This window comes from Strix uralensis, chromosome 13 (assembly GCF_047716275.1).
Source record: "Strix uralensis isolate ZFMK-TIS-50842 chromosome 13, bStrUra1, whole genome shotgun sequence".
Classification (NCBI taxonomy): Eukaryota; Metazoa; Chordata; class Aves; order Strigiformes; family Strigidae; genus Strix; species Strix uralensis.
In genome coordinates this window covers 25,022,166-25,131,975 of record NC_133984.1, presented here as the reverse complement: position 1 = coordinate 25,131,975, position 109,810 = coordinate 25,022,166, and the positions used below count along the sequence as shown (strand labels likewise).

At 51.0% G+C, this 109,810-nt stretch overlaps 1 protein-coding gene across 1 annotated transcript; it reads right to left on the bottom strand.

The window, feature by feature from the left end:
- Positions 1-3,531: 3,531 nt before the first annotated feature.
- Positions 3,532-91,696, bottom strand: LOC141949124 (hydrocephalus-inducing protein homolog). The gene is made up of 50 exons (XM_074882356.1): positions 91,577-91,696; positions 90,300-90,425; positions 88,544-88,663; positions 86,153-86,287; positions 79,136-79,335; positions 73,166-73,290; positions 63,312-63,513; positions 61,684-61,704; positions 60,472-60,634; positions 57,043-57,142; positions 55,765-55,883; positions 53,532-53,755; positions 49,154-49,221; positions 46,963-47,198; positions 46,037-46,137; positions 44,649-44,784; positions 43,985-44,149; positions 41,505-41,657; positions 39,993-40,231; positions 37,574-37,829; positions 35,569-35,712; positions 33,692-33,835; positions 32,525-32,838; positions 24,940-24,967; positions 23,665-23,703; positions 22,756-22,965; positions 21,759-21,896; positions 19,897-20,074; positions 19,255-19,382; positions 18,448-18,581; positions 17,281-17,417; positions 16,304-16,431; positions 15,994-16,185; positions 15,454-15,603; positions 14,134-14,373; positions 13,747-13,915; positions 13,077-13,239; positions 12,205-12,350; positions 11,366-11,563; positions 10,168-10,235; positions 9,397-9,492; positions 8,912-9,095; positions 8,293-8,434; positions 6,847-7,012; positions 6,017-6,100; positions 5,495-5,926; positions 4,791-5,003; positions 4,183-4,385; positions 3,820-4,002; positions 3,532-3,600 (listed from the first exon to the last, which is right to left on the bottom strand). Exons 1-50 carry the CDS (start codon positions 91,694-91,696, stop codon positions 3,597-3,599), a joined length of 7,764 nt encoding a protein of 2,587 aa, XP_074738457.1. The 3' UTR covers positions 3,532-3,596.
- Between the last annotated feature and the right edge of the window lie 18,114 nt (positions 91,697-109,810).

Here is a 109,810-nt window from a genome sequence, read left to right as displayed (position 1 = left end):
CCGCCCCCGGTGCCTCGCTGCCCGCCCCGGCACCGGACCCCGACGGCGCTGCCCGCCCCAGGACCGGACACCGGTGCCTCCCAGCCCACCCTGTGACCGACCCCAGCTGCCTTGTTGCCCGCCCCGGGACCGCCCCCGGTGCCTCTCTGCCCGCCCCAGTTCTGGACGCCGGTGCCGCACTACCCGCCCCGGCACCGGTCCCCGGTGCCTCCCAGCCCGCCCCGAGACCGGACCCCGACGGCCCTGCCCGCCCCGGGACAAGCCTCCGGTGCCTTGTTGCCCGCCTCGGGACCGAACCCTGGTGCCTCGCTTCCCGCTCCGGGACCGGAACCCGACGCCGCTGCCCGTCCCGTCCCCGGCCCCCGGTGCCTCCCAGCCCGCCCTAGGACCGCCCCCAGTGCCTCGCTGCTGGCACCGGCACCGCCACCGGTGCCTCTCTGCCCGCCCCGGTTCTGGACCGGCCCCCGGTGCCGCGCTGCCAGGACCGGACCTCGACGGCGCTGCCCGCCCCAGGATCGAAGCCCGACGGCGCTGCCTGTGCCGGGACCGCCCCCGGTTCCTCGCTGCCCCTCCCGGGACCGAAACCCGGTGCCGCGCTACCAGCCCCGGCACCGGTCCCCGGTGCTTCCCAGCTCGCCCAGGGACCGGACCCCGACGGCGCTGCCCGCCCCGGGACTGGACACCGGTGCCGCACTTCCCGCCCCGGCACCGGTTCCAGTGCCGCGCTGCCGGGACCGGCCCTCGACGGCGCTGCCTGCCCCGGGACAGAACCCGGTGCCTCCCTGGCGTTCCCGGGACCGGACCCCGACGGCGCTGCCCGCCCCGGGATCGAAGGCCGACGGCGCTGCCTGTCCCGGGATCGGTCCCCGGTGCCGCAGCCCGTCCTGCACGGGGAGGTCGGGGGCAGCCCGCTGGGACGGCTGGGGCCGTCGAGGCGCCGGCCGAGGCTCTCGGAGCCAGGCTCAGCGCGCTCGGGGAAGCTTGTTCCCCGCCCCCGGCACGGCCCTCCCGCCCTGCCGTCGCTCGGGCAGCCGGTGCCGGTGCCGCCGCACGCCCCGTCCGTGCCCTCGGTGACGGCCGCGAGTGGAGGTGCCGCGGGGGGGCGGGTAGAAGTACGAAGCTCGTTGCGGGCGTGTCTGTGAGTTCGGGGCCGGGGGGAACTGAACTGCTGCTCCCGCTCCGGGCAGCGCTTTCCCGGCGCTGGGGTTGGGTTTTCTTGCCCCGCTGCAGGAGAGAGCGGGGAGGGCAGCGGATGGTTGGAGCGGGGATCACTGCCCGGCCCTGCCCGCCCCCCCGGGTACGCGGGGCGGTGGGACCCCTTTGTTATCAGCTACAGTGACTGTCTAGGGTGATGTCGTGAGCCTCAGAGCAAAAGTGCTTCTGGAGAACCGCGGCAATCAGTTGTTGCTGTGAAAGGTGCTCTGGTGCTGTGTGAGGGGAACAAGCTGTGGGGTGCAGAGGGGTTTTGCTGGCCTGAGCGTTCAGGCCTGAGTAGGATAATTTAAAACCAAACAACCCACGTGACTTTAAATATGAAGTGTTAATGTGGTTCGAAGGGGGCTATTTTCCTTCTGTTACACCACCTGAATTACCCTGGATCAGCCTCTTGCCCTCTGTCCTTCCAAAAGCCAGGCAGAGCCCCACACCAGGAGTCCCTCGGTGCCATCAGACGGGGCTCACCCAAGGCCACGGCCCGTCCTGCAGAGGGACGGCGGTGACGCTGCTGGAACCATCGCAGTGCTGTTCCTGGGGCACTGGCTGGGCTCTGCGCTGGGTGAGGAGCTCAGAGGAGCGGGTGTGCTGGGGCGGTGTTCATTGGGAGCAGGGAAGGGGCAGGGGTGGGGAGCTGCTCGATCCTGCTGGTCCGAGGGAATCCTCTGCAGCGGGGGGCTGGCACAGGGACAGGGCATGGGGCTGGCAGAGAGCGCACTTGGACTTGGTGCCAGTGCCATGAGCTCCTGTGACGCTCCGGCAGCTCGTTTGTGACTGATTGTTGCTGTCTCCTGTCTCAACAACTGGGATAACTGGGTGTGGGGGTGCAATTCTCACCCCTCCCTGCCCCTCCTGGTCAGGTGCTTGGTGCTGGGTGTGATCCCCCCCACCTCCCCCAGCTGTGCCCCGTCTGTGGAGATAAGGACTGAGAATGTCACCGAGCCTGGCTCCTGCCCTCCCGCCTGCTGGGGATCGGCTCTAACGGCCCCTCATCTCCTCAGGGCCGGGCACACCTGGGCTGGGGTGGGGCCAGATGGGAACAAGAACAGAGCTGCACATTCACCAAGTTCTTGTGCAGCTGCTGGGCGGCACCAGAAGGGACCTGGCAAAAGTCAATGATCTTGGACCCTCTAAACTGCGCCCCCCAGGGAGACCCTTGGAGCTCCCCTGGATCCCAGCGGCCTGTGACCAGCATCTGCCCTGAGCTGGAGCCTCGCAGGGACCAAACCCTGGAGGTGTCGTCTGCTGCCAGAGCTGAGGGCAGGCCGGGGCGAGGTGCCCCCGCTCGGGGCTCAGGGATGGCCCGCGGGGGAATGCCGAGGCCTCGGGAGGATTGGCTCTGCCCTCGAGAGGAGGGAAATGTTCTCTGAGCTCGCTGCTCTGTCACCCGCTCGGTCTCTGCTCATGGGGGGACGGACCCTCGTTTCCGGGTGTCTGTCCGTTGGTGGATGCGCAGGGATCGATGGGTCAGGGAAGGCACCGGTGAGGGAGGGAGTGTGAATCTGGGCAGTTCAGAGTCTGTGAATCAGTCGCTTTTCTTTCTTTCAGCATCTCGGAATTATTTTGTAATGATAAATTGCTGTTAGTTATTAATAAATCCAGATTTCCTGCTAAACCATCACCGTGTCAATACTATCAACCGCGACACCCAGTGTCCCCAGTATGTCCCAGTGACCCTCTTAGCACTTCCTAATATATCCCAGTACGTCCCAGTAACCTACAGTATGTCCCAGTAACCACCCCAGTGCGCGCCAGTATGTCCCAGTGCCCTACAATACATCCCAGTAACCCTCCCAATGCCCCCAGTGACTATCTTACCGCTCCCCAATATATCCCAGTATGTGCCAGTGCCCTGCACTATGTCCCAGTAACCATCCCAGTGGCCCCCAGTATATCCCAATAACTCTCCTAGCACTCCCCAATTATCCCAGTATGTCCCAGTGCCCTGCAATACATCCCGGTAACCCCCTCAGTGTGCCCCAGTATGTCCCAGTGCCCCCCAGTACATCTTAGGGACCCTCCCAGTGCCCCCCACTATGTGCCAGTGACTCTTCTAGTGCTCCCCAATATATCCCAGTATGTCCCAGTGCCCTGCAGTATGTCCCAGTAACCATCCCAGTGCCCCCCACTGTCGTTATTGAGACGGACACGACAAACACCGAATTGTGCAAACGTGGCTACTTTATTGTTCTAACAAGCCTTTTTATAACTTTATGAAGAGTACGTGTCCATATCTGATTGGTTTAATTACAGACTAACAGTTCATGGTTGGATGAGTTCTCTGCTGCAACCTCGATACCCTTCCTCTCCTTGCGGTCAGGCAGTTCCTTACTCTTGTTTACGCAGCTCCTCTCAGGACGTTCACGCCTCTTCAGGGTACGTGGTTATCTGCTCAAGGTCAATATCAAACTTACATTCTGATCCCTCAGACCAGCCGAGGTCTCCCATAGTACCAGTACTGGTTCCCAGCTCCAAGCATGGAAGAGATACTGGGCGGCTCAGGCCGCATGCTCTGCCCAAGCCAGAAGGTCACTGGGGCACAAGAGGCAGCCCTGGCTCTGAGCTCAGGGGGGAGCAGTGGGGGAGGCTCCCACGCCCCAGCCTTACCGTGGGTCCTGGCTGACGGTGGGATACAGGCAGGTACCCCTGCAGTGCACCTGGTACAGTCGCTTTGTCCCCAGGACCTCAAAATGCAGCGTCTGGTCAAACTGCCCCGGCACCGTGGAGCTGAACTGGACCTTCAGTTCCACCTCCCCGTGGGCAGGCACTATCCACCGGCAGCTGCTCAGCCTGGCAATTAAAGAGGAGGCTTCAGACATTGCTAACGAGCAAATGGGAGAAGGAGGAGGCTCATGGACTCGCCATCCCGTGGAGGCACCGGCAGAGGGTCCCTGCGGGGCTGGGGATGATGGAGCCCGTTTGGCAAGATGGACGTGAAGCAGAGGGATCACCTCCTCCCTCACAGCTCACCTGACGTATTTCCCCCGGGATGGGACCCTGTCCACGTCGCTTTGGTGCGCGTCGGGGGGCTGCGTGGGTGCTCCCGTGCCCGGCGCCTGGTGACCTCTCCTGCCCCGGCTGGAGCTCCGCTTCTGCCTCACAGCCTTCCGCCTGCCCGCGGCTTTCTCCTTCCCCGACTGGCCCCCGCTTGGCGTGACCTGCTCCTCTGACACCTTCACACCAAGGGAGAGAGGAAAGGGAGAGAGGTGAGACCTGCCCCGAGACACCCCCATCCTGGAGAGAAAGCTGCAGGTTTGGTAACAGACAGGAGGGAGAATAAACCACCAACCCCCTCTGCCCATGGATTTGGTCTTCCTTATGGGACTTTGTTTCGCCAACAACACCCCTCCCTCCCCAGGACCCTCTCCTCAAGGGAAGTTGAAGGTTTTAGCTGATTTTTTTTTCTCTCATCTCACAGAACTGCCCTATGTCTCAAGCAGAGCTGTCTCTTTTAAACAGACAGGAGGGATGCCTGCAGACACGGGGCCCCGTCATGTCTTCACTGCCCTTCCACAGTGATCCTCTTCCATCCCACCTGCCCCCCATGCCCCCACCCAGCCTGGCCCCTGCCCTGGCACCTTCACTGCAGGCACAACGGGGACATCCAAGAAACTTCTGGTTTCCTTCTTTCCTTCTTCTGCAGTGGCACTTTCTGGCACCACAAAGGCGAAGTGCTCGAGGGCTTCTCCTGCTGCAGGGACCATCCGCTTCTCCGGGTAGCGGATCACAGAGTAAAAAGCAGTAGGTGGAATGGGAGGCCCCGAGGGACCCAGTCCCAGGTCATCCAGGATCTAAAGCATAAGAGAAAACCCTGTTTATACTCCCGTGGCCTTCATCCTCACACTTCCTGAAAGGCACTCAGCTTTTGGCAATGGGTTTTTTTATTTAGATGGAGTACAGTGCTTTTTTGTGCACAGTGGGGTGGGCAGGCTCCAGAGCAGTGCCAGGACCTACAAGTGGGACCTAGAGAGAAACCTCAACTCTGAGTGACTCAGCTGAAGGAAACAATGACCAGGAGTTGCCCTGCCCTGGGACCATTTTTAATGATTTCCAGACTGGGAAACTCTCCAAACAGAGAGGATGTTCCAACAGAGAGCCCTCCCTCTTCCCACCCATCTGGGGGATGGCAAGAACTTCCCCAGCCACGTGGCTGCTGTGAAGCCATCGTGGAACATCATCAGTGGCCTGGACAAGGGTATGTGCTGTTGTCACCTGGTGGGACACAATGCACCAGGGCCCAGACCACGGCAGGCTCAGCATCTGAGCCTCACAAGGGCTTTACCTGCTCTGCCGCTGGCAGCTTGCCGCTCTCCAGGATCGCCCCAGTCACATCTGCAGAGCTCAGCACCTGGATGTCCAAGCAGGGCACCCCAACGTCCTGGCCTCTGGCTGACCCTTCCGCACCTTCCCCTTCCAGCCCAGATAACTCGGAGTCCTCAAGAGCCTTCAGTTTTTCCAGATGCTCATTCTCTCTGTCCTGCCGGCTCCCCTGCCTGGATAAATGCCGGCGCTGGCCTTGTACTTGGTGCTGCACCACCTCTTGGTTCAGAGGGGACAGCAGGATACCCTGAGCCCTGTCCCAGGATGACAAAATATGCGTGACATCCCTCTGCGATGCCTCGTAGATTTTAAACCTCAGGGCCAAGTTCTTCTCGCTGTCACTCTGCGCCTCGGTTTTGGTTTCCCCCTGTTCTGGGTCTGCAGGTTGCACAACCTCCAGGGGGCAGGCATCTGTCGGGGGAGCCTTGCTCTGCTTTTTCTTATCTTCCTTGTCACTTGCAAGAGAGTCTGCGTGCTCCTTTGCAGATCCCTTCTTCTCTCCCCCCTTGGTGACATCGGACAGGTTGCCGGTGGATGCGCTGGTGTTGCTAGCGGATGCGTTCGTGTTCTGGGCAGGAGGAGCAGGACAAAGCGGTGAGCATTTCAAAGCACCAACTCAAATGCTGTAGGACAGCGGCGATCTTTGCAATAGCACCCCACGCCTCATCTGAGACCTGTGCTAGGTGCTCTACAAATCCCAATTCAGAACGCAGCTGGTACCCAGTTGAGCTCAACTGAAACTAAACTCCCCAGCGCCAGACTGATGAGGAGTCCTGCAAACCAGCTGAGAAACAGAACAGCTTCCCCAACCCAAACAGGGAACTTAAGACACCTCCTTACTCCTGTGCAGTCCTCCGGGCACGTTTCTGGTGTGCTGAGCATCCATCCCTGTGTCTGGCTGACACTTTGGGAAGTCTGGCTGCTAATGAATACCTGGTGGTATCTCCTGCCAGTCAGGTAGCAAAAGACCACATCCCAGGCAGGTCATGGCTCAGAGGTGTAAGTCACATGCAGAATGGGGAGAAATGCTGGACTAAAACTATCTAGGGCTTGGAGTTATGTGAAGCCATGACTCAAAGGCACCACGACCCTAGAAGAACAGCTCTACCCAACAAACCCATGTGAAAATACCCCTGGTGAAGCAGCAGCACGATCAAACACTGGCTGCTGTTTCCCAGCACAGCCCCGTGTGTTGCTGACGGCCAGGTACCCACCCCCAGCACTGCGGGGGGCTGCTGGCTTCGCCAGGAATGGTACGGCTCAGCAGGAGGGTCCCCAGGGCTTTCACTCATCTCTATAAACACAACCACCCACCTGTCTGACTCCAGGCTGGCTTTTCTTCCTTGAAGCATTTTCTTTGTCTTTTCCAAGCTTTCTCTTGGCCCACTTAGACAACTTCTTCAGCAATTCTTCCTCCCTCAAGCGTTCTAGCTCCCACCGCTGCTTTTCCTCAAGCTCTCGAGCCAGCCGCTCCATCTCCCTTCAGCAAGACAAACAGAAAACATCCCCGAGAGTCACCGCCAGAAATCTGGGCTCGCTGCAATCCCAGCTGGTCCCACACTTCATTCACTGACCCTAAGGCCAGGCACAACTGTTAGACCAGCTCTGTGGACTTCCCTCAACCTGGGGAGGCTGGGACATCCAAAGTGAGGGAAGTGGGAGGGGACCTCCAGGGCCTGCCAAATCTAGGCTTTGCTGTCACAAGGTCTAAATTGCACTACTTCTCCAATAAGGTCCACCTGGACACCTCCAGCATGCTGCCAAAGACTGATCCACCATTGCTCCACACTGGAGCCTGAAGCTCTCAATATCCAGCTCACAAATCACTAAACCAGCTCACCAATCACTAACACCTGCTTATCCCTGCACCAATACTTGGCTTATGCAGCCCTTCTCCCTGGGCACAGCCTGCTCCTTAGTGAGACTAGCCATACCAATCAGAAAGCAAAGGCTGCAGTAACTGCCCTCCTGCAAAACAGGCTCCAAACAACCAGGCTTCCTGCTGGAACCCAGCTGGGACCATGGGAAACTTGTGCTGCCTGTCCTGGAAATCACAGTCTGACTCAGCCCTAGTGATCTCCTCCCAGGGAAACAAACTTCAGCTGGGGCTGAAAGAAGTGCTGAAACACAGGCTCGCTTTAAGCAAGTCCCTCCCCAAGTTTCAGGCAGGGGTTAATAGAGGCTTAAGCTTATCCTGTGTATCCTCTTGAACAGGGCTGCTTTGCTGGATCAGAGCTTCTCCCAGGCTCACCTGCTGCTGCAGCTGAAGGTGAGCCTAAGAGACACCAGCTTTTGTGGCTGGTGTCACTCAGTAAGGAAAACCCTGGGAGCTCAGCAGTGCAAGGGCCTCACCTACGGCAGGACTGGGATCCAAACCAAGCCAGCACAGCTGCGCCTCACACCAACCCACACCACAACCCCTCTGGTTTCGTGAAGAAGGGCGATGAAGATGAGAATGAACATAATTAACTTAGAGACACTGGTAAGCACAGTGGCAAGGGAAGCACAGAGCCCAGCTCCCTGCAGCCAGTGTTGAAGCTGAAGGGCTCACCGCTAAAACGGAGAGAAGATGTTCTCATCTCACCGGAGGAAGGTCCCTCCTCTGCTGGGAACCAGGGAGGTGGAACTGGCAATCCTTGTGCTGCTGGTAATTAATGCTTTTGGCCTTGGTAACCCCTCTGAGCACAATCAAGGTCTCCGGAGCAGGGAAACCCTTTGGGGACACTATCCTGGGGAGGCACCCATAGAAGGCTTACAGACCTTTTCTTCCTCTCACGCTTGACTTGCAGTATACTGTTATCAAAGTGAATTTTCTCCTCCTCGGTGAGGGCATCATACTCGTCCTCTTCCATCTCCCAGAGACGTGCTTTCTCCCTCCTGGCAGCTTCTTCCCGCTCCCGTCCTTCAGCACAGACCAGAGAAGAAACCATCAGTGCCTGCAAGCAGAGCTTGCTGCTCTGGGTGAGCTGCCAGGATTCACAACTCTGTCCTGACCCAGCCTGTCATCCTGCCAGGAGATACTGGTGAGCTCACATCCCTGCTTCAGAATTCAGATAAGCCCCAAACTGTCGCTGGTCAGTGAGTTCCCATGCCTTGCCTGGCTCACATGCACCAGCACTGTGGACAGCTGGCCAGTGATTAGTTATTGAGCCACAACAGCTTGCACTTGTGCCCAAGCTTTAATGTTAGAGACTGAGGTCAGCCTCAGCATTGCTGTATTTTAAGCAACTGTGAGCTGAGTGCTGGCTACACCGAGGCAGAAGGTGGAAGGATTAATAAAAACATCTCTTACAAGTTCTGCTGGTAACCCAGATACACACGGGTAAGGCTGAGGGCTTGAGAGAGAAGATTTCAGAGTTATGGAGATGAAGAGTCTCACCTTCCTGCTCTTTTGCGGCCATCTCCCTGGCTTTCCAAGAAGCATAATCCTGGAACAGGTTCACAAAATAGATGTGAGGCCGATTTCTGACAGCTTTGAGCAGGCAGAGGAGAGCAGATGCTGTGTTGCGTGCAAAGGGGGTCTCCAGGCCATCAAACACCACTCCCTGGTAGCAGTCACTCAGCTGCAGATAAAGTCAAAAAGGAAGAGAAAGTCAGCTGTCGCACGCATTGGGCTCTCAGCTAGTCACTAAAGCCTGATGTCAGAGATCACCAGCCATCACAGTTCCAAGTGCAGCAGCTCAGACAAGCTCTGATCTTTCCCCATGCTCTGCCAATTTATGTCATCTGCAGCTTCACCCACGGATCCCTGCACGCAGCCCAGGACTCCTCCAAGAGCAGGCACAGCCCTCCTCCTCTCTGAATTGTACCTCGCTGCCTGTCTCCCTGTAGCAAGAACGTACCATTTGCCCCCACCCCACGTACCTGCAGCCTTTCAGAGAGGATGGCCACCAGCAGGTCCTCGGGCAGCACGCAGCTCCTAAAGCCCAGCTCTCCTGATGTGCTGCCACTGATGCTCAGCTCTCGCTGCGCAGGAACGCAGGGAAGGGGAGAGTGGTGAGAACTTGATGAGCCCTGCAATGTTGAACACCACAAGAAAAATCAACCACTTTGGAAACCCCCAAACAATTCCAACTGCTGGGCTTGGAGCTGGGGTTTCTCACTAGCAGGAGACTAGAACAAAACTGCAGGCCAGCAGCTCCAGGGGACCACGCAGGAGGGTGCATCCATGGCCAGCAGAGACCCAAGCTCGCAAGCCCCCAGCGCAGCATCCCGCAGCTTTGCCCACCGCTGCAGCCACGTTAGCCAGGACTGCACTTTGCCAACAATCTGTTAAGATGCCGCAGAGTTTTTCTGCCAGAGCACAGGGTTTCATTCCCACCCCGAGCCATGCCCAGCCTGCCCAGCTGGCTCTCTGCACTATACACCCCTGCACCAGGCTCTGGGTGATGCAGAGCCTCCACTGGAAGCGGCTCCTTCACTTCTCAGAGGCAACAGAAAGGTCCCAGGCATTAACCAGTGCAGATCGTGCTTCACCTGGGAGCCTGTCAGATCCATCAGATGCTGTTTCTGGGATTGGGGGGTGGGGCCATCTGTCTTCTTCTTGCCCGCTGCAGCGCTCACCTGGCCTCGGGACCTGACGGACCGCAGGCTGAGTTTGCCCACAGAGCTGGACCGCAGGCTGAGTTTGTCCACAGAGCTGGACCGTCTCATGTCTAGGCTGTGCTTGGCCTTGGTGCTGAACTGCAGGCTGAGGGACGCATCTGCGTTGTGACCTGTGGAGGGGACAGACGCTCAGTGGGGAGCAAGCAGGCACCTTCCACCCCAACGGGCACAGCCCAGCGCCCTGGCAGGGACACGGCCATTGTTCCCCAGCCTGCTGGGCACTAGCAGCACCCATCTCCAGAAGCAGCTCCTGCCCTGCTTCTCTTATTAGCATGGTAAAGCACACCATCTGATACTGGATTTTAAAGCCAGAGAGTTTTTAAGGCACAGCTCTGCGTCCCTCCTCACAAATGTGCACGCAGGTGACGCTGCACAGTAGCTCCCCTATGGATCAAGCCAAGGCTCCACTATCCAGGAGCATCATTTCTGTACCTTGCACCCATCCTGCATTCTCACATGGAGATGGTAACATGCAGCCCTGCCCCAGCTGCATCCCCCATCTCCACTGGAGCTAAATCCTCTGCATGGGATAACCCCACCTGGGGCCCAGATCCTTCTTCCTTCCATCAGCTCCCAACCCAACCAGGTTCAAAGCTGAGCAATGCAAAACTTCCCCCACCAGAACCAGGGTCTGGCCTCACCCTGCAGAGCGCGGGGCACCAACTGCCCAACCAGGTTTTCTAAAAGTCTCTGGTCTCAGGTGGAGAACAGCACCACATGCACGAGCTGCGTGACCTGACAGTGTGTATAGGAAAACCTCTGGAGAAAAGAGCTCATCTGCAGCATGTCTCATCTGAAACTCTGGGAGGTTATTCTTCCCTTCCTCTCATGTTTCTGAAGCCACACTCAGAGTCAGTTGTCTAGTACTTAATGAGCAGCTTCAGAGGGCTGCTTCGTTGTTAAAGTGGGCAGCAGTTCTGCCTGATGGCCACAAGGAGCCAGCTGGATTCAGCTTTGAGGAAATATAAAAAAACCCTGAGAAAAATACAAGTGTGCTTCACCACTCCTAGGAAAAGGAGTATGGGCTGAGAAGCCCAGAGGCAGTAAAAGTGCCCCTGTCTGAGCCCTTAAAACAGAGATTATTTTTTTAATAACATGAGATGCTTTACGAAATGGCTTTGCATTTCTACATGCTGCACTCATGTTCCCTAGGAGACCCAAGGGCTGTCAGCCTTCCTCTCTGGAGCAAGCAGAAGTGGATGGTCATGGTGGGTTTCTGAAGCGCTGCTCTGGGTCCAGCATTTCTCCTTACCAGCATCCTCTGCCTCCTTGCAGCTCTGCTTGATGGCAGCCCTGATGCACAGCTCCCGGGCGCGCAGCCCTGCTGAGCTTCTCCTGTCCGAGATGGCTTCTCTCACCACGGTGTCGATGGACAAGCAGGCAGCGCCGTAATATTTGGACAGGGCAACCGCTGTCGCTGTCTTTCCTTGAGAGAGAGGAAGACTGCTTGGTGACACTTGCACGTGAAGCATTTCCAGGGACAGGCTCTAGAAAGTCCCCAGACAGGATTTCAAAGTTTCAAGGACAGTCGGAAATCAAGTGCCCCTTTAGGGGAGACCGTGAGGGAGGTAGTTGAGCATGGCTAGAAGCGTTGTCCTCTAGAGCCAGGAGGATCACGTCCACCTCACATCCAGCTGAGCACTTTGTCCCTCATGGTGACCTCAACCCTGGGCCAGAACATTGTTTTGAGCCCTGTCCCGCCACCACTCAGAGTGTTCGCCAGCCTGTGCTGGCCGGCGCTGCCTCAAACAACGTCTGGGCACGGTCTGGGGGTCAGCGTGGGCGAGGGACTGCTCCCATGAGGCTACATGGGCACTAGGCACTGTGCTCCCACGAAGCAACGGGGACATGGCCACCCTGTGTGGGGGAACGATAGCCTAGCTGTGTGGACACAGGGTGAGCCACAGCCCTTGCCCCAGCTGGTGAAGGCCTGGGACCATTTCATGTACCAGCAGAGCTGCGGCTTACCTCGCTTTGCTTCAACAGGTCAACCAAGCACCACGGCCCACCAGGATGTGTCTCTCCTGCTTCCCCCCTCCTTGCAGCCACGGGCTGCGGCTCACCTACCTGTCAGGGGTGCCCCATGGATGATGACAACGATCCCTCTGCGGTTTCGGGCCGCGCGCCCCTCTGCAGAGATATCGATGCCAAGGTGGCGGGCGATGGCCCTATAGACAGGGCTGTCGGCCAGTTCTCCCGCGGCCGCCTTGCTGCTGGTGATGCTCCGCCGATGCTCTGCTGTGCAGAACCAGATAGAACAGTCAGCCTCCTGCCTACCTATGATCCTGATCATCCTCCCCATCCCCTCAGATCCTGGGAGAGAAGACTCTGCTGAAACCAACACCACACCGAGGTCTCACTATGCCTCTCCTTTAGGCTTGTGCAGATCAGGGTCTGTCCTAGATGGTGGTCAAGGTGCCTGTTCAGAGTATAGGAAATGGGGTGGCAGAAAGAGGAAAGAGCAAGCATTTGGCAATACCTAAAAGGACTGGGCCAAATCTCCCATGCCCTGTCAACATGGTCCTCATGGGAGTTTGGTCCCAGGTCCTGCTGAGTAAGGGGGGGACAGGCAGAACCAGGCATTTTACACTGTCCCAAGGGAGAGGCTCCATTTGCGGATCAAGCGATTATCCAAAAGCTGGATGCTTTAGGAGTATTATACCAGGAGATGTAGCTGGGCTCTGAATTCACCATAACAGCATTTGCAAAGAGCTCCCACCTTTGCCCTTAGGAGGTCACCAAAAGCCATCTCGGCTTGCAGTGTCACGCAGGACAGAGAGCGCGCTGCCCTGCCTAGGAAAGGGAACAGCATCATCCTGATCCCAGCAGCTCCCGGGGGAAAAGGTGCTCATTTGGCAAAACTGGGGAGAACCTCTCTGGCCTCTCACTTGTCCCTGCCCTGTCTGCAACATTACCCATCCCCTGTCTTTTCTCAACACCTTCCACCTCCTCCGCATTCAGATTTAGAGTCCACCTTGTTGGACTGGCTCTCATCAAACACGGAGGGGAAAGTGAATGAGCTCTGGGATGAGACAGTGTGAATGATCCCAGCAGAGGACTTTCTTCCTTGATCTGACAGAGACTGGACATCTTCAAAGTTTGCTGAGGAGGAAGGACACGGGGAGGGAAGAAGAGGGTGGACATGGCCAGGCAATCTGTTCTTTGCCATTTGCCACTTTGCACGGCCACGTGCAAAAGATGGAAAGTTTCCCAAGGAGAAGTCTGTCCAGGCTGTCTCTGCCCTCGGGGGGATTTTGAGTTTGTGCTTTTGGTGCTGGGAAGGAGCAAATATAAGATAGCTGGTGGTATTAGACCTGGTCCTGCTGGCTGAAGAACTCATCCAATCCTATTTTTTGTAGTTAGGGGACACAAGAGGACAACATGATTATCTCCCCGGTCCATGGTAGGCAGATATGAGCTTGCTTTGGCTGCACTCAGGGCTGGTAGGGGATGCGTGTTACAAGCCACAGACCTTCACGCTGGAATTCCTCCACCAAGCTGGGGAATGGGTGGCTGCTAAAAGCCTGGGCTTCCCATGGAGAGCTCGGGGCATGCAGGCTGGACTCCCCGCTGTGTACACACTCAGGACAGCCAATGCCAAACCCTCACCGTTGTCCTGGTCTGCTGGTTCCCCAGTCTTGGACTTCGTCTGCTCATCCTGCAGCCTCTTCTGGTCCTGATAATATTCCAGCACCTCAGGGGGCAGCTTCTCACCCGGGGCACGCGGAGGCAGCAATAAGGTGTTGCGGCAATCATAGTCTTTAAGCGTCTGCAGGATCTGTGCATGTAGGGAAAAGAAGCCATATGCAGGACGTGTTTCTAACAACACGGACTATACAAGCCCCTCCACAGTCTGCCAGCAGAGCTGGCTAACCCTGAAATGCCACCAGACTTTGCCCTGGGGACTGTCTCCATCTCCCTGGCAGGAACCTAGGAATGCTGGAGCACTGTGAAGCTACGGGACCGTGCACATGGGGACCAGACCTTCCCTCTCACCTGCTCCTCAGCAAGGTACTGCTGGTCGAACTCCAGTGAGTAAAACTCGATGGGGAACTCGCATGGGTTCTTCACCACCACCGTCCCCTCTGCTCCACAGCTGTATGGCAGCAACGGTCCCAGCTCGAGCACTGGGGGGCTGAACTCCAGCTGTGGCTCCAGCCCACGCCCCGAGACCTGCAGCTGGAGGTGCTGGCTGCTCTGGAAAATGTTAATCTTCAGCTCACTTCGGTAGGACTTCTGAAAAGAGAGAAGCACAGAAAACTCCTCCATGAAGTCCCAGCTGACAGGGCCTCAAGTTCAACTTTTGCCCCAAGGCAGGGGTGTCACCAGTACCTCTAAGGGGAATGGAAAACAGATATTTACTTCCAGCAGGGGCTACAGCATCTGCATTCTGGCTCTGAGTAACTGGGATGAATCCTGGTGTGAAGTGTAACTGGATATTTGGGTGTCAGATGAATATAAAATGCACTATCAGATGTTTTGACCTAGTCACGAGGGAGTGTGATGCTCATGAGAAAGGTCCTCAGGGTTATGTTGCCCAGACACAGTCCTGGCACTGCTGCATCAGGCAAACATCAGCTCGATGAATGAGGCAGATGAGCTCGCACTGGCTAGAAATAAGGGTCGTCTTCTCTGCTCAGTGTTTGGCTCTGGTCAAAGCCAGACACAAGATGGTTACACCTCTACAGCAATTAAAACATCCCTGGGACTGTTTCCAGGCACGGAAGCACTTGTGTCCATCCTGTTACCCACTGCCAGTTTCCAAGTCACGGTGGCCACAGGCAAACTGCCTTTGGGAACTCCCCATCATTTCAGCTGACTCCCAGACTGCCTGGGAACATGCAGGCAGGCTGGGCCAGAGCCACAGGGACTGCTGGCAGCACACCACTCCAGGCGACTGTCCTGCCGTGCCCAGGAAGGTGCCTGGTGGCTGTTTTGTCTGCTGGTACCAGCAGCAGGACTTGCCTAGATTGGCCCTTCCAGGGTTATCCCCTGCGAGCGCGCCAGCTGCTCTGCACCAGGGCGTTGCAGCCTCAAACAGGCCCATGCAAGGGGGAGATGAGGGCAAACAGGCAGATTTCCCCCCATGCGCCGAGAGGCAGCCACCCCACCGTTCCCTGATGCTAAGCAAGCTCCCCAGGGGATTTCAAAGCCCCTCTCAGAAGAGTGTGCTGCAGGGGAAACTGAGGCACAGTGGGTACAGGGCTTGCAGAAAGCTCTCTGTGGAGGCAGACGCCGTCTCCTCCTCCCTGTGCTGGGCTCTCGTTACCACACTGCCCTGCCAGACCTCTTGGGGGTGACACTCGCTGATCTCACCTCTTCTGTGGGTGAAAACCTGACTCGCACGTTGCAGCGCTGTCCTGGAGCGAGGGCTCCAGCCGAGGGCAGCGCCTCGAAGACACAGGGCTGGGCCTTCAACTTCTGGGGCACCTTCTGACGCCTCCTCGCTAGCCAATGTCTGTCCACCTGAGAACAAAAAAACAATTGTGTGAGGTCTCCTTGGTCTGTGAGGACAGACCCTCAGTTCCTGCAGTGCTCTGAGACACCGTCATGGTGCTGAGGGCACCCACAGCCAAACCAGCCGAGGCCACCTCTGGCCTAGAACTGGAGGGAGAACAGGCAGGGCAGGCAGATGGGGAGGCACCATCCTCAGAAGAGGAGGAACGGGGGAACCTGACAGAGAAGTGAAGCACCAGCTAATGCACAGGTCCAGGTGAGCCAGCCTTGCTCTGTACCCGAAGCCTTCTCAGATGAGCTGTAGCCCAAGTGCTCACGCAGCCACAGGGGCAGAAAGGGCAAGAGAGGCAAAGAAAACCCAACCGAGAAGTTATGTGTTACACACTGTCTGTGCTTTACCTTCTTAACAGGCTCATTGATAGTGATGAGCCAGTTACAGGGGACCTGTTGCTGATTGTGGAGCTGGACAGTTTCTTCCTGGCACTGCCCACACTGGAGAGTGGAGAACTCCAGTCTGTCCCTGGAGACGCAGAGGGATGGCATGGCCACGCTGGCATGGAGGCGGACGTGGAATGTGGGGCCTCCTGCTACCTAGGGAAGGACAGAGCATCCAGCTGAGAGCCCCGGTGACATCTGCTCTGTCACCGACTCTCCACCTGCCCCGAGAGGTGCACGGGCACAGCGGGGTGAGGAAGCACACCGTAGGTACCTTGATGGGCAGGAGCACGTCCACCTCTCCCAGGGGCAGGTTGGCGCTCTGTGGGTCGAAGCGCACTTCAAACATCTTGGTCTCGCAGCAGAGCAGGTGCTTCACGTGGTCCAGATCCACACTGAAACCTTGAACAGATGAAAATAAAGCAGCTGAGATACACAGTCGACATGAACGTGTCACAAGCACGTTGAAGCCATATGTCCTGTCTGGCAGCTCTGCAAAGGACCCCTTTGTACCTGTGGAGAAGACTGCCACTCCTTCTCCCTTGTCACCACACAAGGAGAAAGGGCTTTCACAGCCAGAATCCAAGACCCACAGGGTAAAAAGGAAACATCTCAGTTGAGGAGCTCCAACCATTCCTTCACTAGGCATCCCAGGGAAGGATGCACAGACCTCTCCAAAGGAGAATTTCCAACTAAGATTCCCCCATGCCATGGTGCTCCCTGAAAAACAATTTAGAGGAGGCACCTGATCACCCTTCAGACACAGCGAGTCACCGTTTGCTGGTACTGCAGCCTTACGTCAAGGCCTGTTTCAAAAGCCTGTTTTGATACAACAGAGGGCCTCACAGGCTGTCTTCTCTATAGAGGCTGAACAGAAGTGCTAATGGCATTATGAATTTTAAACAAAGCACTTCCAAACCACAAAGCGTCCATCTGTTTGCAACACAAGCCCATGGAGTGCCCATCAGGTGATGCTCATGGTAGCCAAGAGCAGAAGATGCTGAGAGGTGACCAAGGTGATCAGCCCATCCAGCCCCTGCAGGGAAGTGTTAGGGCAGGCACGGGCAGGCCGGGTCTCTGAGCACTGCTGGCCAGGAGAACTCAGGCTCTAAAGCACCAGGCAGAGGGTCCCAAGGAGGAAAAAGTTATACATACAAGCACTCAAAAAAACTCCCCATGTCCAGTGGCTTAAGCTAATCTGTCAGAGACAGCTCCTTCAAGCCCACGTGAAGTCTCTCCAGCACTGGTTACCTGTGTCATGCAGGACCCGTCTATCAGCGCGGAAGGACACAGGGAACTGCCCGGTGTTGGTGATCCTCATGACGTGCGTGGGGGTGTTACCGAGAATCACGTACCCAAAGTCCAGGAGGTATTCGGGCAGCTCAGCTCTGAAAGGAGGAGTAAGGACAGTCCTTAAACCACAGCCTGGCTACATTTCCAGGAGCATGGAAGATGCAAACAAAGTGAGTATTTCTGGATTCACTGCTGTAAAAACTCAACTCAAGCCCATGAAACCCAAGGTCTGACCACCTGGTAATAAGACTTTGGTAAGTCACGAGGAGCATAGGACCTAGGTTTTATCAGCTACCAGTGGGACCTTAAAAGAAAAGTAGTTTAAAATGAATACTGGTCACAGCTCCTCTGCTACAGAAAGCAGAAAGTAGGTAAGTCCAGTGGACCTCCACTGGTCTCAATGAAACTGCTAAGCCTGGTGTACAGCCCCAGCCTGAAACGGCTTCAGGACCTTGTCATAAGACTCGCCTGCACAGGAAATCTTCACTGCTCTGCAACCAGATCTGTCCCTAAAGCAGCACCAACAAATGCAGTAATCATCACCTACAAGATTCACGGGAGGGTCCTTTTCCAGAGCAATCACACTCGGGAAAGCACATACGTGATCTGTTTTGCAGAGCATCTTCCTGAACTGGAGCCTACCGTGCCCGTGCCTCCTCATGAAGGAGCAGAGGGAAGGTACCGAGGCAAGCCCTGCAGTCCCACCAGCATCCAAGCCACCTGATTTAGGGTTTGTCAAGGGTGTTCCCTACTCTTTTTGCTCAGTGTGGTCTGTTAGCTGGAACAAAGATGCCAGCTTTGAGTTGCCTCTTTCAGAGCTGGTCAGCAGGGATGGTGTTGGTGCTCTCTGAAGGGCTTGATGCTCTGCACTGGACCCCCTCAGCCCTAAGAGCAGGACCCAGCGCCTGTGGGGAGCTGAGTACCTCCAAAGCTCAGGGTGGCTCTGTGGAAGTGAGGACACTCAGCTGCTCACAGGGAGCATGTCAAAGCTACCAGGATCAGGCCCTTTCTGAAGTCCCCACTATCCCCAGCTCTGCAGACACAAGGACCTCTCAGGAGCAGGGGTGCACTGCTGGGTGTTACCCTTGGGGCACCTGGAGATAGGGTACAGGAGGCCCTACTAACTTGAGAAGCCTCCGACGAGCGTGCTGGTCAAAGGCAGTGGCCTCTGGGGGACCAGAGGTGAGAGCTTTCTGCTGCTCCAGGGCATGTTCCTCCATCAGCATCTGCTCCATCTGCATCTGCAGCCGAGGGTCCAGCTGAGGGAAGGAAAGGCAGAGGCTGGTTAGCAACGGTCCTTCCCAAGGCTCCCCCCTGCTTGTGTTGAGAGGGGTGATGGGGTCCTTCTGTCTCGCTGCTCAGTGTCTGTGACACCTCCTGCTCTCTTAGCCAGGGCCTCATCTCAAGGGCAATGAACTCCAGTATCTTCGCCTGCCCAGTCACTGTTACAAAAGCTGATCTGGCCAGACAAACAGACAGACAAGCCAGGAACCTTCCAGAGCTCCAAGTCTTTGCCTGCCCCCAGCCAGTGCCAAAGCAGCTCGGACAAAAGCTCTCTTGTAAAGGGAGCCACAATAACACTGCTGTCTCTTAGAGGTCAGCCCTGGCAGCACAGTCCCAGGGCACAGTCAGGCTGCTGCTATTAAGCTCTGTAAACCTGGCAGGGCTTGGGTTGTGAGCAGCAAATACCCCAGTGATGACCTACATCTCCATCCCAAAGTACCATAAATTCAATCACTTGAGCAGGGTCTTCAGGATCTCTCCCTGGGGCAGCCCCGGGGGCAATGCTGAGCTGATGCAGGATCATGGGCAGGTTGGGCAGGGAGGTCCCAAGTGCCAGCAGGGCACCGGGAAGCCTGCTGCGGGCAGCAGGGGACCAAATGACACCGGGGGAGGGTGGCACGCGTCAAACGGGGCAGCAGCCATTCTCACCACGGCGTCCAAGGGATCTGGGGGTGGCTCCGTGGCCACAGCCTCCCCCAGAACAACTGCTTCCTCTCTCTGGCTGTCTTCCATCTTTTCTATCACCTCCTTGAGGACCTTCTCATATTTTTCATTTCCTGAAGGAAGAAAACATCCACAAATAGAAGCGTGGCACAGCGCTATTCCCATTTAAGCTGGGAAGCCCCACTTCCCCGATTCTGGCCTCTCCCAGAAACACCCTCCTCAAGCAATGTATGGAAAGTAGATGCTGCGTTTCCTCTATCAACCCTGATGTTCATTCCCACCCATCTTCCTCCCCACATAGGAGCATCTCATCCCCTGCAATGTGACCCAAATCCAATCCTGCCAAAATCCCTGCCAGCCTGTGCTCAGCTTTCCCGAGCATTTCTGTCCAGCCACCACCTTCCCAGGACTCCGACACATGCTGGCAAGCTCTGCAGGATGGTTCATGGGGCAAAGCCCACGCAGGCTCATCTGCCAGAGCCTCAGGAAGCAACCAGGGGGTTGAGTGTTGGTCTGACAGCCCTGAAACCTCCAGGCTCGATGGAGGCAGGTGTGAGCTGCCCTACGGGCATCTGACATGGGGGAGAAACAGGGGACCCTCCTGGGGAGCAGACAGGCCGTGCTCACCTTTGATGTTCCTGGGCAGGTCCAAGTAGATCCTGGGAAAGCTCCCCTCTCCTTTCAGGGAGATTTCTTCTGGTTCTAGGTGACCCACTTGGATCTGGAAAGTCCTGCAGAAGGCTCCAGGCACTCCTGGCAGGTAATAGACTTTCAGGACTTGCTCCTGGCCAGGTCCAATGTAACCCTGCAGGGTGTGGGAGAAGAGGAAGGGAATGAACCAAAGAGGGTTTGGTGGAGGGATGGCTCAGACGACAGATATGCTGAGAAGAGAAGGCAGGTTGTCATATATAAGAAAGTATCAGACAACATCGCCTTCTAGCTTTCTTGTACCCAGAAGCTGAAGTCTCCTACACCAGGTCCTTCAGAGGGCTCATAGGGATGCATTCCCCCAGGACAGACCCACAGACCACCCCTTGCTCAGCATGAGCACAGCTCTGCCCCTAGCGGTGTTTACCCTCTGCTAGCAAGAGCCAGACTGAAGAAATAAAAGCTCTTTTACCAGCCACTATGCAAAATAAGTGAAGTGCCCACACTCTCAGCATGGCCAGCAGCTCCTGCCACAGCACATCAGCGGTTCCCAGGCTGGTGTTGAAGGGTCTGACCCCTTATAATGATCCCAGCCAAACACCTCCTGCCTGTGCAGTTACACCGGGGGTGCGTGAGCCTACCCAGGCTCATGGTGACCTGCAAACATGCATCTCTGGAAAGGCAGGAGCAGAGACTAGGACGAGATCTAGGAAAGGTGTTGCCAGGAAGGGCACCTCCTCTCCGGGCTTCCAGAAAGGCTGCCTGAGCCCCAGGCTAGGCTCCCGCCAGCCAGGCTGAGAGCAAATGCAAGCAGACAGCAACAGAGCCCTGGGTGAGGGACACAGCCACAGCTTTCCTCGGCTTGCCCTCTGCACACTGGGCTGGACCCTCGGCTCCTCACTCCCCTTCATGCTGTAGGGAGAAGCTGCTGAGTGGGACAGATCCTGCCACTTGGTCCCCTGAGCCCCTGGTGCAGCGCAGAACACAGCTGCAGCGAAAGCCAGCCCTGCCAAGCTGCCAGCGCCAATGGGGCTGTCACAGCAACTGACTGCGCGGGTCCGAGCAGAGCTGGGTCTTTGGAAGCTCTCAGCAAGAGGGCATCAGTGTGTCACCCCTTGTAGGAGACAGGCATGAGGAAATGTGAACACCTTTGGCTTCCTCTTCCCACTACAAAAAGGGACTAGACAGGAATGCTGCTCCAGCCCAAAGACAGCCACACAGGACTGAGAAGTTGGGATGGTGGGATGCTGCACACTCCTCTCCTCACTGTTCCAGCCCTGCTCCTGCCTGGCCCCCTCACTGCCCCACAAAGCTGCTGCGGAGCAGCAAAGCTGGGGGAGTGGGGGACCGGTACAGGGGCTGCTACAATTTCTGGCAAAGCAGCTTCATGCCCAAGTGAGAGCATTTAAGTCCCGCTCAGTGCTGGCAGGGGGCTGGCAGGGTGGGCTACAGGCAGGGACAAGGAGTAAGCCCTGTCCAACCACACACCCTGGGAAAGGTGACTCTCAGGAGAGCCGGCACAGTCCAGCCCCAGTGCCCGCACAGCCGGAGCACTCAGCAGTTGGGGTCCCCAGAGCCCCCAAAGCGCTGGTGCCTCCGGCCGGTGGCTGCTGTGTGACAGCAGGGTCACCCGCCGGCAAAGGCCGTGAAGGCGTCGATTAGGACCACGCTTGCTTGACCCTCCCTGCCCCCCAGCAGCAGCTGCTTACAGCCCTGTCTCCCCTGTCTGCTTTTGTGGGTTGTTTTCTTTTTTTTTAATTTTGTTTTTTTCCCCTACAACCCCCTCCTGGGCAGCCTGACCCAGAGCCAGGGTCAATCACTCACGCCACCTCCATACTCACCGTGCTGGGCAGGACCAGGGGCACGCCGGGCAGAGGGCTGTCTGCGGTGCCCGCGCTGGGCCTTAGCACCACGTAGGTGAATCCCATCTTCCCGCTGTTCTGCAGGGTGACCTCTGCTTCGGTGACTTTGTTAAACAGCTGAAGAGAGGACAGAGGAGTGGGAAGCTGAAGGCACAGGCCTGATACTGGGAACCTCCTTCTGCTTTCATTGGGATGCGAGCAAATGAACTCAACACAGGAGAAAAGCAGAGGCAGAGGAGGTACGGGCACTTGAGTCTCCCAGGTTAACCTGGGGAAGCCACCACCACAGGGCACCCCTTAGCCCTACACAGGAACAGATACTGATGGCGGCATGCAGAGGGGCAGTGCCAACCACAGAGATCAGTCATAAGGAAACCAAGGAGGAGACAAGCTCTCTGCACCTCATGGTGTCATCTCACACCCAGCTGGAACAAAGGAGGTGGCATCAAGACATTGCAGAAGAAAAAGCACCTGCAGTGACAGCAAAATGGGAGACAGGGCAACAGCTGGAAATATCTGTGGGGTTTTTAACCAAAAAGAAGTAAAGTGGGGATTATTCTAGGACATTCTTTCCAGCTACAGTGACTGGGAAGCCCAAGTTAACTTCCTCCCTGGTTTATTTTGCTGATTAATCAAGAACATCAAAAGAGAGCACCTCCTTGGACCTCAGGCTTTAGGAGCGGATCAGCAGATGTATGTCTTGGGGCACGTCCCTCTGGAGATCACCACTGGGACCCTGCCTGCCCCAGGAGGCGGTGTTAGTTACCTTGAGGAGGAGGAATTCCCAGCTGGAGAGGGGTGGAGATGGCCATTAAAAACAGCTTGAATGCAGGATATACCACTCCAAGGTTGTACTTTCAAGCCATAGAGCCAACAAAGTAGTTGGGAAGGGGAGAGAGCCCTAGCCCTAGGTGGGTGGCAACCCGCCGGTGATGGTTTCACGACAAGGACCTCTGCCAAGAGAAGCGTGCGGTACCTGCAGCCCGCAGTCGATCTCCGTGACGTCTAGGAGGTAGCTGATGAGCGAAGCCTCCCCACTCAGCATGATCTCGTAGGTCGGGCCTCCCTCCACCCTGCACAGCGCCATGACACGGGCGACGATATTTGTGTGGCCAAAGAAGGTGAACATGACCCGCTGGCTCTCGCCTGGCTGCAGCACACCGTAGAGCGGCAGGACATCGAAAACCTGGAGGTAGGCGAGGAGAGATCAAGATGTCGAGCATGGAAATTGATGCAGAAGAGCAGCCATGGCTTGGAGTGAAGTACAGACGTGGCTGGAGGGGGCTCTTCCTCAAACACAGGCAAAATCACCCTAATCTCATCCTGTATCCATTCCACTTACCAGTGGAGGGGCCACGGGAAAAATCTTCTCCCATACTCACTAACGCATTAATTAATACACTACATATTAAAGTAATTTGGGCTGTCTCCTGGCAGCAAGAAATTCTCTTCACTGCAGAACTTGCCTTTAAAAGCACCTTTTACTGCCTTAAGAGAAACACAGTATTCGGAGGTGAAAGCCCTTAGAGCTGGGGGGGAGGACTCCAGCCCAGCTCATCTGACTCCTGATGCTTTTCGCTCTCTCCGATTTGCATGCTGCGCTCTCTCAAGATGCTACAGCAAAAGCTACTGCAGAAATTTCCTGTTGACCCCTTGATTAGCAAAAAGATGAATAATGCCCTCCATAGCTGCTGCACAGGTCAACCCTACGACATGTCCTGCGTGGCCTCTCCAGTGACCAGTTGCTTCAGCAGCGCTGTGCGATGGGCTTGGAGGGACGTGAGGCCACTCTGCGAGCAGCATCGAGGGCCACCAGTGGGAGGGGGGGGAGCTACATAACTGCTTGCCACACTGGAAACGTGGCACAAGATGGATTCCCACTTACCTCCTCCATTCCCAAGATGACGGGCTCTGCCTCCACAAGCTGCATCAGTTTGTTGATCCCCACCAGGCTCTGAGTCTCCACAGCACCTTCCAGCTCCGCAGCAGTGGATGGCAGGAGCTGGAAAACAAGCACCGTGGGCTGCAGTGAGCAGCTGGCTGGTCTGGGTGAGACCACTCTGCTGCAGGAAGATGAGCTGCAATCCAGACATATCCTTTGAAGCACTTTTGGATCCTACTTAGCCATATCTACTTGAATTTCTTTTGTTTATTTGTGCATACATGGCAACAAAGCAGGAAATAAAGATGATTCCACCCTTCTATCCGAAAACATTCAGCCACACTATTCTTTACGTCTACAGGGTATCATTTCTCCTGATTCAGAAAAAATGTGCCGTTATAATGTTAAAATGACCGGTATTTGGATGTGAGCAGATGCAACCCCTCTCCTTGAACTTAACGCCAACGCCAGTGCTTTCAGAACTTCCCATGCTTTCCTGCATCCTTTTTTTTGCCCCAGGAGCAGCCTCTGTCCCACACAATGCAGAACAAGGCACCAGTTCCCACTAGCACGGACATCAAGCTCCAAAGCACCGAGGTTCACCAGGAAGGTCAGCAGACCAAAGGCCATTTTCCATGCCAGGAGGAAGAGACAATGACTTTGCAAAGTCTCATTTTATCAAAGACAGCTCTGTGGCCATCTCTGCAATACTGCAGGTCTCGGGTGAAGGCAGAGACATAAAAACAGGCGGCTCCAGCTGGGGTTGAGAAGGTGGTACATGGAGATCACAGTACTTGGCACAGCTTGATACAGGAAGGAAACTGGAGGCCTTCACATCATGGTGCAGATAAAAGCCTCATTTTACAGTGTAAAAACAAGCCAAAAAAACCCAAACTCAGCATAGGTCCGTAGGATCTGAGTGGGCTTCTCCAAGCAAAACTATCTGATTTCTCCCTCCCCAGAAGCCCCGTGTCCAGCCACTGGCCCTGCTGCCCAGCCTGCCCTCAGGGCACATGACAGCAGGGCAGCAAAAAGGGGGATTGGCACAAGCATGGCTTTTTGGTGGCAAGCTGGGGGAGGCAATGCAAGCGGTAGGTGTACAAGAAAATCTACCTTTGCTTCCAGGGAGTCATCTGCATCTGCTGGCTCTTGGGCAGGATCCCCTGCGGCTCCTAGGGCTTTGGCTGGTTCCTCCACACCTCCATCCCTGCAGCTGCTCCCTGCAGACACCGAGCGCTTGGACCAGGCTCCCTCCTCCTTTGATGGTTGGGGTTTGATGAAAAATTTAGGTACTGGAGGGCTGAACCTGGAAAATAACATAACTTTGATTGTGGACCTGCAGTGGGAGGGAGGGAAGCCTGCACGAACAGCTCCTCAGCAGGATGTGGCCCCCGGGTGGGCACTGGTGCTGTGAACTCAGTAACGGGTCTGACCCAGCAGCTCCGAAACCAGGATGGAGCAGGTCAGCATATGGGGCTGCCTAGGGATGATGCTGGTATAGCGGCAGCGCAGGCAGCTGGCAACTGGCTGCAAGGAGAAATGGAAGAGGACACAGGTGAAAGCCTTGTAGGGAGGTAAAAAGCACAGCAGGAAAGGAAGAGACACACAAACTGGGCAAAAAGGTGAACCTGAGACACAAAGGGGCAGATCCGGACAGCAACAAGCCAGTGCAGACCCACCAGTGCCCTCCTGAAAGCACCCACAGCTGCAGACTGTGCCTCCCCCACCCAGAGGGCCAAAGCCAGAACTTCTGCAGCTCTACCAGGTGCTAATCCGGAATATTTCCCCTGACACCCACCCGCAGCTGCAGGTCAGCACAAGCAAGCAGCAATGCCCGAGGCTTTCTCCAAGCGCCGTAAGGCAGGAGCAGGGATGGAGCCCGGAGCCTGCTGTGCCCTAACCCCGACAGAGCCCAGCACCGTGCGGGGGCACCCACGGAGCCCGGCATGACACCCCCACACACGCGGGGCAGCGTGGAAAGACACGCTGAGCAACTCCAGGCAGAGACTCACAACTGAACAGCCCATTGATCCCTGAGGAGCACTGAAGCAGCAGCGACTGGTGCTCTGGGGAAGGAAGCTTTGGTCATTTTTAATCAATACACAGCAAACGCCGATGACAAGCTTCAGCTCCTGCTGTGCCACCGGTATTCCCTGGTTGTGAAACAACGGCTCCAACCGCACCTCGCGCTAAAAGGGCAGCAGCCCTGCTGAAACAAGGCTATAACCGATGTGGCACTTACCAACGGCACGATCACCTCCCCAGCAGCTTCTAAACACAAACCATCTGAGGACCAATTTGGCAAATGATTCAGCAAAGCAGTTCAACAGCTCATCTTACTGACAGGACTGAGTTGATAGTTTGACCAACATGTGTCACTAAAAAGTGTTCGGTTTAACATTTTCAAACATTCCCAGTGACTCAGACTACATTCCCTGTTTCAAATTGCAGCAGGTGCTCACAGTAACTCTGTTCACCCTTCTGATGCCCCATGGAGGGACACACTGGAACCATGCCTGCCTGTCACCACGCCTATCTGCAAGTGTTCCCAAGGGCAAACGAGGCCCATCTTTTACAGCAATGTGGGTGCTTCATTCCCAGCCGGGAACTCAGTGCCTTTAACGACGTGCTCCCAAATGAGTATTTGTCTCTAGCTTTGCAGCTCATCATTTAAGGCTGGTTTCCATTTCTGGATTAGAGGCTCTGTGCCTCACAACTCCCAAGAGATCTAGGAATGATGATCCTTATGGGTCCCTTCCAACTTGAGATATTCTATGAATCAATGCTCCTGCACAGCTACAATGGCAGTAGTAACAGCAGGTCTTCTCACTGTGGCTGTTTTCAGGGATGAAGAGATGGACCAGGTGGATAAGAGAAGATTTTTTTATAACAGGCTCATTTAACAGAGTCTATCACAGCATGGAGTGGCTCCTCACCTAGAGCACATGGAGCTGGTGGCTGTGGCCAAAGAAAACATTGGCAAAGAAACCATTGTGGGACCAAAACACTGGCTCTGGCTTTTAGAGGAACAGCAAGCATTGCTTCTGCTCCATGCCGGGACAGTCTCTTGTCTCCTCGGTGATACAAGAGGAAAACAGAGCACTGGCACATGCCAGGCAGATCCCACTCTTTCTGAAAAACAAATACAGGATGGTGTTTTGGGAAATGATCTCCCTGACTGGTATTCTCCTCGTCTGCCTTAAACCAGTCAGTCAGCAGCAAGAGATCTGAAACCCACCCAAAACCCATCCTGCCCATCCACCATCCCAATATCAGCCTCTCGGGGAGAAAGAGTGGCTGTACAGAAGGATGAGCACCAGTTTCACTGTCTTGTGAGTGTCCAGCCTCATGCAGGACAAAATCCCCATTCTCTGGAAGGGTTTTTGCTGCCAATCCCTGTCTCAGCAGCAGCCAGCTCAGGGGTGATGATGGGACCAGCAGGGAAGCTGGGCTCTCCATCACCTCTGCACTAGGCAGCACCTTGGACTAGAATGAATCAGCACAAAAATCCCCTGTGCAGATTTACACCCAAAAAGATGTGAAGATTTGGCACCTAGATTCAAATTTGGCTTGAGCCTCTTCTCCTAAGAGTTTAAAGATTTCTCACCTACCCTCTGAAGACAGGGATGCACCAGGAAAGAGCACAGCGATACTAGAGACGGCACTCTTGGGCAGAGCGACGCCAGTGCGTTCAGAGGGATTTTCCCTTAAGGAAAGCTGTTTGATGCACAGCTTGCTGGAAGCAGGAAAAGAGTGAAGGGTGAGAAACAGCTGGAGAAATTACGAGAAACAAGGTCTGGAAAATTTTGTCACCGTACTCCTCATTGCCACATGCAGTGACAGCAGGTCAGCAAATAAAGAGGACTATAAATAGCCCATCCTACCCCCCAGATTTCATCTGGTGGCTTCACTACTCAGTGCTCTGCCAGAGAGATGACGGGGAAGCAACAGCAGCAGTCCCTGAAACGATGCTCTCGCTCTACCTCATCCAGGCTATGACAGCAAGCCGTTCCCATGAACAACAGAAAAATTTAAAAAAAAATCAACATTTTGTTTCATAAACATTGAAGCTCTGCAGAGACCGGCCTTGAGCAGCAGCCTCCTGCCCAGAGGGAATTAAAGGAGGAGTCATCCAGGCCGCACGGGCGTAACATCATTTACAGGGAGAAGGATGCTGTTTGCAGTGCAAACATACCTCGGGTTCCCGCTGCGTGCCCCGGGTAATGAAGATGTCCAGAAAGCAAAGACAGAAGTCAGCTGCTCCCCAGGTTTGCTAGCTGAACATTGCTGACAGAGCAAGACGTCGTCACCTTCCAGACAGCGTTTGCTGACCGGCTACAAAACCAGAAGGCAACCCCCATCCCACCGCAGCCTGCTCGGGGCATGGGTGGCACAGGGACACCTCCCACACTTTGTCCTGAGACAGTCAGCTGCCCGACAGCACCTTGGGTAGGACGTGCAGCACTTTTCACCCAACCAATGCTTTCTCCTTCGCCTTCCCTACCCTCAATCTGCTCCTCCAACAGCCTGGGGCTGCTCCCCAGTCCCCGAGGCGAAGGACAGCTCTCAGGGTCTGTCACCCTGTGCAAAGGAGGAGGCTGAGCCTCAGAAAACCCAAGAGGAATAGTTAAAGCAATTCTCACGCAGCTGTTCTGGGCTCCAACCTCCACTGCAATGGCCCAGGTGAAAGTCCTCCAGGTGTGCGACAGCGTAATGGGCGGTCAGAAGCCCTGGGGCAGCAGAAGCTGTCTCAAACCTGCAGTCAGGCTCCCAGGAGCGCAACCAGAAGGTGCCATGCCCAGGCCTGGGGTAGGCTGGCTGACTCGCCAGCACGTGAGCTGGGAAAAGAGCAGCACCGTGCTGGAAAAGGCACGGAGATGGAGGATACATGGTGACAGCAGAGAAGAAAGAAGCTTACAGACATGTTGCAAACAGAAAATCATCACCCCCGCAACCTTTGTCCCGATAAAGCATCACTGTGCCACACCTAGTATGCAGGTTTATGTCTCTAAGATAGACTTGGTAACAGCATATGCTCGCTTACGCCTGGCTCCAAACCCCTCCCTGGCAATCATTTTATTTACTTTTCATTCTCTCTGGGTGCAACAGGCAGCAAATTTCCAGGTCTCCCTTGCTCCAGCTCCCCAGTGTCTCTGTCCACAAGCACAGAGACTCTCCATCAGCTGTTCACAGCAGCCGCACTGCCACCCCAGAGGTGAAGCCTGCCTGGCACCAGTCCTTGAGCCAAGACACTCCATCTCTAAGAAATAAGAGGCCACTTCTCCCTTACACCAAGCAAAACACTTCTCTGCTGCTGCCAAACCACACGGAGCTAAAGGCCGCATTCAGCAGCACATTTCCATCACGACTCAGCCCTTTTCTACCTTACCCACGGGATTTAAGCAGGGAAAGCAGCACCCATGGGGCTACCAAAGCCCAAAACGTACTGCCCCGAGGAGCTGATGGCACTGGGGGGATGAGGAGGGGGTATGGTCTACTGTCACCCATCTGAGACTCCCCAGCACCAGGGGCACGGTGGATGGGTGCATTTCGGATGTACATGCTCGCTGCTGCTGTTGCTACCTCTCCCCTCCGCTGGCTGACAGAGGACTGCTGTCAGATTTTTGCCTTGCACTGTTTTTCACTGCCTGCATTTTCCATTTCTTCCTTGTTACAAAAACAACAAAGCAGAAACCCCATCAAATATAACAGAGAGTTGGGGTTTTCTGGTCAGTAACAAGGCTGGGATCTGGCTCGCAGGGTCCCTGCACTGCAACCTGCCAGGGGACATGGAAGGAGAGAGGGCGGAGGAATGAGAATTTACTAATGCTGTAGAAAGATCCACTTGGGAGGAGAAAGGCTCCTGGTTGATTCAAAACACATTGGCCGAGAAAATCCTGGATGGAAAGGAGTCATTTTCTACATGTTTAGCTCAACAAAGCCTTTCCCCAAAGAATGTACTGGCAATGCATTATGCTGGATTTGTAGCTACGAAGTTCCCACTCTCCAGACACGCCAGATCAATACACAGAGGGGGTCTGACATGTGCCACAGAGGTGCAGAGCTCCCTGCTGATCCATCCTGGCACACGGACTGATTGGTGTGTGTCAGCTCTGTCCCAGGGAGGAAACGTGTCTTGCGTGAAGGGGACAAAGAGGTGATGCAGGAACAGCCACGCTCAAAGTAAATGACAAGGCACAGGTCCTTAACAGAGGATGAAAACTCTAGAGAACAGCGAAGTTTGGGGATGAGCCTTTGGCAGCCTTTGTCACAGGTCTCAAAAAAAATCCTTGTATATCCTTTGGGATTTAATGTCTTCCTTTTGATGGGAAACCCAAACAAAGCTGAGGAGCTGGATACTGCCCTTAGAAAGGGGGACAAATCAGTCTTTCAGGAAGAAACCTTTAAGGTAAGAAATATGATAAAATGTCCGAATTTGAGTCCAGACCTACTGTCTCCTGCTGGGTGACTCTGGTGACCCATTCCAACGCTGCAGAAAACATCTTGGTGCAAAGGCTTAACTCAGCTTTGAGCTATCAAAGGCCCAAAGGGTGAGGAGAACGTATTCTCAGTCTGTCTCTAACCATGTAGAGGTCTAGAAGAAGAGTAACCATGAGAGATTTATGGCTCAGCAGTGCCAGAGAAGGGACATGGGTTGGCGTGAGTTGGGCACGTCCAACCACACAGCAATGGTTGGACTGTGTTGCTTATATGATTGCTCTGCTCAAAGTAGCAGCAGTGATTAAAGGGTAAGTAGGAAAAATAGGTTGAACAATTAGAAGAAAAAAAGATCTAAGCACACAGTCTTGTCCAGGCAGAGGAACAACATTTTTCTCTCCTGGCCAAAATAAACGTGTGTGTCTGATTGATGGTGGCAGTCTCTGATGATCGGCTCCAGCAAGGTCAGATGGACGGATGGTTAAACTCTATTGATCTCACCTTCATGAGACCTGATGTTTGATTCCCTCGATGTCAGACTGGGTGAGTTTGATCTGAAAATTTAGAATACTAACAGTGCTTAATGTGGACCAGAAATAATATCTGACATGCTGCCCTTCTGCCAGGCTCTTAATGAGCAACTTGAGGTCTTAATAGCTTGGAGACCATCTTCATTTCCAGCTCTGCCACGGAGAATCACATGGTGTCTGCTGAGGGACCCACAGAAAGTACATTTCTGCTTAATTAATATACAGAGCAGAAAAGGGAGCTGCCACAACATCCCCAGTGCTAACGAGCCAGTGAAGGGGCTATGCCAAACCCTTCGGAGCAGAGGCTGCTATCCTGCCAGATGCTCAGGACCCTCAACTGCTACCGACTCAGCAGAGTTGGGTGACTCAGCATCCCCTGGAAGAACAAGCACCTGCAGGCTCAGGTCCTAAGCCAGTTCAGGTGGAGACGGGGTAATTAAAAGCTGAAAACTGATTCAGCATTCACATTTCCAAAAACCTAAATTGGTTCTAAAAAAAGGAAAGAGTAAAGATAAACAGGCAACTGGCCAGCAAGTGGCCCCAGAAGAAATTAATTCCACACAGGCTTTGCTGTAACGTGCTTGCTTCTCTGTTATTATAAAACATATGCATTGTTCTATCATCAAAATTAGATTTTCCCTCTAGCTTGCAATTAAACCCTAATCTAGTTTACCAGGAGATGATGGGGCCTCCAAGCAGAGCTTACAGCTCTGCTCCTTCTTCCCTGCCCACCTCCCTCCACCTGCTTTTGCGGGCTTTCCTCTGCATTTTAGTGTCTGTTCTTGAAGGTGCTGTGCATCAAGAAGGGCCACACTAAAGACTGGTTGTTACTCGGTAAGATCCAGCTGTGAACAGGCTACCCCAGTGCCCAGGTCTTCTCCCCCAAGCTCTCCTCATAGCCATAGCTAATCTCCAGTTCCCAGTAGGTTGTGTCCTCTGAGCCAGATCCCAGTTCTCTAAACAAACCTGTTTATTGATGATCTCTATTATTTGTAATGGCAGCACTTCAACGCACAATGGTTAACTTTGCTCAGTTTCCTAGGGCATTATGGAAAAACCATTTGCTACTGTAATTAAAACTGCCCAGACTAGACTTTTGTGCTATGCAGAGAGGCCACAGCGGGAGGAACTGCTGGGAATGTGTTTATAAATGTGCTCCAGCACGACTGCAAGATTGCTCTTGGGCTTGGAAACCACAGCCCAGCACTGGATGGCCCCGCTTCCCATGGACGTTCAGACAAGTGCTCCCACCAACACCTACAGCTGTACCCAAAGCTGCAGCAGAACCTGCCGTTTCCCTGTAAAACACTAAATAGCTGTTTGGAGAATGTGATGAGCAGTTTAACAGATGAAAATTCACTTCACCGGTGTGGTGTTTGCCTCAGGCCACAAAGGTCTGAGAAAGCAGCTTTCCAATACCAGCCTTCCTTCCCAGGGGAACCAGTATGGGGGCTACAGCAAAGCAGCAGCAAGAGACTGGGGCAGCAGCATATCGTTCTGGTGGCAGTGCCTGTGTAGGTTCTTAGTGTAAAATGACAACACGTAGGGTTGGCAGGAAAGAAAAATCATATATCTGCTTGTCCCAGTGCCTAAGTATAGGTTTGTAGCTCCAGAAATAAAGCAGGACTCTAGGCTATGGACGATGCAAAAAGTGTTGGTAGCATCTCACAGCCCCAGCTTGGCTGGAGAACGTTGTCTCCTTCCCAGTGTCAAACTGGTGGAGATCACTTATTCCCTGAGCACCTAAGCCCGACCACGGCTGGTAGGTGTTACTCCCACAGGGAAAGTTGCAAGCAATTTGTCAGATCACAGGCAAATAACCTTGGTCTTTGCAAAGCACAAACAGGACACGAGGAAGGAGAAGAGCTGCAAGGAGAGAGCGAAGGGGCACATACCTCATCTGGCTCACGCGGCTGTCCATCAGGAACGCCCAGTGGTACTGGACAAGAAGTGGGCTGCGGTTGGTCATCTCGATGTAACGCACACCTTCAGTGTCGTTCAAGATGCAGCCAAAGTCCAGGGCCGTGGGCTGGATATGGAGATTCGGAAAGTAGACTTCTCCCCGAACGGTGACCTGCTCCTCATGAGGGTGCTCAAGAAATCGTATCTTCAGAACCTTCTCTACTACCCGGCTACACAAATCCTCTTCATAAGCAGGGTTAAATCTGATGGAGAGATGAAGTTCCTCCCCTATCTCCAGCTTCACGGGCTGCAAGGAAATGAAGAGTATTAATCACCAGTGTGATGAAGTCCCAAGGTCTGGCAGCACGAAACGTGTAAATGTTCAACGTGTGACCCCAGCGTAGGCTTCTCAGTTCATCCTGCGTTTCCTTCACAGTGTGCGCCTGACTGCAAGCCCCACCACGCTCTTGTCTGAGACTATCTCAGGCTCATCTCACTGTGCTCTGCATCAATACACGAGGAAAATAAATATTCTTCTGCTGAATTCGGGACCCACAGAAGCAATGTGCTAAATACACAACTAAATCAGCACTCTGGCACACCAGGGCCTTTTGCCCCAGCTCTAGAGGAACTCCTTTACCCTCACGGCACAAGCAGCATGGCACTGCAGCCTCACCCTTGCAGGAGCTAGTCACTGGCGCAGCACAGAAGTGGTGGCCATGCCTACAACAAGCGTTTAGCAGAGCCCATGTCCAACACCTTCACCAACAACAGGGCAGGGGCCAGGCAGCAGCTGGAGGAGCTTCCTCAGCCTTCCTGAAAGCAGGGCTGCCCTTGAAGAAAGCAAGCTCCTCCTGAGGTTATCTGAGAACGGCTGCTGGAGAGCTCGATGGCCTCCAAGAGACACCTTTACTACACGGCTTGCCCAGACCTAGCTGCCTGCTCCCCTCTCCTCTCGTCTTAGAGTCAGGATGTATTTCCCCAGTTCAGATGATATTTCATTTCCTTCAGCAGCTCGTTTCAAATCTGATTTAGTTCAGGCCAGTCTACCACTGAGTCTAAAGAATAAACTTCTCTACTAAAGGACCTCCCAACAGAAACATACCACCACACTCCCCCCTCTTCAAACCCCACCAGCAGGAAGGCCCACGGCTGCTCACCTGAACGTCTGCAGAGAGGGGCTGCTGGTCTGCACCGCAGATTAAGAAGGGCTGCTCTAAGGCCAGGACAATGCTGAGTGGCAGGGAGGACGCGTTTCTTAAAGAAAGAGGCTGGTACTGCAGAGTTAGGACATCACTGGGTTGCTACAGAAACAGGACACAAGGGAAAAAAACAACGTGAAGTGGCCATGGAACTCCTTCCCTTTCTGATGCATTTCAAGTTTTTCAACCCCAAAGGGCATACACCTCTATTTACTATTTTTATTAGTTTCTACCCTTCTAGGTGGTTTTTCTCTAAGTATATCTGATGCCTTTCATATTTAGACACCACAGCATCCCCCGGGGACAGGGAAACACTCTTGCATACAGAGGAGGGAATAGGACCCCGCGAGGAGGCAGCTGCATGAACAAGATTAATAGCAGAAAGTGAACCCAGACCACTTGTCTCCAGTTTTGTATCCTCCCTCGAGAAGAATGGCACAAGATGATTTTCACTCACATACAGTAATTTCTTACAACCTTATCAGCTCTAGTAGCCTCATAAAAGCAGTGATGCTGGTCAGAGGAGAAAAGCGAGCAGGATTTGGCCCACAGTGGAGACCCTGCAGCAGCCTAAGGTTAGCTTTGAACATCTACAGGCACATACAGCCAGCTAGAAACCTCAACAGTCGGGCTGCAACAGGTGTCCTGCTGCCCCTGCTCCAGTGACAAGCTGTGTGTAGCCTCAAAGCTCAGCTCTGCCTAAGCTATTTCTTCCTGTTTATGCATTGCTCTGGGCTTCCTGCATGGTTTATATCAACTAGACAGTGTTTGGGAAACTGGTTCTGGATGTATCGATATCAAACAGCTGCAGCGTCGTAACACTCGATAAATCAGAGCGCATGGCATCAAGCAGACCACAGGCAGACATCAGGGAGAGCTGAAAAGCTTCTAATTAAACCCGAACTGCCTGCTCACAGGATTCTGTGCTTCTCTGGAAGCCTGGGAACCAGAGGAGAGACCTGAAAACACAGAAACTAAATAATGAAATATCTTCTCTTTTTCAGACACCTCGCGGGAGAGGGAAAGGTGATGCAGGAGTCAGGATCCAGAGGCTAAAGGGCATCTGCTTTGCGCTGGTGTTATCGTCACTGCAGCTGAAGGATGTCTGCGGGTCCTTTGAAGAAGGAATTGCAAAGAACTAGCATCCATACCAACAGCAGAGAAGGCAGAGAGAGACAAGAGATGACAGGTTTTTCTCATCAGCCTGAGGAGCTGACAGGAATCTCAGTTCTTCTCAGCTTCCCTACAGGATCAGTGTTCAGACATCACTGCACCTTGGAGGATCCCCAAAAACCTCCCTTCACACCGAGTACAGGAACTGGTGTCTCTCTAGAAGTAGCCATGATCCCCCTCGGCAGAGCAGCTGTTATCTCAGTTTTACTTGGGTGAAGTTAAACACCAGTCCCATCTCTAAAAACATCTTCACTTACTTTATGAAGCACCTCAGGACGGGTGAGGAGGGGGTTTAGCATCGCTCAGCTGCAGTCCTCTGCTCGCCCACCTGCAGCCCCAGCACACGAGGTGGCTGTGCAAAGCCCACGCTGTTCTCGTGGGTCCCACACATCTCGCCCTGTGCCCTTGGCTCAGCAGCTCAATTCTGTCTCCACATCATGAAGGCAGAATACAGCTGGTGGGACTGCTCCCAATCCCAGAGGAGCGAAATATTGATCTCAGTGTTAATGGCAAAATCTTGGTCCAGCTCAGCTCAATAGTCAAAGTCCCACAGACTTGGAGAAGCCATTTAACTTCCTCCTTTGAACACAAGCACACCTCCCCACCAGGCTTTCAGTCATCAGCCATGCTCTTCAATGCCAGGATGAAATCCAGAGACTTACCTTCTCCACCCGGAAAGTGATTTCTCTGGAGGACATCTGCAGGACGGGAGCAATGAACTCGCACGTGACATCCACTTGCTTTATCTGTGCCTTCCCTGCCTTGCTCCCCACGACGGCGTGGCACAGCAGCCGCTCCTTCACCACCTGCACGGAGGAGTCACCCGTCACTCAGCGGGGGCCAGCAGGGCGTCCCGAAAACGCACTGCATTTGCTACCCACCCAGCCAGAGACCGTATTACCGCCATCAAGTTACAGCCACTGGGCTCCTCAGCAGTCCCCTTTTCTTTTTATGCTGCATCCCATTTATTCTGCTCTCAAACGTCCATAATGCTACACCCCACTATCCACAAAAAGCCCTTGTGAGTCATGTGCTGCCTACAGTTGTAATAGTCCCTGCCCCAAATGATTACTGTTTTGATTTGTACCACTGCCAAGCATAATACTTATAGAAAGCTGTAGGAACTGATTTAAAAAAAAAAAAAAAAATACAACTATATTAAGGAAAACAGGTGATAGAAGGGCCAATGCTAGCAAACCCTCCCTTGGAAGCTTAGTGGACAGGATCCATGGGAAAAACCCAAATAGCCAGACGGCCTTCAGGTAAAGAGGGGGCCACTCATTCCTAGCAGGTACTGTGCCCTCCTAGAGCTGGTTTTAAAAGAAACCTCCCCAGGAAAGAGATGTCTTGCAGTTCACATGAAAACCCTCTGCTTAAGCTGGATGTTCTTACACTTAAGACTTTTTCCTGATTTCTCATGGTTTCAGTTCCCCAAATTCCTCCCTTCACTTCTCACTCTTCCCTCTGATACAACACCACAACCCAACTCCTCCTCGGAGTCTACAGACTCAAAATCATCCATGTTGCGTGTGCAATGCAGGGAGTTGGGCTTCTGACCAACCTCAAGAGTATTAAGTTCTCAAGACCCGAGGAAGGTGGAAAGCCCACTCCCAGGGTCTTGGCTTTGACTGCAGGAGGCAGGTAGCCACAGCTCAGCTCACAGATCCCCTTTCGGCTTTCCAGGCAAGACAGCCTCACCTGCACCCTGGTCACTTTATTTCCTTTCTGGTACCTTTTCCCCGTTTCAGCAAAACGAACTGCACAGGGACAGTCCCATCGCAGTCAGCTAGGTGAGTAATCGAGTATTCCTCAAGCTACCACCAAGGCAATCCTTTCAAACACCTTTCAAAACACAAGTATCAGCAGGAGCTTGATGCAGATTTATTCCACATTCACCTAAATATCTGTGGTCAGCGGTCTTGGAGAAAGGGAATGTACACAGGGTTAGCTGGCAGCTTCTCTGCAGAGTTGGATTTCCCTGGAAAGAAGGGTCCAGGGAGGAGAACACCCAGTGATCCTGCTGAAATCTCCCCCTCTGAGCTGCCATCCAAGGGTGCTGCGAGACCTGCCTGCCCTTGGGACCCCGGGACTGGCTGAGAGACTGGGGCAAGCTGTTATGGAAATATTGACAAAGGCCAAGCTGTCAATTATAATGATCCCTGCGAACAGTTTCCCACATGGATGAACATCACCCCGATCACTACAGCTGACACACTGTTCATTTTTCTGCTCCAGGACTCAGTCCCAGACAAGCCCTCTGCCCATGTTTGTCTACAGAGGAAAAATGATGCTACTCCCAGACACTCCCTCCCTTCACAGGTGTTTTGTTTTACTCACTGCTTCCCCCAGATACATTACTTTGCACTTTTTTATTTACTTTCTGCCTGTGCTCCTAGTCTAAGTGTAACTTATTTTCTCTGCCCTTCCTTTCTGCCTCAGCACATGACACCTTGTAACCTGCCATTTGCCCCTGAATTAGCAATGTTTCCTTCAGCCCGTGTTTTGGTATCAGCAGGTTGGGTTTACGGTAGCCATGGAAACATGAAAAAGCCTTAGGAGCTGATGGTGGCCAGGGAGGAAAGCAGCTGGTGCTGCCATGGTAACTTGTGGCTCTTGAAAAGCACTTGCTCCTGATGGGGAAGGCTCAGCCCTCGGGGGGGACCTCACCTGGGGAGTGCTGGAGAAGCCTTCCAGCACCATCTCCATAGTCTTGCCTGGCATCAGCTCCACCCTCTGCGGTTGAACCTTAAACACAGGGCAGGCAGGTCTGGGGCTCTGGGAGGAACCTTGGCCCTTGGTGGTGCTGACAGCAGGGACACGATCGCGCTGGTGAAACTGGCCAAAACCTTCTGTTGACCAGTAGAGCCAACGGGTGCGCCGTCCTTTGTTTGTTATCTTGAAGTGGTAATAGCAGGGATCCAGGCTGGAAGAGAAAAAGAGATGGAAAATGTCATGGGAGCTGCTATCTCCCAGCGGTCACCCAGCTTCAGCACCCTGATGGCGTTATCTGACTGCACACTCAGCAATAAAAGCACCTCCAAAAAGGCTGACCTAGCTCAAAGCTTCAGCAAAAGCCAGACCTTGGTTGCCCCTAAGTTTATCAGCATCCAGCAGCTGCTCTGTTTGCGTACAGCAAGGAAGAGCTGCATGAAGATCATCATCTCGGCTGCTGCAGACAGAGCATCACCAGCCTAGAGACCCTCCAGTAACCTGGGCACCCCTTGCCTCGCTGGCGGGGCCCCTGCCCTGGCACCCACGTTATCCCCTCACCCCCCATCCCTTAGGGAGCATCCAACCCTCATCACCCCCCAACATGTCATCCTTTGCCTGAACAGTGCAGCTGGTTTTGTGGTTTAGGAAGATAAATGCACTGTGAGAACATAGGATCAACAGAAGTTTCCCCAATACAAACATGGCAGCAAGACCAGGTCTGGCTGCCGAGGGGACAGAGCAACAACGAGAGATGAATAACGAGAGCTAGATATAAACCAAAATGAATATTCAATGGAAATTGATTTCTTCATGTAAAGAAACACTAACTGCAGGCTAGTCTGGAGTAATTATTTTACCCTCTATAAATCTGAGCATGACCAGGACATGAATTGTTCCTGGAACAGTTACTGGTTTTTTTTGAAAAGGACAGAATATATGGCTTACAAAATGCATGTCTGCCACAAGCAGCTAAATACAGACCTGAGAGTGTAGAACAAACCAGTCTTTGAAACAGACTGTCAAAACATGATGCGTACAAGCTTAGTGTGAAATGGTTTATGTGGTGGACAGCACAGATGAAAGCCTGGAGAAGCTCTGGGTGGATGCAGAATTTGTGGCTCTGGGAAAGCCCAACTCATCTGAGATGTTACCTGGGTCCCATCTCAGCTCACCTGGCGGCAGCTCTGCAGCCGACAGCAATGGCAACAACTCCAGAGTCTGCAGACCAAGACGTGAAGGGGGGCAGAGGATGATGACACGAATCACACTGACATTGTCCGCTCCGTTGGGTAGCCAATTTGTGGCTGCACAGAGCACAGGACACGCTGGACAAGCGCCAACCTCCCTGCAATGTCCCTGCTTATGTAGGTGGCTTGTGCATGTGTATTTGAACCCCCAAAGTCTATCCTAAAGAGTAGGATCAACCTGCTCTATCTACCCCAAAATTTAGGTATTGGACCACCGTGGACCCTCTTTGCAGCCAGGGAAAGGAACAGGCACCTCGAGAAGACTATTCTTCCTGTCCCAAGAGCTCTCCCACACAAGGCAGGCAGCACTCTGAAAAGGCTTATTTGTCTCCCATTTACGGGAACACGCCTGGTTTCAGACACAGGCGTTAGGACCAGTGAATCCCCTCCTTTGAGCTAAGCTCTTTAATTACACTTTCCATTTATCCCACCCAAACTCAGTGGACTTCTCCTCCTCTCCCTTTCAGAGCTGGTCCTGCAGCCACCCTCGCCTGCCCGCGCCTCAGGCTGCCGCTGTGGCAGTGACACCGAGGAAAGGTGGGAGAAACGAGGAAAGAGCGACTGTGTCTAATAAAGAGCAGCCTGGCAGGGGAGATGGGGAAGGCGAGCAAACTGAGGGATGGTACGGGGCAAAGAAATTCTGCTGCTCCTCCAGGACTGCACACAGAGGGCAAACAAAACAGCACCATTAATTTAGTCAAGGACCTGCTAACAAGCTACCACCAAGGTTTTCCGCTGTTGCGAGATGATACTCCATAGTGAAGGGAAAAACAAGCAACATTATCGCAAAGGGAAATATGTTTATACTTGTAATGTAGCATTTTCCACCCAGAGGCTTCCAGGACCTGCTGTTTTCCTCCAAATCTTTATTTGAAAAAGTGAGGAAATATATGTATTATAACTAAAGACAAGTCAGTGACAATTTAACAGCTGGTTTCTATTTTGGTGGCTTTTTAGGGTATCTAACAACTTTCGAATGGCCATAGAAGGTTTCTAAAGGAAGCCCTGTGGCTTCAGGAAAACAGAGCCAGGACCTTGAGCACTGAAGAACAACTAGCCTGAAGGACTACAGCAAAACTCCTTCTTGCTGAGCCCACGCCAGAAGCAGACGCTGAGAGATCCCCTACCTGAAGTGGGGTCCCAAGTTGAGCTCCGGCGCAAAGGGTTTGTCGGTGACAATCGTGGTGCCAATGCCAACAGCCCGGACGGGGATAACGTAGGTGTGGCTGTTCTCTATGAACAGGTTCACCTCATCCTTGAATTTCTCCGTGTCATCCAAGTTCGCTATGACAGACACAGACACCTCTGTCTCGGGGGGAATCACTCCTTCACTGGGTTCAATCCTCCAGCGCGAGCATTTGTCAGCCTGTAAGACAAGCCAAACACTAACTTAGCATGGAAACCACGGACCCTGGTCTCTTGTGGGGTGCAGGAAAAGGAAGGACTAAAGTTATGGGGCAATGCAGAGACCGATATACCCTGTGAGCCCCCTGGGTATACCGCAAGCTGCCCGGGGAGGGAGGGACCGGGACAGCAGTGCCTGAGCAGCTCTGCAGGTCAGTGCCTGGTATGAGCACACAAACCCCATCATTCACACACCAATACCACCCACCCCAGGTGGCTTGCTCTCTGCAGAGATGGAAAGCAGGTTTTCATTGTGGAATCAAAGCAAGCTGCCCTGGGAATCCCCCACTTTGAGGTTACATTTATCCCCCAAACAGCTGGAAAAGCAGCACGAGGGAAATTCAGCCCCCTCCTTGGCCCAGGAGGCTGAGCCTGTACTCTCACACACTGCCTGATGCTCCATCCACAACACCAAGTCCACAGTGCCAGGTCTGGGCTAACCAGCCCCAGAAGTCTGACCCACCTAGCATGGAGAAGAACAAACCTCCTCTGAACCCGTTTTCAAGCCCCTCACAGATCCCCCCTCCAGTGGGGAGCACACCCCACCCAGCCTCAGCACACGAGCCTGTCCTGGCTGCATCAGCCCTGCTCCCCCTGCCAGGCAGCAACCCAACCTCCCTTGGCTATGCAGCTTCTCACACTACGCAGCCTCCATGAATTAAAGAGCCTTTTTCTGCAGCCAGTCTCCAGAGGTGCTCTGCAATGCGACAGAGTCCACCGTAGGTACACGACCCTTACATGTACATTCTTGTGCAACAACCCAGCTGGTTTGACCCCCAGTAGGTGTGAAACTCACCTCACTGCGAGCAGTTTGAGGACAGACCTCACACCCTAGTCTCTATCATTAACAGCAGTTCGACAGAAAGCAAATGCAGATCTAATAGGGAAACCGTGTGGAAACCCATGCCCTTTCAGGAGCAAAGGGCCACAGCGTTCTCTTGGTCTCAGAGCTCCAAACACATGACGCTTAGAGATAAATACCTTCCACAAAATAAAGGGAGAACTTGCAAAAATGATCCAGACTCATTTCTGCTCAAACATCTATGCAAATTCTCTGTTTTACTGAGGGGTCCCCCAGCTAAAACTGCCCCCAGAGCCAGGCTCCTCTTGCTGCATTGGGATGGAATACATTGCTTTCTCAATCATACAGTGGTATGCAAATGTTGCATATAAAAATCAAGTCACAGGTTGCTTGACAGTCATTTTTGTTAGAAAATAGCCCCACAGATACTTACCATCTTTGCCCTGAAGGATGCAGGGATGACACTCTGATTGGAGAGGCGGAGAGTTCGGGAAGCATCTTGTATAACTTGGATACTGCCAAAATTTATCTTACTTGGATGCACATAGACAACTGGTCCTTCTCCAGTGCTCACTAAATGGATTTTCTGCTCCAGAAAGAGGGTAGGAAAGATCAAAAAAAACCAACAGAGAAAGTTTAAAATGATTAGACAGCTCTAAGGGTACTCCTAGACTGGGGGATAATTATGCCTGTTTGAAGTTTTTTCAGTGTTGTAAAACCGAAACAGAAGGCCTGGAGCAAGTGTGGGATCTGGACTGATCCCATCTGAAAGCCACAAGCTCCCGTTATCAGGGGATAAAGAAATCCTGTTTCCCGTGTTTGGTTTTTCACACCTCCTCCACACTGTTAACTCTCCCTCCGCTACCTTGTGCCTGCTCCCACTCCTTTTACTGCTCAGTCTTGCCCCAGACCACCCTCCCTGACTTCTGCTGCTGCACAGCACACTTGGACAGTGACTTTAGTCCCAAAGCTACACCTGTGAAAGCCAGCACAAGTCAGAGGCAAAGCAGGCCCTTTAGAGTAGAGATCACGCAAGTTAGTCGCCTCTGATTTGCACAGACGTGTATTCCTGGTATTATGTGGATAATGGGCATTAATTATTAATTACATCATTCAAGCAGTATTGTTTTCTTTTGACAGTCTGAGACCCAAAAGTTCTGTTCTTGCAGAACTGGCACAGACTATTGGAGGAGGAATGTGGATCCCTTGGCTAAACCACCTCCTCACATCATTAAAAACATTCAGGAGGCATTCAGGAGATTTAGCAGCATCATTTCCACTTGTTTTATTAAAAGTCTAAATCCCTGTAACTACTTTCAAAATGTCAGCCTTTCTTTGTTACAGAAAGCTTAAGGTTCCCAGGAACCCTCTGACATCCTCTTTCATGCCCAGAGAGAGGAGAAGACGTTTTGAAACAGCTGCTTCAAAAGTTGATATCATTTTAAATTAAAGTTTAATTAACTATATTTGTTCTCGATTTCAGCTAGATGAAGCCAGGACACTACAGACAACATTCTCTTGCCTACATTTTGTTGTCATTGCTGCTGTTGTGTATGCCTGAATGTGAACATCATCTTTCAGGAGGCTTTAGTCCAGGAATGCTTTGCCTCATCCATTTCCAAACTTAGTAGAAAAAAGAGTCTCTGTGCTCCAGGTGCAAGCGGTGCGGAGACTCATGAGTCTTTGGCTGGGGCTCTTGGCAAAGAGGTATGATGGATGTTTCTCAGAGTGATGGGCCTGACTTTCAGCATGGCCTCTCACACAGCGCTTGCTTTATCAGGATTCAGGGACGTCCCTGCGTGCTCCTGAACAAAAGGCCTAACGAAGCACCAGTGATGTTCATCTAACAGCACAGCAGAGTACGAGACCCAGGGGTTGTTCTGGGCTTCAGACTGGCCTTCTTATCCCGTCTGACCTACCGTAATTAAATGCTGTGTCAGACACTTAGATTACCACCTAGGATGATACATCCTTCCTCTTCTCTAGGTGAAGGGAAGTGGCTGCAAGTATACTTGAAATTACAAGACCTCCTGACCTTGTTAATGTATAGAAACCAGTAAAGTAGGACGTTTAGTTTTAACGTTAACCATCACTTGTGTTTCACTAGCTTTTATTTTTCTCGTATTTTACTGCAATGTATATAATTTCATTTATACTCTTTTCCTACCTACCCTCTGACATCTTACCCACTTGTAAAACATCTTGAAACCTGTAACTCCTTGTCTAGTGGAGATAAAACAGGCCTTGCATAGTCTGGCAAACTCCCTGAGTACATCCCTGATAACAGGGACCTAAAAATGCAAGACAAGCGCCTGAGAAGACGCCAGTGTCAAGAAAAGCGACTGGAAGCTGGTTTAAACCAACCCCCTCAAAACAAACAGGAGCCGAAGGAGGGATGAGGTCACTCCATGACCATGTACGGACATGGGAAACCTAAAGTTCAGCTAGCAGACAGTGTGAGGAAGATGATGTGGACCACCAAGGGGGGGAGAAGACCCTCACTCTATTTTTACTACGCACGCTCAGACTATGTAAATGAATTCTAAGAACCCATTAGCACAAGACTGTCTTTTCTAGGAAGCTGATGCATGTGTATGCTTTTTGTGTATATTAGTCAGAGAGTTTTGTTAGTAAGTGTGGCACTCATGGTGGAGCGATCCCCAGCGCTGCCCAGCTGCGAATAAAGAATCCCTGCTGAACAGTTATACTCAGTTCTGACTGTGGAGTGAAGCTCTTTGTTTCACAGGCATTAGCTGTTGCGTATGCCACAAACCCCTTCTTTCCTTGTCCACACCAGCATATATTACAAGTTCTTGCTTTCCCGGGAAGGATCCCCGGAATTAGCAACCCTGCCTTACGCTTCACACCCCACCAAGATGAGTCGCACAAAGGCCCACGTCCCCTGGAACTCACCAGAGGGGATTCTTCACTCCCAAACACTGCAACATGAGCAACAGTGTCCTGCTTTCCTGTCACCTGGGCCTCCAGGGTCAATGGGACCTCCACTGAGCCGCGAGGCTGGACAATCCCCCACGGCACGGGGCTGGAGTACCACACAGAAGCGTCCTCCTTGTGTTCCTGTAAGGGACAGAGTCAAATGCAACACACAGGAGTGACCTTTGAGGAAACTTTGAACTCCTCAACATCTACACAATGGCAATTCACACACATTTTCAAAAATCCCCAGGAGAAAGCAGAAAGGTACAAAGCAAGATGCAAGACTTGTATGGGCTTAGCGTCCTCAGGGGGGCCAAAAGCTGCTGCACCCACAAACACCCACTCCTGTGCTGGCAGCCTCCTTGAAGCAGCTTTTCACAACCCTCTACGTTCTCCTGCATGAAAGCACCCCAAAGACTAGAATACAAACTGCTTCCTAAAGAGTTTAAACTGCTTCCTGAAGTTTATATTCAGGTAGGTTCCTATTTAACTGCTTCCTGAAGTTTATATTCAGGTAGCTTCCTCTTCTCAGCAACCTTTAGGTTTGAATATAAACCAGCAAGGTCTTATCCAAAACCCTTTTTTCCCTGATAAACCCCTTGATAACATCTGAGGGCAGGAGGTGGATGCAATGCCAAACCTGAGGGAGAACCCTGTAGCAGCCTGGAAGATCGCTGTCGTTCACAAGGGTCAGCATCTGCTGATAGGGGAATTTTAGAAAGCACCGTCCAAACATCACGACGGGGTTGAGCGCTCGCAGTGGAGGAACCACGCATCTAGGCAAAGAGATGACCAAGAGGGAATTAGAGATACCGAGAGAATGTAGAGGTCGTTTACTCCCCAAGTAGTGTGAAATAGAGCATAACACATTTGTCAAATAGACACTTAATACCCCTACAGCGATAAATCGCCTTTAACTTCTTCTGACTCAACCACCTCCTGTAAAGGTGGGGCAAAACCCTGGGACTCAGCCTCGCCAAGTGCCCAGGTAGCACATAGTGCCCTGTCCCAGAGCTGCCTGATCAGCTCTGCCCGCTCTTTGCCCCAGGAGGCTTGCAAGGACCCTCCCAACAGTCCCAGCAAGGCGTGAGCTCTGGGGGAGCCTTCCCACCGAGGACCAGCGCTCACCAAGGCGCAAAGAGCACAAGACTCCAGTGTCTCAGTGAAAACGACTCCCTCCTCTCCCACACCGCTGTTGCCCTGCCTGAGAACTCAGCCCTTTGCCCCAGCGAGGGAGGGCACAAGCCACCCCCTGCCTTAGGCAGTGGGGGATCCCCCTCTCCCAGCTCCTGCACCCCCACGTCTCCATGCACTGTCTGTCCCCATTTGCACTTGTTTTACAAAACTGCAGCCCAGGCACTGACTGGATGACTCTGCCTAGGAGAGGGAACAGCACAGTGAACTCATCCCTCTTGTAATTAAACCGACACCCACTGCAGCACAACAGCATTGAACCTGGCTGCAGCAAGAACAACTTTTGGCTTCAGTCTGAGAACATTAATGCTCAAAAGAACCAGAGGGAAGCAGAGAAACCTGAGCTCACCTTCCACATCAAGGACTATTTTCCCCTTCATAAGATCGTGCTTTGAGCTTTCCCTCACCAGTCCTGCCATAAGCCCCTTTCCCATTCGCATGCACCTTCGTTAACTGACCCAGACACCAGCTCTCAGCAGGCTGCTCACTGCGGCCCAAATGAATGTTGTAGTTTGGTTGCAACCCAGCACAAGCCCACCACTTGCAGGAAGGAGGAAAGATGGCCCTTTGGAAATTTATTACACCTCAAGCACCAAAAAACAGGCCCATAATGAATATAATTACTGTTCCCCTTAGAAAAAGGCTCAGGGCCATGCCTGTCCGCGGAGCACAGGTGCTGCTTTCAGAACACTGCCGGTCTCACACCTAGCTGGGCAGAACTAGCTCATTAAGCAACACTTGTCATTTGGAGATGCAGCCAGCAAACCACGTGCAAGGCAGCGTGGTGCTGGATGCACGAGGAGAGACGACGAGCTGCAAGGAAAGCGCCGATACCTGGCTGTGAGGAGCAGCGCCGACACCGCCTTGCCAACACCGCACACGTCCACCACCAGTGCCAGCTCGTAGCTCTTCACAGTGTTGGAACACAGGGTGACCTGGGGGAAGAGAAGAGCATCAAACACTTCATCACTCCCAAAAGCCATCGTCCACATGTGCTGTCCTCCGGTTCTCGTTCCACGGGCAGGAAAGGGAGGATTTTGCCCTAACTCTTCTGCTGGTCCATGTACAGAGCACAGTTGCTGGGAGTAACAAAAGCCTTCTGACAAATCTGCTTTGTTAAATACACCTTGCACTTACCAGGGCATACGTAAGCACGATTAGATTAATGCTCTACTCACCACTGTATTAAAATTAAGGGACTAATTTTTAATCTCAACTACAACAGCATAAATGCAGAGGCAATCTGTTGACTTCAACATTCAGCTTTACGTTGGGAAGCTGAGGGCAAAATGCAGCCCAGCAGGTGCTGTGCAGTTCATGGCTGCCAGAGCTTTTCCAGTCCCCACTGGAGATCACCGCAGTGAATACAACTCATTCTGCTCATCAGGAGAGGAGAAATAAGACCGGGAAGAAAAGCAAACTGCTTTATACAATGACATCTCTCTTTTTAAGAGCCGCCTTCTGTCCTCATCCTTCCTCTGCCCACTTTAAATCAAAAAAACTGCTCAAAGCAGCTCTCAAAAACATATGAATGGCTTCTGTCCTTGACCATATGGTACATGATCTTCAGCTTACGATTTTGGAAACAAAGCAGTGGTCCTTCAGAAAAGCCCCAGAGTAACGCAGCTAACAAAAGCCTAACACTAGTGCAGGTATCTTACCCGCGTTACGCTCAAAGCTAGCGGTGCTAAAGCCCTCTCATCCCTCAGAGAAGCTCCAGCTCCGCCCGCCGAGCACGTATGGCCGGACTCTTCCCATACCTGGATATCCAGGAATCCCAGGGGGCGGACGGTCCCTCTGCGGGGCTTTATGGTAAATTCGGTTGGCCTGAGGCGAGGTTGGGCTCCCTTTCTCCGGCGTAGGCAAGTGTTGTCTGACATCTGAACAGAACTGCTGACACTGGGCTCTCCCAAGCCGTCCCCAGGAATGCGAAGGTTGAAGGTCAGGGGCACCAAGGAGGTGTTAGTGAGGCGACATGACAAGGTGTGAGGAAAGCCTGGGAAAATGACACAAATATGAATTTATGCACCAACTGTCCTGTGATTTCTGGTGTGAATAGCCTGTTATGATAAAACTGGGTTTGGAGTTCAGCTCTTTTCAATCTGAAGTACAGCTAACTGAGAAGCTACGCAAGGAATTAATTGTCACTTAAGTTCCCTTTTACGCTGATGACAGAGATTGCTTCCTTGGAAATGCCCACTCTTAGCGATGCTGAACACCACAAGTTTCTCTCTCTCTAACTGTGAGGAGCTCTCTCACCTGCCCCCAAACCAGCACCAATTAGTTCGCACTTACGAGTGTCCATCCAGACAGACCATTTATTCTGAAAATTCAACCCATAAAATGCCCTGTGAACTCTGCGAACACTCCTACAGTTTTCAGTATATAAAGTCATCAAGGAGAAGCTACGGTAAAAGAAAGGAAGGATGAAATTGGGAACGACAGCATGATGCAAAGCGCTCTAACGCAGTTTCTCTAGGCAGGATCCTTAAGGCATCTCCTGTCTGGGGCTACCAGACTGAGCACATGACAACTCCCAGCCCACCGCACTGGAGGCAAACCTGATGCTTGCTCAGAAATCAGCAGGAGCCATGTTCCACCTTCCCTAACGAATGGGACATGGCTTCCACACTGCACACTGGCCCGCAAAGGTCGACATCACTTTAGCTGTGATACTCGCCTTCCCTCATGGAAAACCAGTGACACAACCACACCTGGTGGGGTGTTCTGCAGAGACCTGCTCTGGCGTGGACATCTGGCTTGGCTGGCCAGCTCTGTGAGAAGGAGACATCTCCCGTGGCCTGCTTACCAAGCGTCGTTTGAATACAGACGGGGAGGAAAACCAACTGCAGACACAGCAGAGAGTTTCTCCATGTCCAACAACAGTGACCACTGCCCACCTCCAGCAGTTACTCCAGCAGGGAGGCAGGAGGGGCACAAAAAGGACAAACACAGACTTCACAGTCCCAAACAAGACCAAAGTCGCCAGACACAGGTCAACAGTCAGCAGCACAGTTAAAAGAAGCAAAAATACAATAGCTGCCTTCAGCTGAAAAGGCCTTATTAATGAAATGAGATTAAGGAGGATGAATCTCCTATTACATAACCACATTTCTGCCTGGTGTGTTCCTTGTTGTTTTATTCAAAAGAAAATAAAGAAGTGGCAGAGTGGTGATGGAGGGAGGGGGAGAAGTGGCTCAGGAAAGGTAATGAGTCTTCTTAAAAAGTCCATGAACAGCTTGAAAACACAGAGGCATCCTGGGCACAGAATGATAATGGCCCTTCAGTCAATCCACAATTGATTTCACATTTAAACTGCAGATCATCTCAGTAAAAAGCCTTTTGTGAGACTGAGATGGAGAACCAGAATCTGCAATTCAATGGAGACGCTCTGGATGCTCAGCCCCCGGCTCTGTCAGCAGAGCTGGGCTTGTGGTGGGGAAGGAGGAGCCCATGATCCGAGGACATCAGTGACTGATTCAGAGCTACTGCTTGGGCATGTGACCTGGTGGGTGACAACGAGGGGCCCTCACAGCGTTAATTAACATCTCGCACTGAAGGTCAGGCAGGTAAATGGTATCCTTGCCTTGCAACAGGAACATTTACCCAGAGCAGCTACAGGCCAGTACGTGGCTTAAACTCCCTTCTGCTGCAGTCCCGTCCCCATGGCCCTTCTGGGACAAGGACTTTCACAGTCATTCTGCTGCCAAGGATTGGGAGATTGGGGCTGAACAGACTACGAGGACACCAGAAATTACTGACTTTCTATTCCTTTGGTCCTATTTGATCTCACGATGGCACAAGACCACCTAAGCAACCAGCAGCCCTGGCTTTAACACCCTGAAGGCTGCTATGGAGGAACACAAGTGACAGATGATCTTATGTTAAAGTGCTCCATTTTGGTAATTCACGGAGCTCTCAACCCATGGCCCAAGCCCAGGGCACACTCACCAAAGGAGACATCACCGAAGTGGAGGGCAGGGACGTCGAAATGAAAAGTCGGTCCAATGACACAGCCCCTGCAAGGACAAAGACAGGCAGAGGAGGTGTTGGCTTGGTTAGAGAGAATGGCAAAGTGTTCACCTTTCCTTACCGCTCAGGTGGGTAAAAGCTGCTCTCGGAACCACGGTGGGTTTCAAATCAACCTGTCACCCCTGTGCTCAGCACAGCACCCATGTGGACAGCAGGCAGCCAAAGCAAAGTGGTCAGCAGCCAACAGCTGCTGCTGAGGCTCAGGGCACCACGGCAGGGTGTGCCCCCATGCTGCTGCTGGCCCCATGAAGGTCCCTGAACAAGTGATGGCTCTGTGCCTCGGTTTGCCCACCCGTAATGTGATGGACAGAGGTGTCCACACAAAAGGGGACTCATTGTAACCAGCCTTCCCAACCACAGGTTCCCTGCTTTGGTATTTCTTAGCTGGAACTGGTGTTTCCATGGAGTATATGAACACCTTCCTCAGAAGACCTGATCCACACAATCATTACACATGCAGGACTTTGGGGCATGAATCCAGGGGAGCCCCAACATCCATTGAGAAGAGCAGCAACAGTTCTACACAGCGGACAGTTGAATCTTGGAGGGAAGTATCAGCTTGTCACCAGTGCACCAGCTGACACATCCAAGAGCAACAGTCTTAAACCGCCGAACACGGGTGTCCTGAACCCACCACACCACCTCGCCCATCCTTAAACTCAGCAGACAGGCTCCAAACTCCAAAACTCACTCACATCCACTGAAATCAGGACTTGAAGCTGCACAACATTCAGTAATTGACTTCATGGTTGATGACAATCAATGTCAGCTCTGCCTCAGTTAAAAATCAAGGGCCACAGTGAACAGTGCCTTCTCATTTTATTCACAGGACTGACACTGTCATTGTCCACATGTTCTGCACATGAACAGACCCCAGCATCCCGCAGGAGGGACCTGCGTCCATCCGTGCTGTCCCGTTTCCAGCATCCCTTTCCAAACACCAAAGAAACAAGCATCCAGCACCTCGTAAGGTTGGTTTCTAAGTAACGAATAATCACCTATGGTCTTGGCACCTTCTGACTGCACAGTCAAAGAGCACTCAAAAACTGACTTTCAGGAGTTTCAATCCAACACTACTTCTTGATTCTTGCAGCTGAATCAGCTCCTAAGAATGAGTCAGGTACCAAATCCCTGCTGATGGTGAAGTTCCTTCTCCAGGGACCTCACACAACCAGACTTGACCTCCCAAGCCCTAACAGCTTACTCTAGACGGAGCAAAGGGAGCAGACACGCTTTTCGTCACAGCATTTGCCAGGAGACGATGGAAAACTACCTCCAAACCAGCCACGACTGGGGATGACACCAGGAAACTGCCAAGGATGAGCCTTGCCAGGCAAGTGGGGAAATGACTGCCATATCTGCTGAGTGCACCGGATCTGTGCTCTAGGAAGTTAAACTGGAATGACTGCCCAGAAGGCTCAGCCAAGGAGCCAACCCAGAGCTGATAACAGTACAGCTTGCAAGAGAATGGGGGAAAAGGCAGTGGTTTTGGCAACACCTGTGTTTTACAGTAGCATTAAGTAATGCATGCGTGAAGGGAGATCAGGGTCCTCGCAAAGTAGGAAGGATAACACAAGGCGGGAGAGGAACTGCTTGAACTCTCATCCCCGTTCCTTCCTTTGCAGCCCAGTGTCCCACCAGCCAGCTCGCCTCTGTTCAAAAGAACCAGAAGCTTTTCTCCATGGAGGACGAAATCCAGTGCACAAAACCTTCCGAAGAGGGAGGCTCAGCTGGAGCTGGTGGGTGGACATCTCAAGGGCATTTGAAAACAAACAGCTTGAGCTGTGGGGCTGGAGAATGACAGAAGGGCTGGAGAGGGATCCTTGAAAAAGGCAAGACAGAGCTCAAGGAGGCAGATGCCATCTCAGGGAGGAGAGGACTGCAATGGGAATTGCTGCTGAGGGACAGCTGCATGGGAGCAGGCGGGTGTGCTGCGGTGCCATCAGATGGGCTGCATAGGAGCCACCATCCAGGGAGGAGGAGTACAAGGATGGGGAAGAAATAAATAAAAAAGGACCAGCAATCCTCTTTCACTGAGACAGAAGGTCTGCACTGAGCCCAGGGGGGTGCTGGCCAAACAGGGCAGAGTGGCCACAGAGAAAGGGAGGGCGTGCTGGGCACTGGGAGCCAGGGCATCACTGGGGAAAAAAGGACCACTTCATTTGGCTGTGGGGAAGCCAAAACACAACCGTCCCTCTGACAGCTCCTTCCTTCCTTCCCCAGGAGCAAGGCCACTGCGGGACAGAGAGCTGTATTCTACCTGTGATAAGTGCAGCCTTACCAGCAAAACCTGCCCTTGCTCAAGGAGAAAGCTGCTCATGCAATAACACCCCGTGACCAATTTGGGGGAGGGACAGAGAAGAATAAATTATTTGATTGTGAAATGTTCCCTCTTGATTTCCAAAAAAAGCAGCGCTTTCCCTCCAAACACAAAGCCAACGTAATTGTTTCTCTACTGACGTCAACAGACCTACTCACCACTCTTCTCTTGCAAAGTAATACCCTTTTTGTTCTTTTTTATCCATTTGCCTCACCTTATTGGTAAAGTCGACCGCAGATTCCTCCCATTGCTTTATTGCCTTTGTCTAGTGCCTCCCAGCAGCACCAGCCCAGGAAGCTGGTTGCCGAGGAGGCACAGCCAGCCCCACAGCTCCAGAGCACCCAGCACCAGCCTTCCTGCCTACACCATGTCATCCCACCAGCCCGTCGTTAAAGACCAGCTGGGACAAGTTTGCATGCTGCTGCAGTCCTGAGAAGTGAGCTTTGCCTCTCCTGTCATCAGCTTTTTTTCCCCCTTCTCCCCTTTGCTTGGTGAGGATTATCTTTTGCCGTGGCACCAGCCCACGGGATGATGCCCGAGTCCGTGTGACAGCACCTGCCGCAGAGCTTCCCATCTCCCGCGTCAGCACTGCTCTGGCTGCAGAGAGGAGGTACCACAGCGCTGGCTGCACAAGAGGATAGCTTGTCCCAACCCATGAGCATGAGAGGTGATGCTGAGGCTGCTGCTACCCATTTGGGATGGATTATTAACAGGATTTTAAAAACACTGCCTCTCTGCAGTCACCCAGGCTGGCCCATCCCCAAAGCCCTGCTGGCCTTGCTGTGTGTTCAGGGGCGGTGGCCCAGACCATCTACCGCCCAAAGCTGATGCCATCCCGCTGTCTGCCGTGGCCCAAGGGCGAATGAGCTACCTGTAGGAAGGAGTCACTCCAGTTCCTGGGTACCCGGACTGGGCAGCAGGCATCTCCACACCTTTCCTGTACCACCTCCAGTCAAACTGTTTTCCAGCATGGGTAGTCCCTTAAAGCCCCGGGGCCCTCACACAGAGACATGTGAGAACCTACTGCTGCCAAATTCTGTGCAAACAGCGTCCTGGAAAGTCACAGAGCCACCCACCTCAACCATGAAGGCAAAGCTGCTTCCCAGAGGAACCCAAGACTTTGAAAGTTAAACTGGGTATTGAGAGCACAGGAGTCATGGTCACAGGTGGCAGCAGGTCGAGGGAGCTGATCCTGCCCCTCTACTCCACTCTGGTGAGACCCCCCCTGCAGTGCTGTGTCCAGCTCTGGGGTCCTCAGCACACAAAAGACATGGACCTGTTGGAGCGGGTCCAGAGGAGGCCACAAGAATGATCAGAGGGATGGAACACCTTTCCTGTGAGGACAGGCCCAGAGAGTTGGGGTTGTTCATCCTGGGGAAGAGAAGGCTCTGGAGAGACCTTACTGTGGCCTTTCAATACTTCAGGGGGGCTTATAAGAAAGATTTGAACTGGATTTTTAGTAGGACTTGTCATAATAAGAGAAGGGGTAATGGTTTTAAACTTAAAGAGGGAAGATTCAGACTAGTTATAAAGGAAAAAATATTTTACAGTGAGGGTGGTAAGACACTGGCACAGGTTGCCCAGAGCAGTGGTAGATGCCCCATCCCTGGAAACATCCAAGGTCAGGTTGGACGGGGCTCTGAACAACCTGATCGAGTCGATGACGTCCCTGCGCATTGCAGAGGGATTGGACTAAATGACCTTTAAAGGTCCCTTCCAACACAAACTATTCTACAATTCTATGATTTCCTCTCACAGACAATTACACTTCATTTGCTGCTGCAACTGCAAGGTTCAAACTGAAGTTAAGATTAAAAAGCCCTGGCTCTTAGTGTGGGGATGCTAGGATCCGAGCCAAGACTAAGACCTTAGACAACACCTTTTTTTCTCTGTTTCATCCTAAAATGAGGTAGGTGGGAGATGATTACCCAGAGACAGCTACAGACGTGCCCACCAAGCTCCTATAACCCTCCTCACCTGATAGTCAAGGTCACAGGCTCAGGGGATCCGTTCACACTGAACCTGAATTCTTCTGTGAACTCCCCCAGGATGGTGGAACTGAATGAGATCCGGATGACTTGCAGCCCATCCGGCAAAATGATGCCCTCCTGGGGGAGGAAGGTGAAGCAGGAGCCCAGAGCTGTAGCTGGAGGGACCAAGTTGAAGACAGCGTCGATGGCTCCTTTGTTAAACAGGACCACCTGCAGCAGCAAGAAAGCAAAATGGAAATACATAAGGAATCTTCCTTTCTTACAGAAGGCTGATTTGTCTTCTGATTAAGCAATTAACGTCTGTAAAAAGCAGAAGATGCTGTGTGCTGCTGCTTGGCAGAAGCCAAAGAAAATGCAACAGGACAAGTTCTGCCTTTGGGTTTTTCATGCAAAGCAGTGACAGCTTCATAGAAACAGTCACTCGGGGTTTATTCCACTGACACAGAGCAGCCCACTTCGACTTGCAGTGCAGAGGAGCTGCTCAGCATCACCAAGTCGATTCAGACCTGTCCCTAAGAGCAAGGAAGGGCAGTTGCAGCATTACTAGTGAATCATCACACAACTGATTCTGCTCCCGACAAGTCCGATCCTGCCGAGGGCAGAACACGTTGCAGCCAACAAGTTTACTGCATGTAGAAGACACCTCAGGGCAGCACTATAACCAACTTCAGAAGCACTCCCCAACTCTGCTATGGTATGTAATTTAGTTTTCTCATTTTTTCTTTAATGGGATACTTTCTTAGTCTTTGCTCAAACAGACGTGTCAGGAAAGGATGAGCGTGCGGTGCACAGCAGCTCCATCTATTCCAAAGAATTTCTCTTTCCTAAATATTCACAGCCACCATCTAAGACTTTACCATTATCAGAATAAACTGCAAATTTAGAACTAAGCCGTATTTTGTTGAACACTTGAGAGATCTACTGCCTTGATCAAGTGACACAATCCCGCAGCACTTGTTGAGAGTCAGCTCTTCTCATGTTGGGCGAGAAATGCCCACAGCTGCTGCGAGTACCAGCACGCTGTCAGGCACCAACAAACCCACCCAAAGCAAAGCGGTAAAGGTTCTGATTGCTGCAGGGTGAAATCCTGCCATTTCCATGGACTTAACTATCTGCTTTGGATTTCTTTTCCCTAACTTTTGTCCTTGTAAAACCTGGTAGAAAAATTGAGACAGAAGCAGAGACATGTCCCTTATTTTTTAATTTTGCAGCTGCTGTTAAAAATATTCACGTATTCAAGCTCTGCAAGGGTAACCTGAAAACTACTCTCTCCTCTCTTGTCTTTTACACCTCAGTTACAAATTGCACTTAGGGATCCAACGCTGAGCTGAGGTTTACCTCCAGTCTAGCTGCTTAGTACAGCACTAACAGTATCATCTACTTAGTCACATTTTCTCAAGTCATGAAAATAATAAAATGGTAATCAATAAAGTATCCCCATTACAAATGCATAGAGAGCACAATATTTTGGTAAGAAAACACCTTAATGTGTCCTTCCCTGCCACAGTCAAGCTTTCGAAAGTATTGCCTCATTTTCTACCTCTTTCAGTTGCCCTATCTTATTTTTTTGCAGAAGACTTGACGCCACTGGCAGGGGGAGGCAAATATGTAGAAAATTCCTTTGCTTCATTTCCAGAAATGCTTTGCTCTTCATAGAGATGCAGCAAATCTGAAGAGTGGTGAGAGACTGGTCAGCAAGGGAAAGCACTCCCAGTTCCGTTGCAAGACACAGCTCTGAGCCAGAGGCTGCACAGCTTTCCTCCAACTCCCAGGAACCGGCAGCACGCACTTAACCGAAAACTGGCTGCAGTGGACTGGAGTTCAAACACAGTAAATTTGTTCCAGCTGCTTTTTAACAGCCCGGGTACAAAGGTGCATTGCATCCAGGGCTGGAACAAAAGCATCTGAATATTTATCTTTTTGTCCCAGTGCTGCTTTCATGTGTCAAGGGGGTATTTTTTCACATGAAGCCTCCCAGCTGATCTCCAAGGAAGGTTGCCAAAAAGCAGGGAGTAAGACTTCACAAACAACATATGCACCTTTCAGATCCCATCAGAACTATCCAGATTCTGGGAAAGCCCCCGAATTTGACTAGTATGTCAAATACTCCCTGCTCACAATGACCCGAGTTGCCAGAAATCCCACAGGTCCACGAGGCTCACTGCTGCCCTGTGAGCCATCAGGATCCCCCCCAGCCCCTCAGAATCCCGACTGCTCACCTCATAGCTGTGCTCTAATCCAACAAAAACCTTCCCGATGTCCAGCTGCTCAAAGCTGAAGCGGAGCCGAGGCCCTATGCCTTTCCCTTTGATGCGCAGGGGCAGCCTAGTCTCGCGGCCTGGGGAGAGATTTCCACTTCAGTACAGTAATTCCCTCTGTTATCCTGGACTGTCCAGGCTGCCTCAGTGCTAGTCCCTGACTCAGGGCTGGATGGGACCAGCTCTAGGTGCTCCAGGAGGAGATACAGGACTCTTCCCTTCCCTCAAGAGATATGCCTTGGGGCTGGCTTCTAATTTCTAACCAACCCCTCAGGCTGGTTTCTCATTTAGCCATCAGTTTGCACCCTGAAAAAGCGATGCTGAGTTTAAAACACAATCTCTGAATTTCTTCCCATGTGCTTAGATGAGCTCTGAAATCCATTCAGTGAAGGCACAAAGCTCATGAAACAGAACTGAAGATAAAAATACGCCATCTATACTGATGCAATCGGAGACAAGAGCACAGGAGCCGAGAAGTACGAGCCCAGGCAAGGCGAAGCTCCCTGCTAACGGCGGTATGCACGTCTGAGAGCTGCCTCCAGCAGGCAGAGCAGCTCAGCCACTGCCCGTGCCTGATACACAGCTCCATGCCCGGGGCTCCAGGGCTCACCTGCTGCAGCGGCACCTAAATTAGACAGGGCTTTGTGATCTCCAGAGAGAAGCACTCACCTATGCCCACCATGATACCGAGAGCTCAGCTTTGTAAAGACACCTTACCTGAAGCACGCTGAACAGTTATGGAAAACCTCACTGCTGAGGTCAGAGAAGCCATAAACATACTGCTAATACATACACCCCTTGCTGCAAAGGAACTGAGACTGCAAGGCTTATAGCTAAACTCTAAGATGCTCATTTTCTTCCATAAGCCTGCTAAGATGACAGTGTGGGATCTTTGTCTGAAGGATGCTCTGACCCACTGGAGCAGCCTCAAGTGCCTGAATCCTGGCCACTGTAGCTCTTTGGCCTCTACAGGCACCTGGCAGCAGAGCAAATGCTGGCAAACCCACGGCATGAAAACTTATCCCTTCACTGCCTTAGTTGTTCTGGGATCGGTGATAGCCACACATCCTGAGGGCTGGCCTTGGATAGGAGACCACCTGGAAACCGCAGGGACAGTGGGCACGTGCCAGCACCCTGCTGACCACTGATCCTTTCTACCAACTACACGAGAACCGAGTGGGCTGCAAGACTACTTGCGCCTCCACTGTGGGCAACAGAAGCAGGAGAAAGGAGCCGTACCTGAGATGTCGCAGTAGACCGTTTGTTGATAGACTCTGGCTTCTCGGGGTCTAAAGATCACATTAATTTCAGCTGAGGAATTTGGCCAGATATCTCCCTCCTGAAACAGAAGGAGACAGCAAACCATTTATCTTCAAACGTCACATTTCTTGTTTTCAACCACAGCCCTGTAGCCTTTATTTAGAGCATCAACGAAGAGCAGGGAACAGGCAACACTTATCAACAAAATTTATGGGAGTTTGGAAGCAGCTGCAAAAAAACTTTCTAAGTCTCTTACCTTTACTGGCATCTGGTAGAGGTGTTTTGTTAAATTAGGGCTATAACGAAGCAACTAAACTGGCTCACACTCCAGTAGCACCTCAGGAGCCAGCGGTCTGCCTGGGCTACGTGTTCTCTATAGGATGGCAGTTGAGTCAGAGCATGGAGAACCACCATGGATGGTAACCAGGACAGATGTAAAACTATGCAGTGCTGTGAACATGGTATTGCAACACTTCTGACTGAAACACTTCTGGCCTCAGACAGGCTGCAACTGGCAGGTGGCATAAAATACAGATGGTGGATGTATGATGGTACAGCACAACCACTCCAGCTGTCGTACCCTGGTTTGCTACAGCATAAAGCAAGGTGATACGGGAGGGGATGGCACACCGTGACTCACAGCTACACAAGTGGTCTCTCTGCAAGAGCCCAACCATAAATACATGCAGAGAATCTGCTACATCTCCACCAGTTTGAGTAAGAAAAAGCTGGTCTTGAAAAGCTGGGAACCACCAACTGCTGGCCAAATCACCTGCTTTGCTTTGCAGAGGGGGAAGTCAATGGAAAGAAATCACTGCTCAAAGCAGTCAAAGAAACAAAAGGCAGAGCTGGCAAAAGAAGTACTAAAATGACACTCAAAGTGCACCCTGTCAGCTCAGGGCACTTAGGAGAAAGGCAGTGCCAAAGCCAACATCTGCCTCTTTCCATAAATAACTGAACCCACAGGGAGCTGTGGGATGGACCACGGCTCCCACTGGAGATGGTGCCTTCCGCCAAAAACCAAAGTGCTCTGCAGTAGCCTCTCATCTGGATGGGGAACAGCTTGGTTCCCCAGCTGAGGTGCAGATTTGCAGCAACAAACAACACTGTTAGCTCCTGGCCCAACCTCTGGATCAACAACAGTAGCACCTTCGTAACCTGGACATCTTGAAGACCACCTCCATCAACTCAGAGCTCACACGTGACACTGAGCAGTCACTACCAGGCAAGGACAGGACAGCGATGACTTGTCAAGGTCAGTGTAACAGTAACAAGTCCTCGTCCTCCCTCTCCTCTGGTTGCCATTTCCAAGGGGTCAGCTCCCATGGGTCTGCAATGTGACTTACAGCCGAGCTGTGGCGGGGAGGATGCAGCAAACAGCAAGGACTTTGTCCTTTGGCAGCCACCTGGGCCTCCATCACAGCTGCCTCTGCTGACATACCATGTGTAGATGCAAAAATAAACCAAATTTGAGATGTGCTCAGAAAGTCAGAGCTGTGTATCAGCTTGTTTCCCACAGGCTTGGATGACTGCTCAAAATGTTCTCGGTCACATGGTAATTCCAAAATCATGTCTCCTCTTTTTTGTTATTATTTTCATCAGCAAGTTAACCCTATACAGACTGAAGTGACCTGCTGCAGCTTCTACAGATTGCAGCACCTGAAAATACTGGCAGCTAATGGTCCACTGGCACAGCAAAGCTTCTGCACAAACCCTGCAAAGCCATCCCACCCAGAAAGCGTTTCCAAGATTACTCTCCCTCCACCAGCTTCTTAACCTCTGGAAGCAATTATTTCCTCCAGTCACCTGTTACAAGGGTTTCATTATTTCTGTGGGGAGCTCCCACACATCACGGGTGAGAGGTGGGAAGAAGAGAGCAGCCACTTTTGGCCAGAAGGTCTGAGGCAGCAAGGTCCCATCTCTGGGGGGCCTCTCCAGCAGATTTACATGGCAGTGCAAGAAGGGTGTCTGCCCAAGCTAGAAGTTACAGGGCTGTCACTGGAGAGAAGGCTGTGGAAGCCAGCAGCAGTGGATTTTTAGATTCTACATTTGATAAAGAGGAGAAAATACTTACTACCATTTGATGTAAAGACACCCATATGCCAGGGGGAAAGACAGGCACGAGTAAAACTGAATGTGAACCTGGTTGTTCCATAAATAATGGAATTAATGGAAATCAAAAGGTTGATAATGCTGGACAATACAGAAGGGGAGAGACTCATGCAGTAGCCCACTTATATTCAGTCCTAGAGCAAACTGTGTAACATTAACACAGCCATTCAGGAAAGGTTTCCACTCGAGAGTTGAGGCCAGGCTACACTTTATGTCCGTATGTCACTACATGGAGCACCAGGACTCGGCGCTGTGGGCAGCCGGACTTCTGGACCTCACCTTAACGCACTTCAGGAGCTCAAGAGCAGGCTAAGCTAGTTGTGGAGACACAGTCCGACTGTAAAGCAGCAGGAGCCCTGGGACACACTCCAAAACCAGCTCTGACACACCGCAGGGTGCTCTTAATGCTCAGCTGATCGGCTCCCACTCTCTACAATATTCCTACCACTCTGACACAACCTCTTGGTCACATCATGCTGCTGTCAGCTACAGTGGTGTGAAACTGCAGCTGTGACAACACTGGTGGCTCTCAGCCTTATATGGGATATAGGAGTAACTGAGAAGATGATCCCCTTCCTTGAAAATAAAAAAAAAATAGTTTCACCTATTTTAAAAGGAAGAAGAGGTTGAGATTATCCTAGGATTTACTCCAAGATGAAAAGGGATTTTGCATTGCTCGGACAGTGGGCATTCTTCATCTCAGACCATGCAAATACTCAGAACCAGGGCTCTGGCTATTTGAAGGATATGGGGTTTTGCTTGCGTAAACAGAAAAAGCAAAAAAATTTATGTACCTATGTGCAATGAAACTCAAAAAGTCCGTTTAAACCTGCCAGCCTTGTGTCCAGGCTCACAGGTGACACTGGAAGGGAGATTCAGACGTGGTATCCATCCAGGTTATGTGAAGAGATTGGTATGTCTGTGATCAAACGGGTTGAATTTGGCTTCCTTTCCACAGAGGACCATTTCATTTCTCAGGTCAATATGTGAACTGAGAGTGCTCTGATATCCTTTGTTAACCCCCATACGCTACGTGTAAGCTGTGCCCTTACTCATAATTATCGATAGCTCTCAACAGTGTAAGGACACTTATGAAGTGCCCTTAATTTATAGCCCTTGCAGCAGAGCTCAGCTTTAGGCAGCCTCTTGCTCTGTCAGGAGCCCACAGAAATGCTTTTTGCAACAAACTCGCAGCCTCACTAGAAACCTGGTGTTTTCTCTCGGCACATCAAGCCAGCTGATGCAGGGACCTCAGCCAGGGAGGAGAAGGAAGGGAGGTTCTCAGCTATGGCTTACCAGCGGCTCAAGGGTGAACACATCGTCGGAGAAAAGCATGGAGTCTCCTTGCGCCTTTGCCCGCTGGTTCTGGGAGGGGCGGGAGAGAAGGGAACAGCGTTCTCGGAGAGCGGGCTCCACCTTGCACTCCCTCAGACAACGATCCATCTCGTCCTCTTTCTGCCTCTGCAGCCTGCAGCCACGGGGAGAGACAAACCAAGCAGATAATTTAATGAGCAACGTATTTGCAGAGACTCGTGTGAGCGCAGGGGCAGCAAAGCGCTCGGGGAGGAACAGCAGCAGCTCAGCAAGGGGCTGACCCCAAGCCACAGGGTCCAAACGGATCAGATTATCACTTGCTGTTCGCAGGCACGGCACGTAGTTTTACTCCATGCTTACAAGCTCAGAAGAGGTTTCTGAAAGCCAGCAGCCCTCGAGAGCCTCCCGGCTCAAAGTCTCTGCCACAACTGATGGAGAATCCACCAACAACCCCAACTGGCTTTTCCTACCACAGAGCTGCTTGGGGGAGGCAGATCAAGATGAAGGAGCACCCACTGCAGGGCTTCACTGGCAAGGGGAGACGCAGCTGGGTTTCAGCTGCAGGCTACTGGCATCACTCTTTTCTTCCCCTTTGGACCTGCAGGGATAAGCAAGCTAAATGTGCTCTCTGTGCCCTGTCCCACCTTCCACCAGAGGATCCCAGAGCACTGTAAAAGCAAACCAATGAATTCAGGCATCGCATCCCTTTGGTGAAACCAATGGCTTTATATGCATGGAAACAGAGGCCCTGAGAGGGGAAGGGACTTTGCCTAGCATCACCCACTAAAGAAGTCTGGACCAGCATCTCTGAATCCAAACCCTTATGTCTAGCCTTGAACCACCTTATCTTTTTCCTCTTTTTGGCCACCTCTGTAGGGCTTTGAACGCAGTTAATCTCTCCCTTACTTGGTAGCTGTAGCAGAAATCATTCTAGTGTTTAAAGATCACAACCAAGAGATAAGGGAGCACGGCTACAGAGCAGTTGCTTCCTAGCTGGCATATCGCTGTCCCCTCTGCATGCTCCAGTCCCTGGCCATGAAGAACCAGCAGGTGACAACTCTGGGGGGATGAGTGGAAGGCTCCATGTGTAGCAGATGGAGGCAATGTAGTATAAACAGGATAGCAATCATCACCCAGCTAAATTCAAATACAGTTCAAAAGGAAATACGGTCATGGACGTTACTAGCTGTACACAGACAGAGCCTCGGGCCAAGGCTGGCACCAGCGCCAAAACCACTTGCTTTGGCTCCCTCCCCCTGCAGTGCAGTGGGAAATGTTTCTCCATGGCTGACCTACAGTGCTGCGCTGAGGAGGGCTTCCAGCCACCGATGAGCAACCCTCAACTCAACCTCCATCAACAGACAGTAATTCCACCATTACATCCCAGAAAGTCCTGCAGGAGGGAGACAGAGCAAACCCCTGGATAGACCTTCTAATGATCCAGGTCTTCTGGGGTCACAGCCCAGAGCAGGGTCCTGCACTGCCTCCTCTCATGGAAAAAGTCCTCTCTGCTCTGAGATCTCAAAAGCTTCTCTGACAGCAGGACAGTGGCCTTGGAGCTACGGCCATCCCTGAGATTGCAAGTAGGAGGAAAAAAACATCCTGATCAGACTCTAGGACATAATCTGGCATGAGATCAGATGTAATTGGAAAAGAATCAGGTTGAAGTGAACTGTGGGGAAACCTGGTTGCCTCTGAGGGGAAAGAGGATCACTCAGGGTCCAATCTGAGACAGGCAGGCGAGAGGAGAGCAGTAAAGGAATGGTCCAGGCAAGTGCCCAGAGAAGGTAATGAGATTTTCTTTTAACGCACTGAGCTTGCATGGAAGTCACACATTGTGTAATTAAAAATAGCGAACAGTGGAAAACTAGTTTTGGCCTTCAAGGCATTTTTGACCTAATTATGTTGATCTTTTAAGGGCTCAGAAGCCCTTAAAAAGTGTTCCAGTTTAAGGCAGTTTCCTGATCAGCTATGAGCTAACTCCTATACACCTACACCCATGCAAGTCTGAAAAGTCCCACAAGGGTTCCCTTAATCACTCAAACTTCTAAGTGTCATTTCCAGTTCATCTCCCCGGGCTATAAGTGTTTCTCTGCTGCCTGAAACGGGAATTTCAAAGCTTCACCACAGACACCCTTTGAAGAACCTGCCCCATCTCTCAGCACCATGAAGACACAGGCTGCTGCAGCCCAAATGCGCTCTGTCCTGTGCTGCCCTACCTTCCCTGCAGAACCCTTCACCTCCGAATTCTCCCCAGTCTCTGAGGAAGGGTAGAAATACCTTGTTGTGCTGGAAACCGGGACAGTGCAAGGCAATTCAACATCCTACAGAAGGATGGCCTCAACTTGCTGGGCCAACGAAGCACTTCACCTGCACATTACTGGAGAAGGAGCCTGACACCTTATCAAAGCTGGAGTGGAAGAAGCTGCAGTGAATATCGTATCAGTTATGCTCCCTGCAGCTATGTTAAGTGCTGCTACTCAGTGCAGTCCCAGGTAACGAGTGCTGACACTCTCCTCAGCCTCATGGACCCTCCATAGCCAGGGGTCTCTGGACCTCAGTGGTTTGGTGCTCCCACAAAGCAAATTTGCTCTCTGAGGAAATCCAGTCATTGCAATCAGCCTTTCCTCCCCAAAACACCATCCTCAGCTGGAGTATGGATGGAGCTGGAATGGGAGGCACTGAGCTCCAGGGACACGTAACCTGATGCCCTAGATGGTTTACTTGTCCTAAACCATTCAATGCACCAACACCCCTTGAGGCCATACGTTAGTTTTACCCTTGGGCAGTGTATCTTACTGAAATGAATCTTTGGAACAAACCTCAGCTTCTGATAATCTTCCTCTTCCTGAGTAACAAAAGCCTTCCACTGGAAATGGACTATGATTTCACTCCGATTGTGGATGACCACAGATCTGTGGTTTGACAGCGTGAGGTAAGTCTTCTCAACTGTCAGGGAGCTCCTGGCCAGCCTGATGTTGACATCTACAGCTGCTCCATAAAGGCTTGTGTGAATATCTTCACCTGGAAAAAAGCAAAGGGGAGTCTTTGCTCATCTCACTTGCTGATGGAAGTACGAGGAACAAAGCAAGCCACCAGTAACAGAAGAAATTGTTACAGCTTTTACCTGTATTAGCAGTTCCACAGATCAGCACATTTATCACATCCTGACAGCTGCCCGTGTACAGAATGAGGATGTCCTGGGCACCACCGTCAGCACCTTATTTCTGGGTGTGTTTGTAGAGATTTATCCCCAAGGTCACAGTATTTACAGTGAGATTTTTCAGATGTGCTCAGGTGGCCTTTGGGTTGCCATCCCAATCAAGTCACAGGGAATTCTGCATCCAAGTCATTCGGGTGACTCTGAGGAGTCCCACCTCAGTCAGGGCTTGCCCAATGTTGTGTCTCTCCTGACCCCTTGTTGCTGACAAGCAAAGATGTCTGGGGGCACGTGGGCAGGAAATGGAGGTTCAGAGGAACAAGTGACAGCCCAGGGCAGGATGGGACACAGAAGAGAGCTTCACTGTGTTGCAGAAGCAGCGCCCTCACTTGCTGTGGGTTTGTGAAGACATGTCAAAATGAGACTGGTGGGGCATGGCCCACCCCAACCTGCCCATTACAGTCCTGCAAGCCCATTTCCTCAGCCGGGACCCTGTTGCTTATGCCTGAGTCTGCAAGTCTACGCTGCGTCTTCCCAAGCCATTGAACGACCAGAGCGAGGGCATCTTTGCTTTCCACCTCAGACCCAGCTGAAGAGGAGAGTGTCCCGGGCTGTGCACATCAACTGACTAACGACTGGAGCCTTGCTGGAGTACCTGCCAGCACATCACCCTCCCGAACAGACTCCCACCACAGGCTCCCTCATTTCCAGAGCTTTCAAACCTTCCTTCTTCCCAGCCAAGTAACTCCTGGGAGTCAAATGAGCTCAAACTTCAGTACCAAGCCCACTCTTCCTCTTGCAGGCAAGTGTTTCCCAGGTGAGATGCAAACAGCAAACATCAGACATGCTCTCTAGAAATGGCATTTCTGTGCGGTGGTGCTTAAAGCCTCAGAGCCAGCCCCCACGGACAAGTGCAGCAACCCGGCCATAGCCTGGAGAGCATCCCTCTGCAAAGGCAGAGCCTCCTCCTCACTGCACAGGTCACAGCAAGGCAGCCAGAGAACGGACCTGCCTTTAAACGGCTACCGTGCAACAACACAGGGAGAGAGCTGGATGTGCGCTGGGTGGACTCCTGAAATCCTAAGCCAGACACAACACAGCAGAATCACATTCATTCCAGGTTAAAAAAAAAAAAAGGAGTCCCCTCTTTTGGGGGGACACTGGGGAATGAAGCAAGACTCACCCTTAAACCAGTAGATCTCTAGAGTCATTCACTCATCTCCACACAACGAGAATTCAGCCTTCATGCCTGTATAGCCTCAATTTCTCTGCTCTTAAGGGAGTCTGGAGTGGTAGGGATTTGTGGCCAGAGATGAGTTACGTTGCGAGGACAGCAGCAATGTTTACAATGACTGGGCAATCTGCTTTCTATAATGGACAACTTGGCATACAGAAATAACTGATGTTCAGGAGGGTTACAGAGGCGGGTATGCTTTATAAGCATTGCCTCTCCCTCCACTGAGTCCTTGGCATATATTGGCAAGCAAAGGAGCCAGGAGCCAAGAAATGGGAGACATGCACAGTGCTTCGAGCTCGGGTTTATGGAAACACAAGCCAGTGCTCTACAACAATCAAGATGACAAACTACTGCAAAATAAACACCACGAAAACTATCATCGTCTCACTGTCTAAACCCATGGCCACATGCGTCTTGAAATACTGGGCATAGTTCTGATCTCAAAAAACAAGCTGAAGCATTTGAAGCTAAATAGAGAAGGGCAGAAGGAACAATTAAAAGTATGAAGCAGCTTTTATAAGAAGATTGAATAGGACTCCTCATCCTAGAAATCATATGGGAGATAGATGGGAGAGGTTTGTAAAAGCATGAATGGCCTGGGAAACGTGAATAAGGAAAAATTGGTCACTATTTGTCATAAAACAGGAACCTGAGGGCCTGAAATAATGTTATTAGTCAGAAATTACACAAAAGTGGTAGTACTTTTGCAGGGAGTATTCCTTCCTTTGGAACACACTGCCACAGGAGGCTGTAGAGGCTAACAGCTGTAAATCCAGAGAGCAACTGGACAAATTCTTTGAAGATAAAGCCATCAGAAGCTATTAAGCAGCGATGAGAATAAAGCCTCCAGCACAGAAAAATGCTAACTCTAGAGCCCACGAGGGAGAAAGCATATGCACTGCCTGTTTCTACACAATTTGCTAAACATCCCCTATTGCTGCTCTCCTGGGGAGGAGCTGGGGACGCAGCCACCCCTGCGCTCCTGGCTGCAGGCACCCAGGACTCTTCTGAAGGCTGGAGGGTTTGCCAGGGCACCTTCTACCACAGAGAGCGTTCGGCATCATTCTGAATACATAAACCCACAAATCTCTGGGTCCAGGAGAGTGTGCACAGCTGCCAGTGAGTCAGGAGGAAGCCATGGATCCGTCTGCCAGGCCGATGAGCTGACACAGAGAGCGGACCTGCCAGGGTCGGCCACGGGCGGCTGCAGGCTTCATGTCTTGGTGTCAAATTAGATGTGACATTTCATTTAAGACTCTTGGCTGTTTAATATATAAGTTTTTTAAAAAAACCCTCTGTACTGTAACAGTGACGTAGCACTAGGTATTTCGCTTGACAGGGTAATGTCCATGGCGTGTGGTTTGGGATGCCTGGCTGCCATGAAAGCACATTTACTGAATCTAGATGTGTCTGCCCTATCGTTATTTACACAACATGAGCTTATTACAGGCTGTCAACTCTCTCATTCTTACATGTTTTTGATACATTTCCTACAGGTGGCAGGACACAGCTTTCTCTCTGCAACCTGAACAAAGCAATGCCTGAACTTGAAATGAAAAGCTAGACTTTTTATAGAGCAGTAGAGCAGATGCTTTGGGTTGTGCACTCCTGAGCGATGCTCTTTGACACAGCAGAAACACCACTGTGTTTTATCCCAGCATCCATCTGCGTGACTACGGACACAGGTATCTGAGCACACCACGATAACTTTTCACTATCTTGAAGTAAGAAATCTAGCATTGGGTCATACTCTGTGGGGCTCCTGTTGTGCAGGGAAACAGAGAAAGAGAGAATTTACAGAACAGCTAAAACATCTTTCTGAATTCTTCTAATACTACATGATCATCCTGGTGCAAGGGGGAATAATTTTCAGAGCAGTACAAACTGTTCTTAAACAAAGACAGATTTTGTTTAGCCTGAAAGTATAGCTCAATGAATGGATGAGCAAACCCTTGCACAAGATTTCAAAACAAATTTCAGGTTTTATGAAGAACGCTTTCCTAGTATTCAACAGCTGGTACTTTCCTTCATTGATTACTGCTCTAAACATTAGGAAGCTGGTACCCAGATTGATTGGACTGAACAGAAACAAAACAGCACCCCGATGAATTTTGTCTTCAACAAGACATATTCTTCCTCTATCCCTGTGTCTCCCTCTCTGCTGAATTTGGATTTTAAATCTTTTTAGGAGTGAATGACAGTCAAATTTGGAATATTTAGGTAGCATGGAAAGCAAGTGTAATTTCATTTGCCCAGTCTGTCAGAAGACAGTGCCTTGCTCTCATCTCTTCTATGAACGCAGCTGGAGAGAGACAGGTCCTGCTGCTTTTTCACTGAAAATACAAGCAAGCAATGAAAGCAGAGCTCTTCACTCAAAAGGATGTTACTGTACCCCCATATCGACCTATGATAAGTAATTCTTTTGCTCCTGCTACTATCATACCCAGCTGCCTCCACTGCCGGCATATCCTTGTTTTTCAAACAGCGTGCAGAGGTCTCTGTTACCACTTCACCGCCGGAGAAGCGAGTCACTTCACCAGGCTAAGTGATCTCTGGAGAGCTGGAGAAGTCACCTACAGCCTGATCCAGCCCCCCCACCATGTGGTTTTTGCTGCGTCTCCCACAGAGCTACCACTAGATCAGAGTCAGGAGCACTGCTCTGAGCTGTTTCGCTGTTGGGAAGCTAATGGCTTCACCTAAAAGATGCATCGAGTCTCCGCCGGCCTGAGAAAGGCCGTCTGTCCGTCCCCACGCTTGTATTTCCAGCCCTAGAACAAAACGCAGAGCAGCGACAGTCATTTGTAAGTGCTTCTCCGAGGTGGTGTTCAGGAGCTGCCTTCAGACATCATTAAACCATCACGTTATTTACTCCAGACCTCGTTTATAAACCTCACCACTAAATAACTGCTGCTGCTAACACAGGTGTTTCCAAAGAACCATTCCCAGGCTACAACAAAGCTCAGAGCATCCTCGTCATTACTGTGGCCACAGGTATTGCTGTAACGGTCAGAGTCCCCAGCACGGCCCCGGCCTCGGCAAAGCACCACTGAGCCCACGCAGCACAGTGCAAGAAGAGGGTCTCTACCCCAGAGGCCCTGCAAGGAGCCGTAAGACAACAGATGGGGATGGAAAGGGAGGTGGAAAGCAGTGACCAGCCAGCAGTGCTCCACAGGACAGGCTGCAGGCTCTTCAGACAGCTCTCCTGCACGTTAAGTCATCTCCTCTGCAGTCAGGCTCTCGCTGTGCATCCTTCTGTGACCGAGCACCCACAGCATTCCCCATCACCCCTCTGCACTGTGCTTAGGAAGAACTGTTTGCCTCGTTCCAGGACGAAATACTCCAGCACAGGAATATCTGGGAGCCAGCACGGAGGCTTTGTCCTGCCCAGCATGAAGGAGCTTTGCAGAATGTATTGAAAAGGACGATGAAACCGTCGGATGATGAAAGACCACTGCTGCATACCCAGGATGCCACGGGCTATTTTTAACCATTATTGCTACTACAGTAACGATACGCTGGGGTACCTGACTGGCTGAAACATTGCTTTTGGCCATGGGAAAAATGGTGCAGGAACTTTCATTCCGATTGCCTGGCAAAGACATGCCCAATAGACCACCTAATAAATCAGTGACCCTTCAAGCTGCTCTTCTGCTTCTCAGCAGATGCTGATCGATCCACAAGGAAAGGAGGCTAATGAATGGTCAGTTCTGCCCTGAAACACATCCCCTGGTAATGACACTTCAGAACATGTCAGTGATTTCCACTGATGATAGAGTAGACAAGCTGCGGTCAAGGGTGTCCTGCAAAGAGATGAAAACCACATTCTTCCAGAAATCTTTCATGTGCTAAAAATGGGGTATGCAGCGTCACGCAGAAGTCTGTTTCTGTGCATGCCTGAGGATGAACAAAACAGCCAGAAGGAGATTTTTAACTTCCAAGTGACCCTCCTAGTACATACATCCCAGTCTGTGCTCACACAGTCAACTCCATGGGTTGCTGAGCAGGGTTTTTGTTCGGAGGGGTGTTACGGAGTTGTGGAGCTACAAAGCTGTGCAAAGAAACCTCAAGCAAATGAAGCACAAACTTAATTCCCCTTCATCTACCCTCAAAGTGACAGATCATCTCTCTTGAAACACAAGGCCCTGGAGAGGGGCCATACTCTGCAAGGAGCAGAACGGCCTTATCTAAAACAGTATAAGAAAAATTCATTATTACAAGCAGTTCTAGAAGAGGGGAACAAAGACGGGAAACAGTTGTTACCTATTAGCTGTTTTGACAGAAACGAACACTTTAGAGACCAACTAGACTCACCCATCAATCTAAGTGATTTGAACTATAAAAGCCTATAACCAATCAGTTGTATAAAGTATTAGTTACCAATCCTCGGTCTGTTGCAGTGCTGCTACTATTAAGATGCAAAGACAACATAGAATTGCACAAACTCCTATTTACACCTCTTTTGCCTACAATATATGACTCCCTCCACTCACTTTGAAGCAGATGTACAAGAATATAAAAGTCTGACAGAAACCAGCCACACTGCCGGGAATTCTCACAAGCGAAGGGAAGAAAGCACAACGTGCACTCACCACCTACGACAGGCAGAAAGAAAAATCCCTTTGCAAAGTTTTTAAATGCCTGATAGCCCAAGGAAAATCTAGAGAAGCCTCTTGTACAGCATCAGTCTGGCTTACACCTTGGGATAACACGGGAAACAAGATCTTCTTTAAAAACTCACAGAACAATGTAAGTTTCTAACCATCTGCCAGCACTAAACACAAATAAAAAAGAATTACATCGGTTAGCGCACTACAGGGAAGCTTTGGATTCAAAAGGGGCTGCTGCTTAGGAAGTGGAAGATTTCCCCACCTCTTAGCACTTGTAAGCAGCTACTATAAATCTGCCTGGTGTGGAAGGAATGGAGAAGTGCATGAAGATGAACAACTGCGGACTGGAGTGGCAGTGGCACACAGCGGTGGACGGCAGCTCACGGTCTGTTGCCATGAATTCAGCTCAACAGTAACTTAACACTACTCACGGCAACGTCAGAGCCCCTGTAAACACTGGCACAAGACTAAGATTAAAACCAGAAAATGTTTTCGGTATTCCCACCCTGGTATCCTGCACAATACAGGGATGACTCAAGTATGTAACGAGGTAGGGAGTTTGCTCAGACAAGTACTGAGCCTCCTCCATTCTGGCTGAAGTCAGTGCAAATTGAGAACACTCAGCAACTTGTTTGAGTGATCTCAGGAATGGAAAATGCAGCACAACAAGGGCTAAACCTCAGTTAAACCCTGCTGCCTGTCCACATGCCTCAGTGGATTTACAAAGGAGAAAAAAGAGAAAGGAAAAGGCTTGATCCAGAGACTACATCAATAGGATTTTCATTTCATTTTCAAACAAGTTCCTGGAAGCCACTGATTGCAATGCCAGCCTTGCAAGACAGATGACAAGACCCTTGGTCGAAAGGGGGTTCTTAAAGGAAAGAGAACAGAGGTCTGCAAGGGTGGTGGTTTTCTCCAAAGCCTACACAAAACCACAGATGACTATCACAGCAAGGCAGTGCTTTTCTCGGATGCTTTATCCTTGTGGGTAGCTGAGATGTTCAGAGGTGCTGGCACGTCCACGCTACAGTTACTTATTCAACCTCAAACAGCAGTAAACAACCAGGGCTGGGATTTCATGAGTTTCCTGCATGTGTACAGGACCACTAATACACCGCCAAGCCCTTGCATGGGTGGCATCATTTACCAAAGTAAGCCGGTTCAGCCAAAACCAGCACCAATTTTACCTGAAGAAAGGGATTCAGCATCCCGACATGTTTACATTCCCAGCTGGAGTATGAGCTGGGATTTTTCACACCCAGACCCATGTACATGGGGGAAATGGAGGAGTTTGGACATGTAAAGCAGTGAAGGTCAAATTTTCATTGTAAATCATTATGCTCTTAGCAGCAAAGACATTTTCTTCACACTCACCTGTAAAGTTTGTAGCAACACAACTACCACCACATAGACAGTCTATCCAGGGGACAACACCTGTGCTCCTAACCAGGACAGTCTAAAGGACACACAATTCTAATCAACCAAATAGCAGGCAAAGGGAAGAGCTCCATGTCTGCTTAAGCAATGCTAGGGACAGATTTGACTCAAGTTCAGCAAAAACTAAACCCACGCAACATGCACCTGATCCTGCATCAGTCACACTAACAACAGTGTGATTCACTGAGAACTGCTGCCACTTGTGAGCAAGTCAATACAGACACACAGTAAAGCAAGGAAAATGCCTCCCAACACCCTACACTGATATTTTGCTCTTAGTGCCTCTGTTTCATAAGAAACAGTCTGTTGGTGGCTCTGAAAGAGCAACCCAGCTGCTTTTTGTATGCGAGTCACAGGGAGTCTGACTTAGCGCAGGACAAATCAGCCAGGGCTCGCCCCGCCAGGTTGGGCAACATTGTCTGCTGCTCTGCACTACACCTGCAACAAGCAGCTTTTAAGACTGATTAAATGTTTCAGTTTCACTTCAGCAATTAATCTCAGCAGCCTTTTACTTAATTGTATGCTTCAAAGTTTGAGAGACAATCCCTTAATCATTCCTTGCTCTCCTTCTCAGTCTGTGGTTTATTGAAAAATAACTGCAGCGCTGCACTGACAGGCGGGAACGAATCCTGCCTTCATCTCCCAGGTGGCTGCACCATGTTCCGGGGAGGTTGCCTATCCCAGAGCCAGCAGATAGTTTGGTCCCTGTGGCCTATCCATGAAAATCACTTTTGCAAAGATTAACCTTGGAGGAATCAGGTGTTTCAGTAAGAACAAGACTCAGGTTTTCAAAGCAAGCTGTGAAGATCCTGGCCCTGGATTCTTCACTTGGACTGTTCATTTCACATGGTATAAACCCCACAGCCCTAACCTCTAGGGTAGTTAGCCCTGATCTAACCCAGAAAAAGATCTGTCCCTCTGAAGTTTATCCTATAGGTTCCCTATATGCATACAAATGAGGCACCTTTTGTCGTTCTCTGAAATTTCAGTAGTTCTGTCAAGACAGTGCTACCCAAACCAATGAGCTTCTCTGAGTGAGCATAAACCATTCTCTGTGAATGTGTCATTGACTGAAAAACATTAAACAAAGCTGTGATAACTCAGAAGCCTACAAAGAGCATTTGGAAGATATAGGAGCATTTCTAGAACTTCTACAAACTCAAGACAATAAAATGCTCATTGCTGGGCTAAAGCATCACAGCAGCACCCAGGTGAGGACATCACACTTCCCAGGACCGAAGTTCAGGAACAGGGACAAAACAAACCTCTCTTTCAGGCAAGAGAAAATGCACACCAAATGCATTCAGGCAACTGAGGAAGTGTCTCGACCAGCATCACAAGATACCTCTGCTGAACCAAGGCAGAGAGAAGCATTTTAACATCACACCTTTTTCTTGAGTTTTTCCCACTTACTCTTAAGTGACTTATAAAGCTGACAGCATTTCTGTGGCCTGAGCTTGGCTTCTCGTACCCTAGTATAAATTTTATACCTATCTCGGGAGGCAGCGAGCGCTCCCTGCCAAACCCCAAGAGCCCTCAAGTCCTGGCTGCTTCAGTCCTGATGCTGTGAAGTGTGGGATGTAGGTGGGTAGAGGGCAACATAAAAAAAGGGTCTGTGGCAAGACAACGGAGAAGCAGTACAGGGGACAGAGGTGTGTAAGAGACAGGGGGCATTTAGAGAGAGTCCGACAGAGACACGCATTCCCCACGTTACACTTCAAACAGAGCATTGTCTAGGAATAACACTTCACACCTGCATGTGCACACTGCAATGGAGAATCAAGGTTCCTCCTTCCTCCACTCAGCAACTCCCAGCAAAACAGCCTGCCAAAAATCTCATTCCTGCTTGAGGGGATCCACTTTAACAACCCCCTAAACACCAACTATTTGTCACTTTTTCCCTGAGGTAAAGGACAGGGGAGGCACACCTGGAGAGGGAATTAAGGTGGCTGCGACAACGGGAAATGATGGTAGATGACTGTCACGGGGGGCGTGCTGGGTGGAGAACACCGTGCTGACACCAGGGATGGACCAGCACACAGCCACACAGGACACACAGAACAGACTCAGCCTTTGCCCCTTATCTGCTCCCTTCTAAGCACTGAAACGTGCAGAGGTTTTGAAAGAAAAGCTTTTAGAAGTAGTTTGCAAAGCAAGTTTAACATTATTCTGCTTAGAAAGGGCTCTGCTCTGAAGGATGCAGAGAGCGTGCACCACGCAGTGCCCAGCACTTACCTGTGTCATAGTGAACTACCAGGGAACTGGAATGATCCCCGGTCTTCAGCGGGTGAAACTCCACTGTTACTTGCATGGCATCACCAATCCCAAGAGTCCCAATGGAGGGATCCACAGAGAAGGGGCTGCAACGCAGAGAAAGAGACACATCAGGGCTACTGTGGGCGATTCGGGGACTATACTCCTTTTGCAGTCTGCTCCACTTCAGCTCACTTGTGCAAGCAAGAAGCAAACAAGCCACAGTCAGTAGAAAAAAACAGAACACAGAGGATCAGAAATGGCTCTACTGACTCTCACTTCTGAAGAGATCCAGCTCTACGAACATCCTGTGGTGTCAAACGACCTCATCTCCCCCATACTCTGCATCCGCTTCTCTGCAGGGAGGCTCAGGAGTCCGACCGCTAGCAATACAGCCAGAGGATGGTTTTGAGGAGCACAGAGATGGTGAGAGCTATCTGCCTGCACAACTTGACACTGACTTCCTCAGGAATCTGTCTTTCCCTGCCACCTATAAACTCCACCTCAAGAGATGCAAATGTCAGGGCATTACCTGTCCCAGTGAGACTGCAGCCTAGGAATCAGACAGGGAGGATAAGTGTCTTTCTGGAAGACCAGAGAATAATTGTGGTTTAAATTGCAGAATTCATTTTTTTACCTTGAAAACATCCTAGTTTAGCCTAAGAAAGGGCACATTTCATTGGCATTACAATGAAAGCTGCTCTAAGAAAAGGAACAATCAGAAAAAGATGAATAAGTGCAAACGCAGATTAGAGCGATACAACGACATGGAAACAAGACACGGAAGGAGGATCCCATTTACATCCTGAACCATTAAACCCCTGGCTACATGAAGTGCCATTACCAGGAGCACATCAAGGCGAGTTTAACAGGAGGTTTTCTGTGTATTCACAAGCACTGCAATCTGGGACTCTGGGTTGTAATCCAAGCTCAATAACTGTTTGCTTGGCCCACCAGGCAAATTCTGTGCAATGCATTGGAAATAATTATGAAAATGTGTTGGGATACTTTGGATTTAATATGAGCAATTATGATTTGTCACTAGGTAAACGGCTCTTGTCTGACAGACACAAAACTCAGTGCTTTAATGCAAAGGGACAAGTCAGGTGAAACAGGCTTCTGCAGCTGGGCTTCGTGGCTCTTCTACAGCCCCACTTAGAAAACAAAAGTTATTGGTTTTAGTGCTTTGCTGGTGGTCAATTTGTCACCTTAAAAACATGTTCTGGAGAGTTTTACCATGCTTAGAGAACGCAACACACACAAAAATATTGAGAACAACTGGAGCGATGCGCAAGCTGAACTTTGTTCATGTAAGTAGTGACAGCTGATGAAATTGCTGGAGTTTCTGCTCATTAAGGAGATATCGCTGCAATTAGGGGCCTGACCTGTTCCCATTACAACCAGCGAGAGCATTGCCACCGAAGCACGGGGCCTGCAATGTTTGTGTGCTGGACCTGAGACTCTGGAGAGAGCGGAGGAAAGACAAGGCACCACCAGCCTCAGAACTGGGCTGTTCTACACGGTCCTGCATCCGCACTGATGGTTAAGCCAGGACTGCTGCAGGTCTCTGCCAGGGCTTGGGTGGGGTCATTGCCTGGTGTGGGAAAGGCAGAGATTTTGGTTTTTTCCTTTTTTTTTTTTTTGTTTCAGAAATGTTGCCAGAACAGAAAAGCTGCCAGTTAAGGGGGATCCCGGGCAACACTTCAGCACTACCTCCCATCCCATCACCTTCCTACTCCTTCCCCATGTCTACATACTCCTGCCCTCAGATGGATGGGATAGGATGGGAAGAACACTCCTGAAGATATCTTCATCTCTTCAAATTATCAGAAGAGGATCCAACCAAGTTCAGGACTCAGTTCTCAGGACTGAGAAACGGAGCACAGATCAGACACTGCATGTCCTACATCCCACCCCATGCTGTACCCACAAGACAACTCTCTTACTGCTGTAGCAGGAGCTCGTTATTCCTCACATGGACCTGGTTCTCCAAGACCCAAAGATGCAAGCTCCATGGTTAAACTGAATTCCCCTGAATTTCAGTCACCGTCACTAAGCTGTTGTCTGCAGCCTACAGATAAGAAGAGATGCTAAGGAGACATCCCTGACACATTGTCATAGCCAAATGAAAACCACTGCCGAGAGATGACGCTAGCGGGATAGACGTTGGCTTTTTATCCATTAAGTGTGAGCTGTTCTTTAGGATAATTCTCATCCTGTTAGATCTACCCTTCTAATGAATCACTACTGCTCCTGAAAGACACGAAAGATAAGGTTTGGAGGTTTTTTAATAGCTCATTTTCTTCTGACATGCTTTTTAACTACGTGCATTTGTAGGTTTTCTTTGTTGTACGACATCTAAACTTTCACAAGTCCAGATCTCCCAATGGCACCTTGCAGTCCCCAGCTTGTATAAACTTATCTAGCCACACCAATGTAGGAGAGACCTGCCCATTAGTACTTGCCAAGATCTTGCCTGTTATTGCCCTTCAGAAAGAAAGCAACACTAGATTTGTAAGCAATTTCATAATGATATATTTTGGCATTTACATCTTGCTTACTTTCACCATCTTGACAGTTGGGCATCCCATGATGATACCAAAGGCCAAATACTCCTGACAGAATTGAGAAACACGACTGACAAGTGAACAAAGCTGGCAGTTCTGTGGCCCAGGCTCTCAAACCACCATGCCGCCTGTTCTCCTGCAACCACACCTTTGGCACATGCAGTGTGCAAGGAGGCTGCAATACACTTCAAGTGCCGTGGCGTGTTTATCTTCTGCAGCCAACCTTTCTCTGGTCTACTGGTGCATTATACAATCATTTGAGTTTGGGAGAATTGATTTCATTACAAGCTACCTCCACACCCAAGGAAGACAGTAAAATTACTGGTGATTGAATTGCCTCTTCTGTCCACTAAGATCTATTGCAGGAAAAAAACCAAAGGTCGTTTAATCTTAGCATATATTAGTTTTTAGTAATGGTATAACAGCCAAAGTCAAGCAGTATAACTATTCCAGTAAACCCAGTCTGCTACAGTCAAAGCATCCAAGACTCCATCTCTGTGCTGAGAAATCCTGTGTGGAGTCAGCATCTCGCAAGCTCTGTATTTCCCTCTTTCACTGCACCTAGGCTCTACTTTCATGTCCTTGGATGGTCTTTGCACGTCCTATGGTAACTGGCCAATCTCACGCCTCCATGCAGCGTATGGGTACTACAGGGAGGGATGCAAGGGGGCTCGAGGCACTGTGCCTTGCAGGATAATTTCCTGAGCTTTCAGAGCTTGGTGGGGACATTCCTAAATGGATCTTATCTCGGATTGATCCCCTCTAGCCCCATAGCATGGCATAGCACGTCAGCAATGTCAGGAAAAGGCAGTGCTGCACTGACATCTGCTTCCAGACACCATTTTCAAGTGGAATGTACTGGAATGACATTTATCTCTGTGAATGTCATGGAGCAGAAACTCATTGTCCTGCCTTAACAATGCGACAACACGAAGAGACTTTCTCTATTTATACTATTCTTATTTTTTATTACCATGCTATGCAGTTAAGAGCTGGGTATGGACATGCAGAGGGAGGAGAGGCACAAAGCCAGACTGCATAACGGGGAGTGCTTTGGTGGTTTTCTCCCTTCATGAAAAAGTGGTCAAAATGCAGCCATGCTTCTGGTAGAAACCATGGCAAGGGAGAGCTCCGAACGGGGAACAGCAGAAGGATGCTGAATTGGCCCCATGGCTTCACTTAAGAGCTCTTCCCTGGAGGGAAATGCACAACAGAAAACATCAAAGCCTTTAGATAAATGAGTAACAGGCAGGGAACGTCATCATGAAGTGACCAGATGCAAGAGCTGAGCTCTCAGTACTGAGGGAAAAGGTTAGGATTGGAGATGGGCTGGAAAATGCACTGAAGGTGAAGGCAAACAGGTTATGCTTGGTGCCACAGACAAGGAAATCCAGAGAAAAGCTGCAAGGAAACACGATATGAGCAGCACGATGGACTAGGAAATGGTGGCATCTGCAGCTGACTTGTGAATGGGCAAGAGCCTGAATATGCTCAGGCCAGAAAACACAAGTTTAAATTGTTTAGATAGAGAATAAAGGATACAGAGGTCACCTGACGGATCTAAGCTTAGACAGATCTCTCACTCCCTTCTACGCCACTAATCATCCTCCTCCTCCTCTCACATGCAAGCATGTGTTTTTAAATACTCTTTTAAGAGTATTTAAAAAGAAATCTGAATGAAAGTCAGGGCAACTTAATTAGAATAAAATGCTACTTATATTCAAAGGTTTAAATCATCTGTTTAAAATTTCAAAGTGGCTTTCAAAAGTTCATAATGAAATGGAGGAGATGGCAGATGCCCTCAGCTGACAAAGGAAATCATACCAGCTTTCCATCCCTGTACACATGCAACCCAGTTGTTCAGAATATTTTTTTGTGTAGTTTGAAATAAAACGTTTGCAATGCTTCCCATTTCTTTATTGCAAATCAGGACCGAAATATTTAATTGCTGAAGTTCAGAAACTCTTAAAATCCGTATCAAGCAGGATTCGACATGTGCTGTATCACTCAATAGAAGAGCTGGAGAGTACATTGCAAAAATATGCTAGACTTTTACTGAGTATTTATTTTGGTGGCAACAACTAGATCTGGAGATCCCAGAGGAAAACTGTGCAGTGATTTACAAGTTCCTGTCTACGTGTTTCCACAGGGAAAAGAAGCAGCCTCCTTAAATAGCATCCTAGAAGCCTGCTTAAATACCCTGCCAGGCTTTGGTGGAAGCTCCTCTTGAACCGTCACGTTTCACAAGAGAAAAGTAAAGAGCAGTCTTTTGAGCCCTGTTTTCCTGGAGAAGAAGTTGAAGCAACTCAGGTGCACCAAGTCAGACCACTGGTCTTTGCTGCATTCTTGACCTCAGCTCCTACACCAAGACCTCCGGGACCAAGCACCTCACCACGAATTATCAGCCAATTGAACCAGTCTCCCTGCAGCTGCACCACCCTCTCCCATTCAGCAAACTGGGAAACCGGTGACTGTCTTCTGAGACCAAAAGGAGCAGGACAGGCTGTCCACAACACAACTCATGTCAGGCATTTGATTCGGGACCACCGGAACACCACGTGCTTGCAGCCTCCCAGAGCGTGGGTGTCTTTGGCCGACACTGGTATGTAACCGTTTCAGAAGGTACTCAGGATCAGGAGGTTGCAAGCTGGATCCTTACAGATTCGAGCACTCTCCAGGAAATCTGGGAGAGATAAAGCTCTAGAAGAAAAGGCCCCCAACCCATGCACCACACTTGCTGCATCTTTTGCCTGTGCCCTCATTAGCATGCTGCTTTGGGGCTGTGGTGCAGTTTTGAAGCCAGTGTCTGCTCATCTCCACCTAAAAGCTCATTCTACTTAATATTTGGTCCCAGGGACCAGACCAAACCTACTGGAAAACAAAGTTCCTGGACCACAGTGTTCTTGTCAGGGCCTCAATACCAATTGCTTTGATCTACGATCTCTAATGGCACTTGCAAATAAAGACACAGCTGCTGGTAAATTCTTAAATGTCTCTCTCACCAGCTCACAGCTTGCCCATTTCTTGACAATGCGTTTGGTCTACAGGAACCGAGCTCCCAGAGCTGTCTCCTGCCACGCAGCATCTTACACAGCCCACGGGCAGCCAGGTTGCCTTCCTTCATTTGCTCTTTCAATCTAACAGAACCACTCTTGCGAGATGCTGTGTTGGAGACACCCCTGCAGTACAAAACCTCGCTGCAGCACGCAGAGTTTTATCAAAGGTTGCGTCACGCTTAAACACTATAAGCAACAGCAAACCCCACGTGTCCTGCCCGTTTCCAGCTGCAGCTGCAATACAGCAGCTCAGATGCTCTGGTTCCGTGTTGTTACCAACCATATTATCATGCAACAGTGTTTTGCACAAAGAAGACGAGCTCCTTTACCTCTCAGTGCTGATGCGGTAGCGAGCCTCCCGGTTACCGACGTTGCGAACCAGCAGAGTTTTCTGGGAGCTGTACTTGACTGGACAGACGGAGAAGTTCAGCTGGTCAGGGAAGTCCAGGATAGCTCGGGCACCGATAGCTCGGATTGGCACAATAAACTTTTCCCTTTCTGTGATGCAGGTGAGCTGGTAGAAATAATCCTGCAGGGAAAGAAACAATCTCAGCACAGTGCATTCAGTACCATCCCATGGCAGAAGAAAAACTGCTGTTTTCTATGACTCTAACAGTAGCATCCAGCAATGTCAAAGGACTTTTTACCTTAGTGACCTTTCATTCCTGCAGCGTGACTTGAACAGGGCTGTTAACTTGCAAAGAAGAAACAATCCCATTGATTCACCTGCTTTCACAGCAAGCTGGCAGAACCAGACAAAATTATCTGATACTTTGATTCGGAGGCACCAAAATAGAGCAATTTCATGGAAGGGATTACAGCAGTAACAAGAACCCGCTTCGATCACCACCGCAGATGATCAAAGGCTCCACTAAGCACCCAGTTGTGCCACAGCACTAACTCCAATCCCAGCAACGCGGCGACATCACTGACGCTGGCCAGGGGACGCTCAGGTGCATTTTCAAAAGGACTTTGCCACATGCTTGACCAACACTCAGTCTTCGGTGAAATATTTAACAAGCTGGACAAGGGAATTGTTTTAATGTCAGGTGAGTGCAGGGTAAGTGTGTATTTCCCACCCCTTCCCAGAGCATTATAGGGACAAGGCTGGGGACACACACCCTTAAAAAGCTATCTGATCTATCTCCCCACCCCAGAACTGGCTCAGCTCTACACCCAAACTATTCTTGCAAGATGTCTGACAAGTACTTAAAAGCACTAACAATTCCACCCCTGCCCTCAGCAGCCTATTCCAGCTCTACCCTAGACTTAAGAGTTCTTCCTGTGTCTAATCTCAGTTTCCCTTTCCAGCTCACCTAGCCTCAGGGGACGTGGGAAATAGCTTTGCTTCCTCTCTGCTGCAGGGTTGATGCCTTGTTAGCATGCCTGACTGAGGCAGGTGGTAGCAGGAGCTGCAGATGGGAGACACTGGGACAGCCCTGCCACAGCAAACTCAGCTGTGCTACTCCCCAGCATAGGCTTGTTCACAAAAGAGACAGACAGTCCCCCCAGCTGTCTGGCCTTCAGCAGTAGGAAGGCAAATCAAATCACCAAAATCATTTTACTGTAGGGAGGAGCAGATCCATCTCCAGATGGACGGTGTGGCATCGCAGTGCTGCAAGTAACCCCCTGCCCCCACTGAAATCACCAGTAAAACTGTTGCAGCAGGGCCAGGAGCCATTACTTCCAGCAGCTCTCTTAGCCATGAGTTGATGGAAGCTCTGCATCTTATCACTCACTTGCTGTCCTGATCTTTTTCCCTTGGTGCTTTGAAGTCGTCTGATATTTTTATCATTGTTGAAGCAGCAAGCAGATAATTTGATTTAGGAATTGCACACAACAAACTCTCTTAACCAGAACAGATTCAGATTCCTCTGTGCTTGGGTCTTGCTCTCCCACACCCGCCCCCCTCCAAGCCTGGAAGGGCCCTACGGCAGCCAGAGGAGGCACAGACACAGAGCTACTGCTTTAACACAACAACTAACACCCAGCGCTACCCACCAGCTGGGGTTTAAGGTTGCTGTAACAGATGCTGTCACAGCCAAGATGTAAAAAGAATAAAGAAAGATCTTTCTCTCTAGACATATCAAATATTCACACCGGACCGTGCAGAAGGGCTTTTGCTTCTTGTATTTGGAAAGTAAAATACCAGGAAGGAAACTGCAGCAAACGACCTACAGAACTGAATATCACATTTCAGGAGAGCCTTTAATCTTCAGCAAGCCTTTCTGAATTAGCAATTTTGTACTCAATCCTGCAGCCTAAGCCATCTAAAATAAAAGGTACGGGCAGCCCATGTGAATTTAAAGCACCTACTATCTGGGTACTTCACATCCTGGACTGTTTAGATCCTCAGAAACTGCATTAGCAAATGAAGAATACTATTTACTTTGTTGTTGTTGTTGTTGTTGTTACTGTGGCCACACTACTGTAACAAAGGCACTGTAAATCCACTTGAAAGCTGCCTGCCTTGTTAAATCTTGGCATGCCATATTTACTTCTCTCTCCCAGATGCCAGATTGACAGAGGATTATGCAAGGAGTTCAGATCAGCAGGGAGATAAAGAAAAAAGAAACTTCAACAGTTGGAAGTATTTAAGGGAAATAATAGGAAACCATTTTCAAGTCACTGTCATTGCTAAGGAGCAAGTGGATCCACAGCAATGTACAGAAGAGCCCAAGGAATAAATGCCTCCCCCAGGTGTAACCCCCCCAGAAGCAAGCACATGCCACCTTCCCAGCTCTGGGGCCGGGAGGGGCACTGGGACTGCCTGCCCCAGGAAAGGGACTTCTCCAGGTACACGAAAGCAAGGCTAAAGCAACGAGGATTTGGCCACAGAGACAACCATGACCTTGAGAGAGCAAGTTGCCTCTCGCCATTCATGCACACGCACGTTGCGTGCCGAGCCCCCTCTCCAGGGACGCCCTCGACGCTGCATCCTGTACAAGGCTGGACTCAGCTCTTCAGAGTGCCCTGACCCTTCAGCCACACTCTGTGACCCACCAGAATGGGACCTTGCACCAAGCTGAACGCAGCCTCAGGCCAAACGGGGGGAAAGCCAAGGGAAGAGGGGTGCGAGGCAGAAGCTGGCTGTTCAGGCTGCTGTGAACCCACAGTCCCGTGAGCTTTTGCAAGCTGAATCACCCTCCCTCGGGGGGAGATACAGGCTGCAGTTCTCCACTGCAGCACTGCCCTGCGTTACCAGCTCGGCTAGGCACTTGCTTACAGTCTGCGGGTACAGCTGGAACCAGTTTACAGCCTTGTTTTACTTTGCAACTGCAAACCCTTAGACGGTTTCAAACCAGGTTTCTAAATAAGCATGCCTGGGTGAGAGAGGATGCATCACTTCCATGCTTTAAAGATTGTTTTTAGACCCACCAGGTTCAGTCTACAGATTTTCATGAAAATACAACTTCATCCTTCCCACAACTCCTCTCCCAGTTTCAAGGAAAACACCTCCCACTGTACAATGGTTCCTCTTCTCTTATTCACCTTCCAGAAGCAATAAGTTACAAGCTCTGGCCTGCAAAGTATCCCCACTGGCATTTGAATTCGCACCCAATGAAATTAAAGAACTGCTTGTGTCTCAGAGGTGTCATTTCAGTCTCTTTGCAAATGCAGGCTAACATTAATTACTGTCACAGTGACAGCAACCCTAACTGCCCAGTACACCAGCAAACGCAGGTGTTGGTTTTCCTGCGTAACCAATCCTAAACACTTCACTGAACTCCTTGCAGCAGACAACTGCAAAGAAGAGATCCTTGTAGCACGAGGCAGCATAGCAAGTCAAGCAGGGAAAGCTCCCTGCTGAAACCAGGATATCATAAAGGCTGGGAAATAAGGGCCATGAAAAGAGAGGAGAGACTGGAGGGTGAAGACAGCTTCCCATGAGAAGGGGTGGCCCTTCTCCTGCCTTCCTCAGCCACCAATTCACAGGAGGCTTTGAAATCGGTCACTTTGCTCCAGGTTCATTTTGCGCAGGGCCATTTGCCTTGATTTTCTGCCCCTTTCCTCCCTGCAAAAGTCATCTTAAAAGTGTACTTGGAATAGCTTCTGTGTGCTACCAAACATCTAACAGCGCCCGACTGAATTTTAATTTCAGTAATGCAATAACTCATCAGCCTGTCATATTTCATATTAATGAGCATTAATTCAGTCTCCACTGAGCATCAGTAATGAATTTGGCAAACCTTACAGACTGAACTTGTATTGCTTGAATATATTGTATTGCTACAGCGAAAAGAGCGAGAGGACAAACAGAATAAGCTGTGCTATGTATTTATATGCTTCTTGCTTCCTTCTTCCTTTAAGATAATCTATTAATAAGCCAAAGGACACCCACAAATGTATTCCTGTCTATTGCCAGTCAGTTCCACAATGGTTTCCAATTAGACAGAGACTGTCAGACCATAATGCAAGGACACCCGAACACAGGGTGGCACGAGAACACCCACACCGTGCAGCTGAAGCCCTAAAACAGAAATGTGTACATCAGAAGCAGCAAGAGTAACTAATTGGAAACATTGCCCAACAGAAAAATTAGCATTTCTTATTTCTAAGGCAAGTGCCAATAAACAGAGAGACATGTCAGCTATTTATTTACTTTCTGACAGTCCAATCCTGTGGCACATTCCCAAATGACTGCAAGAAAATAGGATACTGCTCATTTTTCAAGCAAGCGCTCCATGGCACATGGCATTTCAGCCACTAACGACTCACACGGTCCTTTTATTTAGGGCTTAGCCGCAATTTTACTCCCTTGAATCAGGAGTGACTTCGCTGAATTCAGACTGACCCCGGGGAAGAACAGATTCAAACCAACTCCACAGCAGGAGGACTGCCCAGCCCTGGCAGAGGGGCTTGTACCTGCGTCCCAGCTCACTGGGTGATCCACCATCCCTGCAGATGATGGCGCAGCAGAGGGGCAGAGGCTGTTCAAAGGCAGCACTCGTAAGCCTTCCACAACTACACACAGGTACTCTGCATGCAAGCCACTGCAAGCCCAACGCAGGTGACTCTACAGAGCCATTTCCCAAAGCCTCTTTGCTAAGGGGTTTTCAAGGTGCCGTGCACCTCCTGACTGCACTAGTGACACATTTCAAGCTGAGCTACAGCGCTCTGGTACTTCGCTGGCCCACACTCCATCAAGTACGAGACAAAATGTTCGATTCGTACAAAATTCTGACTCTGCTGTATAAATCCCCACGTGCTCCTCGCTGAGCAGCATGCATCCCTCTGCCCATGCCCTGCACAACCCCCAGTGCAGCAGAAACCACCGGAGTGTCACTGGAGCTGTGCACAGGACCTCTCGCTGGCAGAGCTCCCTGCTCCATGCACTCACCAGTTCAAGGGCAAGACAAGGGACAAAGTATTGGACATCGGTGTTCTTGAGGGTTCTCTCACCCTACCTGTATTTGTGGTGATGTTCACGTGTTGCTCTGCTGACTCTCTAAACTTGAAGAGCAGCACTTTGCCCTTCATGGGCACCAATTTACCTCTGCCACCCCCAAAAAGAACACTAATTAATATGAATAAATCACATTTTGAAGGCACCGGTGTACTTTTCAAAACTTGCTTCAATGAGATTAAGCTCTTGTGTCACTTGGGTAGTTTGGAGAACTGCCCTAGGACAACATAATTTTAACCCTAAATATTAATGTTAAATAATTTCTCAGTCCCTCCAAAGGAACAGATTATTTCACAAGCATGGGGAGCTAGGGACCACAGGGCATTTCCTCTTTAGTTTTCTATATCCATGCTGTTTGAGGATAGGACAAAGTGTTAAACTATATCTAAGCAGCAAGTGAAAGATGAAAAAGCAGGTATGCCCAAAGAGATCTTGTACCTCTGGCTGGGTGCAGAAACATCTGCTGGCTCAAAGCTATCCCCTAGCCTCACCTCTCCAACAAAGTCATGCGAAGAACAGTGCTAAGAGGTAGCAGGATGCTGGTGGAAGGACTCAGCCTGCCTGTCCTTGTTTCCCTGCAATGCTTCCCCCCTTCCATGCCAGGTATTAAATTCTTCTGTACTAACAAGCCTCCAGATAACAGTACTGACCCTTCACACCACAGCACTGAGAATCAGACCTGCCAGGGCCACAGCACTGATGTGCAAACCTCTAAGCAAAGGCATGGCGTGTTTGGCATGGAAGAGGTGCCAGCTGACAGAGCAACCACAGTAACACGCATGACGACACAGCCACCCCGCAGGCTCTGGGTAATGTGTCTGCCTGCAGCTTGTACCTGCCCGTTTATTCCCGTACGTGCTCGTTCAGGCAGATGTCTCAAAGCCACCTGCAGCCCAACAACCTCCTGCCAAGTTAGGGACATCTAGAGCTCAGTGTGCCTGTGCCAGGCTGGCTCCCTGCCACCTGCACAGCCCTCCCTCTGCCGCAGCCTCGCATCTGCATCGCAGACAGACAAGTGTCCTCAGGGACAGCACAGCTGCAAGGCTTGAAAACAGAGGGGATGGAAAAGCACCATCTTTGCTCCAGTCCAGGGTGAGGCAGGGAAGTGGCTGCCCGATGGGAAACAGAAAAGCTCTCTGGATCTATTTGTTCCTCTAGTATTTTCCATAATAATTAAACCCCTACCATTGGGTAGAGATGGATAAACATCCACACCCCACCCTGCCATTTTCCTACTGTTCCACGTGCATCTTCCCTCGCGAACGCTCAAGGAAGCGCAGGGTGGGAAAGCACAGCCCGTCAGTCCCTGCTGCAGCAGCTAACAGCATCCTGCAGTGCCAAGAGGGGACCAGCTGCAGACTGCCCGACCACAGCCTGGAGCAGACCCCACAGCAGGCTGTGGGCTATAACCAGTGCGTAAAAACCGCGATGACTTCAGACATAATGTTCCGCTGTCTCGCTACCTTGTCCAACACGCTAGGCATTAAGGTGACTCCAGTTTTCAAAGGTGGCGGTCCCCACTCTGATCAGGCTCACTTTGGGTCTTCCAAATAACAGGTCCCTTTTAAACAGACCTCTGTATCTACCGTTAGTGGAGCAAACCCATAATCACACAGCACTGAACAGATACCAGAAACCAACACCTTGGGAGGCCGCCCCACCACAGACGGCAGACTCTCTTATCTCTGAAACCAGCAGACATGACATTAAATGTTCCATCACTGAAGGATAAAAATGGTCTGAAACGCATAAGAGACTCCAGCCTATGAGAGCATAATCTTCACCATGGGGAAAGAGTTTCCCCCGGTTCTAGATCCAGGGCAACCCCACTGGAACCAGGACAGTCCTCAAAACCCACAGCAGATGCCCTGTTCTGAATCCAGCCCTGCAGGTTCAGCTTCCACTGAAGGCACCAACCTCTCTGGACCTCCAGTCTCACCTTGTTCTCCTCAGGGGTGAACTGGATTTGGAAAGTTGAACACATGCCAGGTGCTACCTTACAGCACACACCACCGGGGCTGGTCAACTTGAAGTAAGGCGACGTCTCCAAGACAACCTTCACCAGCCGAGGAACCTGCAGGAAAGACAGGAAACTATGATTTTGCCACTCATATGGAAACATGAGGAGAAAATACCTGGCCATGCCCTGGGGACATCCCGTGTTAACCACCTTTCCAAAGCACTTTTAACTCTTGAGGTTGTCACAACCTGGGATGGAAGCCCAGGAAGTCACAACAGTTCCGTGATCCCCTTGGGTTAAATTAAGGTGAAACAACACCAAATGACCGGTTAAAATGTTTTACTTGCAGTAGAAAACAATTTAAACTTGGAAAAGGATAATAAGCAATGTGATCTCTTATAAATCTGTAAGAAAGAAAAGAAAGGAAAGCAGTAGAAAGGTGAGAAAGAGAGTCAAAGAAATCTGGATCAGCACCCCTGGATCCAGCGTTGTCTCAGGTCCGACCATCTTGGGCGGTGGGTGCACACACAGCAAAGTTTCAGTTCATCTTATCAGCTGATTAACATACTTCTGCTTCTGGGGCAGAAATGCTCACCTCTTGTCAGGCCTTGTCGCCCCTTCAACGGTGAAGGCACGAAGTTGTTAGCAAGGCAAGCATGGTGTCTGGCTTACACAATAGAGCCACACAGTACCGGGCTTACACAGTGCAGCCAGGGATTAGCGGTCTTTGTGCTTGAGGGGAAACTTTCGGTTCCACTCAGTTTCCCCCCTCTGAGGCCCACATAAGGAGTTTGTCAGTACAACTGCAAGGGAGTGGGGGGTGCAGCCTTCCATACACTCCTGCTCCCTCGGGTGACATTCCTTAGACTAATCACAAAGGCCACAGCTTGTCCTGGAGGTTTTCTCTGTCGATGAATGTTTGAGGCATCAATTCCTTCAGTTCCTTACAGAGGTACATGCACCTAATACACCAGGATGGAATCCATTCTGCCAGGGCCCAGAATCAGCGTGGACCCCATGAATGGTATCCCTTGGACAGGGGCACCCACGCTGCTCTTTCCAGTATTCCCAAGCTAAACGCCAGGCCAGGAATGGCGCAGGACTCTCCAGGAATAACTGAGGGACCACCCTGCAACTGTCTTTGCCAAAGGGTCTTCCATTTCCAACCACGTCCCTGTCAAAACCTGTTATCTCAGAATATACTCTGACTTCTCTTGCTGTTCCCCCACCTGCAACATGCCCTGACAGCTTTTTTTGTCCACTTGTTTGTTTTCCAACAAGACTGGTAGATTTGGAGGGGGGGTTAATTCACGTGCTCTCAGGGACACTTCCCTCTGCCCGTCCTGCCCTCCTCTCACGTACACATCTTACTCTTCATTACAGAACAGTATCTTTAATTACACCTTTCTTTTTCTGAACATTCTCTGCTTCCAGCACACTTACTCTTACATGTCAAGAGAAACCCTTGCGTGTACAATGTTCTCTCCCAGAGCACTTTCCCACTCAGCTCCTTTCCTCCCTCCTGCCTTTTCCCACCAGCTGCTCTTGGCACATGCCTCATTGAAGCAAACGTTTCCCCTGCCAAAATTCAAAAGGTCTCAATTTTCCTCTTTACAGTGCAACAACATTGCTGGCATTTTTCAACTTCTCCCTTCTCAACTCTCCTGGGAAATCTCAAAACGATCACAATTTTTTCAAGTAAAGGTGGAGACCTTCAAGAGAACATTACTCTGGATGTGCTGTGGTTCTCCAAAGGGAAAGCAGAGAGCCACGTTGCTTAGAAAAACCTGAGCAGAACTGCATTAAGCTCAGCAGGAGCCTAAAGTGGCACCTAAAGGCCTCCCACTGCTTCTGCTAAATCAGTCCATTTCCCCTGCTGCTTCAAAACACCCTTCCTGGAGTGATAATGCCACTAACCATAACTTCCTCCAGCATGGAGAAGGCTCAAGCTCTGGGCCTTGACAGTGAGCTGCACAGAGGCAGCTAAACAGGCTGTGAGAGGCAGAGGTGCCCTGCCAGAAACCGAGATTAACCAGGGAGCCACCAGCATATGGTGCACACTCGAGGTAAAGCAGGAGAGCAGGTAAGAACTGTACAACCCTCAACGTTCCCATCAATCCAGGGCTTTCAAGGGGAAGGACGCCGACTAGAAAAGCTCCTTTGCGTTACATACCACCAATGCGTGGCCAAAATCAAGGGGAGAATCCCCAGCATGGGAAGATTTCCACCATCTTGCAGAATAAAGGTGGTGAGACATTTTATTCTGGGTGTGCTGTGCTGCAGCAGATAATTTGTTATGCTGTAAACCACAGGAATTACTCTGCTCTCCTCTTCCAGCACAGTGTTAAACCTCCGCATCCCACCACTTACCTTGTCAGTGTTCCTCAGAATCAGTGGCACTTCGTAGACCTCGAAGGGGACGTAGTTCTGAAATACCACCTCTGAAGGAAAAGGCTGAAACAAGCTCTGTTCCAGGTCAACTGCTGAGAACTGGAGAGGCAAGACAGAGCAGTGAGAGGAGGGTCAGCTGCTGGGAGAAAGATTCATGAAAGAATCCTACACCGATCTCCAGTGGAGTACAGTCTCTTGGTGAGTATGTCCACGCAGCTCACGCTAGGGAAACAGCTCCCCACCTGTGTTCTGAGCTGATCAAAAGTTCAAGCTCAAGCTAAGAAGCTCTTTTGGCGGGTGTTCCTCCAGGTTTCCTTCTCCAGAATGCAAGGCAGCGCTTACTGCCAGCAGAGCCCTGTGCTAAGGTGGTCACACAGCTCCAAGAGCACTTCCTGGAAGAGCCACGAGCACTCATGGAGCAGGCGAAACCCAAGAATTTACACGAGACTCCATGGGAAACAATTTTGGGATGATCTTTACTCTGAGACAGAGACCGAGTCCCACACATCCCTAAATATCTTTTTTGATAGAGAGCCTAGAAACCAGTTAGAAGACAACACTACCAGAGGAGGTAAGGCTAAAAAGAAGGTAACACAGTAGTTGGGAAAAAGACAAAGGAGGTGAATGCTGGATAGTGGTAAGGTTTAGCTCTTTTCTCAGCATTACTGGGCAACTTCAGTAAGACTGGACTTGGTATCTCCTTTTTCCACAGGCTTTAAATAGATGCTTTATTGTATTCCATTATTGCCATTTCATTTAATACCACTGCAGAAGCATGTCTGAAACTATACACAAACAGCAAATGTTCACAGAGCAGAGGCAATACTTGAGAAAATTCCTCCCTGCTTTGTCTCCCCTCTCCCAGCTGCACTGTTCCCACTCAAAAGACCCAGGCAGGCCTCCTGCTGCTCCACAGGAGCCACGCTCACACGGCAGCTCGTGCCTGCAGCACGCTGCCAGTTATGTGTGCGCTCATCTGATGCGTTCCCAGCCTCCTGTGCTGCCTAGGGCAATCCTTAACCAATTGGTTACAGGTCTCTTGCTGGCAATTTTCCACTCAACAGCCTACCTCAGCGATCCACCCATTTGGACTGTGTGCTATAGTGAGCAGTCCTGTGAGAAAAGCAGCTTAAACATACATCTAAGTAACCACTGATCCAGAGAACGCACTTCCACTCCCCTCTGCCCAGGGCCATTCCCCTGTATATCTGGCAGCCTGCAAAATCTAACACCCTGTAAAGGTCCCACACATTGTTCCAACCCAAAACATTAATGCACTTGGTTTTGTTAAATCTCGAGTAACTTCTATAGGCCCTCAGCCTTCAAGGGGCAATGCTGCCACCGTTGAGGGAGTCCCATGACCCCAAGCATTTGACAGTGACTACACCAAAGCACGAGGTGGCTATTTCACCAGGAGGATGGAAAATGGCAAGCTTGAGCCCTTGTGGCCTGCCCCAGCCTTCCCCCAGTATCAGCTAAATTCCAGCAAAACCCACCAACTTCAGCAGAGGTTATTTATATTGACTTAGTGCAGATCAGGACTTCCAACCTCTCACCAGGGAAAAACGTTCTACCTTTCCCCAGCAGAAGGAACTCCACCACCACCAGCAGTTTGAAAAGACAACAGGCCCTAGTCACTGAGGTATTCAGATGAGCCGGAGGCACGCCTGTCACAAACTCACACCCTCTTCAAATGTCACATCAAGCAGCAAGGAAAAGGGCAGGAAAAGGCTACCTTGTGATGGGAGGCTTCACCCATGTCTAGAAGCTGGGTAATCCGGGGCCGCCTCATCTCCTGGGTGCTGGCCAGCCTCTGCTTGGTGGTAAGAGACATCTCCTTCAGGAAGGCAGAGGGAGTCAGCTGAAATGCAAAACACCAGCAAGAGCTACAGAAATGCCTTTCTACAGAAAGACTTTCTCGTTCAAGTGCCACTGATGAGTAATTTGTGATCACAGCCACTAGGATAGTCCTGGAAGTCCCGTAAATTACCAGCTGAAATATTTAACATCAGTAAATTAATGATATAGAGAGGAATACACACGCTCTAAGCAAGTGGCTCTGTCCCATTAGCTTCTCCTTCATGAGGTGATGTGACATGTTTGGGGATTTCTGCTCTTTGGGTATTTGTTCCCTCTTGAGTTTTGCTGGATTGAGCCAGAGACCTTTGAAGAGAGCGGGGAGGAGTTATCAGAAATCCCCTAACTCCACCCTTGCACAGTGCTCACAACCAACACGCAGGTGGAGATGGCACTGCTGGGTGAGTCAGAGGAAAGCAGAAAAGCAGTGTTGTGCCAAGACTGAGGTGGAGAGGAATGGGTCCAAGTTTTCGTTATTTCTTTTCCATTAGCACTTGTTTTCTCTCTGTTCTGGCCTCACAGACCCCTCCACAGAAGGATACAGAGATGTCTCCTTGACAGAGCCTCAGCACTGGGTCACCTCCAGTGAAGGGAGCTCCAGCCAGCAGAGGGGACAGTTGTGGGTGGGAAGGAGGAATCGCCCTGAATCCACTGCTGTTTGCACGGCTGCATCTGTGCTCCACACAGGACACGAGATACCATGAAACAACTCTTTTGGAAGCTATTCTATCTGGGACAGTCGTGTCCTGTCAAGACTCCAGGCGGTTTGAGCAGCCCACCACATGCCCAGCTGCCCAGCGGTGTGGCCAGGGCAGCACTGGCAGGTATGCCCACGTGACAGAAGATGTTACTGCCCACACAGCAAAGAGGACGGAAGGAAGCACGTTTGTGCTTCAGCTGTTCCCGTGCAATGCCCAGTAATTCCTTTATCTCGGCTCCACTGGCACGTTCAGGCAAGACCCTGACCCTGAAGCAACACAGTCCACCCCCCACTGCACCATGACAGCCCCCTCCAACAGAAGCACGGCAGCAAAGAGGTGGGGAGGTGGTGCCTGGCTCCACAGCACCCTGACAACAGGAGGGGAAGGCAGAGGAGGGACAGGGGCAGCTTCCAGCCTTAACCCAGCTCCTACCCAGCCCCCAGCAGGTACTTACAGGCACACGCTGCTCTGCCTCTCTGACCAGCTTCGGATAACGACGTACTGCCACCTTACTCTGGAGTCCATCAGCCATTCTGGAGGATCCCATGGACCGATGAATCTTCCCAGTGGCCATGATTAGGCAAACCTGGAAGGTGTAACAATGAGACTTTGAAAATCTAGAATCCCATTCACAGCAGACCCAAAGGATACACCTGTGTCTCCAGGCTGTGGCATCCTTCCTAAGCGGAGAACATAAGGCCGCCCCACACTGTTTCATGATTAGACCATATTTAAGTGGCAGAGTTAAGATTCATAGAAGTAAAACTCCATAAAAATATTCCCTGAGCCAAAAAAGCCTTTTGCTGTGGGTGCAGTCCCACGAGCCACAACTATTTCTTTTCATGAACTTCATCTGTCAGCTGACAGTGAGATGGACCAAGGGTCCCTTCCAAGGGTCTGCTGGAGAGTCCCCAGCTCCACATACTACCATTTACTGCTGTGGCTCCTGCCTTAAGTATTTACAGCACCATTTTCCCCTTCCCAGCATCCGATCTCTGCTATCCTGGCTTGCCAACTTTGCATGTCCTTTTTTATTTACTCTTTTTCTGGCATCTGGACCACATTTCATAGAATCGTTTAGGCTGGAAAAGACCTTTAAGATCATCAAGTGAAACTGTAGACCTAGCACTACCAAGCCCACCACTCCTTTCCCTGGACGTACGCAGGAACTGCTGCTCAGAAAATCCCTACAGATTTCAAATGCAGGACCGAGGGCCCCCTACCCCGGGCACCCCCCTGCCCCAGGCACCCCCATCTCGCACAAGGGATGCCCCCAGCCCTGCGGCGTGGGGCAGGGGGTGTCACCCCCCCCCCCGAACTCCTCTGCAGCCCGGGTCCCTGCTCCGCCCCGCTCCCAAGCTCCCCCCTGCCTGCCTGTGGCTGAGCCACCTGACAGCACCAGCACCCAGAGCCGCCCTCTGGCTTTCGGCCGGGAAGGGGACACAGACACCACTCCCCAGCATCCCCCACCTCTCCCTCTCTGCAGGGGCTGTGGGGACACACTCACAGGAGGATCCCGATGCCAGACAGGCTGTTGTCCCCGTTTCCAGGGCAACTGGGCATCCCGGCACTGGGCAGCCCCAACACTGCCATGGCAACGGCGAGGACACAATGGGGGGCGGGGGGGACAGCTCTGTGACATGGGGGCAGAGGGGACAGGGATGCTCAGCGCCCAAAGCACCCAGTGAGCACAGCAAGCAGGCCCTGAAACCACCTCCAGCACACCCGCCCGGCTCCAGCACAGCCGCAGCCCCGGGTGCATTACCCCGGCACGGGGAAGCGGCTACAGACAGTCCCTTGCTGACCTCGTTCCACTTTCTGACCCAGTCCTGGGCCTCACCATGCCTGGAGATGGAAAGTTCTCAGACAGACCCCCCCTCTCACAGAGCTCCCTGCCCAGGTACACGGGTGCAGCTGAGACAGGGAAGTCGAGGGAGGCCCAAGTCTCTTACGGGTTTCTTCCCAATGAACCAGGCTTATCAGTTCCAAGAAGGCTTGCAAGCCAGCCACAAAAGGAAGCATCAGCCATCTGTCCCCAGGGGAGACCCACGCTTTCAAAAAGAGAGCCCAGAAGCTGAAATTTCACCACTGAGGTGAAATGGGTGGTGAAACATCACCACGAGGACGTACGGAGTTTATATTGCTGCCCCCTCTCCACTCCTGAGGTTGGACATATCCATCTCTGCTCCCTCAGGGACCAAGAAGCCCCTCTTCCCTTGCCAACACTCTCTCTGCCCCATGAGCTCCCCTCTGCTTTCCTGCACAATATCCAACTGTCACCAGTAAGCTCAGCTTGGAGCCATCATTCCCAAATCACACTTGGCTCTCAGCTGGCTGCCTGCATTTCTGACTCCAAGAGGACACATGTGGAGCAGCCCAGGGCGTGGAGAGGGGATCACACTGGCACACAGCCCAGCACAGAAGCAACCCAGCCCCCTCAGCACTTCAGACAAGCCACCCTCCTCCATCCTAGCAGGGTCTGACCGAAGCAGGCTGCTGGCCCTGCTCTCTTCAGAGGCACAGGGAACTGTTGGTTCATGCAGGGAGCCGCTCTACAGGGCTGAAAATCCTTCCCCCATCCCCTGGAAAATGCTGCTGACAGCTCTCATCCTCCTGCAGAAACACATGAGCATACAGCCAAGGGCAGCAGCAGGCGTGTGGCATTATTAACCTCTCTCTTGCTGCAGTGCCAGAAGGACACAGAGCACCATCAGCCTGCATCCCCCCACAGCCCTGCTGCAGGCTCCGAGACAAAGCCCCAGCACAGGCACTGCCCAGCTTCTGGACACCAGGACCAGAGCCCCTGGCGGGTGACACAGGCACATCAGAAACATCTTTCCTGGCATCAGTGCTGCACTCACCAGATCGAACCCACAGAGTAACTGGGCACAGCTGGTGTCTTGCAGAGGACACGGAGCTGCAGCAAAGGCAAAGACAAGGGCTGCAGTGAGGCCCCAGGGAGAGGAGGGCAGTGCTGGCACAGACAGCTTACACCATCCGTGGGAGCATTCCCTTCCCCCGTTTTAACCCATGAAGGAAGAACTCCAGCGCTCAACGAAGGGACTGACTGCGACACTCAAACCCTTTTAGATGCTATCAAAAGGTCTCCTACCAAATAACTGCAGTGAGATCACTTACCCAACTGCATCATCATGAAGTTCCAATCATGAATTCCCCAACGGGCAGTCCATAATCCTCTCTAATCCAAGTAGGGTTTGTACTTGTTTTCTTCTGAGAAAGAAGGGAAATAAAGTTGGCTCCTTTTAACCATGTTTGTCCTGCCTTCCCCTGAGCAATACAATCCCACATTGCAGGGGAGAACATTGATCTTTTTGGTAGCACACACCTCAACACACAGCCCTGGGTTTGCTTTCTCCCTTTTTATTCCCATGTTCGGAATCAATTTTTTTCCTCACTTTCTGTTTATTTTACATCTCACTTCCAAACCCTGAGCTGGTTCTCTACTCCTTTTCTAAATCAAGACAGTATCTCAAATGCCTACATTTTGCACACCCTGACATTAGCGGTGCAACCATGAAATCCAAAAAGAGCAAACTCGTTTTTCCCCGTTGCTTTTTGAAACAAAGCAAAGTCCTTGGCCCCAACAAATGTAATGCCTCTTAGCTTTTCTTTTTCTGTAATACTATGAAACCATTAAATCCAGCCAGCTGTCTTTGTGTAAATGCAGAAGAAAATTTACAAGCCTCAAGAAGTTAATCACAGCTCAAGGGGAATCTCTGACATGGAGGTTAGCAAGGCAGTAACTGTGAGGCTGTGACTGCCAGGAGACAATGCCACAGGAAGATGGGTCCATTCTGGATGGAGGTTCAGGCCTGACTCAGCAGGGTACTGCCCTTAGGCATCTCAGCCTAAACAAGAAAGTGGACAGTTGTCAAGGGCACTGATCACCTACACAGTTACAGGATGCTTCGATAGTTCTGGGGCTCACTCTACCTTAATCCCAACTCTCCTGGCCTTGTGTTTCCTCTGGCAGCTAAAAACCACCTAAGTCCCCACCATATTGAGGGCAGAAACATGCTGCAGTACCAGCGCACTGTAGGAGCAGGGCTTAGTGGCCTTTCACAGTCACAGAGGCAGAGCAGGGGTCAGTCTCTCCTCCTCCACACCCAGCTCTTCTCCTCAGCTGGCAGGGTCCTGCCAGGGCACTCTCCATCCCACCCAGTGCCATGGGGCACCACAGGCTGGGGAGCACCAGGCCCTCCTCTCCTCCACCCAAGGAGGGCACAGAGCCTCCTTCAGAGCCCAAGCACATGGCAGCTCTCTACCACTGGACATCTCATGCATTTAAAACCATGGCAATACCCGAGCACCCACAGCCCAGCAAGATCCTCCCATGGTCAGCTCCAAGGACCACGCTAAATGCCACAAGTGGTCCTTCCCTCCAACTTCTCCAGGACAAGAAAAAAAACAATGTGCTTTACCTGGTCCACCACAGCTTGGTTGGCATTTGCAGCTTCTGGCATCACTTGGCAGCTCCATTTGCAGCGGGACGGGTCTCCTTGGCTCCTGGTTTCACAGCAAATCGGTCATCCAAAGCCCCAGCAGGTCCAGTACCTCTCCTGCAGGGCACTTGCAAACACCAACATCTGGTTCTGTGATATGAAGTAAAGGAGAGGAAGATTAGAAAAAACAAGAGCTGTAAGTGGGACACAGGGAAGGGACAAACCCAGCCTGTGACATGCATTTCAGCCTCAGCCCACAGGAGCCCCAGGCACAGTCACAGCAGCTACAAAGCGTGTTCAGAAGCAGTTCTGGGAAAGGCGCAGCTTGCTTTCTTTATGCCTTGTGAAGCACTGAAGGGACAAGCTGGTCTCCTTGCCACTGCCAGGCCAGCGGGTGCAGCTCCCTGCAGCACACGGGCTGTGCCAAGAGGTGCTGGGGCAGCCTGAAGGCACCAGCTCTGCTGGGGGAGGAAGTTACAATGTGAGCAGGCATCAAGAAAAAAGGCAAAGTGGAATGTGGCTTTACCTGCTCTGGGCAGTTGCCTTCATAGGCTTAATACAACCACACAACAGCCACAATTGCTGAGTTTGAACTCAAGCAAAATCCCAAAGCAATTGCTGGATTAGTCAAATATTTGACTGCATTTGTATCCGAAAGTCTTTTGCCACAAAAACTGGGCGTTTTGTTAAAGAACAGCCACACAGAGGCCGTCCTGGGCTGGAACCTCAGCCAGGGCTTTACGATTTTTAAACAGGGCACCTAGTGCACCCCACAAAAGAGCCTCTGCTCTCTGCCGTGGAAGTACTCTCAGACTCCACAGCTTTGACGTGATCGAGGTCTGCATGCTGACTCCCAGCACATCACATTTTGGCAGTGGGAGCAGAGGGGCAGGTTTTCATTTTCAACATAGAGATCATCCAAGCTGAACTCTTAAACCAGCTCCTCGGGTTCTTCCTTTGAACCTCTTCCCATCCTTCACACATCCCAAGAACTACCATGAATCAAAGAGCCAGGAACAAAACCAGCCCCAAACATCTGCAGATTCTCCTTGAGAGAAACCTTCCCACTCATGAAAAAACAGCTCTGTAATAAGCATACGGCCTCAAAAGCAGAGGGGAAAACCCTTCAAAACACAAAGCAGGAGTGGAGCCACTTGTGAAATCAGACCGGTTGATCAGAAACGCTGATCGGTCTGTGCAGGGAGCACCGAAGGCCTGAAAGAATGAATCTGCCAAGCCACTGATATCATTTAAAACAGCTGGGATTTTAGAAGACAAGACAGTAGCCACATTAAAAAACAAAAAATGAGGATAAAAAAATTAAAAGATAAAAGCTAACCCAACCTCACTTATGCATATGGATATTTGTGTTATGTGATCCAATGAATATGTATATCCACACTCTAGAAGTTTCTGGTAAAATGTGCTGTTGGGGTGCAAGCTTTGTGGAGAAATCCCCTTGCACCCCGGCGCCGGAGTAAACACACCTGCTGTATAACTCTCTCTGAGTTGTAGAGTCTGTTTCTGCAAATCAACAGCTGCCTGCCTCCTGCCTTGGCCACCCACCTAAAAACCTTGAAGAGGGAAATGGAAGGGCACCAAGCACCCAGCTGGTGCCTTCAGCCCTCAGCATCCTCCATCTCTGAAGAAAAACAGAGCAGGGCAAGTAAAATTATGCCCAGGCACCAGGACCTTCTAGAGGCATCCATCAGCTGAACTTCTGACTGAGAAACAAATATCTAGGGTTTCCCTTTAGCACAGCCTCAAGGCACATACCTTCTTTTAACCCTCCCTGGCTGTTGCTCCCACCTTTTTAATCAGGAACTGGATGCTGATTTCTCCCAGACAGGTTCACAGTACCTCGCTGGGATGAACGCAGAAAGATGGCTTCTGTTTAATTTTCCTATCACTAGAAGACAGAGGTTTACAAACCTGTTTGGAAACTTTTTTTTTGCCCTGTCTGGTCTCACCAGCACTGGGAACTCCTTTTACAAATGGTATCTCATTAAAATACATCTGGGATTAACCAAGCCAGCTACATCACACCTTCCCAAGGAATAGCTGGGCTGCAGGGGAGCTGATGAACCTCCTTATGGAGCAGATCTGGGTAACTAGCCCAGCAAGGAGACTGCTCAGGAAGCCAGCTTGTCAGTAACACTTCTTCTCCATGAGCAAGAGCAGTGACAGCTTTGCAGGTTGACTCTGGGAGGCTCCAGCTGCTGGCACAACACAGCTCCCTCCTCTGCTGGTATGCAAGCCCTCCCTCCCCAGGCAGAGGCAGCAGATGAGGTAGCCAACCTCCCTTCAGACAGGACATCTGAGTCTATAATGGCACCTTCCATCCCTGGGCTTAGCTTCCTTCCTCTCCACAGCTCAGAGAGCTTTTCTGCCTTGTTGGACACACTGGTCCCTCCCTGCCCTGAACTCGGGAGAGGGCCCTGGGGAGGTCGGACTGGCCCCTCCATGATTTCAAGCTTGCTGGGCTGTATCTCTGTGCAATCCACAGTCCCTGCACGTAAGGGCAGCCCTTTTTTTAGTCTCTCTGGCAAAGTGAGCTGAAAAGCAGCTGGGGAGAAGCATTCACTTGGGACAGTCAGATTTCTCCTTCCCAGCGAGCAGCATTTGCAGGGCAGCAGACAAACTGGCTGACATTTGCCGAGAGCTCTGAAGGCACACAACCCTCCAGAAATGCCCATGATTAGTCCTGCTGTTCTTGGCCCACAAAGCTTGTCTGTCTCTCACAAAAGCTACGACACAAAAGCACAACCCTTGCACACATCCTGTCTCCCTACGCTCCTCCTCCTTCACTTAACTGTCCCCTTGAGCCCACAGAAAAATTTCAAGGCCTAGAAACACCTGGTATGAAATGAAAACAAAGGTCAGATATCAAGTGCAACCCCTCCTGGGGATGCACGCCCAACAAGAAACCCTCTCTCATCATGGTCATAATCCAGGTAAGCCTGAAACAGCTGCTCTTGAGGAAAGAAGCAGTACAAGGAGCTCCTCCCCAGCACATCGCTCCCAGAGCTCTGCTTGGTCCCCGGGCAGGGCAGAGGCTGCTGCCAACATGGGCTCCCTGCCTTCCCAAATTGCCCCCTCGACATTCCCACTTGCCCCAGGTCTATGTACAGGTTCATCTGGACACTTCACAGCAACAGCAGCTGTTTTTCCAGTCAAATAAATTCATCTAGAAGAGAAAAGGCAGCTAGCGTCTGCTCCCTGGCACAGCTTGCAGCAGACAGCAATACTGATACATTTCTTCATGTTTTCTAATGCTTTTTCTCTTCCCTTCACTCCTCATAAAGCAGACTGCATGGGTCATCAGCAGGATCAGACACAGAAACACAGAAAAATTTAGGAGGAAGAGACTTTGGATGTCTCTGGTCCAACCCCTCTGCACAAAACAGACAATTTCAAAGTTCAAACAGATTGTGCATGGATGCGTCCAGCAGTGTGAAATATCTCCCAGGATGGAGATTCCCCACCTCTCTGGATCACAATAAACTTTTACCTGCCTTTTAAGTTACCAGACGTTTGTCCTCAGCTACAGCACAGGCTCCAAGAGATACTGTGTGTTGTGACCCTGCAGCCTTTGTTCTGGAAGTGAACCTCAGCACGTGCCTTCAAAGTCCTTGGCTCCTGGAAAAGAAGAGAAAGTCTCCTGGTTTGAGTGGGTTTTTGTTTTTAAGTAGCCATCTGCTGAGACCAAAATGCCAGTTGCTTCATACCAAGGATAAAAGCCAAAGCCAGCGTACAGCAGAAAGGCAGGGAGGTCATCGACCTTGTGCACAGGAGTGCCACATGTGCCATGGACCAATAATCCCATGGAAATAAAAGGTACCACTTTCCTTTAAATATGGGTGATTGCAACAAATTGGTGCAGACTTGTGTCTGCTCCAAGTACTTTAAAGTGCTAACGTCTGCCCTGGGGCCTTTTCAGTAAGAAGCCCTTGGAGACACAGGCTGCCAGACTTGTGCCAGCCAGAAGAGGAGAGGGCGGCATGTCAGTGATTCTGGATGAACTGGCTCACATCACAAAGTCGGGAGGAATAGTTTCATTTTTTTGGTGCTACATCTCTTTGTGCTTCTCTTTCCTGGAAAAACTAAAGGTGATGGTTGGAGCAGTGACACAGACAGGGCACGTCCCAGTCTCAGTCAGGGTCACCTACGTTATAGGAATGGTAAGGTCTGGTCCCCCAATGCCACCCGGAGCTCCCTGCAGTGGTGGGAGGGGGTTAACTGGGAAGCACCGATGCCTGTTCCACTTCCAGTTCTGTCAGCTGAGTACAGACAGAGCAAGTCAGAGATGGGACATCCAGACAGACAGTTGCTTGGACAAACCAAAGTGGTTCAGCCAGAAAATACTGAAGAGAGGCCAGAGTCCCAAACAACCTGATAGTAGAGCATGTGGTAAATGGGCTGATGGGAAGGAAAGGAGGAAAAGGGTTCCTGAAGCCCCCAAGGCCCACGGGGCAGGAAAAGTCAGAAAGCAGGCAGCATTCCTGAGAGTCAGGCCAGCTGTAAGTGAGCCCAGCTCACGGGCTCAGAAAAGCAGAGCTGTAACTCGTACTGAGTGCCAAGATCTGCTCAGCTAAGGTATGTCAAACACTCGATAAAACAGCAGTTCTGGCTTGGTTTTTTTTTCCCACTGGATGAATAATCTTTTCTATCGGGATGCAGTCAGGAACCCAACTCCAATGTGGCTGGGACAGCCTTTCCTCTGATCAGGAACCTGGAAATCTCAGCTCAGCCACTCACAAGTTTCTCGCTCGCAGGGAGACTGCTTATAACAGCGCAGCAGATTAAACACAACAAGCAGTCACTGCAAAAATCAAGGCAAACCCAGAGCTGCTGCTTGCCAGCAGAGCATTTTAGTTGAGGGAGCAGAGCAAAGGATCCTCCTTTCACTGATCCCTTGAAAGTATGCAACTGCTTTCCATCACTCATCTCCACCCAGACTGAGAAGGCTGAAGGGGTTCAGTTCTTCCTGCAGTCAGGGCCAAATAATGGGCACTTGTCACCACACATCTGCACTTGGGACTTGTCCACATCTGACTGACACAACCACTGCAATAACACAGCGCAACACCCAAAGTCTGTCCTCACACTTGATAACCACACCTAGAGGGCACAGCTCATGGAACAGCAGGGCCAACCCTGAAACAGAGATCTGCCCAGGGCATGGGGGAGAACGGGGAGGAAGATGCAGGGCTGGAAGCACTGGGTTCCTGAAGCTAACAGCAGCACGGATGCAATCTAGACAAAAAGCTCTGCCTGCTGCATTCCCATTGAGTAATTAGTGGGAGGTTTAGCTTCTGTATTTGTAAGGTTGTCCTGTACCTTGCTAGAGGGGTATGTCTCGTGCAGATCTGCAGTAGGGGATGTCCCAGTTCACTCAGCCCTGGCAAATCAAAGCTGTATCCTAAGGACAGAAAGCAGAGCTGAGCTGAGAGATGGGACCAGTGTGAAAGCCACTGCCTGACGTCCAGGACAGAAGAGCAGAGGTCTCCAGTCTCCATCACAAGGGGCCACTCCCAAAGTGCCTCCTACCTTCTGGTCAGTAAAGCCGTAACTTACAGACCGGTGACAGCTTTGAGAAAGGGTCCGAAACCTCCACTGCGAACAGCAGACGAGCCCCAGATGTCTTCAGCACAGGGTTGGCCGGATTATTCACAGCCAGGGAATCAGCTAAGTGCTGTTTAACTCATTTGCCTGTTTAATCTAGAGCACTTTTAAATCCCCATAGATTGATCCAAGGTGCCAGAGGTATTTTAACCCTTGAGACCCCAAGACGCTAAACACTGGTTAAGAAAGCAATTTTAAATGTACAAATCGAATTTCCTTCAGTGTTTCAGTAACTGTGAATGAACTCCTCATCCATCCTGGCTACCAGGTCTTGCTACAAGGAGGATTCATTCGGCTCCATCTTGCTTAAAATACTGAGCTGAATCAGCAGATCCTGTCCTGGAGGAACAGGTGACCCTGCCCTGAACCTCTGTGCATCACGCAGCCCCAATCTGCCGCTGCAGATTAAGGGCCAGAAGCAAAACACAAACAGGACAAAGAATAAACTGACAAACTGATGGATTTGGAGATCTGGTATCCCCCTCCCAAAAGACACGTCCAAAGACACCTGGGCTAAAGGATTGTTCCTTCAAGTACAAGAGGTAATACAGTAAACTCCCTTCTTTTCTCTGGGATTTGGTCACCAGAGAGCTGCCCATCAGCCCCTGGACAGACGAGCACACATCCTAATTAAAGGCAACATGTAAAAGCACAAAGCAACAAAAGTAGAGATTCATTGGTGGCATCTGGCAAGTGACAAAGATACAGCAGCTTTTGGTAACAATTCTTTGAAGGGAAGGCCAGAGTTGATAGGCATTCCCGCTGGAAGGCTCTGACAGAGGAGAGTGTTAAACAGCGTCAACTGGCAGGTTTAAGCATTGTCTGGGAAATGTCAAACACTGTCAAGACACCACAGAGCTCTCTGCAGCCAAGCCCCAGCGAGGGACTCCTGTGGGCTCATCTCTGAGAACACAGACTGACCTGAACCAGCCCTGCCGACAGAAAACACCTTATTAGCAGCTGGTGCAGAGAGTACAGCGCCCTCAAAACAACCAAACCAGCCAGGTCAGCCCACCCACACACCCAGCATCTCCCCGCAGTACCTGCAGCCACATCTGCAGCCCAGCCCTGCTGTCAGGATTCTCTCGGACTGGTCGGGTCAGCGCTCCCAGCCTTCCAAACCCCGGCCTTCTGGGAGCTGCACTCAGCCCAGCCCAGGCAAAAAAGATGAAGACACCCCTTAACTCGATTTGGAGACTTCCAGGAATTCTCCCACCTCAGGGAAAAGGAAATGGAACGCAAATTTTTGTTCAGTTTTTCCAAAGCAAAATAAAACCCAACCACTGCAGCAGCGAGACAGCTGTCCCAGGAGTAGAGATCTTCAAAGCCCTGAAATAAATAGTCTTGCCTCTGGCTTCCAGCTGCATGGGATTGCTTTATAGCACCTTACACAAAACCCACAATAAAATACCTCCGACAAGTTACCAAAAAAACTGTATTAAGGTTGTCCACAGGATTAGGCATTGGCTTCTAAACCCCGTGTTCTTTGGTACCTTCAGCAAACGGCCAGCTCTGATTCAGCCCTCCGTTGGTTTCTGAAAGGGTGACAAAAGCAGCTTCAGCAAGATCAGAGTCAGATCACAAAATCTGCTTCCTTTAGAGATCAGGCCCTGCTGTCTCTGACCAGCTCAGATCCCCCAACAGCCGCTGGGCCTGCAGGAACTGAACAGCTCGAATCTGACCAGGGGACGAGGCAAGGCCTGGGGAAGAAGGGCAGCTGTGAAACAGTTTGACAGAGAAGAGGAGAGAGAGAAAATGTGGGGCAATAGAGCTTCCGAAGGAGATTAAAAGAATCAGGGCTTCACGAACCCAATCTATGAACTAGAGGTTTTGTATCTGTACAGATGTTACTGTACTCGGAATGGCAGAACACTAAAATCCACTGCCCAGGGGGAACAGAGAAGCTTTGGAGATGAGCACAGAGCACAGCGCTGCCAACTCTTTAACAGCCAGCAGAGCACACCTCCTCCCGGGGGGGGCAGCTCTAACTGCCACACTGCTGCAGTGAGGACAGGGGAGGAGAGTCAGGACAGCTGCAAAAAGTTCATGAGACTTCTCAAAGGGGAAAAAAAGGAAAGAGAAAATAAACAAGATCTTTTTACCAGGCTGTCTGTGACACGAGCCATCAAAACATGAGAGTGGGTGATGGACAGCTGGGGAGAACAGTCAGGATTCGACAAAACAGTCCAGGCTGCATGAAATCAGAATGAGAATGAACATTCATAAAAAAATTCTCTTAGTATTTGGCTTTGCCCGAGAGGTACCTCTGTGTCACAGGGTAAATATCCCATTCCGCTGCCCAGAGTCAGATTTATTCCAACAGAGAATTATTCCACTAACCAAGGGCTTTTCTACACAATAATTCCCCACACAGTCAAACTACAGTTTCAGGCACATCCCATTGCCTGCCCAGGATGGAATCCCCCAAGTGCGACTGTTCCCAATTCCATTTTTCCCGTAGGAAACAATGGGATAGAGAAGAATGTGTGCAGGCACTTCAGCAATGCATACAGCCGAACCACACAGGAACAGCTGGTGTGATGTGGAAGATGGTGAGACAGAAGCGAGACCTCTGGGGTTGTCAGCTGCCACTTCAACACCTGGTAATGGCACAAGTAGCAGAGGAAATTCTAACTGCTTTTAATATATCAAGAAATACCTGCTACTGGCCTGAGGTTTAGAGTGGAAAATTCCTTTATAACACAAAATTAAACTTCATGGTGTCCTGGTGACCCTGTGTGACCCCTCTTCAAACAGATCACCATTCTGAAACCTCTCAGCTGCTTCTCCTGTGACACTGAACACCTGACAAACTCTCTCACTGCCAGTGGTGCTGCTGCCTCTCCTGATCCATCACATTTTCATCACCACCTTCAGATGCCTGCTGCTCAGCAAGGTCAGTGAAGGATGAAGGAAAACAGGACCATGACAACAGTAACCAGAGCAGGGTATTCAAGAACTGACAGCAGAGCTCTGAAACAGAAGGCACAGACAGCAAGGCATTACTGTGCACAAGCTTTCACAGTGCAGACGCAGTATAGACAGGGTAGGAATCTGCTCCCCAGCTCTGGAAAACCCAATCCCCTCAGCAGCAGCACTACTGACACCTGCAAGCTTCCTTCCTTAAGTTCTAAGGACAGAGGAGCATCCCCTGGATCCAGATGCAGCCCCCCTCTGAGTACTGCCATTCTGAGGTGTTGCATTTTTCATATCGATCAGCAATAACTTATAAAACAAGATTTCAGTTAACTGTCCTAAAACGTAAAACAACAACAGGAATTGCCTCAAAAGGTCGATCAGACGAGCCAGCTCCACCTGCTGCATGGCCTCCCCTGACCACCACACACAAAGCTCAAGCCCTCCTCAGCCTGTCCCAGCCAGTGCCCCAGGAAGGTGCTGTCAGACCTCTCCGCTCGCCTGACAGCCCCCCGGCCAGCTCCCCGGCACAGGGCACGCACCGGCTGCAGGCCACCAGCCAGCCTTAGGGACAGGGAGTCACCTCAGGAAAACTCACATTTTCCCCAAAGACCAGGGTCTGCTCCGAACCCGAGCGACCGCCGCGAGCCCACAGCACCCTGCCTCTCCGCAGCACCCGAGGGGTGCAAACCCCGACCCGGAGCAGACACCAGCCCTGTCCCACCTGCTTCACACGGCATCCCTGCAGCCACAGGCACCTCCTGAAAGGGGGGAACCTGCAAGAGCAGTTTCTAAATGTGTTTCCATGAAGACCAGGCAGTTACAGAAAACAGATTTCACAAGGACAAAACCAGGGAAAAGGAGGAGGAGGAAGTCGGTCTGCCTGGCTACATGAAATGGGGATGAGAACGAGCAGAGATGCAGGGCACAGCAGAACTGAACAGGAGCTTGAAGGTGACAGGAAGAAAAAACAGGCAAGATGAACTACACAAGTGTTCTGGACAGGAGACTTATTTTGTTTAAATCTTGATTAATTCTTCCTTATCAATTATTCTGATGATTAATTCTATTTCCACACAGGCATTTTGTCAACATTTAAGAAGATGCACAGGAGACCCCAGGAGAAGCCCCAACACTCACCTAGGAACGAGGTGACGATCTGCAGACTGACAGCACATCGGGCGGGACAAGCTTGAAAAGAAACACGGTGGCAACCGGTTACATCACGTTTACAGCAATCCACAACCACAGGCAGTGAAAAGCGACTATTTTCTGCAGAGCTGGTGCAGAGCAGAGAGGTGGAGGTGAAGGAGCAGCTGACGGGGGAGGCTGAAGCAGTGCCACCCACGGCAGGAGCTCTGCCGGCTGTTTGCAGGCTCAGAGCAAGTGGTGCTGCCGGATTTCCCAACCAGAAGCACTCCCAGGATCCCAGCACACAGAAACTTGTCCTTTAATTGCTTTTCAATTACTTTCATTCTGCTCTGCCTGGAGATGTCAAGAGATACTTTTCTGAAAGCTGAGAGCAGGTCGTTCCAACTTGAAACAAACAGGATTTGTCTTTTGGGAAAGGTGCAAATTAGAAGCTCAGCACAGAAACTGAACTTTGTCCAGAAAGCCAGAGGAGCAGCAGGGCTCTGCAAAGGGGCTGGGCTCCAGCACACCCCCCTGCTCACCCCCCCCACATGTCTCCCAGCACCTCCGAGCTGGGAAAAACTGTCCCACAGCCAGAAGGCAAGAGCCCGCCTGGGCCAGCTCTCGCCCTCGGGCTTAATGCCGGTTTCTGATGAGCACCTCTTGGCTCTGGTGACTGGCACCCTCTGAAGCACCACTCTGAGGGGTTTCATCAGACTGAACCCACCCAGCCCAAATCACCACAGAGAGCAGAAAATATTAAATGCGTCACTGCTTTCACACTTGTAGTAAAAATAAAGGGCTAAAATTCACTTTCCCTGGGGTAACCTGGCAGATAAACCCCGCAGACACAACAGACCCTTACAGACAGCAAACCCCACCAAGTTCAAGGTAAAAGGACAAGCACAGTCACACATCAGAACGTCTGAACAGCCTGAACTGTGACAACAAACCTTTTTCTTGAAAACAAATTCAGAACCATGAAAAATTAATTGGGTGTTTAGACCAAAGCTTTCCCTTCCCCGGCGATCCCACCACCCCCTCCAGGGAAATCGGCCCCAGCCCCTGCACTCACCCACTGCTAGGCCGGGGACACCACCACTAGTGCTGGGGCTGGGGCTGGGGCTGGTGCCACCTTTGCAGGAGAAAAATTCCTTCAGCCATCCAGAACAAAGCGAGTGTTTGAAAAGGAGGAATTCCCACTTGCTGGGTGAACCAAATCTCTGCCTGGAACATCCCTCAGTGCAGACCCCAGAGAGCTGGAGGACCTCCTGCCTAGGCCACCTCACTGCAGACCATAGAGCCCTGGCAGACTGTCGGCAGGAAGTAGACCCTGTGGGGGCCAGGGGGATCCCCGGGGGGGCTCCAGCACGTTGTCCCCCCCCCAGCACCTGCCCACACTCCTGCCTGTGCCGTGAGGGGGGATTGGGGACCTGGGGGGATTCTTGGGGGGGTGTTATTGGGGTTCTGTGGGAGTTGTGGGGGTCATTGGGGTGCTGGGGGTGGGATTATCTGGGTCCTAGAGGGAATGTAATGGAGTCGGGGGGGGGTGGGGTCCTGGAGGGGTTTGGGAGGGTTATTGGGGTCCTCAGGGGGGGTCTTGTGGGAGATATTGGTGTCTGAGGGGGGGGGGTATTGGGGACATCCTGGAGGGGGTTCTGGGGCAGATATTGGGGTTCTGGGGGTGTTTTGAGGGAGGTATTTGGGTCTGGGGGAGGGTCTTGGTGCTTGGGGGGTGTTATTGGGGTACTGGGGGTCTCCTGGGGGGGCTAATGGGGCTTCGGGGAGTCCTGGGGGTGGGCTGGTAGGGTCCCGGGGAGATATTTGGGGTTTTGGGGGGTAAAATGGAGAACTGGGGGGCCAATAGGATCTGGGGGGGGGGCACTAAGGAGGTTGGGGAGGGTTGGGGGGGCTGAGGGTGTTTTGGAGGGACCTGGGGGTGGCAAATGCAGTTTGGGTGGGTTGCAGGGGGGATTTGGGATTCCTTGGGGTCCCAGGGGTACCTGTGTCCCCCCCCCACCCCCCACGGGCGCTGCTGCTCCAGGGGTACCCCAAGAGCATCAGCTCCAACGGCCTCCAGTACCAGTGCTGGGACGCCGTGGGGGTGGGGGACGGCACCTCCACCATCACCGGGGCCACCCTCAGCTGGGTGCTGCGGGGTGAGTCCCCGTGATCCCAAACCCCCCCTTTTCACCCCAAAATGGCCCTTGGTCCCCAGATGGATGTTTGACCACCAAATCCCCCAGTTTTACCCCAGAATTTCTGTTTGACCTGATTCGCAAAAACAGACTCTACAACTCGCAGAGATTTATAAAGCACCAGTCTGGCGCCAGGGTGCAAGGGGATTTCTCCACAAAGCTTTCACCCCAACAGCACATTTTACCAGAAACTTCTGGAGTGTGGATATACATATTCATTGGAGCACATAACACAAATATCCATATGCATAAGTGAGGCTGGGTTAGCTCTAGAGGCTGGTGTCAGCAGTTTGTGTTCTCTTTGCACCTGTGCATTGCCTCCTGGGGGGCGTCTCTGAGGGTCTGTTGGAGGAAGGCTCACAGTCCTCCTCACCTTGTACTTTTCCTCGGAGCATGTGCAGATTCTCTTAGCCAATTTCTTGAACAACAAGAGTGGTTCCCACTGGTTTACCACCTCTATCTTATCTAAAAGCACCAGTCTATTAATTTCTACTGCCCATACATGGCTATCTATCCACTACAAAGACTAAACTTGCTAGAACCCATCTGCTTTCCAAGAACATGTCTCTTATTTTTGCTGAACATTGTAGTTCTTGGTAATTTTCCACAGAAAACTGCTTTGTTTTGATGAACACAGTAGCAGTAGCCCTTGGTAAGCTTTCACAGAACAGTCAGGGCAAGCAGGATTATTAAGCAATATTCAGAAATCATTATAAGTTGCTATAAGTTGCTATAAGTAAATAAGGTGCAAAGCAGGTGATCATTTCCTTGTATCAGTACACTTCTCCCCTGCCCGTGGTTTGAGAATGAGTCAGCTGTATCAGAAAGCAGGGTTGTCCCTAGGAGCCTTGCCTTAATCTTAGGTCTAGTAAGGGGCAGGAAGAAGAAGGGGCAGCCTGAAAGCTAAGGCAGTTAAAGGTGATGTGGAAAGGCTTCTGTCAGCGCCTTTGCCGTGGTGTCCCTCTGGATGTGCTTTAGGACCTCTAGTTCATTCTGCCCTGGTCCTGTTCCTCTCTGGCCACTCAGCCCCAGACGTTGCAGAAGGGACGCACGCTGTCAGCTTGACATCAAGTGAGTAGGGGCTGCGCTGTGAACGTGCAAACTGCTTTGTAAAATCACCCCCAGGTGATGTATTGGGCACCTCGCCTGTGACACTGAGCTCCTGAGAAGTGTTCCTCTTAGCCTGGTCTTCCTCGTGCAGACATTTGGACAGACTTCATGTGCACAGCGAATGAGCCTTTGCTGGGATGACTGTCCCCTGAGAACAGACTCTCAGTGGGCTGCGGCACCGTTCTGACAAGGGGTCTGCAGCACTGAAAACTGTCCCATAAGGTATCTGACAGCCCCTCAGGCACGGTAGAAAATCAAAATAAGGAAGACTAGTGCACACTGTCAGATGTGGACAGAACTTTTTCGATTTCTCTGGATGTTAACCAGTGGTAAGATAGCGACAGAAATCTCTTACTTTTCTTCCTCACGGCCAAGGGAAGTGCCTTACCAGCACTGACACTGATGGCTCATTGCGCACTGCTGGTTCATTACAGCACAGGATCAGCCTCTGAATCTCTTGGCTAAGGAACTTCTTAAAGCCAGTATTAGACCGTACTAGTGCCATACTGCTTGTAACTTACTAACAATTTTTTTTTGGTTTGGAAGCAACTTGGTCGTTATACTAAGTAGTTTAGCAGTGTAAATTCTGTAGTTTATCACAGTTTAGGAAGAACATGAAAGTATCAAAAAATATTTTCTTACACAGTCATCCGCTCCTTTATAGGCAGTTGAAGATGCGTCTGTACCAGTTGTCAAGTTTGAGTTTGATGGCTTTGAGGTAAGCGTTTTGCTTTTGTTCTTCATTTGGAACAGGAGAACTTCTCCAGGGAGCTGTGACCATGCTGTTTTTACAAGGTTATTGCTACCTTAGAGTGTATTTAGGAAACTGTAATTAAACAGCCTGGCCAGAGCCGATCCCAGGAGAAGACGCTGCAGTAAAATGGGAGCTTATAGGAAAATAAGCCCCCAGGGAGTTTGGCAGGTGGGGGGACATCAGAGACGCCCCTTTCTGCCCTGTGCTTAGAGCGGGGGAGCCTGCTGGAACGGCACTTATCTGCCAAGGACTGTGCAGAGTGGGAGCAGAGGCAGGGTCCTTGCTGACTCCTCCCAGCTCTGACCAGCTGGCTTTCGACAGAGGGATGGGTATGGGGTAGTTCACTGTGTGAATCATGTCAGCAGACTAAATGCTTTGTTGCAAATCAGAAGTGAAGTGGTCATGAGACAAGCAATCTGGAAAATGGCAAGTAAAAGTACTCATGTGACTCCTGCCTGGGTTTGTCAGCTGCAGGAATCCTTGTATCTTGA

Bases quoted from the DNA above. Each gene is read 5' to 3' on its own strand.
- LOC141949124 (XM_074882356.1), bottom strand. From the start codon at position 91,696: ATGGCCACTGGGAAGATTCATCGGTCCATGGGATCCTCCAGAATGGCT. The intron at 32,839-33,691 runs GTGAGCAGCCGT...ATTTCCTTGCAG, and splicing joins CCCTCTCTGCAGACGTTCAG to CCCGTGAAGCTGGAGATAGG. The intron at 24,968-32,524 runs GTATGTGCCCCT...GTTATTTTCCAG, and splicing joins AGCCGCGTGAGCCAGATGAG to GTTCAGCCCTCCAGTACCTA.